Source organism: Macrobrachium nipponense, chromosome 12, assembly GCF_015104395.2.
Source record: "Macrobrachium nipponense isolate FS-2020 chromosome 12, ASM1510439v2, whole genome shotgun sequence".
In the NCBI taxonomy this organism is placed as follows: Eukaryota; Metazoa; Arthropoda; class Malacostraca; order Decapoda; family Palaemonidae; genus Macrobrachium; species Macrobrachium nipponense.
The window spans coordinates 50306235-50450413 of NC_087205.1; positions in this window are offsets into that span (position 1 = coordinate 50306235).

The following is a 144179-nucleotide window of genomic DNA, read 5'->3' on the forward strand; positions in this document are numbered from 1 at the left end:
ATGTCTTGGGTCTCTTGGTGTTATAAATTGCTGACATCTCTCTCTCTCTCTCCCACGAAGGTAGGAAATTCTTCATTTGTTCCTTCATTTACGTTTAAGGGTTTGCAATAAAAAGCGTAATCTTAGAGTGTTAAGGAATAGAGAGAGAGAGAGAGAGAGAGAGAGAGAGAGAGAGAGAGAGAGAGAGAGAGAGATTAGAGTAGAGAGAGAGAGATTGTATTTTAGCGCAGAAAAAGTGTATGTATATATATATATATATATATATATATATATATATATATATATATATATATATATATACGCAATTTATCAGTGAGAGAGAGAGAGTTTGCGGTATTTTTCTTTATCATAATACACAAAGTAGACTATGCCTAAGTTTAGAAAAGGGTTGATTTAATTTTTAATATTTTTCTAAGTCCAGAAAAGGGATGAGTTGGTCATATTATTCCATGTCCTGTAATACTTATAGCAGAAAATATTAAAGTACAAACAAGGGTTGAAATAAAAAAAAAAATTAAATACCATTTGTCAGTATTACTAAAATATAATGAAAGTCTATTTCAGAATCTTTACTATCTCTCTTTTGTCCTTCTACAGTTACATCTTTTCAAAAGAAACAGGGATCCACATTTTTGGCTTTTTATCCCTTTCTACAGTCTGTAACCTAAGTAAGGTAGCGGTCTCTCTCGCTCTTTGTTCTTGTCAGGAAATCTTAAACACAAAATTCACAAAAATCAGTTCCGAGTGTCACACGTCACATTTATTAACAACAGGCTTCCTGCACTGACCTACAGACATTTTCAAGGCATATTTGAACCAATGAGGCAACTTACAGATCTTATAAGAGAAACTGTTTATTTAATTACAGTATAAATGGAGTCACAATCTGCATGAATTCATATTCATACAGTTGTGATTCAGGGGAGAGGACACTGGATATACTTTACAAAACCAAATCAAAGTATCTGAACCATGACACAGAAATTATTTGTACATCTTCAAGGGCAATTATAACTAGAAGGTATACTTTCTTTCTATAACGTACAAAAATCAATAAGTACTGTGCATGCGCAAAAAATAAGAATGAGAACAATTTTCACCGCTTAAACATGACTTGGTATTTCAACATGCATTTCAAACAAAACACATGAATAATAATTTTTTTGTTTTGCCCCTACATTCCAATTTCATAATATCAAATAGTATTTGCACGTGCGCAAAAAAAAATAAGAGCGATTTACATGCACTACCGGGGCACACCGGAGTAAATCGTTGCCTATTGATAATCGTCATGGGGCTCATTGTAAGCTCATTATAATCCTCCCAAATACTTTATGGTTTGCCCCTTTGTACAACCATAGAGTCTTACCTGAATTGACAGGGTGTGCTGACGCGGGATAGCCGAGCCAAGGAGGAATGGGCATACAACCTACGGATGGTGTACAGATCGCACGGGAGTTAAATTACAATGGATGAAAGATCGGGCTGAGTGTAGGAACGCCATCGCCGAACTCAGTCGAATCCCATACAAATAAGGTGCAGTTTCAGGTGGTAAAACTATAAACCCTTGGCCTGTAAATCTTAGCTGTATTGATAAACAATTATTGTCTAGTAAAACAAGTTCCAGTTGTGTATTTATAGTACTGTCCCTTTGTGTGTATATTATTTTGCATTCTTAGATTTTCATTTAAGCATGGCGAAAGGCGGCTCCTATCTTCAGTCTCAACGATAGTTGGGAAACTAATTAGTTTTAAATGTTGTTTGTGTCAGGAAGACACAGATGAATCGTTAACATCCTCGGTTGATGGGTACAAACTTATCAAGAAATGTTCCCAAATTTCACGAATTAAATAGTTTGCCTATTCCACTTGACCCTAGACGGCTAGACGACGGCAATGGTATTGAGAAAACTAACAGACAATGATGGTAAGTATCAGTATGATGTGACCAGAGTCCCGCTTTTAGGCGGGACAGTCCCGCTTTTTCAACGTCTGTCCCGCTTTTTTGAAAGTTAGCAAAATGTCCCGCTTTTTTTTACTTTTGTGATTTTTGTCCCGCTTTTTTCAAGTGTATCCCGCTTTTTTGTGCTAAAACAAAACTGTCCCCATTTTAATGGAATAGTACTGACATTGTTAAATTTTGCCATCTCACTAGCTGGGAACTTCTATAGTCTTCTCCGACTGCTACGATACCCAGTGAGGTGAATTAAAAGCATATTATAGACTGTAAAGTGAATAAAGTGCGGCCCTTTGCAGCTGCTGATGTCGGCAGAATAAAAGGCCGAGAAAGTCACCGAAGGTACGATGGTAGTATATATATATATATATATATATATATATATATATATATATATATATATATATATATATATATATATTGTTATGAACTCTTAAGAGATGGTGACTAGTTCAGAGATTCTTTGATCCACCTTTAAATCCTTACCACTATGATAATGAGTAGGACTCATAACCAGAACATAAATAATTCAAAATACTTCCTCAAAGAGAAGGATACAGAGACTAAACGAACACTTCATCATTTATTACAACTAAAATCTTACAATTACAAAGAAATCCCTTGAAAACTGTACTTTAGGGAAGAAAAACTCATGATTACAAATCCAAAAACACGTTCGCCTAGCTAACTAGCACACTAAAATAAAAGTTACTAGGGGGAGATAGAAACCACAGATGCACGGGTCGTTATGATAGTAAGAGACAAAGTAAGAAATTAACCTTAAACCTGATTAAATCACTCTCTTGAATAGCAAATAAACATACATTAGGACCTTGGAAAATTAAATATCATCCTGTTAACAACAATTAACTATTGTTCCCGTTAACAACAACTATTGTTCTACTAATCCTATGGTTCATAAAAGTCATCTCTCTTAGCATCACAGCGAAGTGTCGTCTCCAACGGTAAATTCCAACAGTGCCACAAAGTAGGAGACACCCAACACAAGTCGTCTCTATAGATGAGAATAGTTATGACAAACACACACAGGGTCTGGGATCTTACCCTTTTCTCCGCCCCTGGGAGGCCCTTTAACGACTCCAGAGGTTCAGCAAGCTAAGGGCAAGGGCAATGACGGGCGAGGTTCGCCTCCGAAAGTACGTATGGCAAGGAAGGGCATCACACAACCCCGAAGTATACGCCTTGCAAAGGAAGGGCATCACACGATCCCTTACACGAACTGAAGAGACGCCAGCAAAAGTAATGTTCATAGTGGGATGGCAAGGAACACCTCCAAGATGCCACCAGCTGCAAAACGCCGAGTGCGTCTTCAGAACATTCGTGCAAACAGCCATAAGCCGTCAGAAAATATGGGAGCTGGAAACCTCTCTATAGGGAGCCGTTAACTGCCGTTTCATCACTCCAAAGGTCCCCACATCACCAGCGGAGATGAAAGCAAAACAGGTGACGAACAGCCGAAACACCGTCAATCATGAAAAGAAAGACACTTACATGGGTGACGTACCAATTAAAACTATAACTATCCTTTTGGGGGAGGCAAAGACCCCAAGTCCAGCCTTCAAAAGACATACGTAAACAAAACTGGACAAAAACAAACAGAAACTTACTTTTATGTGCGAAGTCAAAAGCATAGCAAAAATACAACTATTCAAATAAGTTAACTCCATTCCAACACACACACACACACACACACACACACACACACACACACACACACACACACACACACATATATATATATATATATATATATATATATATATATATATATATAATTCATAATGCTACTACATATGCTTACTTGAATTTATTATGTATGTATATATGTATGTAAGGCAAGAGATGTCAATCACCAATACCTGTCAGAACTGGTTCTGTTTGCACTCTGCCTTCCCGGAACAAATGCTTCTACCGAACGTGCATTCTCTCACATGCATAAGATATGAACATCTGAAAAAACTCAACTGAAAGTCCCAACTCTTAAAGCATTGCTGACTACTGAGATTAATTTTAAGCTTACATGTATGGACTTCTACTGTGCTAAAATCAACTCCAGAATTGTTAAAGATTTCATCCAGTGAAAAGTATGAATATTAAAGGTAAGTAGAAACCATCACACGAGAATGTTTACACCATTGTCATCTTTAAGAGAGGCAATGACCATGAAATTAAATGAAAGGTTAAAGAGTTGTGCAGAGACGCTGCAAGATAAAAATTGCTAGCTAAACTTAGTGCAGATGATGTAATTGCACAAGATATGAAATATCACCCTGGTTGTCTAGTTAGCTTGTATAACAAACAAAGATCTTGCAAGAAAAGCAAGAAGATAAGTCCGAGTAAGAAGAAAATGTAACTGCCCGAGTTAGACTAGCAGATCTTGCGAATATGTTCGAACAGCCGGTATAACAGTTGAATGAGGAGTCATTTTCTATTCATCGTACTCGCCTAAAAGAAATGCTTTTGGCTCTACAAGCTTATATTAAAGGAAGAGATGTCCTTTTTTTCGAAAAGGATGTCGGTCCTACAATAACATTGGCATGCAGTTATGATGATAACCACAATATGGCAAGAAGAGCTGAATTCGTAAGAGCGCACATGAACAAGCACAAGTCAAAATTTAATGGCACGTTTGCAGCGGAAGATGTACTGACTAGTGTTCCTAAATGTTTACTTGAACTAGTCAGAATGATTGAACATGGTCCTGATATACAGTCACAACTAGAGAATAATGTGTGTGTAGATCAGATACTGCCATTGCACAGCTCCTTATGTATAACTACCATGCAAAGGTGCCCAAGAAGTCTGAACAACAGCGACATCCTGTGGAACGTGAACCTCCATTATGCATTTATACGGGGCTGCTCATTTATGACAAAACCAGGAAGAAGCAACTAATTGATACCTTGTTCCAGCATGGTTTATCGATTTCGTACCAGCGAGTGCTAGAAATATCTACACAAATGGGGCAGACAATGATTGATCGCTTCTGGTCGGAAGGTTTGGTGTGTCCCTCTGTTTTACGAAAAGGTATTTTCACAACCAGCGCTGTTGATAATATTGACCGAAATCCAAGTTCTACAATTGCGAAGCCGTCATTTCATGGAACTGGGATTTCTATTTTTTTTTAAACATCTTTCATCTGACTTTCGGGGGAAGAACGGGGAAACTTGACTTGAGGGAGTAGACAAAATACCAAACAGATACCATCTCTCCCAGATGCGTTCACAAGTGTTAAACCTGCCTTTCTGAAGACGAAGCCAAAGCCTCTGAATACCCCTGGAATGACCATGCAGGTACAGCACATCAAGAGGACAGCATACCAAGGTGGGCATGTTTGGGGTCAAGTTTTGAACCGAAATCAAGAGCTGCCTAGTCCTGAAATTTGGGGTTGGGTAAAAGATAAAGACAGTGAAACATGGAAACCCAAATGGACATCGATCCCTTCTGATGCTGCATCTTGTCGGGAACTGTTGAAATGTGGGTGCAAAAAATCAAACTGTGTCCGTAACTGCAAGCACTATCGCTCTGGACTTTCTTGTACATGTAACTGTCAGGATCGATAAAAAGCAGTCTACTGTGGCTATTTTGTATCCTAATATGGTAAATTGTACTTGTTGTGGAATGTTTGCTGCCAGAATTTGCAATTCTCGTTAACGTTAAATAATAATAACTTTTTTTTTTTTACCAATTTGAAACCTGAAGTGGCTTTCATTGGCCTTTGGGTTACTTGGTATCATGCAAAATTGTTGTACAAACGTATGAGTAGAGAAATTCTTGGCTAATTTGTTTTGTCGAGTTATATGATGATACTTGTCATGAGAACATTTGTGAATGACGCCATTTTGAAAAAAGGAGTGGCCATCTTGAAAATTTTTTTTATGTTTTGTTTTCGCCAGGACCCGAATTTTGCAAAGTACAGGTTACATACTGTGCCAAGTTTCATGCTTGTATCACAGTTTGCACAATTCTACTCATGATATCCCCCACTTTACAAGTAGCACGTTAAGACATCCCCAAATAATCCTCGCTACAGCAATCACAAATTTGATCAACTGGGCAAATTCAGTAGGATTTCAATTTGTTTTTCAATAAATAAACAAATGCAGTTATTTTCTATAAGATAAAAGATGGTTAAAAACACCAAACAATTAAGCCTTATCTGTATAATACAGAAATTAAAATCTGCACATATGTGAAATACCTAGGAATGGTGTTTGATCAAACACCTGAACTGGAAAGCCCTTGACATATTTAAAAGACTATCAAATACTAAATGAGGAACTGGACGTAACACCATGCTGATGTTATACAAAGCAACAGTACTATCTATAATAGATTATTGTTGCCTAATATACTCTCAGGCTTCAGAAGCTACATTGAAAACACTAGATGCATTACATCATGAAGGATTATGTGTGTGCACGGGAGCACTTCGATCATCTCCAATAAACTCCTGATAGCTATGTGCGTTGGGGCCTTTCCCTTCAAGCAGGAACATCTCCCGCTGCTACCTGCTTCCTGAATTATAATCAAAGATTTGAAAACCATAGTGCTACCCTTTCCCACAAAGAACCAAATATTAATGAATTCACATAAAATTACACCAATTTTCCATCCAACAAAAGAACTCCCATCACCCTGGACTTTGAAAAGAGTAAAAATATGTACTGCTCTATCATATCTTCTAAGAGGAAAAATGATAAGCACAGAGATGTACCGCCAACTTGCATTAGAACACATCAGAAGATCTATACAGATGGATAAGAAAAAAACAACACTGGAGTAGGAGCTTCAGCATTCTCAAAAGATAAATTAGTTAAAATAAGTTCTTCTCCCAATATCACCTGTAAATACTGCAGAACTCACAGCCATACGAATAGCACTAGACAATATCTAAGAGAGCAATTTCCACCATAATTTTTCAGTGACTCACGAAGTGCTCTTGATGCTATAAACAAGTACAAGTCACCAAATCACCTTGGACAAGAAATCCAAATAAAAATACACCAACTTATTGAACAGGACTATTAATAAAATTATGTTGGATTCCAGCACAAGTGGGAACTGAAGAAAATAAAAAAGCAGATACAGCTGCCAAATTAGCTTTTCTATTCCATCAACAATGACACATTCCCCAGAATCAGACTGGGTAACCTCTATCAAGCCTTTAATATATCAAGACTGGCAAAAAGATTGGACATCAGTGCCAACTACGAACAAACTAAGAAATATAAAAAGTGAAGTTCATTCATGGATATCATCGTCTCAAAAAGAAAGAGCTAAAGAAGTTGTATCAACAAGACTACGTATAGGCCATACTAGATTTTCACATGGTCATTTGATGTCAAATCCACGTTCAGACCCAATGAAATGTAATACATGCCAAACACCAATGACTATCCAACACTTACCAGTTGATTGTCCAATCTGAAACCATCAAAGCTTATATTTTCGAAACCCAACATTAAAAGACTTTCTTGATGAAGGCAAAGATTGTTTTTTCATTAATAGAATCATCACATTCCTAAGTAAAACAGGTTTACTAAATGAGGTCTCTTTTTTTTCAGGCTTAATTCCTAAAACCAGCCCGAGAAGAGCCTTTATCAGGCTCAGAGTCTGGATAAACTGATCCTTTATATGAAAATAATAATAATAATAATAATAATAATAATAATAATAATAATAATAATAATAATAATAATAATAATAAGGCTGGCAGATCAAGTAAGGAACATAAAGAAAAAGAACTGGCTCTCCCCAACAGAAAGAGAAGAACTGGAAAGGGAAATGTCACACGACAACGAATTACACGAAGACGAACTGAGAGACGATGCCACAGAAGACGACAGGGAGGATGAAGTATCAAACAACGACACACGAAGAAACACCGACGAAGTAACAGAGAGGACGGAATGGTAGAAAAGATTAGACAATGGATGGAGCCAGATACAGAGAGAACAAAGATCCCCACCATGAAAGCCTACAACACCAAGAAATTAAGGGAGAAAACAAGTGAGGTCAATGAAATAATGGGCCTAATACACACCACCAGTATCACAGAAACAAATAACTTGACATATGTATTCAGGAGCAAGATTAGTAGCAGAACTGATGGGGATTCGAACACCAACACCACCGTCACAACCAACCCAACAGAAACCAAAACAGCAACCTCCTTGGAAAAGGCGCCTGGAAAAGCAAATCATGGTGATGAGATCTGACTTGAGTAAACTGAAAGAGATGGCAGAAAAAAGGCTAAGAAGCAAGAAAACAAAGGAGGAACTCAACGAGAAATACAAAGTACAAGAGAGGGGACTAAACAAACACAATAGAAGATGTAAACAGAGGCTTAAGGCCAAATCACACAAGATCCAACGGTACATGAACAGGAATAAGGGATACCAACAGAACAAACTATTCGGAACCAACCAGAAAAGACTATACAGCCAACTAAGAGGGGAAGACAACCACCCAGAAATTCCTGAAGCCGAACCAAGTAAGAGACTCTGGGAAAACATATGGAGCAATCCGGTATACACACAACAAACATGCAACATGGCTCCAGGAAGTCAAGGAAGAAGAAACAGGGAGAATAAAACAAAGATTCACAGAGATCACGACAGACACAGTCCAGACAGCTCCAACTAAAGAAAATGCCAAACTGGAAAACCCCAGGTCCCGATGAAGTCCATGGATACTGGCTCAAAACTTCAAGGCCCTACACCCACGAATAGCAGAACAACTCCAGCATTGTATCTCAAATCACCAAGCACCCAAATGGATGACCACAGGAAGAACATCCTTAGTCAAAAAAGACAAGAGTAAGGGAAAATATAGCCAGTAACTACAGGCCTATCACCTGCCTACCAATAATGTGGAAGTTACTAACAGGTATCATCAGTTGAAAGGCTAATACAACTACCTAGAGAGAAAAAACAAAACCACCATCCCCTACCAACAGAAAAGGCTGCAGAAGAAGTGTAGGGGCACAAAAGACCAGCTCCTGATAGACAAAATGGTAATGAAGAACAGTAGGAGAAGGAAAAACCAACCTAAGCATGGCATGGATAGACTATAAGAAAGCCTTCGACATGATACCACACACATGGCTAATAGAATGCCTGAAAATATATGGGGCAGAGGAAAATACCATCAGCTTCCTCAAAAAATACAATGCGCAACTGGAATACAATACTTACAAGCTCTGGAATAAGACTATACCCCCCCCGCAAGAGGTTAATATCCAGAGAGGGATCTTCCAGGGCGACTCAGTGTCCCCACTACTCTTCGTAGTAGCCATGATTCCATGACAAAAGTACTACAGAAGATGGATGCCGGGTACCAACTCAAGAAAAGAGGCAACAAAATCAACCATCTGAGTGTTCATGGACGACATCAAGCTGTATGGTAAGAGCATCAAGGAAATAGATACCCTAATCCCAGACTGTAAGGATTGTATCTGGGGACATCAGAATGGAGTTTGGAATAGAAAATGCGCCTTAGTCAACATACAAAAAGGCAAAGTAACGAGAACTGAAGGGATAAAGCTACCAGATGGGAGCAACATCAAACACATAGATGAGACCAGATACAAATACCTGGGAATAATGGAAGGAGGAGATATAAAACACCAAGAGATGAAGGACACGATCAGGAAACAATATATGCAGAGACTCAAGGCGATACTCAAGTCAAAACTCAACGCCGGAAATATGATAAAAGCCATAAACACATGGGCAGTGCCAGTAATCAGATACAGCGCAGGAATAGTGGAATGGACGAAGGCAGAACTCCGCAGCATAGATCAGAAAACCAGGAAACAAATGACAATACACAAAGCACTACACCCAAGAGCAAATACGGACAAGAACGGGTATACCATAACACGAAAGGAAGGAGGGAGAGGGACTACTAAGTATAGAGGACTGCGTCAACATTGAAACAGAGCACTGGGGCAATATCTGAAAACCAGTGAAGACGAGTGGCTAAAGAGTGCATGGGAAGAAGGACTAATAAAAGTAGACGAAGACCCAGAAAATATACAGAGACAGGGAGAAAAGACAGAGAGAACAGAGGACTGGCACAACAAACCAATGCACGGACAATACATGAGACAGACTAAAGAACTAGCCAGCGATGACAATTGGCAATGGCTACAGAGGGGAGAGCTAAAGAAGGAAACTGAAGGAATGATAACAGCGGCACAAGATCTAGGCCCTAAGAACCAGATATGTTCAAAGTACGATAGACGGAAATAACATCTCTCCCATATGTAGGAAGTGCAATACGAAAAATGAAACCATAAACCACATAGCAAGTGAATGCCCGGCACTTGCACAGAACCAGTACAAAAAGAGGCAGATTCAGTGGCAAAAGCCCTCCACTGGAGCCTGTGCAAGAAACATCAGCACCTTGCAGTAATAAGTGGTACGAGCACCAACCTGAGGGAGTGATAGAAAACGATCAGGCAAAGATCCTCTGGGACTATGGTATCAGAACGGATAGGGTGATACGTGCAAATAGACCAGACTTTGACGTTGATTGACAAAATCAAGAAGAAAGTATCACTCATTGATGTCGCAATACCATGGGACACCAGAGTTGAAGAGAAAGAGAGGGAAAAATGGATAAGTATCAAGATCTGAAAATAGAAATAAGAAGGATATGGGATATGCCAGTGGAAAATCGTACCCATAATCATAGGAGCACTAGGCACGATCCCAAGATCCCTGAAAAGGAATCTAGAAAAATAGAGGCTGAAGTAGCTCCAGGTCTCATGCGAAGTGTGTGATCCTAGAAACGGCACACATAGTAAGAAAAGTGATGGACTCCTAAGGAGGCAGGATGCAACCCGGAACCCCACACTATAAATACCACCCAGTCGAATTAGAGGACTGTGATAGAGAAAAAAAAACAAAAAAAAAAAAAAAAAAAAAAAAATAATAATAATATAATAATAATAATAACAGGCATGTTGCTTCTCTGATAAGACATTCGCACTCTTCTCGTCATGGACATTTTGTGTCTCGTTTGGAGACACCTCCCTGTTCATGCTCTAAACGTTGGACAAGTGGTTTTCGCGCTCGCCTACCAGTCCGGTGATCTGAAGTTTCGATTCTCGGGACTGGCAACGCGGAATCAGAGGAATTTACTTCTAGTGTTAGAAATTAATTTCTCGATATAATGTGGTTCGGATCCCACAATAAACTGTAGGTTCCGTTGCTAAGTAACCATTTGGTTCCTAGCCACGTAAAATACCTAATCCTTCGGGCCAGCCCTAGGAGAGCTGTTAATCAGCTCAGTGGTCCTGGTAAAACTAAGATATAATTTAGCCTTGCTTTGTATATCTTACTTCTCTGAATCGAGAATGAAAAACGAGAGTACTCGTTTCGCAAAAACATTGTGAATGGGCTTGTCTGAAAGCAAAAGTGGGCGGAGTTTCGTGGTCTGAACGATCTCAGCGGAAATCTGTCATGACCAGGTAACCAGGTTGCTGGCTTGAGACTTATGTCTGTCATACACAAGTCGTTCAATGTGTGTTTGTCTGCCGGTATAATGCTATCGTGCACGTCTCTTCTAGAGACGATGCCGTGTCTTCTCGAGACTAAATCTTTGTCCAGAATAAAAACGGTGCGGAGATAGTTCATACTGTCTGAATAGTGTGTGTGCAGGTCGATAACGACAGTTGTTCTGACAATCGTTCATACAATCGTTCAGGCTATGGGGTCCTTTAGATCCTGATCACACATTACTATTTTTCTACTTTGTAATGCTGGTGGGGTCCGGTCAAAAAGAGGGAAGCATGTATACAACACCAAGAAGGGCGAGCGATCAGGATAGTAACACTATGCATAAGTAATACGCTGCGTTCCACACCCAGTGACAAACACGGTGAGAACATTAAGCCAAACATGTGGGGTAACAAGTCAAGTCGTTTGAGAAACATCGTAGTAGACATGTTGGTACGGATTTGTTGGCCGATATGTTGGCAATCCTGGTGTGGACGAGGTGATGTCGTCAGATGCCTCTCACCCAGTGTTGCCGAAGTGCGGAATTTTCGTCTGAGATGCGGAATAAAAAGTCTACGGGACAGCGATCCAAGTTTGTATGCCGATGCGGATTCCACATCTGCATTTTCAGCTGCAATTTCTTCATGGCGCATTCATGTAAATTTATCATATACAAATTGCAATATTTGTTTACTTTTTAAACAATTTCTCATTCAAATACAATGTCTGTCTGTCTGTCTGTCATTCAATCACGGCCAAACGGCTGGTCAGATGGGCATGAAACTTGGCAGGGTTATGGTGGGGACCCCTAAGATGGTTTTGTAATGGGGTTTTCAAAAGGAAACTGACAAGTTCCTACTTTCTTACTCTGGAAGACACAGGATCATAAGAGCATTTATCAGTAGCCATAACGCACTGACATACAAGTTGTGTCTTTGCAGTAACATAATGAAAAGAAAGATACTTTATTATTCGTATTACCGTGAAAAGTAATTGACAAAGAAACGAACCAATCAAGATCCCCGTTCCGTTAAATGAAAGTCACCGACAAGAGAGAGAGAGAGAGAGAGAGAGAGAGAGAGAGAGAGAGAGAGAGCCATTTAACGACATTAATGCACTACAATTTTATAATTTTATCTTGCTATCGAAAAATGAGAGAGAGAAAGAGAGAGGAGATAATTTGTGATTTGAGAGCTAAGTAATCCGATAATCCCATCACCGTCTTCGTTACTTGACTTACATTGAGAGAGAGAGAGAGAGAGATAGAATCATTAAAAGAGGGTAAACAATAATGAATACGAACTTCTTTATGTTCATTGATCGTCCCTTCACTTACTTTAAGAGAGAGAGAATATCATTAAAAGAGGCGAAACAATAATGAATAAGAATTTCTCTGCGTTCAGTGACCGTCCCTTGAATTACATTGCGAGAGAGAGAGAGAGAGAGAGAGAGAGAGAGAGAGAGAGAGAGAGAGAGACTATTCGTGTTATCGCCCTTATTTTAATATTGTTGAACAAATAGTACATATAAATTTTTCACTTCTGCACCCGTATTTTATCACCCATCGTAGATGGGTAAATTTGCTAGTATTATAAAAGATAAGACTCTTATCAGAATATGACGGTGATATGATTAATATACATAAATCTGTTAATATAAAATGATTTCCTATATGATTTAATGAGTTATATACTGATACATAAATGCTGTTATGCTTATTACAAACTTATCTGTAAATATATCTGGGACAAATAAGAAAGGAAAAAATAATACTTCTCATATGTATATTGTGATGGCTGGTTTGACCACCACACAAAACACTAAACTTTTATCAAGTAGTATTCACCAAAACACTATACTAAGTCCACGTAACCAACACAACTTGAAAATATAAAACAGTCGTTAGCCAACCTCGAACACCTAGATAACCACCGGTGAGGAGACAAAAAGCTAATAAAGAAAGAATACAACATCCATCCATTTAACATTGAAAATCTAAAAACTTGAATAATAACTAGAAATTAATGACAACTAAGTTACAATATGTATATATATGAGTGTGTGTGTGTATATACATATATGTATTTGTATGTATGTATATATATAAAGTCCATATATATAAATATATGTAAAATATAATGTATATAAATATAGTATATATAGACATATATATATATATATATATATATATATATATATATATATATATATATATATATGTAATGAATGTATATATATGTATGTATGAATATATATATGTATGTATATATAGTATACATATATATGTATATATAATATATATATATATATGTGTATATGTATTTGTATATGTATATATACAATATATAAACTTATACATATATGTATATTTATGTGTATATATATGTACATGTATATATAAATATTTTATATTATATATATATATATATATGTATATATATATGTATATATATACATGTTACAATCAATACTCTGTGAAATTCCCTCGTGCCTATAGACTCGTAATTGCAACAAGTGCCAATTAAGTTTTATCAGTCCAAGAGCCTAGTAACTCAGAAGGTGGAAAAACTTTTGTAAGAACCCCTAACGAAGAATAAAACGTAATTTGTATGGATATATCAATTTAATTTCTCAACCAAAATTAGAACCCTTTTAGCGAATTCCAGATCAAGAGCTTTCAGCAAGGTAAAAAGTCTAATTCTCCCAAAGTATTAGCCTACCAAGTCCGGCACCACGTTACCTTAGAGCTGTGCGCAAAATATATATATATATTCATACATACATATATACATTCATACATATATATATATGTATGAATGTATATATTGTATGTATGAATATATATATATATATATATATATATATATATATATATATGTATGTATATATAGTATACATATATATATATATGTATACATATATGTGTGTGTATGTTATGTATTTGTAATATATAGTATAGATACATTATACAAAACCATATATGTATTACTTTATGTGATAATATATATTATATATCGGCATGGATATATATATGTACATGTATATACATATATAATTCAATACTATAAGTATAACTATAGATATGTATGATAGATATATATATGTATATAGAATACAATGTACAATATATATACATATAATATAATATCACATAAATATACACTTATGTTTATATATGTATATCATATATACATACATACATACACACACATATATGTATATACATACATATATATATATATATTCATACATACATATATATACATTCATACATATATATATATATGTGGCGGTACTTACTATTTTGCGCACAGCTCTAAGGTAACGTGTGCCGACTTGGAGGCTATACTTTGGAGAATTAGACTTTTTACCTTGCTGAAAGCTCTTGATCTGGAATTCGCTAAAAGGGTTCTAATTTTGGTTGAGAAATTAAATTGATATATCCATACAAATTACGTTTTATTCTTCGTTAGGGGTTCTTACAAAAGTTTTTCCACCTTCTGAGTTACTAGGCTCTTGGACTGATAAAACTTAATTGGCACTTGTTGCAATTACGAGTCTATAGGCACGAGGGAATTTCACCGAGTATTGATTGTCACTTTCACTGTCTTTGATTAATTCGCACACCACACTTTTGCACCTGTTCTTCTGATTGGGATTCTTCTGTCTTTCTCTCCCTTCTCTGCCTGTTGCTGAGCCACTGGTTCTCCCCTCTTCCCCTCTTTGTCGTTATCTTCTCTTGACTTCTCTGTGCCTTTTCTCTGCTCTGCTCTCTCTCTGTCTTGCCTTTTTGTTAGGATGAAATCTCCTTAGCACCGCCTTTGGATTTTTGAATTCCGACTGGGTGTGGCCTCTTCTAAAAGACTTCTGGTGTCTGAATGGCTGCTAACTTCATACAAGACCGCCTTCCTGTCATGTCTTCTACAATGATTCGTAGGCTTTGAATTTGTATACGCCTCCTTCTTGATGTCCTGGCTTCTTGGGGGTGTATCCATTTGGTAACCTCATAGGTCATTCGTTGATACCCCTTTTGGGCTGTCTTATGACCAACACTCATGGCTTTTGATTCGTCGATACTAGAGGCCTATCTTTGGAAAGGTGGAGCTCTGAAGAGTCTGGTACTTCCCTCTTTCTAACAACGGGTCATAGAATTCCTTTTTAACGTATGCCAGATGGCTCTCTCTGACCTGTTCACGAAGGGAACGGCGATTAGTCATAGGCGCTAATGAGAGTAGCTTCCAATTTCTCGAATATGCCTGGTAGATATCGCTCGTCGCCCATAATCTCCTGTTTGTCACTAATCGCTGGTACGGACAGAGGTTTTTTGGGGGAGATGGAAACCAGATGTCTGATGGCTAAAAGCCTAATGTTTGGAGTAACAAAATCCCTTCGCTAAGAAAAATCATTATCTTATTCCTTTTTCCTTTTTCTTCTCTTATTATCCGTTTCGTGCCTTTTTCTTAAGTATTATTAAGTTATTGCCTTTGGAATAACAACACTGTGCCACACTATTACAGTCTCGGCCCGCTACCTCGCTGACTCCGACAGCGTTAACTAAGCTGAAGCAAATATTATACCTACAAGAGGACTCCTAACTTATGCTTCTTGGAAATCATATTGAAACTTTGACTCAAAAACATCAAAAGTGAATGTAAACATGAGCAAATCCTTGATTAAGTAACATTAAGGGCAACAATCAAAATTGAATGTAAACATGAATAAATTCTTGAGCAAGTAACATTCAGAGAAACATTAAAACTGAATATGAATATGAACAAATACTTGATTAAGTAATATTAAAAGAATCATCAAACTGAATTCAAATATGAGTAAATCACATTAAGAAGCATGAAACTGAATGCAAACCTAAATAAATCTCCAAAACCAAGAAAAACTGAAAGTTAAACATACTTAAGCCCTTAAGTCACATAAGTTATATAAATGCATGGTAGAAGAAAAAAATAATGGTAACTATCCAAGTTTACAGTACATGATTGGTTCAGTCCTCAGTCCTATTCTATCTAGGCGGATATCGTTTTTCTTTTATGGAAAATAAATTTCGTTCTTCGTTGACCACACTTGATGGCTTCTTGTTTGCTGCGACCTGCTGCTTGGAGACAAGTCCTGGGAGAAAATATCCTTGTGTATTTGTATGCAATAACAAGTGTGTCCTTGACTTCCTATTAAGATTGTGTATTGTGTTTATGCAAAATTTCATTGGACATTATTACTGTAATTTCTGAGTAACCTTGTACATTAAACTATATAACTTCACTCCTTGATACTACAACAAAATTGGCAACTCGGTTAAAGGAACCGGTTAGTGGTTAATACTTGTAGGTTTCTTCTACTGTGACAACAATTAGTAAGTTTTCACCAATCAATATCTTGTTAATAAGTTTTCAACAAATACTATCTGGTTAATGAGTCTTCATCAATTAACATCTTGTTAGTGAGTCTTCGTCGATTAATATCTTATTAGTAAGTTTTCATCAATCAACATCTAATGGATTTGAAAAAAATAAGTGTATTAATTACCCCTTCAAAATCATAATCATTTCTGAAACGAATTCTCTTATCTTAAAATCACTTAATATCTATCTTAACCCTTCTTATTTATTCTTTTACTTCTAAGAATGTTCTTATGGAATGATTAAACTTAATATACGTCTTGAAATTCTTATACTGCACATTGAACCGTTTCTTACATACCCAAATATTTCCCTTCAAGTCAAAATAAATTTGAAGTTAGTGCACATAACTCCAAAATTTTGCTACAAACCGACTAATTAAAGTAAGAATTGCAACAATAAAGGATATTTCCTAAGTCGACCGATGAAGGTAAACTTAGCAATAACGAAATCAAATAAATACATGGGAATAATTGGATGAATTAATGGGTTTGTTCTTCTGTTTCACTGAAAAGTGACTCTTCTATTTCTTAGGTTATATCTAGTTCCTTCTTCTGGAATTTCTTCTGACGTCTCTGTCATTTAGGATTCTTCAACTTCTTTGGTTCTCTTGACCTTGTCCTTGTTTATCCAAAATTCTTCTTCTTCTAATGATTCAGCATATGTGGAAGGCGTTTGGTTATTCATTTTCTTAACCTTTATCTTAGTCTCTTGTACGTCTACGACCTTGTATGGTCCTGTGAATTTAGTGGCTAACTTATAATTAATACCACTTCTTACTTCCTTCTTAATATAGACTTCATCCCCCTTTCTTGTAGTCTACAGGCCCTAATCCTTCTTGATGCTTTTCTATCATATTCTGCTGGGCTTCTTCTAGATTCTTGTGCAATTGCTTGTGGATTACTTTAAAGTTTCCGATTCTTATCTTCATGATATCTTCAGAGTAATTTGGCTGTATTGGCTGATTCAGCCATGCATAAGGTAATCTGGGTTCATATCCCATCAAAGCTTTTATGGGAGTTGCTCGAGTACTCGTATGATGCCTTGCATTTAATGATAATTGGACTAAAGGTAAATTGACGTCCCAGTCAGGATCCTGTCCTACTGTGTGACGTAATACGTCTAAAACCTTCCTGTTATTCCTTTCTACCAAGCCATTACTAGCTGGGTGATACGGCTGTATCGCTACCTTTTCTACCTTAAAGGCGTTACAAATTTCTTGAACTAATGAGTTGTTGAACTCGGTCCCATTATCAGAAATAATGAGCTGTGGGGCAGAATATCTGCAAAATATCTTATCGAAGAGAGCGGTTGCACAATCCTTGGCACTTTTACTAGTTAGTGGTACCAACTCTGTATATCTCGTGAGCGCGTCGATACATACGAGTATATTCTTATTCCCTTTACTCGTGGTATGAAGATTAGTAATAAGATCAATAGATACTCTTTCGAAAGGAGTCTGTGGGATAGGATATTTCCCTAGTGGTACTTTCTTGTCTGTTCTTCCCTTGTAGCTGTTACATGTGTTGCAGCTCTTCACATAATTACTAACATCTTTGTGAATTCCCTTCCAATGGAAAGTTCTCTGGATTAATCTAATTGTCTCATCCCTTCCTAGGGGAGCTCTCATGTCATCGTCGTGCATTAGCTCAATGACCTTGTTTCTTAGACTCTTAGGTACTAACCTTTTGTGCAGCACACCTAGAAATTGACCAAATGGGTTATATTCGTGACACATCCAAATTAATACGCCATCTATGTCCGTTAATGCCTCTGTGGGACATCCAACCTTCCTACCTAGTTCGGTTAATTCTTGTTGGCTGTGTTTTCTTTCGTTTCTAACGTATTTGAACAGTTCCCTTATATCTTCATCTCTTTCTTGTTCCTTTATGAAATTTTGCCGGGAAAGCTCCTCTGTATAGTGCATGGTGAGTACATTTACGTCATTGCACATTGTTTTCATTCTTCTTTTCTTCTTCTTGACTTATCATATTTATACTATCACCTTGTGACACATATCTTGATAATGCATCTGCTACCTTATTCGTCTTCCAGGGACTTATTTCACCTCTATATCATAATCTTGGGCTGTCAATGAACCAACGGGCTCTTCGTCCAGAAAAATTAGGGTTCTTTAGCATTTCTACTGCAGCTGAATGATCCGTGAACACGGTTATCTTGTAACCAAAAATGATATATCTGAAATGCTTTAAAGCGTCTATTATAGCTAGAGACTCGAGGTCTGTTACTGAGTAGTTCACTTCTGAGGGCTTTAATTTCCTACTGCAATAAGCTATCGCATTATACTTATTATCTTGTCTTTGCATTAAACATGCTCCTATTCCAATGCGGCTTGCGTCCGTGGCTAAAAAGAATTCCCAGTACTGGGAAGCTAAGTACTGGGGGGTGTGTTAATCTTTCTTTCAATTCATCAAATGCTTCTTGCTGCTCGTCTGTCCATGTAAATGATACGTGTTCCTTTAAAAGTTCAGTTAGTGGAGCTGATATGACTGCAAAGTTCCCTATGAACTTGCGGTAAAAACCTGCTAAACCTAAGAATGACTTTACGTCCTTCTTGCACTGAGGTGTAGGATATTCCTTAATCGACTTAATCTTTGCGTCGTTTACTTCTACGCCCTTTTCACTTAGTGTGTGCCCAGGGTAGTCTATTTTCCTTTAAAGGAAGTTACACTTCTTCAGTTTAAGCTTCAGGTTGGCTTTTCTTAATCTCTTTAGGACTTCTCTGACTAAGTCTATGTGTTCCTCTATAGTGTCTGTTGCTATTACCAAATCATCTATGTAACAGTGTACGTCCTTGCCTAGTAAATCACCCAAAATTTTATCCATTAATCTTACAAAAGTTACCGGGCTTGACTTTAGACCAAAGGGCATTCTTACATACTGGTATCTGCCGTTACTAGTGGAAAAAGCAGTCAAAGGTTTACTTTCTTCGTCTAGAGGGATTTGCAAGAACCCCTGCAATAAATCTATAGTGGTGAAGTACTTCTTGGACCCTATAGTGGCGATAAGATCTCGCATTGATGGCATTGGATAAGGATCATTTTCAGTAATTTGGTTCAATTTTCTGAAATCCACAACTATTCTATAAGTTTTGTCCCTTTTAGGAACTAGCAAAAGTGGAAAAGACCATGGGGATTTAGATGGTTCTATTATTCCTTGCCTATTCATTCTTTGTACTTCTCTTTCAATGATCTCCTTCTGGGAATGTGCTACTCTGTAGGCTGGTATGTAAATTGGCTTTGTGTTTGATGGAATGTCTATCTTGTGCGTTATTTCGCGTGTATTTCCCAAGGTGTCGCCGTCTAGAGCGACTATATCCTTATATTCGCACAATAAGTCTATGAATTCTTCTCTAACATGGTTTTCCTTAATGCCCTTTAAATGAGATCCTATCTTAGCTCTTCTCAGTTTTATGTCCTGAGCGTAATTTTCATTTCCTTTACTGATCGCGGCTACCGTTTCCCTTTCTACAACTCGGATAGGTATGGAGTATACTTCTGCTAGGCCTATCTCTGTACCTGGTGTTAACTTAACCTTTCCTCCTCTGTTATTCGTAATCTGTAAAGCTATTTTGCTCTGTCTAACTTCATGTAAACTAGAAGAATAATGTATTCCGTTTACTTGCGACTTTTCAGTAAGCGTGAGAATTTCCTTCCCTTCAAAAATTGGATTTACTGTACCCAAGTACTTTCTCCTGGTTTAAGTCTTAAGTCCCTCTCTAACTTTAAATAAGTGGATTGATTTGATTCTAAGAGGTTAAGGATCTGTTGTGAACTCGTGATGCATTCTGGACATCTTCCCTCTGTCTTATCCTTCTTTAGAATACCTTTCACTGTGGGATTCTCTTGAGTCTGGGTTCTTTTAATTGACTTGCATATTGGTATTCTAGAAATCTCACGACCGTTTTTAATCACTAGTTGTTCCCTAGGGGCATCAATGCTTATCCCTTGTCTAGCCATAGTTGGATAAACTATCAGCAAATGAGCAAAAGCTAATTGTATATCTCTGGCTACCAGAACCTTTTCTCTTAGAGCAATTCTTCCTAGCCTAAATGGAAAATCTAACTGTCCAATTACGTGGATATCATTACCCTGGACGTCTGTGATTCTACAATCTACCGCTGGGTTCAAACTTAAGTGAGAAAAATACAACCGATACACCTTTTCTGACATTATATTCTTAGGACTACCTGTATCAAAGAATGTAACAATAGGTTTCTCTAGATCGACATGTGCGGGAAATAATGGTCTATAATTATATTCATTTCCTACATCAACTTTGCTAACCTGTGTAGCTGGGCTTAGCCTTGACATTCCGGACGTTCTCTCTGTTATAGAGGAAGATTCATTGTACCAGTAAGCAGAAAATTTCCCATTGCGTCGTCTGACATTGACTGAACTGGTTGATACCCTATGCTTGCTGTTTGATTAGCATATCTATTTGGGACGGAATCCCTATTTCCTCTAACTGGGGGAGATTGACTATTGTTTCTACTTCTGCCTCTCAACTGAGATCTACCTCTAGGAGCTGAAACAAATTTATTTCTGCATTCTCGAGCACTATGTCCTGTTCTCTTATGGAAAGGACAGAAGGCCATCCCTCGGCAGTCACTGGCATAATGTCCTCTCTTCTGACAGTTATAACACGTGACTGTCCGAAAATCCTCCTTGAGAAGATTTACCTGGCATCTTATTCTGATTTCTAGATGGTGTCCTAGATCTATTTGGACCCCTTTCATTTTGTCCTATAGCGACTAAAGGTCTGTATATAGGATTCCCTTCAGGTCTTCTACCTAGGATTTTGTTTTCCCCTCCCCCCCCCCCTCTTCAATCTCTGCTACAATCATCGGATGTCTCCCACTTACGAGCCATCCTTGCAATAACTTCCGTTGGCAGGCTTCCAATCATTATTGCAATCTAAATATTTTTTGACATGACCCCACCTAGCATTTTTTTTGCTTGCCTCCTTCTACCTCTATCCAACCTGTGGATTCCATGAAGTTACCCCATTCATTCATATTGTTATACAACTGAGAGCTAAACTCTTGATAACGTCTTTCGTCTAACTTAAATTGACGCACTATCCTTGCCAAGCTAGTAACTGGATCTCTTTCACCAACTGTGGAATAAACCTTCTTAAAATACCGTTTCAGTTCTTCCCAATTCTTAAGATCTCGGTAAGTCTTGGAGTGGATGTATCGTTCTGAGTCTCCTCCGGCTTCCAAATCAAGATAACTCTTGGCTTCAATAAGCTTTTCTCTATCTGTCCCCGTTATGCTATCTAGGAGGTGTCTCCACCTGCTCTATCCAGTTCTCTAAGTTACAAGCTAACTGACCATCCTTTCTCCACAAAAAATTTAGCCTATGTGATTAATTACATGTCCCTTATGTGTTCCCATTACTGCTGCGCTCGAATTCGCGGACTGTGTACCTTCCGGCATGGTTAATTTCCTTGTTTGACTTCTCGTGAGCACAAGCGTTCTTACGTTCTGATAAGGAGTCGGTCTCCCTTTGACCATCGACTCGTTAATGGAAATTTTCTTAAGTACTGAGTATCATTAAAAGTATCAAAGTTATGATAGTAATATCCCGAAAAGAAAATAATAATAACAATAAACTGTTTTTACTAAAGTATTCGATCACCAAAAAAAAATAATAGAATTTTCCCAGAAATATTCTCAAAGTCTTACGTTACCGGTAAGCGATTCTTAAATAACAACAAAAACCCTCTTAACAGTACTGGTAAAACGATACTGAAACTGACCGTAAAATGTACGCTAACGAGAGACCTCTCGTGAGTTACCCTTGTTAAAACAGAATAAAAAACAAGTAAACATTCATTCGACGTAACAAATAAGTGTAAAAAGCAAATATTAAAACAAAAAAACAAAGTACAAGAAATCACAAAAAACAACCAAAATCACAAAAAATAACAAAATGACACAATCAAAATTCAAATTAGAATTTAAAGTTATTGGTTAGTAAATACAAATGTTCGGGAAAAGGTCTTAGTAGCTGATTAGTTATAATTAGTAAAATGAAGAAATATCGTAGAGTTTCGTTGCCAAAAAAAAGTTCAGAGTGAAAATCTTTTAATCTTGAAATACCAGAAATTGTCTAACTGAAATGTTAATCGTGTAATTTACTTTTAATAAAGTTTAATGTTATGTAAGTGTGGGGACATTTTTTCTGACAGCTTGCGTTCGCCTACCAGCGCGTTGAATGATGTGTTGGTTCATCTGCGGGAAGGGGACCTCTCTCTCTCTCTCTTCTTTCCTCTCAGGGCAGGATTGTGTTTTCTTTCCTCTTGATATTTTCCTTATGCCTTCGACATCTTTTCGTTTTCTGGTAGAACGACCGTTCTTGTTCTTCGGAGTGGAGTTTTTCTTTTTTTTTCGCGAAGTGTGGGTGGCTTTTTTTTTTGGAGCGCTTTTATTGTTACGACTCGATAACTGTCTTTGAATTTGGGGAAGCACTGGTAACTGTCTTTGTATTTGGGGAAACACTGGTACTGTCTTAGGGGAGAACTTTCTTTTTCGAGTGGCGTGAATGGATTGAAATCTCTTATGCCGACTCTAAACTTTTGATTCCGTTTCGCGGCCGCTGTTTTTAACTGTCATTCGTGTCACGTCGTATCATGTCGATGATCACAATTTCTTTGCTGTCTTTCTCTTCCTATCCTTACCGCTCGACACCAATTAATCTTGTCACTATATCAATCTTTATCTCATCGTATCTCACCGCTCTGCCACCAATTAAACTGTGGCGGTACTTACTATTTTGCGCACAGCTCTAAGGTAACGTGTGCCGACTTGGAGGCTATACTTTGGAGAATTAGACTTTTTACCTTGCTGAAAGCTCTTGATCTGGAATTTGCTAAAAGGGTTCTAATTTTGGATGAGAAATTAATTTGATATATCCATACAAATTACGTTTTATTCTTCGTTAGGGTTCTTACAAAAGTTTTTCCACCTTCTGAGTTACTGGGCTCTTGCAATTACGAGTCTATAGACACGAGGGAATTTCACCGAGTATTGATTGTCACTTTCACTGTCTTTGATTAATTCGCACACCACACTTTTGCACCTGTTTCTTCTGATTGGGGGGATTCTTCTGTCTTTCTCTCCCTTCTCTGCCTGTTGCTGAGCCACTGGTTCTCCCCTCGTTCCCTCTTTGTCGTTTATCTTCTCTTGACTTCTCTGTTCCTTTTCTCTGCTCTGCTCTCTCTCTGTCTTGCCTTTTTGTTAGGATGAAATCTCCTTAGCACCGCCTTTGGATTTTTGAATTCCGACTGGGTGTGGCCTCTTCTAAAAGACTTCTGGTGTCTGAATGGCTGCTAACTTCATACAAGACCGCCTTCCTGTCATGTCTTCTACATGATTCGTAGGCTTTGAATTTGTATACGCCTCCTTGATGTCCTGGCTTCTTGGTTGGGGGTTTGTATCCATTTTGGTAACCTCCATAGGTCATTCGTTGATACCCCTTTTGGGCTGTCTTATGACCAACACTCATGGCTTTTGATTCGTCAATACTAGAGGCCTATCTTTGGAAAGGTGGAGCTCTGAAGAGTCTGGTACTTCCCTCTTTCTAACAACGGGTCATAGAATTCCTTTTTAACGTATGCCAGATGGCTCTCTCTGACCTGTTCACGAAGGAACGGCGATTAGTCATAGGCGTAATGAGGAGTAGCTTCCAATTTCTGAATATGCCTGGTAGATATCGCATCGTCGCCCATAATCTCCTGTTGGTCACTAATCGCTGGTACGGACAGAGGTTTTTTTGGGGGAGATGGAAACCAGATGTCTGATGGGCTAAAAGTCTAATGTTTGGAGTAACAAAATCCCTTCGCTAAGAAAATCATTATCTTATTCCCTTTTCCTTTTTCTTCTCTTATTATCCGTTTCGTGCCTTTTTCTTAAGTATTATTAAGTTATTGCCTTTGGAATAACAACACTGTGCCACACTATTACATATATGTGTATACACATTTATATACATTATATTTATATATTTATATATATGCACTTTAATATACATATATACATATACATATACCTATATATAAATTTCGTTATACTTAAGGTACATTTATTTATATATATATAGATATATATATATATATATATATATATATATATATATGTATGTATAACTGAATCACGAAAGTTAGGAACGTGATAATCCATAAATAAAGATATATGTCATGAAGGAAAAATAAACGAATGAGGATCTGCAAGATCTTATTTCGACGTTTACGTCCTTTACTGCATGAGACGGTTTTTTTTTTCCTTCGTGGCATATATCTTTTATATATACATACTTATATATGATATATATATATGACATATATATATATATATATATACTTTATATATATATATATTGCATATATATACATATAAACATATATGTACATATCATAATACATACATACATATCCATAAATAAACATATATAACATATATATACATATATAAAATTTATGTATATATACATACACTATATATACAATATATATATAACATACATATATATATACATATATATATATATATATATATACTATATAATATATATATATATATATATATATATATATATATATATATGTATATATATGCATGTATATATATATATATATATATATGATATATATATATATATATATATATATATATATATGTATAGATATATATATATATATATATATTATATATATATATATATATATATATAATATATATGATATATTGATATATATATATATATATATATATATATATAATATATATATATATATGATATGTATATATATATATATATATATATATATATATATATATATATATATATATATAATATTTATTTTAGTAATGTACCTTAAGTATAACGAAATTGATATAAATCGTTCAAATCCCTATGTGCGAAGTTCATGATCATCATATCCACGAATAGGTGCAGTAAACAAGTGATCAATTACCTCCACAATCTCCCATGGACATACAGTTTTTTATCGCTAGTAGGTTGTTGTACGCTAAACAAGTGCGATAACTCAGTGTTTTCAACGAAGGATTTTCAATGCCAGAATTCTCGCTTTTAATTAATTTGCTATGTACAGAGGTAATGTCCAGAGTTTCCAAAATTATATCTTTGGAGCTCACGTTTCATAGACAATGAAACTTCTAATATTATAAATACCTGAATCTCTGAAAACTCGTAAAGATCAAGTGGCAACCATAATTATGCGGACTAAGTATTCTATCTTCCCAGATCCGCCAATCCATTATCATGTCATCTATGACATTTATGATGAAGTAAAATTAGTAGTACACATTATTCAATCTATAGTAGATTCACATTAGCCGTGCATTTGATGTCTAGGCCAGTCCCTTATGTATGTTCCACTTCTCCTGAGGGATGCTTTTTGAAAGACGTATCCCTCATGAGAGGTGAAACATACATCCTGCCTATGTGGAACTCTTGAGAGACTACTGAGAGTTTTCCAGCCACGTGATTGGCTTATCAACAGCCAATCAGGAGCGTCGTAAGGGACTGGCCTAGACATCAGATGCACCGGTGATGTGAATTTACTACAGTAATATCTGTTTACATCATAATGCATTTAAAATAGACTTGAAATTATGTTTTCTTTATGCAGTGAGAAGTTGAGTTTCTATTGTATTTGCACCAATATTTGATTCATGGAACCCAGAACAGATTTAAAACTTTTTCCCTGGTCCATATGTCCATCATTAGTTTGCTTTCATAAGTAATTGAAAATAAGGATAGATCAGACTCCTCCTTCTTTTTAACTGGAGAACACCCTGTTTCTTCTTAATTGGTTGAACTTGAATGCCTGCTGTTTCCGGTCCCACCTTGGGGAAATCCTAGTGGGTGCCGTGATCCATCGTAACCACCCACTTGATGGTCAAGGTTCAACACTTACAACTGCCACATCACGTTTTTGTTGTGTCGAAGGCCCTGGTTTTAGGGGTCTCACTTTTTCAAACATCCTATTTTCCATTCAGTTTCTACCTCTCTCTCTACCTCTCCTTCGCCTTCATCTACCATAACTCTACTAGTAGATTTTCCTAGCTAATATATTCCCTACATAACTATTTCTACAGACTTCTGCATTTTTAACAATGCGAATTTGTATGATTATGAAATGTGCCAGCATTTTCTTGTTTTTGATTAGTTTAGTGGTCTCAAGACAAAATAATTAGATAAATAGATATCTTAAATATGTATTATTGTGTCTCAATTGATGAAAACTACTGCACCAGGTAAAAAAAAAAGTGCTCTCAAGTTCAAAACAAATGTAACTGTCGTTTCTCTCTCTCTGGTAGAGAAGACGGTTCAGTGTTATACTAAATAACAGGTACTGGAATTGTAGGTGGATGCATTCCATAGCGATAGAAATGGGATCCAATATGATAGGTAGGTTACTCGGTTGTATGAACATATACACAGGGTGTTTCGAAATTAAAGTCTCCCCCCTCTCTACAGCATAAACTAAAATTGATGACAAAACAATAGTAATTCAGAACAGGTATTTATTTAAGCTTCTCTTTGAGTATTTTATATTTTGTATGGCCTCCATCTGCCTGTACTACAGCCTGCATTCTTGAGGGGTATGATTTCATAAATCGCAAAAAAAGCTGAGACTCAAACTCCATTTCCCTGAGCACTTCGGTCACCTCTCTTCGCAGGTCGTCGAGGCTTGGTATACCATCGTAGTTCACTGTGCGCACTTCAACACGATTCTTTTAGATACTACCAATGTTTTCACACACATTAAGGTCAGGGGAAGTACCTGGAAATTCACTTGACGAGAAGAAATCGATACCACTGTTTTGAAGCAGCTCCTGTGTCTGAAGAGCCTTGAAACATGGTGCCTTATAATGCAAAAATGTGATTTCTTCAACAGATAACCACATTTTGCAGAATCTTTGAGGAAAGGAAATATCTCCACCAGTAAGCACAGTTTCTCTGAAGTATTCGCCATTCCATGACTGTCCTTTTTCTTTGATGATCCACATTAACCGTTTGGCTGTGAAACAGAGAAAGATTCCCAAACATTCAGGAAATTTCACAACTTGGCGATAGCGCACGTTATCGCTGATATCATCCAACTTTGCAGCCCAAATGATGTCATTTTTATGATTTGCCTTCCTGACTGTGTAAATGAAGAATTCATCTGATGCGGCAACATGGAGAAAGTCAGCTTCATCCCAATCTTTAAGAAATGAACCACAAAACCATGCATGGTCTTCTCTCTGTTGCTAGGTGATGTTGGGCTTGCTGATAACATGAATGGCTTGATACCAGATTTTTCAACTCATGATATACAGCACTATAACTTCTCTTCTTTCCCCTTTTTGTTTCTAGTTCAAGCACCAATTTACATAAAGACTTTCTTGGTCTACCCAATGCCTCAGCTATGATGTCTTCTGACTCCTGAGAAAGGATTTCAGCCCTTACAAGATTCTCTCTTTTCGCGATGACAGTCATATGGATTTTCGTTCCAGTTTCTTTAACAAAGGATTCATCTCTTTTAATGTAATGTAGCTATCCATGAACATGAAATGAAGGATGCGCCAGCCTCCCTGGCCTCTCTGAAGGTTATAGCCCGGATTCAGTCAATCCATCTGATTTCCTCCAAGTCGTTAGCCATGGCTGTATCTAACTCCGTCACTCAGTCTGAAAATACAAGAAACGTAAAATGGAAAATGACTTAATAGAAACTTAAGATAATGTACTTGGAGATAGCCTATAACAGAAAACTTCATAACTTTCCATTTGTTCTGTGGAGTGGGGGTGGGGGGGGGGGGGGTGGTGCTCTACTTTCGAAACACCCTGTAGTATACTACATAATTAAATATTCAATGACTGAACACTTTGAAAATGGAAGTCAAATTTTCACCTCATCTCTATTGAAAATTTTCAGTTTTAAAACAATTTGATGATATAGTGTGGTTACACAGTACTGTAGGAGTGCTGCATATTTTATTGGAATACAACATTCTTTAAAACTACTGTGATTCAAATTGACCGTCCGTCGCAGAATTGTACAAAGAATTTCCAGTCACATTACATGGATTCCCTGGAAAATGACTTTGTGGTTAATCAAAGGTGTGTTTACTTTTGTTCCGTTACTGAATTGGGACTGAATTTAGATTCCAGGTGATTAATGGTCGCTGAACCGCAGTCATTCAAAACAATTCTCTTTATTTCTATGTTCTCAAACAACAAGATAATTGTGAATTGCATATTTACATCCCATTTTCAATGTGTTTACAAGGAGTCTCAAATATTTCCGACGTTCAGAAAGTTTGCCTGCATATTATATTAAACATATACGCAACGTCTTACTAGGTTGTGTTCACACCAAACGCGTCGCGTCGAGTCGCGCTAATTCATGGCTAAAGTCATTTTCGCCTTAAACAGAAATAGGGATGTTAGTGTTTTCTGCTTTGTTTTCATATTGCATTTCAGTTTACGAACACGAGTTATGTTCTAATAAAATTGTACTCCTTTATATCTTTTTTCACTTTTATGTAGGACAAATGTAATATAATTAAATTTCAGTTCATCTTTTCTTTGCATCCATATGATATACATTTAAAATCTTAAAACTTACCTAAATAGTTTTTTGAAATGTTATGGTCGAGTAGTTAATTATTTTCTATATATATATATATATATATATATATATATATATATATATATATTAGTTATTATTTTATATATATATAGATATATATTATATATGTATATATATATATATATATAATATATATATATATATATATACATATATATATATATATGTATATATACTATATATATATATATATAGTATATATATATATATATATATATATACATATAAAATATATAATATTAATATTATATATATATATATATATATATATATATAGTAATTAACTACTCGACCATAAACATTTTTCAAAAACTATACGTAGTTTTAAGATTTTAAATGTGGTATATCATATGGATACAAAGAAAAGATGACGAAATTTTAATTATATTACATTTCTTTTAATGTTTTCGGCTAATTCGTTTAGAATTGTATCTTTTAATTAGTTATCCTGTAAAATTCAATAAAAATGAAACTTGCCTTAGAAAAATGGCCATTTTCCTCCTAAGTTGCAATTGCCCGCCTGTAGGTAGTATTGTTTTTCTTGTAGACAAAAAGGTAAACAAAGGAATATCCCCAAATTTATTTCAACAGATAAGATTAACAAAAATCCCGCATGGAGAGAGAGAGAGAGAGAGAGAGAGGAGAGAGAGAGAGAGAGAGAGAGAGAGATCAGACAAAGAAGATACGTACTGCAAAAAAATCCCTGCAAGTGAGAGAAAGATTTCAGCAATTTATAACACCAAGAGACAAGGCAGAGTTAAAAAAATGTTCAGAATATTTCCTGCTATATTTTGATAAATCGAAATATCTCTCGTGGAACATAGAAAATCAACGAAAAATCGAGAGAGAATGAGAGGAGAGTATGTGAATTGGGTATGTTCAGATATTGTTCGAAATACAGAGAGAAGTCTAACGCAGGAATAGTCATCTTGTTTATTGTGGCTGCCTATTCACTGGTGAGGTTCTTCCTGACTACTGTTTTTAGAGTTGAACAGCCTAAGAAGGAACTGAAGGAGAGAATTGCGGCTTGGCGAGACACCATCCGGTGCCAGAGAGACCAGCAGGTGAACTTGGACAGGATAATTCTTCAGCTGCAACAGAGGCTCGAAAACAATGAAGAGATTCAGAAGGTGGGCGGAAGGGAAGAACACACTCGTGTGATCCAGATCACTCAGGAAGTGTTGTAACAGCAGGCCTGGCAAGAGAGGGCCTACTCGCTCGAAGCTGACACGTTGTTCCTGAAGAGGGAAAACGACCAAGAAAAGAGGGAAAATCGGCAGCTGGAGGACAAGATCCTCAAGATCACAGATGAAAATCAGCAGCTGATGGAAAAGACAAAGGAAATTGGGGAGAGAAACTATGCCCTATGTGAGAGGATAAGGGAACTAACAGTGCGGCTGGCAGAGGCAAACAGCCAGGTTGAGAGGCAAGAGGAACTCGCACCACAGAAGGAGAAAGACCCGCAGTTAAAAAGCGAAGAAGCGGAGCGGATGGTGAGGCTCATCCAGGAACAAAAGGACGCGACCGAAAAGCACGAATCCAGCAGGAAAGACGTCGAGGTCAGGTTCGAGCGCCTGCAGAAGGAAGTGGAAGACCTCAGGAAGGAAAAGTGTGGACTCCAGCGTGAAGTTGAGGTTGCGAAACTCAAGAGGAAGGAGCTGACATGCTTTCTAGAGAAAGGAAATCGTGGCTGGAGAGGAAGACCGGTGTCCAGGGCGAACGAAACGAAAAGCTGGAAGATGAGGTTGGACAGCTGCGAGGAGCGAAGGAGAAATTAGTTTACAACCTGAAGAACCTGCAGGAAAAAAACAGACGTCTGGAGAAAGACAACTGAAAACTGAAGGAGCAGCTTTTCGTCTTCAAGGAATGGCGCGATCTCCAAGGAATGGCGCAATCTTCAAGGAATGGCGCTGGCCTCACAAAGACGGGTGAGATGTGAAAAATTTGAGGACAATGTTTGTTGTATGGAAAGTTTAATGTTTATTTGTAATAAATTTGCTTTGTTGATCCTTGAAGGAAGTTGAAGTTGCAGGGAAATAAATATGCTAAAATGTTTTCTAAAGAGTTTTATTGATTCCTGAAAGGGAAAGGAAGATGGAGGATTGAAGAAAGCGTGAGGAAAATGACAGGATTGGTGGAGTGCCAGGAGAAGAAGCATAGGATTCAGAAAAGCCCCAGGAGAACTGAAAGGATTCAGAGAAGCCCCAGGAGAACTGAAAGGATTCAGAGAAGCCCCAGGAGAACTGAGAGGACTCAGAGAAGCCTCAGGAGAACTGAAAGGATTCAGAGAAGCCCCAGGAGAATTGGAAGGAGTCAGTGGCATATTCTGATTCTAAGACTAAGCAAAGGTGTTGTCTATGACGGGACAGGCGGGCGAGGGCCGCCACACGTCCCAGGATGGGCGGGCAAGGCCCGCCGTGCGCCCCGGGACGCATATTCTTGAAGTCTGGATGGAAATAGACCCTCTCGGATATTAGAACCAATCAGAGCGTGTTTTGGAGCGGTGACGTTGTGAGACTCCGCCCTCCTTAGTGTTACCACCTATAAACTTTTCTTAATTCTTGCAAAAGCACCAGTTTTGAAAATATTAATCTTATATAATACGTTATAATATTGGTAAATATATTAGTTATTATAGATGCATACAGAATATATGTATCAACTATGCTGTAGCAGCTAGCATTTACGCTGGCGCTTATTATTATTATAAAAACGTACTGAGAGTCTGAGTACGCAAGTTCTCCCGCTAAGCAAGTGAGTGCCTTGATAGTTGCCATGACCTCTTCCTGAAATTGGTGGGCTCTGATCTTAGTAGAGTGTGTGAGTATCTCTCTCTCTCTCTCTCTCTCTCTCTCTCTCTCTCTCTCTCTATATATATATATATATATATATATATATATATATATATATATATATATATATATGTATATATATATATATATATATATATATATATATATATATATATATATATATATATATATGTGTGTGGTGTGTGTGTGTGTGTGTGTGTGTGTGTGTGTGTGCGCGCGCGTGTTTTTGACACTACATAATAATAATAATAAAAATTATTATATTGGCATAAAAATTTTAAAAAACTGCTCAATAGTATGCATACTGAAAGGAACAGGAAAGATCAAGTGGTATCCAAATAGCTGAGAGTTGCTCCAGTTTAATTAAAAACCTCTATACTGCAATGAAAATACTATGGGTCAAAGGTCTCTGGATGTTTTGCAGTTAATTGTATTGATTGATCTGGCAAACATGATTTGTCAGTAAGTGTAGAAACTCATTTTTCTATTGGAAATGCCTGACCTTGAAAGAGAGAGAAAAGGGACATATTTAAACCCATGCTGGCAAAATTTAAGAAAAAAATATTCTGTATATATTTAAAACTATGCTGGCAAAAGTTCAGGTTAAACTGCATTAATTTGCTGCTCATTTCCGTTGGATATTATTAAAAGAATATGTTTTTTTTTCATTGCAACATAGATTTACCCTAGCAACTAAAATAAAGGTCTATATTTCCTGTCTCACACCATGTATACTTCCGAACATGAATTACCATCCGTATTTTAGCCTAACCTCCCTAAATATGTACACTTCAAAAACATTGAGTCAAAACTACAAAACAACAATAGAAAATATATATATGTATATAAGCAGCAAAGAACAAATCAACTTGCAGAAGAAATATACTCAACAGGGCAAAATTTGTGCATTTTCAAGGGTACAATGATTCCAAATAATTTCAAAGTAACAAAAATTTTAAACTGTCAGCCTACTTCATGTACTAAATGCCTAAGTGTCGAGGCCAATATGAGTAGTGGAGTCATTTTTTCAAGGGGTGAGGTATTACGTAACGAAACAGCTGATTGCCAGGGGATCATAGTCCTCCTGTCGAGGCCAATATAAGTAGTTAAGTCATTTTTCAACGGGTGAAGTATTACGTAACGAAACAGCTGATTGACATGGGATCATAGCCCTTCTGGTGTGTTTCATTGAGCAATGTTGCCTGCCATAATGCCTTGCGTATCTCGGTACTTTTTTTAATAATTATATTTACCAATATTATAACCTCTCACAAGATGATATTCTCAAAACTGGTGCTTCCACATGAATTATTATGTATAATGAAGCGGCTGATTGCCATGGCCATGGCTTTCTGCGTGTTTCATTGTGCAATGGTCCCATATGCCTTGCATATCTCAGTAACTTATGACGCATAAGCGCCAGCGTAAATATTAGCTGGTACAACATAGTTGATACATATTTTCTGTATACATCTATAATAACTATATTTACCAATATTAAACCTATTATATAAGATTAATATAACTGGTGTTTCTGCAAGAATTAAGAAAAGCGTATACGTGGTAGTGCTAGGAGGGCGGAGTCTCACGATGTCACCGCTACAAATCACGCTCTGATTGGTTCTAATATCCGAAAGGCTCGCCACGCGTCCCGGGATGCAAAAACATAGCCAGCAGATTTGTGAGAAAAGTGGTAAAGCTAGGTGTACCTAAAGCCCACCAAGAAGCCTATATAATCTTGGCCACCCCTGCGACCTGCCCTTCTTACCCTATACACTAGGTCTAGTCATTAACGGATTATTTTCCCCCCAGACCGGACATGCCAATCTCCCCAATGCTTTAAAGGTGGGGGTAAAAATGGCTGCTCTTCTAGCAAATAAGTAAAAATGAATGATACTGGGAAAACGAGGCGATCAAAAACTGTAAAATATATATATATACATATATATATATATATATATATATATATATATATATATATATATATATATATATATATTTTTACAGTTTTTGATCGCCTCGTTTTCCCAGTATCATTCATTTTTACTTATTTGCTAGAGAGCAGCCATTTTTACCCCCACCTTTAAAGCATTGGGGAGATTGGCATGTCCGGTCTGGGGGGAAAATAATCCGTTAATGACTAGACCTGGTGTATAGGGTAAGAAGGGCAGGTCGCAGGGGTGGCCAAGATTATATAGGCTTCTTGGTGGGCTTTAGGTACACCTAGCTTTACCACTTTTCTCACAAATCTGCTGGCTATGTTTTTGCATCCCGGGACGCGTGGCGAGCCTTTCGGATATTAGAACCAATCAGAGCGTGATTTGTAGCGGTGACATCGTGAGACTCCGCCCTCCTAGGCCACTAAACGTCTTTAGCAACACAGCCTTGTCACAAAAAAAAAAAAAAAACTTAACCTTAAATAAATCAACAATTAAAAGAAAATCACAAGGCTGAGACTAAAATAAAATTAATGACAATTACGTTAATACGTGAATAATATATATATATTATATATATATATAGATATATATATATATAACTATATGTGTGTGTGTGTGTGTATATATTATATATATATATATATATATATATATATAGATATATATAGATATATATATATACACACACATATATATATATATAAGATATATATATATATATATCAATAGGTATTAACGTAATTGTCATTAATTTTTTTTATTTTAGTCTCAGCCTTGTGATTTTCTTTTAATTGTTGATTTATTTAAGGTTACGTTTGTTTTTTTTTTGTGACAAGGCTGTGTTGCTAAAGACGTTTAGTGGCCTACTCCCCGGCATTGGAATGTGTAAAAAGTTCACTTCTAACTCCATCTATTGTTTCTTTTTGGTGTTGGTGAGAGCTGCCATGGACTCTGGAGTGTTGACTGGCAGTTTCATCTCCTGATTTTACTGTGTTCGTCCTTGGAGACAAAAGTTTTCTTGGGAGGATAAGGTTCCTCTAGTTCAGTACGGGCCTGACTTGCATGCCTCCCACACTTAAGCTGCTTGGATTACCTGGATTACCTTTTGTGCTGTGGGCTCAGTTCCTGTGCCACCCACGGCGTTCTGAGCTATTGTAGCCTACCCTAGGCTAGTGTTTGAGTGAGGTGTGGACTTCCTGTGGACTCAGGACGACGCAGAGGAATTATTCCCGGCCGAGTGGACGCAGGAAGGGCACCTCTGCATCCTCCAGGACGTTTTCTTCGCCTGTGCGGCAGTTGTGGGGCATTGTGGCCCGAGGAGGAACGTAGGGAGTCTGTGAACAGGTAATATCCTTTGGTATTTATTTCAGGGTGGCCCTATTAGTTGTATACCCCTGTTGCTACCTGTGCTCCAGAACTCCCTCCGCTAGCGGTGACCTGACGAGTGCGCCCGTACCAGGTAGCTTGCCGTGATACCGTGTCAGACTTCCCCCAGTGCTATGACCCTCAGCCTAGCACCTTTGGATGCCAACAAGTGTGGGTGTAACCCTTTGTTCCCTCTATAAACTGTGAGGAGCTTTTCTGTGGTTTCATTATTTTTGAAGTTCTCGTATAAGAAACATTTTATTTGCCCCTATCCTAGGGTGTTAATGTTAAGTTTTAGCTTTATAATATTAGGTAGGAATTTAAGTGTTTTCTTTCTGTATGTCTACTCCTTCCTTCCTCAACCTTAATTTATTTGAGTTATAAGCTCGGTTTATTTTTGGGCCCGTTTATTTATTCCTTGTGTTATTGTTTTAACTACTGATGTTAGGGATATAGTTTTAGAGGTTAGGTAATCCTACTGATTTAATTTAAGGACTGTATATTTGTCCTATAGTCACAAGGCTGACTGTTGCTTATTTTATTGCTTTGTGTAATAAATATTGTTACTTTTCTCTCGTGTTTTCGTCTCCATTGACCTATTTATTGGACACTGTATTTCTGCCCTCTCTTTCCTGGTGCTTTAAGAACTTGCACACGGCCCACAAGGGTCGAATAATATACTATATATATATATATATATATATATATATATATATATATATATATACATACTACATATATAGTATATATATATATTTTACAGTTTTGATCGCCTCTCGCTTTTTCATTTTTTCCTTCGTGGCAAAAAAAAACCTTTATATATATATATATAGTTTTTTTTTTGCCACGAAGGAAAAAATGAAAAAGCGAGATAGCCGAATACTTTCGGTCCTGTTCGGACCCTTCACTAGAGGCAAACTGATTTTACAAAGGAAGACATAGTCAAAAGAAGGCTTAATATCCTAACTGACACTACAAGATTAGCAATAAGGGCGATTTCACTCTACAGAAACGAGGAAACGCCTGAGGGCAGCCACACCTTGAAGGATACACGCAGTAAACTAGTTATTCTTCCAGAAAAACAGTACATTTTGAAAAAACAAGGAAGCATATACAATTTAATATCATGAAATTTACACAAATTTTCCCCCCCAAAAATTATTATTATGAATGAAAAGACGAAAGAAAATATAAATATATATATCGAGCAAGAGAAAGAGGGAGAGAGAATATCGAACCAAAGAGAGAGAGAGAGAGAGAAAAGAAATAATAGCTATATACATGTGGGACTAATTTATTAGTAGTTCATTTATTTTAAGGTCCTTCATAAATATCTTACAAATATATGGGTCCAAATGGTACATTCCCAGACTAAGATTTAGGTTGTTTTTATTAGTGATTTGTATAATTGCCGATTCCAGTAAATTTCTTGAGACATAATCATTAGATCTAGCAATTACTGAGGTATCACCCCAATTAATACAATGAGATTTTTCACTCAGATGGATGAACAGTGCATTTGAAGTCCGGGCTGTTCTAACTGAATACATATGCTGCTTAATACGTACACATAAATTTTTACTTGACTGACCAATGTAAAACGATGGGCAATCCTTACAAGAAATTTTGTAAACTATGTTATTTGTTACGTGACTATTCTGAATTAGCATATCTTTAATGGTATTGTTATAAGAGAACACTGCATTAACATTAAACGATTTGAATATTGATTTTATGGTTTCAAATCCACGAAAATAAGGTAAGCTAAGTACATTCTTAGGCCTTTCTTTTTCATTAATAGCAACACTAAAACTTTTTGTGAGCTTTTTGATAACATAAATCAATTATGAGGTGGGTAGCAGAGATCTTTTCCTATCTTTTTTATGTATTCTATTTCCTGGTCAAGATATTGTGGACTGTTGATACGTAATATTTGGTATGGCCATGGGTAAACTTTATCACCTCTCCTTTCAAACTTATGATTTACTGTTTAAATTGAATAATTTAGTGCCATCCATAAAATTCACTGTTGAAATCGAAAATAACAATGTCATCCCTTTCCTAGATGTATTAATACATAGAGAATCTTTCCAATGCAAATTCAGTATTTATAGAAAACCCACAAATAATTTAACATATGTACATTTTTATTCTGGCCACCATCTTAATATTAAAATTTCAATTTTTTCTTCTATGTTCCTATGCGCTTTGCGTATCACGAGTACACAATATCTTGACCAAGAAATAGAATACATAAAAAAGATAGGAAAAGATCTCTGCTACCCACATCATATAATTGATTTATGTTATTAAAAAGCTCACACTTCTCCCCTTAAAATGGTACCGATATGTCGATGATATCTTGGTAGTCTTACCTGTTGGTATCGATGTAAATGATTTACTGTCTAAATTGAATAATTTAGTGCCATCCATAAAATTCACTGTTGAAATCGAAAATAACAATGTCATCCCTTTCCTAGATGTATTAATACATAGAGAATCTTTCCAATGCAAATTCAGTATTATTTAGAAAACCCACATATAATTTAACATATGTACATTTTTATTCTGGCCACCATCTTAATATTAAAATTTCAATTTTTTCTTCTATGTTCCTATGCGCTTTGCGTATCACGAGTCCACAATATCTTGACCAAGAAATAGAATACATAAAAAAGATAGGAAAAGATCTCTGCTAGCCACCTCATATAATTGATTTATGTTATCAAAAAGCTCACAAAAAGTTTTATAGTGTTGCAATTAATGAAAAAGAAATGCCTAAGAATGTACTTAGCTTACCTTACTTTCGTGGATTTGAAACCATAAAAATCAATATTTAAATCGTTTAATGTTAATGTAGTGTTCTCTTATAACAATACCATTTAAGATATGCTAATTCAGAATAGTCACGTAACAAATAACAACATCATTTACAAAATTCCTTGTAAGGATTGCCCATCGTTTTACGTTGGTCAGTCAAGTAAAAATTTATGTGTACGTATTAAGCAGCATATGTATTCAGTTAGAACAGCCCGGACTTCAAATGCACTGTTCATCCATCTGAGTGAAAAATCTCATTGTATTAATTGGGGTGATACCTCGGTAATTGCTAGATCTAATGATTATGTCTCAAGAAATTTACTGGAATCGGCAATTATACAAATCACTAATAAAAACAACCTAAATCTTAGTCTGGGAATGTACCATTTGGACCCATATATTTGTTTCTCTCTCTCTCTCTCTGGTTCGATATTCTCTCTCCCTCTTTCTCTTGCTCGATATATATTTATATTTTCTTTCGTCTTTTCATTAATAATAATTTTTGGGGGGAAAATTTGTGTAAATTTCATGATATTAAATTTTATATGCTTCCTTGTTTTTTCAAAATGCACTGTTTTTCTGGAAGAATAACTTGTTTATTGCGTGTATCCTTCAAGGTGTGGCTGCCCTCAGGCGTTTCCTCGTTTCTGTAGAGTGAAATCGCCATTATTGCTAATCTCGTAGTGTCAGTTTGGATATTAAGCCTCCTTTTGACTATGTCTTCCTTTGTAAAATCAGTTTGCCTCTAGTGAAGGGTCCGAACAGGACCGAAAGTATTCGGGTATCTCGCTTTTTCATTTTTTCCTTCGTGGCAAAAAAAAACCCTTTATTTATACATAGCATCACGTTTTATATACTTCGTGATCAAGGTATTCATATATATATATATATATATATATATATATATATAGTGTATATATGTATGTATATATCTATGTATATATATATATATATATATGTATATATATATGTATATATATGATATATATATATGTATACATATATATATATATACATATACATATATATATATATATATACATACATACATACATATAAATATATATATATATATATAGTATATATATATATATATATATATATATATATATATATATATATATATATATATATATATATATATATATATATTTTTTTTACGTATGAGCCCGGCCTTGAGAGAGGCTCCGATACGTAAACAGGAATAGTTAAGGGAGAACAAAATGAATTTACTTGAACTTACCGTAAAAAGGATTTATGGAGATAATTTACTCTAGAGGAAAGGTCGCCAGAAACTCAGCTAAATACTTTACAGCTATTTATTTACAAGAGGCTCGTACTGGCCTGGAGAAAAGTAAATGCAACGGGCCCCCACGTGGACTTTATATCTCTCAAGTGGATGATAGCTGGCTCAAAATGGAATTCGTAAAAGCTGGTTACATAATCGTGGGTAATGCAACACTTGCGGGCAGAGAGACTTGGCATGTGACTCAGGGAATCTGGAAAAAGGATCCCAGATTAAACAAGATAAAAGAAAAAAAGGATTCTTGCCCAAATTAGTATTAATTTATTTCTCTAACACTGGGGCAAAGGAACTCTAATGTTTCACTGAGGTATGCAATGACTTCATTTGTCTGGGACGATCACACAAGGGGAAGCATGCGGCCATGAGGCAGTGAGAGGAAACAAAGGGACGAGTTCTTTTTGGAATGGAAGTTTGAATTGGGAAAATGGGGATCAAATAGATAATAGGATGTAAGGGACTGGCAATATGCTGTTTCACAAGACGTACCTGGAGGCCATGTTCAGTATGGACCTTTGTAGAAAATGTGGCGCCCGGCTTTGTCTTAGGTCTGGGTCTCTTGGCGCGCCAGTAACCCCATGGAATAAGCCCTAAATGGAAGGCGTGTGGTTGGACATCCGTCCGAGGTCACGGACTGCAGTCGACTGAGACAGTTCGCAGGTGTCTTGCCTGGGTGTTGGGGGTCAGCTTAACCCCCCACGAGCAGGGCAAATCCTGGAAACAGAACATACAGCCAGCAGAGGGTTCACAGGAAAAAGAGCTTAAGATATAGGCCTAAGAAGTACCAGTCTGCCTACATCCTTCCCTTCGAGATACGTCCTTAAAGCTGACAAAAGACTATATTCTCCCTTCTCACAGGAAATTCTTAACCCTGGACGCTAGCGTTGGTTTCCCCCGCCCAAATCAGCTGATATTTGGAGGAAGATGGCTGCCGTTTTACAAAGCAAAATAATTAATTAATTACTGGGTAGACGAAGAGATCTATAAACGTAACAATATATATACACGAGAGATTTTTAGATCCGCCACTGCCATACAATATACCATCCCAATCGTGACTTTTATCACTTCTGTAATCTTTACTAAGCCTTCCCTTCGTCTTATTTCATCATTTTCCAATCTCTCAAACAGCAATACTCCCATAATCCACTCAGCATTCTCATCTCTGTTCTCTGAATCTTTACTTCCTATTTTTCTTAGAGCCCATGTTTCTGCTCCATACATTAACGCTGGTCTTAGCACATACTACTCTAGCTATCTTTCTCCACTTCCCCCATGCAGCTTTTATCCTACTGCCTTCGATAATGACACCTAGGGATAATATTAAATAAAAGTATTTGAGTCTATATCAGACGATATTACAGAGTTTACGAAAGTAATATAAATGAAAACACAAGTAACGGGTAAAGCACGGCTTACTAAATGGACGTAGTCATGGTCAACCTCTCTTCTCGGTTTAGACAACAATTTCAGTTTTATTTCCCATTGTATTCTGTCTCGCAGTAGTATACACGAGCGTTCATGTAACGATGTATATTTTGAGATGTGGAGCCTCACTACAGAACATTCTTCTTGAATACGAATCACTAAGATAAAATGCGAAGTTGGTCTAGTGCTTGCCTTTCAGACCACATCTGTCCTTGCAAAGGTATTCAGATTTTAAGAGAGAGAATAAAATTATTTTTCTTTGTTTCGTGGCTTTTTTATATACACTCGCAGATTGTGCTTCACCTGAGGATAAAGGGTTTCATTCTTTAACTAATATAATGGAATAAATAAATACAACAGTTACATCACAATACAAAGATTCATTGCTTGCACTAAGTGGCCAAGGTCGCCTGGGTACATTCTTAGTAGAATTAAAAAAAAAAAAAAGCTTATGACCCTAGACAGGAGTAAAAATTATACATTTATATGATTCTGGATGACTTATAATATTCCCCAATCCCCCCCCCCCCCATAACGCCCAGCCCCCGCCTCCACCGCCCTCTATTTGGAATAAAGAGCCGGGCGTGATGGTATGAACCATAGACCTCTCTCTGTATATCTATGGTATGGGCAATTATATAAGTGCTTTTTTCCAAAGAATAAGTACCCTTGGACGCACCTTTCATTGGCCAATAAATGAAACAAATTCGTATATCTCCTACGAACGTTAACTGATACTGAACTGACCTTTTTTTTTATACGTATAGGTAAACCATAAGCTAAAAAAATATCTGGTTTCAAATCCGTTAAAATAAGGCAAACTGAGAATGTTCTTAGAATTTATACTGTAAATAACACACAGAGAAAATTCTAAGAACATTCTCAGTTTGCCTTATTTTAACGGATTTGAAACCATTAAACCATTGTTAAAAGCTTTTAATGTCAACCTTGTTTTTTCCTATAATAACACACTAAAAAGAATGTTAATAAAAAATGGCCCCAGAGAAAGCAACAACATAAAATATAAAATTCCATGTATGGATTGTCCCTCATTCTATCTCGGACAGTCCAGCAAAGGCTTAGAAGCAAGGCTAAGCCAGCACATACTCTGTAAAAACTGGGCAAAAATCTAATGCATTATTCATTCATTTAAGTGAAAACAACCACCGGATTAATTGGATTGATAGTTCAGTAATTGCATGGTCAAGAGATGTCTTATCACGAAATCTTTTAGAATCTGCTTTAATACAACTTACTTTTCATTGTAATTTTCAATGTTAGTCGTGGCCTTTTTCATTTAGACCCTTGTATCTGTAACATGTTTAAGAATGACCTCAAAGATATAATTACTAACTTAAATAAAAATCAGTTGCCTTAGAGTTATTAAATTTTGTTGTAATGTATGTCTGTCATGTATTTTGAATATGGTTTTGTTTACCAAGTTCCGAATAGCTGTCACCTATAATCCTTTAATTGTCTGGAAATTGTATCTGAGATGATTGTCTTAAACCTTTGATTGCACCCATTGTTTATGCTTGTTTGGGAAGGTTTCTTATCTTCCAGTGTGTCGGATTCTAGGTACTAATCCCTTTATAATCCCTATCTGTCAGTTATACGAACCTTCTTGTATTGTCTTTTCTCGTATTATGTCAGTATCTGCTCAGTAAAGGACTTTTAAAGTCGAAAGATCTTGCAGACCTCCTCGTTTTATTTTTCCTTCGTGGCATTTATCTTTATATATGATATATATAATATTTATCTATATATATATATATATAGATATTATATATAGATGTATCAATATAGAATATATATATGTTTATATGATATATATATATATATATATATATATATATATATATATATATATATATAGTATATATATATATCATATATATATATATAGTATATATATCATATATATATATGTATATATACATATACATACTATATACATATATATGTATATATACACATATAAACATACATATATTTATATATATTAGTAAACAAGGATTCTACATCAAAACTGGTCATGAACAGGTCTGAATCATGCAACAAAATCTTTTCTTTAAATTGACTAGAATTTTCTAAGGTGTAACTATTTGTGGTTAATGGCTCAAGCAAGGGAACGAGAAACTTTGCTAATTTGTAACTGGGGTCATTGTATGATGCAAGAATTGGTCGTAAAGGAACACCTTCTTCATGAATCTTCGGTAGCCCATAGACGAGCCCGTGGCAAACAAATCTTGGTAAGTTTCATTATAGAGCCATTAACCACAAATAATTACACCTTAGAAAATTCTAGTCAATTTAAAGAAAAGATTTTGTTGCAAGATTCAGACCTGTTCATGACCAGTTTTGATGTAGAATCTTTGTTTACTAATGTACCCGTGGAGGAAACTATCAGTATTATTTTAAAATAGTCTTTTTTCCAGAACCCGACTCAGTTTTTAGTGGTTTTACCCGTACCGTGTTTTTTAAGACTTTTAACCTGGCTGTGCTGGACACATTACGAAACGTCGGAATAAATTGACCCTTTTAGCAAGTCTTTATGTCCTTCTCCTCATGATATATTATATATATATATATATATATATATATATATATATAGATAGGTATATAATATATATATATATATATATATGAATAAATTAAATAAATATACATAAAGATTTATCTTTAATAAGTACGATATGCGAATATTAATATATTCATTAACAAGTCATGAATATTAATATATGTTAATGAATAATTAATATATTCATTAACAAGTCAGTAATGTGTTCATTGCGTGAGCACAGTATGTACTGTATAACTGGCATAAAAACAAAAAAGCATGAACAAAATCATATATACCAACAAATAAATAATCAAATAATATATATGCGTGTGTGTACATACTGATGGTAGGAATGTAATCAGTGAAAATGAATAATAAGAATACACATATATAAACTACAGAATAGATATATTATGATATATTTTAGATAAGGGCGCTGTGTTGATATTAGAGGTCGAAGAAAATGTAAGTCACAAATTTTAATTTTTGCCAAAACAATTTTTGCGCCCCTTTCAAAGGGGTGCCCAGGGCACAAACCATGACTGCCATACCCTAGATACGCCACTGCGTTAATGTAAATTTTTTTAAACAAATAGGAGTCATAATTAGAAAAATTTACCTAGTATTTCAATATTCTCTTTACCTTAATGTAGTCGCTGAGAGCTGTAATCAATGCATCATAAACTTCTGGAACAGTGTGACTGATTGCTTGTTTGGAAATCTTGAATGTATTTCCAAGGGTGGTGTAGGAGTCTCCTGTGTCCAAAAATCGTAGTGTCACAGCAAGGCGGTCTTTGGCCGGTATTGATTGTCGATATTTTGAGTCCTGCTTACTGATGTTGCTACCAGTCATTTGCAGCAAGTACTCAAAATCACATCTTGAGATCCTTAAGAAGTTTTTGAACACTCCTTTCTCTTTTATTTATCAGAGTTTGGTGCACTTCGCCGTTCCTGTTGTATAATAACGATGGTCTCGTCCATGCTCTATGTTTTCTTCTTCTCCGATGGGCACACAAAACAACAAATGAAATGATGCAGCTGCAAGCAAAGCATCCTCAGACGACGACATGTCTGCCACTTCTGGAGACATGGTGTGGACAGTTTCACCAAGTCGACTCTTATTGCAGACATGTCTCTCAACATTGTGACAGATATGTCCCCATACATATCAGGAGATTTGTATCCGGATGTCTCCTACTGTGTCCTCCACAATGTTTCCAATTGGTCTCCAAGCAACATGTCACTGGTGTGGACGCACCCTAGGTTATACCACCTGTAACGGAGTCAAGGATCAATAAAGCTGTGAGTACTATACACGAAGTGTGTATTTAATCCACCTTAAGCCCACGACAGTGTTAAGTTATGACAATGGCGACGAGGATGGGATTCGTGGATGAAATGTCTTCCGTTACACACGTGTAGCTTAAGTTTAGGTACTGACTGGTGCCGAAACTCAGTGGCGGTAATTGGAAATCTCTGTAAATCTCAATGTTTGACTGAACATTGGTGTTACTAATGTTAATTGCCTAGTTGATTTCAAGTGTTTACTTTTAATTGTATGCTTAATGATAAAAAATGGCAGACCGTTTCCCGAAGTTTGCGCCAGAGTCACAATCCTTAGTTAAGTGGTTGGAATCAATGACTGTTGTTTTCCAAACTCAAGGGATCACGGATGAATCTCGTCAAGAAGCTTGATCTTAACCCACTTTGCAACTCAATATTTCGATGATATTGTTGCTTTGATTGTTCCTGGGTCAGCGTTAGCCCTCTCCCTGGCCGACGTGAAAGCTAACCTAAAGCTACCGTAAAAGCCTAAACAGACAATTGTCAAACATTTGGCTGAATTCCAAGACCGGAATAAATTGAAAGAAGAAACGTATTATTTATTCTTCAGGGATTTGAATAGGTTAGCTGAACTTTGTGACTTTGGAAACAAGGAAGAATTTCTTAAATACAAACTGTTCCTTGCTGCTCGTAGTGAACCATATTTCACTGCCAAGTTATCAGATTTTGATTACCACACTAATACGGTAGAAGCAGCATATCGGGAGCAGGAGGTTCAAAGTGTTAATAGGCTAAGAAGAGAAAAATGTAAAAAGTCTGTGGCAAGATGAACCATTCGGAACGGGACTGTCGTCTGAGAAATGCCACTAGTTACGAGTGTGGCAAGCCTGGCCATGTCACATCAGTGTGCAAGAGCAAGGTGAAGAGCAGCTCCTATGACAGGGTGTCCAGTGGCCAAGCATCGTCACCAGCAAAGAAAGAGACAAGAGCGCTGCAAATGACAAAACCCCACTTGAAGAAGACTCATAATCTGGGAAGAGAAATCCAATGATGAAGAGTCACTTGATTTGAATTGTATAGTAAACAAAAGTTCTGTTCAACCTTATGTTGTTAGTTGTCAATTGAATCATAAGCCATTTTTATTTGAAATTGGCACCGGTTCAGCTATTTCCTCATTAAAGTATGATGATTTAAAGAAGTTGAATTTTATATTACTGAACAATAGAACTAGAATACAAGGTTTATAACCAAGTGCCAATTAAAGTATTTGGGAAGGTGAAAGTTTCAAATTTTCAATACAAACAGCAAAATCATTCAGATGTTGAATTCATAATTGTTGGGTCAGACTCCCCAAATAACTTGATTGATAGGAATTTAATAGATAAATGCAATATAATTAATGTCCATCAGTTAAATGTGAAAGATTTTGTGGAAAACTATAATATAGATAGTTTGAAACCTATTAAGAGCTGCCAAGCCCGATTATGTCCAAAGGTTGGTCATGTTCCTGTTTTTCAGAAGGCCTGCACAGTGCCACTGACGTTACGCAGTGAGGTTGAGATTGCGCTGCAAGAGCTAGAAAAAAATAAGATTATCGAAAGAGTAGAATTCTGAGATTATGCCTCACCAATTGTTTCTGTCAGGGAGCAGAATGGGTCCCTTAAAGTTTGTGGGGATTTTCGTAAAATAAAGGAAGTTCTTCATGAATCTAAATTCCCATTACCTAATATGTCAGAATTAATTTCCATTGTGTCTGGATATAAGTATTATACCAGACTTGATCTCAAGAATGCTTATTTGCAAATGGAAGTTGCTGCAGAAGACCGTAAATATTTGGTAATTAACAGACATTTGGGTCTATATAGATATTTACGGTTACCATTTGGTATCCGTTCTGCTCCTGCAATATTTCAGAAGTTCATTTCCCAATAGTTAGCTTCTTATGATTTTTGTCATCCATATCTGGATGCTATTGTTATAAGTGGAGACTCACCAACTGAACATGATAAACGTGTCAGAGATGTTCCCCGGACTTTGCGTGATGCCAACATTCAACTGAATGTGCAGAAATCTGTATTCAGGGTAATGTCTGTCATGTACTTAGGTTTTAAGCTCTGTAGAGAGGTATATGAGCCATATGAAGAAAAAGTTAAAGCCATAGTTGATGCTCCAATTCCTCACACTGTCACTCAGCTCAAGTCATTTCTAGGTCTTATTTCATTTTATCATTCATTCACTAAGAATTTTGCCACTATTGCCTCACCTCTGTATGACCTGACTAAAAAGGGTGTTGATTTTACATGGTCTGAAACAGTTAATAATACAATTTCAAACACCTTAAACAAAAACAGCTGTAGCTTCTCATGTGTCACTGTCACATAATAAATTGGATACGCTTGCTAACTTGCTAAATTGCAGTGGAGGTGGATGCGTCACCAGTTGGTGTGGGTGCTGTCCTCCTTCAGCAACATGTAGACGACTCTGTTTCTACTATATCGTTTGCAAGTAGGAAGTTGACACACACTGAAATGAATTACGCTCAAATCGACAGAGAAGGACTGGCTATTGTTTTTGCTTAAAATAAGTTTGCTAAATATTTGATTTGGAGACATTTTGTGTTGAGGACTGACCATCATCCCCTAATTCATATTTTTAACCCCAGTAAACCCATAACTAAAATTGCAAATGCCAGATTGATAAGATGGTCTGTCCTTCTGTTGTCTTTTGATTACACAATTGAAGATATCCCTGGTAATAAGAATACTATAGCTGATTGCTTATCAAGATTACCTATTGAGGATAGCAGTTGAATTTCAGGTACCCAATGAAATTGTTAAACTCATTAGTATGGCAAATGAATATGATGAACTTTCTGTGGAAGTACTTAGGGAAGCAGCACTCAAAGATTATATTTTATCTCAAGTGAAGGACTGTAAGATTTGGGTTTCCCAGGAAATTAACAGATATTAATCCACAGCGGGAACTGTCGGTACAGAATGAATTGTTGATATATCGTAATAGACTAGTTATTCCAGAAGTATATTGAGCTGCTGTTATGAAGCAACTCCATAATGGTCATCTGGGTACTAGTGCTATGAGGTCACTTGCGCGAACTGTGGTGTTTTGGCCTAATATTGACATGGACCTTGATCAAGTCACTAAATCTTGTGCTGATTGCTTCCCTAATAGTAGTCCTAAAGGTGTTAAACCATCTAGTTGGCCAGTGACCCATCCGTGTGGCAGGGGCTCCATGTGGACAGGTGTGGCTCATTAAAGGGTTTTTATTTTCTCATTATTATTGACCCCAAATCCCTGGATTTCCATGCTCCAAGCACTTAACCTCATCTAAAAACTGTACAGTTATTACGGAAAACCTTTTGTGGATTTGGTCAACCTGAAGAGCTCGTATCAGACAATGGCCCTGCTTTATCTCAAAAGATTTCAAATCGTTCCTGGATTCTAATAAATTCCGTCACACACTAAGTGCCCCTTATCACCCTCAGTCAAGATATTAGTTTAAGATTAATTAGACTGTTGTATCGTTATAGATGTACGATACATTCTAGTACTGGACGCTCACCAGCAGATTGTTGTTTGGCAGGGCATTTAGATCTGCACTCAATTACTTGAGACCTCCCCTAGCAAGGCCGGATAAGGCTAAAAACTGATTTCAAGTCCAAATTTCTGGTGGGTGATGCGATTTTCTTTTAAAATTTTGCCGTCGGAGCAGAGTGGCTGCCTGGTAGTGTGGCTGAAGTAATTAATGCTAGAAATTTCAAGGTAAAATTAGCCAGTTCTGACAATGTGCTTTGCGAGAGGCATATCTCACAAATGTTTCATAGACAGATTCCTGCCCCCACCCACCTCCCAGCAGATAGTACTGGTACCATTAATGATGATAAGAATGTGTCTGTCTTAAGTCCGGGGTTACCACCTCCTGCAGTCCCTAGCAATGTGCCTACTGACCAAAATGTTCCCCCTCAGAATATTCCAATAACTCCCATTAAGGACACCAACAACGCTGGTTAGTGTCCTCATACTGAGATTGCTACGTCACCATCAAGTCCAAGTGATCTGGATTTATGTACTCCTTGCATTCCTAAAAATACACCACAAAAGGTAACCAGGTCGGGTCGTACGTCTAGGCCCCCATTACGATTGGATTTATAACTCCATATTGAGGCAAGGTAAAATTTTTGTTTTCTCTCTCTCTCTTTTGATAGTCCAGTGTTATTGTTCCCATATTCTATTATGATGAATCCATAATATATGTTTTTTTTCGTCATTTTAGTTGGAAGGAGAAATGTTACAACCCAGATATAGAGATACATTACTATTTTTCTACTTTGTAATACTGGCGGGACCCGGTCAAAAAGAGGGAAGCATGTAAACAAGATTCAAGAAGGCCAGACAAGATCAGGATAGTAACACTATGCATAAGTAATAAGTTATACCACCTGTAACGGAGTCAAGGGTCAATAAAGCTGTGAGTACTTTACACGAAGTGTGTATTTTATCCACCTTAAGGCCGCGACAGTGTTAAGTTATGACACGGATGATAAGTCAATGAGAGAGCACAGGGGTGTTCACATACAACCAGGTGGATTTGTTAACCGCAGCGGAAACCACGTGGTCTGGGTCTGGGTTTCTAAGTTGTATCCGCGCGGTTCGAGATATACGTGTTTAGTAGTGTGTGTTCAGTTGATGGCACGGGTTTGCCTAAGCCACACATCAAAATGAAAACTAGTTGCTTTGACACCGACCTCTTCATTGATGAAATGGAAAAACATCTACCCATCTGGGACATGAGGTCAGATGATTATTAGGACAAAATAGTAAAGAAAAAGTCTTGGGAGGAACTAGTCGAAATTTTCCGCAATTCTAAAGAAACTTGGGATAAAACAAGTTGTAGGTAATTTATTTACATATTTTATTCAATTTCAAAAATTATACTCTTCACATTGTCATTTTATACTGCCATTCTACTTTACCTTCACATTATAAAATTTTATCCTGCCATTCTACTCTACCTTCTTGAATGAAATGGTAATCAGCAAAAAGATGTCTTGCAGAGGTAGCCGACATGCTCCTTCTTGGTACGTTCCCTCAGACAGGTTTGCCAGTGATGCTTGAATAAGCATATTTTTGTACTTGTAGTCCTCTCGTTCCCTTATATAATTATACAACATGCTTTTATTATATTTTTAGCAAAAAGCATGTTAACATTGATAGGCGTGTGGAACATACACCATTTATTAGCTATATTGGCTAATAAATGGTGTATGTTCCACACGCCTATTAATGTTAACATGCTTTTTGCTAAAAATATAATAAAAGCATGTTGTATAATTATATAAGGGAACGAGAGGACTACAAGTACAAAAATATGCTTATTCAAGCATCACTGGCAAACCTGGTCTGAGGGAAACGTACCAAGAAGGAGCATGTCGGGCTACCTCTGCAAGACATCTTTTTGCTGATTACCATTTCATTCAAGAAGGTAGAGTAGAATGGCAGGATAAAATTTTATAATGTGAAGGTAAAGTAGAATGGCAGTATAAAATGACAATGTGAAGAGTATAATTTTTGAAATTGAATAAAATATGTAAATAAATTACCTACAACTTGTTTTATCCCAAGTTTCTTTAGAATTGCGGAAAATTTCGACTAGTTCCTCCCAAGACTTTTTCTTTACTATTTTGTCCTAATAATCATCTGACCTCATGTCCCAGATGGGTAGATGTTTTTCCATTTCATCAATGAAGAGGTCGGTGTCAAAGCAACTAGTTTTCATTTTGATGTGTGGCTTAGGCAAACCCGTGCCATCAACTGAACACACACTACTAAACACGTATATCTCGAACCGCGCGGATACAACTTAGAAACCCAGACCCAGACCACGTGGTTTCCGCTGCGGTTAACAAATCCACCTGGTTGTATGTGAACACCCCTGTGCTCTCTCATTGACTTATCATCCGTGTCATAACTTAACACTGTCGCGGCCTTAAGGTGGATAAAATACACACTTCGTGTAAAGTACTCACAGCTTTATTGACCCTTGACTCCGTTACAGGTGGTATAACTTATTACTTATGCATAGTGTTACTATCCTGATCTTGTCTGGCCTTCTTGAATCTTGTTTACATGCTTCCCTCTTTTTGACCAGGTCCCGCCAGTATTACAAAGTAGAAAAATAGTAATGTATCTCTATATCAGGGTTGTAACATTTCTCCTTCCAACTAAAATGACGAAAAAAATCATATATTATGGATTCATCATAATAGAATATGGGAACAATAACACTGGACTATCAAAAGAGAGAGAGAGAAAACAAAAATTTTACCTTGCCTCAATATGGAGTTATAAATCCAATCGTAATGGGGGCCTAGACGTACGACCCGACCTGGTTACCTTTTGTGGTGTATTTTTAGGAATGCAAGGAGTACATAAATCCAGATCACTTGGACTTGATGGTGACGTAGCAATCTCAGTATGAGGACACTAACCAGCGTTGTTGGTGTCCTTAATGGGAGTTATTGGAATATTCTGAGGGGGAACATTTTGGTCAGTAGGCACATTGCTAGGGACTGCAGGAGGTGGTAACCCCGGACTTAAGAGAGACACATTCTTATCATCATTAATGGTACCAGTACTATCTGCTGGGAGGTGGGTGGGGGCAGGAATCTGTCTATGAAACATTTGTGAGATATGCCTCTTGCAAAGCACATTGTCAGAACTGGCTAATTTTACCTTGAAATTTCTAGCATTAATTACTTCAGCCACACTACCAGGCAGCCACTCTGCTCCGACGGCAAAATTTTAAAAGAAAATCGCATCACCCACCAGAAATTTGGACTTGAAATCAGTTTTTAGCCTTATCCGGCCTTGCTAGGGGAGGTCTCAAGTAATTGAGTGCAGATCTAAATGCCCTGCCAAACAACAATCTGCTGGTGAGCGTCCAGTACTAGAATGTATCGTACATCTATAACGATACAACAGTCTAATTAATCTTAAACTAATATCTTGACTGAGGGTGATAAGGGGCACTTAGTGTGTGACGGAATTTATTAGAATCCAGGAACGATTTGAAATCTTTTGAGATAAAGCAGGGCCATTGTCTGATACGAGCTCTTCAGGTTGACCAAATCCACAAAAGGTTTTCCGTAATAACTGTACAGTTTTAGATGAGGTTAAGTGCTTGGAAGCATGGAAATCCAGGGATTTGGGGTCAATAATAATGAGAAAATAAAAACCCTTTAATGAGCCACACCTGTCCACATGGAGCCCCTGCCACACGGATGGGTCACTGGCCAACTAGATGGTTTAACACCTTTAGGACTACTATTAGGGAAGCAATCAGCACAAGATTTAGTGACTTGATCAAGGTCCATGTCAATATTAGGCCAAAACACCACAGTTCGCGCAAGTGACCTCATAGCACTAGTACCCAGATGACCATTATGGAGTTGCTTCATAACAGCAGCTCAATATACTTCTGGAATAACTAGTCTATTACGATATATCAACAATTCATTCTGTACCGACAGTTCCCGCTGTGGATTAATATCTGTTAATTTCCTGGGAAACCCAAATCTTACAGTCCTTCACTTGAGATAAAATATAATCTTTGAGTGCTGCTTCCCTAAGTACTTCCACAGAAAGTTCATCATATTCATTTGCCATACTAATGAGTTTAACAATTTCATTGGGTACCTGAAATTCAACTGCTATCCTCAATAGGTAATCTTGATAAGCAATCAGCTATAGTATTCTTATTACCAGGGATATCTTCAATTGTGTAATCAAAAGACAACAGAAGGACAGACCATCTTATCAATCTGGCATTTGCAATTTTAGTTATGGGTTTACTGGGGTTAAAAATATGAATTAGGGGATGATGGTCAGTCCTCAACACAAAATGTCTCCAAATCAAATATTTAGCAAACTTATTTTAAGCAAAAATAATAGCCAGTCCTTCTCTGTCGATTTGAGCGTAATTCATTTCAGTGTGTGTCAACTTCCTACTTGCAAACGATATAGTAGAAACAGAGTCGTCTACATGTTGCTGAAGGAGGACAGCACCCACACCAACTGGTGACGCATCCACCTCCACTGCAATTTAGCAAGTTAGCAAGCGTATCCAATTTATTATGTGACAGTGACACATGAGAAGCTACAGCTGTTTTTAAGGTGTTAAATGTATTATTAACTGTTTCAGACCATGTAAAATCAACACCCTTTTTAGTCAGGTCATACAGAGGTGAGGCAATAGTGGCAAAATTCTTAGTGAATGAATGATAAAATGAAATAAGACCTAGAAATGACTTGAGCTGAGTGACAGTGTGAGGAATTGGAGCATCAACTATGGCTTTAACTTTTTCTTCATATGCTCCATATACCTCTCTACAGAGCTTAAAAACCTAAGTACATGACAGACATTACCCTGAATACAGATTTCTGCACATTCAGTTGAATGTTGGCATCACGCAAAGTCCGGGGAACATCTCTGACACGTTTATCATGTTCAGTTGGTGAGTCTCCACTTATAACAATAGCATCCAGATATGGATGACAAAAATCATAAGAAGCTAACTATTGGGAAATGAACTTCTGAAATATTGCAGGAGCAGAACGGATACCAAATGGTAACCGTAAATATCTATACAGACCCAAATGTCTGTTAATTACCAAATATTTACGGTCTTCTGCAGCAACTTCCATTTGCAAATAAGCATTCTTGAGATCAAGTCTGGTATAATACTTATATCCAGACACAATGGAAATTAATTCTGACATATTAGGTAATGGGAATTTAGATTCATGAAGAACTTCCTTTATTTTACGAAAATCCCCACAAACTTTAAGGGACCCATTCTGCTCCCTGACAGAAACAATTGGTGAGGCATAATCTCAGAATTCTACTCTTTCGATAATCTTATTTTTTTCTAGCTCTTGCAGCGCAATCTCAACCTCACTGCGTAACGTCAGTGGCACTGTGCAGGCCTTCTGAAAAACAGGAACATGACCAACCTTTGGACATAATCGGGCTTGGCAGCTCTTAATAGGTTTCAAACTATCTATATTATAGTTTTCCACAAAATCTTTCACATTTAACTGATGGACATTAATTATATTGCATTTATCTATTAAATTCCTATCAATCAAGTTATTTGGGGAGTCTGACCCAACAATTATGAATTCAACATCTGAATGATTTTGCTGTTTGTATTGAAAATTTGAAACTTTCACCTTCCCAAATACTTTAATTGGCACTTGGTTATAAACCTTGTATTCTAGTTCTATTGTTCAGTAATATAAAATTCAACTTCTTTAAATCATCATACTTTAATGAGGAAATAGCTGAACCGGTGCCAATTTCAAATAAAAATGGCTTATGATTCAATTGACAACTAACAACATAAGGTTGAACAGAACTTTTGTTTACTATACAATTCAAATCAAGTGACTCTTCATCATTGGATTTCTCTTCCCAGATTATGAGTCTTCTTCAAGTGGGGTTTTGTCATTTGCAGCGCTCTTGTCTCTTTCTTTGCTGGTGACGATGCTTGGCCACTGGACACCCTGTCATAGGAGCTGCTCTTCACCTTGCTCTTGCACACTGATGTGACATGGCCAGGCTTGCCACACTCGTAACTAGTGGCATTTCTCAGACGACAGTCCCGTTCCGAATGGTTCATCTTGCCACAGACTTTACATTTTTCTCTTCTTAGCCTATTAACACTTTGAACCTCCTGCTCCCGATATGCTGCTTCTACCGTATTAGTGTGGTAATCAAAATCTGATAACTTGGCAGTGAAATATGGTTCACTACGAGCAGCAAGGAACAGTTTGTATTTAAGAAATTCTTCCTTGTTTCCAAAGTCACAAAGTTCAGCTAACCTTTTCAAATCCCTGAAGAATAAATAATACGTTTCTTCTTTCAATTTATTCCGGTCTTGGAATTCAGCCAAATGTTTGACAATTGTCTGTTTAGGCTTTTACGGTAGCTTTAGGTTAGCTTTCACGTCGGCCAGGGAGAGGGCTAACGCTGACCCAGGAGCAATCAAAGCAACAATATCATCGAAATATTGAGTTGCAAAGTGGGTTAAGATCAAGCTTCTTGACGAGATTCATCCGTGATCCCTTGAGTTTGGAAAACAACAGTCATTGATTCCAACCACTTAACTAAGGATTGTGACTCTGGCGCAAACTTCGGGAAACGGTCTGCCATTTTTTATCATTAAGCATACAATTGAAAGTAAACACTTGAAATCAACTAGGCAATTAACATTAGTAACACCAATGTTCAGTCAAACATTGAGATTTACAGAGATTTCCAATTACCGCCACTGAGTTTCGGCACCAGTCAGTACCTAAACTTAAGCTACACGTGTGTAACGGAAGACATTTCATCCACGAATCCCATCCTCGTCGCCATTGTCATAACTTAACACTGTCGTGGGCTTAAGGTGGATTAAATACACACTTCGTGTAAAGTACTCAGCTTTATTGATCCTTGACTCCGTTACAGGTGGTATAACCTAGGGTGCGTCCACACCAGTGACATGTTGCTTGGAGACCAATTGGAAACATTGTGGAGGACACAGTAGGAGACATCCGGATACAAATCTCCTGATATGTATGGGGACATATCTGTCACAATGTTGAGAGACATGTCTGCAATAAGAGTCGACTTGGTGAAACTGTCCACACCATGTCTCCAGAAGTGGCAGACTTGTCGTCGTGTGAGGATGCTTTGCTGGCAGCTGCATCATTTCATTTGTTGTTATGTGTGCCCATCGGAGAAGAAGAAAACATAGAGCATGGACGAGACCATCGTTATTATACAACAGGAACGGCGAAGTGCACCAAAGTCTGATAAATAAAAGAGAAAGGAGTGTTCAAAAACTTCTTAAGGATCTCAAGATGTGATTTTGAGTACTTGCTGCAAATGACTGGTAGCAACATCAGTAAGCAGGACTCAAAATATCGGCAATCAATACCGGCCAAAGACCGCCTTGCTGTGACACTACGATTTTTGGACACAGGGGACTCCTACACCACCCTTGGAAATACATTCAAGATTTCCAAACAAGCAATCAGTCACACTGTTCCAGAAGTTTATGATGCATTGATTACAGCTCTCAGCGACTACATTAAGGTAAAGAGAATATTGAAATACTAGGTAAATTTTTCTAATTATGACTCCTATTTGTTTAAAAAAATTTACATTAACGCAGTGGCGTATCTAGGGTATGGCAGTCATGGCTTGTGCCCTGGGCACCCCTTTGAAAGGGGCGCAAAAATTGTTTTGGCAAAAATTAAAATTTGTGACTTACATTTTCTTCGACCTCTAATATCAACACAGCGCCCTTATCTAAAATATATCAATAATATATCTATTCTGTATTTATATATGTGTATTCTTATTATTCATTTTCACTGATTACATTTCCTACCATCAGTATGTACACACACGCATATATATTATTTGATTATTTATGTTGGTATATATGATTTTGTTCATGCTTTTTTATGCAGTTATACAGTACATACTGTGCTCACGCAATGATACACATTACTGACTTGTTAATGAATATATTAATATTCGCATATCGTACTTATAAAGATAAATATCTTTATGTATATTTATTTAATTATTTCATATATATATATATATATATATATATATATATATATATATATATATATATATATATATATATCAGTGAGGAGAAGGACATAAAGACTTGCTAAAAGGGTCAATTTATTCCCGACGTTTCGTAATGTGTCCAGCACAGCCAAGGTTAAAAGTCTTAAAAAAACGTACGGGTAAAACCACTAAAAACTGAGTCGGGTTCTGGAAAAAGACTATTTAAAATGATACTGATAGTTTCCTCCACGGGTACATTAGTAAACAAAGATTCTACATCAAAACTGGTCATGAACAGGTCTGAATCTTGCAACAAAATCTTTTCTTTAAATTGACTAGAATTTTCTAAGGTGTAATTATTTGTGGTTAATGGCTCTATAATGAAACTTACCAAGATTTGTTTGCCACGGCTCGTCTATGGGCTACCGAAGATTCATGAAGAAGGTGTTCCTTTACGACCAATTCTTGCATCATACAATGACCCCAGTTACAAATTAGCAAAGTTTCTCGTTCCCTTGCTTGAGCCATTAACCACAAATAGTTACACCTTAGAAAATTCTAGTCAATTTAAAGAAAAGATTTTGTTGCATGATTCAGACCTGTTCATGACCAGTTTTGATGTGGAATCCTTGTTTACTAATATATATAATATAATGTATATGTTTATATATGTATATACATATATATGTATATATATGTATTATATGTATTATCCTATACATATAAAATATATATGAATATATATACATATATATACATATATATGTATACTATATATATATATATATATATATATATATATATTATATATATTCATACATACATATATATATATATATACATTGATACACATATATATATATATATATATATATATATATATATATATATATATATATATATATTATATATATATATAAAGATAAATGCCACGAAGGAAAAATAAACGAAGGAGGTCTGCAAGATCTTTCGACTTTAAAAGTCCTTTACTGAGCAGATACTGACATAAATACGAGAAAAGACAATACAAGAAGGTTCGTATAACTGACAGATAGGGATTATAAAGGGATTAGTACCTAGAATCCGACACACCTGGAAGATAAGAAACCTTCCCAAACAAGCATAAACAATGGGTGCAATCAAAGGTTTAAGACAATCATCTAGATACAATTTCCAGACAATTAAAGGATTATAGGTGACAGCTATTCGGAACTTGGTAAACAAAACCATATTCAAAATACATGACAGACATACATTACAACAAAATTTAATAACTCTAAGGCAACTGATTTTTATTTAAGTTAGTAATTATATCTTTGAGGTCATTCTTAAACATGTTACAGATACAAGGGTCTAAATGAAAAAGGCCACGACTAACATTAAAATTACAATGAAAAGTAAGTTGTATTAAAGCAGATTCTAAAAGATTTCGTGATAAGACATCTCTTGACCATGCAATTACTGAACTATCAATCCAATTAATTCGGTGGTTGTTTCCACTTAAATGAATGAATAATGCATTCGATTTTTGCCCAGTTTTTACAGAGTATTTATGCTGGCTTAGCCTTGCTTCTAAGCCTTTGCTGGACTGTCCGAGATAGAATGAGGGACAATCCATACATGGAATTTTATATATTATGTTGTTGCTTTCTCTGGGGCCATTTTTTATTAACATTCTTTTTAGTGTGTTATTATAGGAAAAAACAAGGTTGACATTAAAAGCTTTTAACAATGGTTTAATGGTTTCAAATCCGTTAAAATAAGGCAAACTGAGAATGTTCTTGGAATTTTCTTTCTGTGTGTTATTTACAGAATAAATTCTAAGAACATTCTCAGTTTGCCTTATTTTAACGGATTTGAAACCAGATATTTTTTTAGCTTATGGTTTACCTATACGTATAAAAAAAAAAGGTCAGTTCAGTATCAGTTAACGTTCGTAGGAGATATAACGAATTTGTTTCATTTATTGGCCAATGAAAGGTGCGTCAAGGGTACTTATTCTTTGGAAAAAGCACTTATATAATTGCCCATACCATAGATATACAGAGAGAGGTCTATGGTTCATACCATCACGCCCGGCTCTATATTCCAAATAAAGGGCGGTGGAGGCGGGGGTGGGATGGGCTCTTTGGGGGGGGGGGGGGGGGGGGGGGGGGGGGGGGGGGGTGGGGGGGGGGGGGGGGGATTGGGGAATATTATAAGTCATCCAGAATCATATAAATGTATAATTTTTACTCCTGTCAAGGGTCATAAGCTTTTTTTTTTTTTTTTTTTAATTCTACTAAGAATGTACCCAGGCGACCTTGGCCACTTAGTGCAAGCAATGAATCTTTGTATTGTGATGTAACTGTTGTATTTATTTATTCCATTATAGTAGTTAAAGAATGAAGCCCTTTATCCTCAGGTGAAGCACAATCTGTGAGTGTATATAAAAAAGCCACGAAACAAAGAAAAATAATTTTATTCTCTCTCTCTTAAAATCTGAATACCTTTGCAAGGACAGATGTGGTCTGAAAGGCAAGCACTAGACCAACTTCGCATTTTATCTTAGTGATTCGTATTCAAGAAGAATGTTCTGTAGTGAGGCTCCACATCTCAAAATATACATCGTTACATGAACGCTCGTGTATACTACTGCGAGACAGAATACAATGGGAAATAAAACTGAAATTGTTGTCTAAACCGAGAAGAGAGGTTGACCATGACTACGTCCATTTAGTAAGCCGTGCTTTACCCGTTACTTGTGTTTTCATTTATATTATTTTCGTAAACTCTGTAATACTTTTATTTAATATTATCCCTAGGTGTCATTATCGAAGGCAGTAGGATAAAAGCTGCATGGGGGAAGTGGAGAAAGATAGCTAGAGTAGTATGTGCTAAGACCAGCGTTAATGTATGGAGCAGAAACATGGGCTCTAAGAAAAAATAGGAAGTAAAGATTCAGAGAACAGAGATGAGAATGCTGAGTGGATTATGGGAGTATTGCTGTTTGAGAGATTGGAAAATGATGAAATAAGACGAAGGGAAGGCTTAGTAAAGATTACAGAAGTGATAAGAGAGTCACGATTGGGATGGTATATGGTATGTCAGTGGCGGATCTAAAAATCTCTCATGTATATATATTGTTACGTTTATAGATCTCTTCGTCTACCCAGTAATTAATTAATTATTTTGCTTTGTAAAACGGCAGCCATCTTCCTCCAAATATCAGCTGATTTGGGCGGGAAACCAACGCTAGCCGTCCAGGGTTAAGAATTTCCTGTGAGAAGGGAGAATATAGTCTTTTGTCAGCTTTAGGGACGTATCTCGAAGGGAAGGATGTAGGCAGACTGGTACTTCTTAGGCCTATATCTTAAGCTCTTTTTCCTGTGAACCCTCTGCTGGCTGTATGTTCTGTTTCCAGGATTTGCCCTGCTCGTGGGGGGTTAAGCTGACCCCAACACCCAGGCAAGACACCTGCGAACTGTCTCAGTCGACTGCAGTCCGTGACCTCGGACGGATGTCCAACCACACGCCTTCCATTTAGGCCTATCCATGGGGTTACTGGCGCGCCAAGAGACCCAGACCTAAGACAAAGCCGGGCGCCACATTTTCTACAAAGGTCCATACTGAACATGGCCTCCAGGTACGTCTTGTGAAACAGCATATTGCCAGTCCCTTACATCCTATTATCTATTTGATCCCCATTTTCCCAATTCAAACTTCCATTCCAAAAAGAACTCGTCCCTTTGTTTCCTCTCACTGCCTCATGGCCGCATGCTTCCCCTTGTGTGATCGTCCCAGACAAATGAAGTCATTGCATACCTCAGTGAAACATTAGAGTTCCTTTGCCCCAGTGTTAGAGAACTAATTAATACTAATTTGGGCAAGAAATCCTTTTTTTCTTTTATCTTGTTTAATCTGGGATCCTTTTTCCAGATTCCCTGAGTCACATGCCAAGTCTCTCTGCCCGTAAGTGTTGCATTACCCACGATTATGTAACCAGCTTTTAAGAATTCCATTTTGAGCCAGCTATCATCCACTTGAGAGATATTAAGTCCACGTGGGGGCCCGTTGCATTTACTTTTCTCCAGGCCAGTACGAGCCTCTTGTAAATAAATAGCTGTTAAGTATTTAGCTGAGTTTCTGGCGACCTTTCCTCTAGAGTAAATTATCTCCATAAATCCTTTTTACGGTAAGTTCAAGTAAATTCATTTTGTTCTCCCTTAACTATTCCTGTTTACGTATGCTGATGTTGTATAAAGCAACAGTACTATCTATAATAGATTATTGTTGCCTAATATACTCTCAGGCTTCAGAAGCTACATTAAAAACACTAGATGCATTACATCATGAAGGATTATGTGTGTGCACGGGAGCACTTCGATCATCTCCAATAAACTCCCTGATAGCTATGCGTTGGGGCCTTTCCCTTCAAGCAGGAACATCTCCCGCTGCTACCTGCTTCTGATTATAATCAAAGATTTGAAAACCATAGTGCTACCCTTTCCCACAGAACCAATATTAATGAATTCACATAAAATTACACCAATTTTCCATCCAACAAAAGAACTCCCATCACCCTGGACTTTGAAAAGAGTAAAAATATGTACTGCTCTATCATATCTTCTAAGAGGAAAAATGATAAGCACAGAGATGTACCGCCAACTTGCATTAGAACACATCAGAAGATCTATGCAGATGGATAAGAAAAAAACAACACTGGAGTAGGAGCTTCAGCATTCTCAAAAGATAAATTAGTTAAAATAAGTCTTCTCCCAATATCACCTGTAAATACTGCAGAACTCACAGCCATACGAATAGCACTAGACAATATCTAAGAGAGCAATTTCCACCATAATTTTCAGTGACTCACGAAGTGCTCTTGATGCTATAAATAAGTACAAGTCTCCAAATCACCTTGTACAAGAAATCCAAATAAAAATACATGAACTTATTGAACAGGACTATTAATAAAATTATGTTGGATTCCAGCACAAGTGGGGAATGAAGAAAATAAAAAAAAGCAGATACAGCTGCCAAATTAGCTTTTCTATTCCATCAACAATGACACATTCCCCAGAATCAGACTGGGTAACCTCTATCAAGCCTTTAATATATCAAGACTGGCAAAAAGATTGGACATCAGTGCCAACTACGAACAAACTAAGAAATATAAAAATGAAGTTCATTCATGGATATCATCGTCTCAAAAAGAAAGAGCTAAAGAAGTTGTATCAACAAGACTACGTATAGGCCATACTAGATTTTCACATGGTCATTTGATGTCAAATCCACATTCAGACCCAATGAAATGTAATACATGCCAAACACCAATGACTATCCAACACTTACCAGTTGATTGTCCAATCTGGAACCATCAAAGCTTATATTTTCGAAACCCAACATTAAAAGACTTTCTTGATGAAGGCAAAGATTGTTTTTTCATTAATAGAATCATCACATTCCTAAGTAAAACAGGTTTACTAAATGAGGTCTCTTTTTTTTTTTTTCAGGCTTAATTCCTAAAACCAGCCCGAGAAGAGCCTTTATCAGGCTCAGAGTCTGGATAAACTGATCCTTTATATGAAAATAATAATAATAATAATAATAATAATAATAACAGGCATGTTGCTTCTCTGATAAGACATTCGCACTCTTCTCGTCATGGACATTTTTGTGTCTCGTTTGGAGACACCTCCCTGTCATGCTCTAAACGTTGGACAAGTGGTTTTCGCGCTCGCCTACCAGTCCGGTGATCTGAAGTTCGATGCTCGGCACTGGCAACGCGGAATCAGAGGAATTTACTTCTAGTGTTAGATTCATTTCTCGATATAATGTGGTTCGGATCCCACAATAAACTGTAGGTTTCGTTGCTAGGTAACCATTTGGTTCCTAGCCACGTAAAATACCTAATCCTTTCGGGCCAGCCCTAGGAGAGCTGTTAATCAGCTCAGTGGTCTGGTAAAACTAAGATATATTTAGCTTGGCTTGTATATCTTACTTCTCTGAATCGAGAATGAAAACGAGAGTACTCGTTCGCAAAAACATTGTGAATGGGCTCGTCTGAAAGCAAAAGTGGGCGGAGTTTCGTGGTCTGAACGATCTCAGCGGGAATCTGTCATGACCAGGTTGCTGGCTTGAGACTTATGTCTGTCATACACAAGTCGTTCAATGTGTGTTTGTCTGCCGGTATAATGCTATCGTGCACGTCTCTTCTAGAGACGATGCCTTGTCTTCACGAGACTAAATCTTTGTCCAGAATAAAAACGGTGCGGAGATAGTTCATACTGTCTGAATAGTGTGTGTGCAGGACGATAACGACAGTCGTTCTGACAATCGTTCATACAATCGTTCAGGCTATGGGGTCCTTTAGATCCTGTTCACACATTACTATTTTTCTACTTTGTAATGCTGGTGGGGTCCGGTCAAAAAGAGGGAAGCATGTAAACAAGAACCAAAAAGGGCAGCCAAGATCAGGATAGTAACACTATGCATGAGTAATAAGGCTGCGTCCACGCCAGTGACAAAACACGGTGAGAACATTAAGCCAAACATGTGGGGTAACAAGTCAAGTCGTTGAGAAACATCGTAGTAGACATGTTGGTACGGATTTGTTGGCCGATATGTTGGCAATCCTGGTGTGGACAAGGTGATGTCGTCAGATGCCTCTCACCCAGTGTGCCGAAGTGCGGAATTTTCGTCTACGGGACAGCGAACCAAGTTTGTATGCCGATGCGGATTCCACATCTGCATTTTCAGCTGCAATTTCTTCATGGCACATTCATGTAAATTTATCATATACAAATTGCAATATTTGTTTACTTTTTAAACAATCTCATTCAAATACAATGTCTGTCTGTCTGTCTGTCTGTCTGTCCTTCAATCACGGCCAAACGGCTGGTCAGATGGGCAAGAAACTTGGGAGGGTTATGGTGGGGACCCCTAAGATGGTTTGTAATGGGGTTTCAAAAGGAAACTGACAAGTTCCTACTTTCGACTTTTTTTTTTTTTTTTTTTTTTTGGAAGAGACAGGATCATAAGAGTATTTATCAGTAGCCATAACGCACTGACATACAAGTTGCGTCTTTGCAGTAACATAATGAAAAGATACTTTATTATTCGTATCACCGTGCAAAGTAATTGACAAAGAAACGAGCCAATCAAGATCCCCGTTCCGTTAAATGAAAGTCACCGACAAGAGAGAGAGAGAGAGCGAGAGCCATTTAACGACATTAATGCACTACAATTTTATAATCTTATCTTGCTATCGAAAAATGAGAGAGAGAAAGGGAGAGGAGATAATTTGTGATTTGAGAGCTAAGTAATCCGATAATCCCATCACCGTCTTCGTTACTTGACTTACATTGAGAGAGGAGAGAGAGAGAGAGAGATAGAGAGACGAGAGAGAGAGAGAGAGAGAGAGAATCATTAAAGGAGGGTAAACAATAATGAATACGAACTTCTTTATGTTCATTGATCGTCCCTTCACTTACTTTAAGAGAGAGAGAATATCATTAAAAGAGGCGAAACAATAATGAATAAGAATTTCTCTGCGTTCAGTGACCGTCCCTTGAATTACATTGAGAGAGAGAGAGAGAGAGAGACTATTCGTGTTATCGCCCTTATTTTAATATTGTTGAACAAATAGTACATATAAATTTTTCACTTCTGCACCCGTATTTTATCACCCATCGTAGATGGGTAAATTTGCTAGTATTATAAAAGATAAGACTCTTATCTGAATATGACAGTGATATGATTAAGGTACATAAATCTGTTAATATAAAATGATTTCCTATATGATTTAATGAGGTAAATTTGCTAGTATTATAAAAGATAAGACTCTTATCTGAATATGACAGTGATATGATTAAGGTACATAAATCTGTTAATATAAAATGATTTCCTATATGATTTAATGAGTTATATACTGATACATAAATGCTATTATGCTTATTACAAACTTATCTGTAAATATATCTGGGACAAATAAGAAAGGAAAAAATAATACTTCTCATATATATATTGTGATGGCTGGTTTGACCACCACACAAAACACTAAACTTTTATATCTGGGACAAATAAGAAAGGAAAAAATAATACTTCTCATATATATATTGTGATGGCTGGTTTGACCACCACACAAAACACTAAACTTTTTTCTCCTTCGCTCCTCGCAGCTGTCCAACCTCATCTTCCAGCTTTTCGTTTCGTTCGCCCTGGACACCGGTCTTCCTGTCCAGCCACGATTTCCTTTCTCTAGAAAGCATGTCAGCTCCTTCCTCTTGAGTTTCACAACCTCAACTTCACACTGGAGTCCACACTTATCCTTCCTGAGGTCTTCCACTTCCTTCTGCAGGCGCTCGAACCTGATCTCGACGTCTTTCCTGCTGGATTCGCGCTTTTCGGTCGTGTCCTTTTGTTCCTGGATGAGCCTCGCCATCCGCTCCGCTTCTTCGCTTTTTAACTGCGGGTCTTTCTCCTTCTGTGGTGCGAGTTCCTCTTGCCTCTCAACCTGGCTGTTTGCCTCTGCCAACCGCACTGTTAGTTCCCTTATCCTCTCACAAAGGGCATCGTTTCTCTCCCCAATTTCCTTTGTCTTTTCCATCAGCTGCTGATTTTCATCTGTGATCTTGAGGATCTTGTCCTCCAGCTGCCGATTTTCCCTCTTTTCTTGGTCGTTCTCCCTATTCAGGAACAACGTGTCAGCTTCGAGCGAGTAGACCCTTTCTTGCTAGGCCTGCTGTTGCAACACTTCCTGAGTGATCTGGATCACACGAGTGTGTTCTTCCCTTCCGCCCGCCTTCTGAATCTCTTCATTGTTGTCGAGCCTCTGTTGCAGCTGAATAATTATCCTGTCCAAGTTCACCTGCTGCTCTCTCTGGCACCGGATGGTGTCTCGCCAAGCCGCAATACTCTCCTTCAGTTCCTTCTCCTTAGGCTGTTCAACTTTATAAACAGTAGTCAGGAAGAACCTCACCAGCGAATAGGCAGCCACAATAAACAAGATGACTATTCCTGCGTTAGACTTCTCTCCGTATTTCGAACAATATCTGGACATACCCAGTTCACATACTCTCCTCTCATTTTCTCTCGATATTTCGATTTATCAAAATATAGCAGGAAATATTCTGAACATTTTTTTAACTCAGCCTTGTCTCTTGGTGTTATAAATTGCTGAAATCTCTCTCTCACTCACAGGAATTTTTTGCAGTACGTATCTTCTTTGTCTGATATCTCTCTCTCTCTCTCTCTCTCTCTCTCTCTCTCTCTCTCTCTCTCTCTCTCCATGCGGGATTTTTGTTAATCTTATCTGTTGAAATAAATTTGGGGATATTCCTTTGTTTACCTTTTTGTCTACAAGAAAAACAATACTACCTACAGGCGGGCAATTGCAACTTAGGGGAAAAATGGCCATTTTTCTAAGGCAAGTTTCATTTTTATTGAATTTTACAGGATAACTAATTAAAAGATACAATTCTAAACGAATTAGCCGAAACATTAAAAGAAATGTAATATAATTAAATTTCAGTTCATCTTTTCTTTGTATCCATATGATATACATTTAAAATCTTAAAACTTACCTATAGTTTTTGAAAATGTTTATGGTCGAGTAGTTAATTATATATATATATATATATATATATATATATATATATATATATATATATATATATATATATATATATTTATTTATTTATATGTATATATATATATATATATATATATATATATATATATATATATATATACATATATATATATATATATATATATATATATATATATATATATATATATAATATACTATATATATATATATATATATATATATATATATATATATAAAATAATTAACTACTCGACCATAAACATTTTCAAAAACTATTAGGTAAGTTTTAAGATTTTAAATGTATATCATATGGATACAAAGAAAAGATGAACTGAAATTTAATTATATTACATTTTGTCCTACATAAAAGTGAAAAAAGATATAAAGGAGTACAATTTTATTAGAACATAACTCGTGTTCGTAAACTGAAATGCAATATGAAAACAAAGCAGAAAACACTAACATCCCTATTTCTGTTTAAGGCGAAAATGACTTTAGCCATGAATTAGCGCGACTCGACGCGACGCGTTTGGTGTGAACACAACCTAGTAAGACGTTGCGTATATGTTTAATATAATATGCAGGCAACTTTCTGAACGTCGGAAATATTTGAGACTCCTTGTAACACATTGAAAATGGGATGTAAATATGCAATTCACAATTATCTTGTTGTTTGAGAACATAGAAATAAAGAGAATTGTTTTGAATGACTGCGGTTCAGCGACCATTAATCACCTGGAATCTAAATTCAGTCCCAATTCAGTAACGGAACAAAAGTAAACACACCTTTGATTAACCACAAAGTCATTTTCCAGGGAATCCATGTAATGTGACTGGAAATTCTTTGTACAATTCTGCGACGGACGGTCAATTTGAATCACAGTAGTTTTAAAGAATGTTGTATTCCAATAAAATATGCAGCACTCCTACAGTACTGTGTAACCACACTATATCATCAAATTGTTTTAAAACTGAAAATTTCATAGAGATGATGAAAATTTGACTTCCATTTTCAAGTGTTCAGTCATTGAATATTTAATTATGTAGTATACTACAGGGTGTTTCGAAAGTAGAGCACCACCCACCCACCCCCACCCCCAATCCACAACAAATGGAAAGTTATGAAGGTTTTCTGTTATAGGCTATCTCCAAGTACATTATCTTAAGTTTCTATTAAGTCATTTTTCATTTTACGTTTCTTGTATTTTCAGACTGAGTGACGGAGTTAGATACAGCCATGGCTAACGACTTGGAGAAAATCAGATGGATTGACTGAATCCGGGCTATAACCTTCAGAGAGGCCAGGGAGGCTGGCGCATCCTTCATTTCATGTTCCTGGATAGCTACATACATTAAAAGAGATGAATCCTTTGTTAAAGAAACTGGAACAAAAATCCATATGACTGTCATCGCGAAAAGAGAGAATCTTGTAAGGGCTGAAATCCTTTCTCAGGAGTCAGAAGACATCATAGCTGAGGCATTGGGTAGACCAAGAAAGTCTTTATGTAAATTGGTGCTTGAACTAGAAACAAAAAGGGGAAAGAAGAGAAGTTATAGTGCTGTATATCATGAGTTGAAAAAATCTGGTATCAAGCCATTTCATGTTATCAGCAAGCCCAACATCACCTAGCAACAGAGAGAAGACCATGCATGGTTTTGTGGTTCATTTCTTAAAGATTGGGATGAAGCTGACTTTCTCCATGTTGCCGCATCAGATGACTTCTTCATTTACACAGTCAGGAAGGCAAATCATAAAAATGACATCATTAGGGCTGCAAAGTTGGATGATATCAGCGATAACGTGCGCTATCGCCAAGTTGTGAAATTTCCTGAATGTTTGGGAATTTTTCTCTGTTTCACAGCCAAACGGTTAATGTGGATCATCAAAGAAAAAGGACAGTCATGGAATGGCGAATACTTCAGAGAAACTGTGCTTACTGGTGGAGTATTTCCTTTCCTCAAAGATTCTGAAAATGTGTTATCTGTTGAAGAAATCACATTTTTGCATTATAAGGCACCATGTTTCAAGGCTCTTCAGACACAGGAGCTGCTTCAAAACAGTGGTATCGATTTCTGGTGTCCGGTCAATTCGTCGACGGCAATTCGTCGTTACTCAATTCGTCGTTGCTCAATTCGTCGTTGCTCAATTGGTCGCCAAGTCAATTCGTCGTTGGGCAAATCGTCGAGTTCAATTATTTATTTTCGCATTCTCGACACTCGTTTTTTTTAATTTCTAAAATTTAAGATTGTGTGCGATTGTTTACAGAAAGGTAATTTTTTGTTTGGGATCATATCTCTCCATGACATTTTTTATACGCAAATTCATGTCTCTATATTTTTTCTTTTGCATTGGCTCATCTCCTTGGATAAATTTCTGCAGTTTGGAACTAGCAAACCTTTCCTCACATTTCAAAACATCTCTGAGCTTCCAAATATTTGGATGACTCATATTCACTGTGTCTTTTAGTGCGCTGTGGTAGGCTTCTAATTTATTTGTAGTTCTAGCAATACCAGACATGCATCTATCCCAAACATTCCAAATAGTTAATGGATATGGTGGTTCAAGACGTCGCCTCCTTTCTCCTCTTCCTCTAAGGGGTCCTATGTAATTATTCTCAAAATAGGAAACTACCGACTGTGGCATATCATCATCATCTACAAGTTCCTCGTAGCCATCGACATCATCATCTACCGGTAAGAAGGCAAGGGCAACAAAACAGCGCATTTTAAGGCTAAAACTGTCATCTTGGTGATATCTGCTTTTCATTCCTTCTTGAACTATATGTTTGTACACATTTTGCCCTAAATGAAACAAGCAGCACGCTAAATTTGAGGCAGGAAACGATTCAAGAAATCCATTATGCGCTGCTTTTTCAAAATCCATAAGTATGCAATCTGGGCCTTCGTCCTGCAGCAATTCACTTATTTTGGCAAAAAGTCTATATGTGTTTTGGCTTTTGTTTGATAGCAATGCAAACAATCGTGGGACATTGAAATTATCGATCTGTACGTGCACTATATATAATTAAAAAAATATACTAGAACAGCATTTAAATGTTCCGTCTGACGCCCAAGTCTTGTACACTTTTAAATGTCTCAGCGCTTCATCACTTGCAAATATCAATATTCTGCTTGAATCTTCGATTCCACTATCATGCTCTAAAAATGTTTCATTAGTGTCTAAGCAAGAGTATTCACTTGGAATGGAGAACCCAACATTTGTCTGTGGGGTTGCGGAATAATTAAAATCTGCTTGCCTCCCACGTCTGATATTCTTACCGAGTTGTTCCAACCGAGGAATTTGTGATAAAACACATTCGTTTAACTTTTCAACTTCACCAGCAATTCTTGAGCGAGGTGCATCACGAGATGAAATTGACTTTGCTTTAATATTTGAGACCACAGTCTTTGCATTTACCTCTGCGGCTGTTGAAGCGTGATTGTGGATACCAACCTTCTTAATCTCTAATATAGTTTTCATCAGTATGAAGTCTCGCCTTGCATGCACGATTTTCACACCCTAGTAGATCTTCAGTCTATCTGCACTCTCCTTATTCTTAGTATATATATAATTCTCTTCATCTTTTTCCTTTCTCTGAAATTAAAATCTTGCAGGTAGCCATGTTGTTGGATGGGTGTATTCTTTAGAAGTAACTCTATCTAAGTAAAAACCTTTTGTTTCCAACTGTCCAAAACAGGAAAATAATAAATAAAACAGTTAAACAACCTAGTGTCTTTTAACTTGGGGACAAATTGCCCAACGACGAATTGACTTGGGGACAAATTGAGCAACGATGAATTGAGCGGGACGAATTGGGCAACGACAAATTCACCAGGGACGAATTGTCCTAGCACCCGATTTCTTCTCGTCAAGTGAATTTCCAGGTACTTCCCCTGACCTTAATGTGTGTGAAAACATTGGTAGTATCTTAAAGAATCGTGTTGAAGCGCGCACAGTGAACTATGATGGTATACCAAGCCTTGATGACCTGCGAAGAGAGGTGACCGAAGTGCTCAGGGAAATGGAGTTTGAGTCTCAGCTTTTTTGCGATTTAATGAAATCATACCCCTCAAGAATGCAGGCTGTAGTACAGGCAGATGGAGGCCATACAAAATATCAAATACTCAAAGAGAAGCTTAAATAAATACCTGTTCTGAATTACTATTGTTTTTGTCCATATCAATTTTAGTTTATGCTGTAGAGAGGTGGAAGACTTTAATTTTGAAACATCCTGTGTATATGTTCATACAACCGAGTAACCTACCTATCATATTGGATATCATTTCTATCGCTATGGAATGCATCCACCTACAATTCCAGTACCTGTTATTTAGTATAACACTGAACCGTCTTCTCTACCAGAGAGAGAGAAACGACAGTTACATTTGTTTTGAACTTGAGAGCACTTTTTTTTTTTTACCTGGTGCAGTAGTTTTCATCAATTGAGACACAATAATACATATTTAAGATATCTAATTATCTCATTATTTTGTCTTGAGACCACTAAACTAAACAAAAACAAGAAAATGCTGGCACATTTCATAATCATACAAATTCGCATTGTTAAAAATGCAGAAGTCTGTAGAAATAGTTATGTAGGGAATATATTAGCTAGGAAAATCTACTAGTAGAGTTATGGTAGATGAAGGCGAAGGAGAGGTAGAGAGAGAGGTAGAAACTGAATGGAAAATAGGATGTTTGAAAAGTGAGACCCATAAAACCAGGGCCTTCGACACAACAAAACGTGATGAGGCAAGTTGTAAGTGTTGAACCTTGACCCATCAAGTGGGTGGTTACGATGGATCACGGCACCCACTAGGATTTGCCCAAGGGTGGGACCGGAAACAGCAGGCATTCAAGTTCAACCAATTAAGAAGAAACAGGGTGTTCTCCAGTTGAAAAGAAGGAGGAGTCTGATCTATCCTTATTTTCAATTACTTATTGAAAGCAAACTAATGATGACATATGACAGGGAAAAAGTTTTAATCTGTTCTGGGTCCTGAATCAAATATTGGTGCAAATACAATAGAAACTCAACTTCTCACTGCATAAAGAAAACATAATTTCAGGTCTATTTTAAATGCATTATGATGTAAACAGATATTACTGTAGTAAATTCACATCACCGGTGCATCTGATGTCTAGGCCAGTCCCTTACGACGCTCCTGATTGGCTGTTGATAAGCCAATCACGTGGCTGGAAACTCTCAGTCTCTCTCAAGAGTTCACATAGGCAGGATGTATGTTTCACCTCTCATGAGGGATACGTCTTTCAAAAGCATCCCTCAGGAGAAGTGGAACATACATAAGGGACTGGCCTAGACATCAAATGCACGGCTAATGTGAATCTACTATAGATTGAATAATGTGTACTACTAATTTTACTTCATCATAAATGTCATAGATGACATGATAATGGATTGGCGATCTGGGAAGATAGAATACTTAGTCCGCATAATTATGGTTGCCACTTGATCTTTACGAGTTTTCCAGAGATGCAGGTATTTATAATATTAGAAGTTTCATTGTCTATGAAACGTGAGCTCCAAAGATATATTTTTGAAACTCTGGACATTACCTCTGTACATAGCAAATTAATTAAAAGCGAGAATTCTGGCATTGAAAATCCTTCGTTGAAAACACTGAGTATCGCACTTGTTTAGCGTACAACAACCTACTAGCGATAAAAACTGTATGTCCATGGGAGATTGTGGAGGTAATTGATCACTTGTTTACTGCACCTATTCGTAGGATATGATGATCATGAACTTCGCACATAGGGATTTGAACGATTTATATCAATTTCGTTATACTTAAGGTACATTACTGAAATAAATATATATATATATATATATATATATATATATATATATATATATACACATACATGCATATATATACATATAAACATATATACATACATATATATATATATATATATATATATACATATATATATATATATATCTATATACATATATATACATGCATATATATACATATACATACATATATATATATCTATATATATATATATATAGATATATATATATATGTATGTATATATATACATATATATATATATGTGTATATTATATGTATATATGTTTATTTATATGAATATATATGCATGTATGTATATATATGTACATATATGTTTATATGTATATAAATGCATGTATATATATATATATATATATATATATATATATATATATATATATATATATATATATATATATATATATATATATATATATATATATATATATATATATATATATGTATATATAAGATATATGCCACGAAGGAAAAAAAAACGTCTCTGCTCAGTAAAGGACGTTTAACGTCGAAAGATCTTGCAGATCCTCATTCGTTTATTTTTCCTTCATGACATATATTTTTTATTTATGATTTATCACGTTCCTAACTTTCGTGATTCAGTTATACATACTACATACATATATATATATATATATATATATATATATATATATATATATATATATATTAGTAATGTACCTTAAGTATAACGAAATTGATATATAGGTATATGTATATATGTATGTATATATATAAAGTGCATATATATTTAAATATATGTAAATATAATGTATATAAATGTGTATACACACATATATATTATATATGTATGAATGTATATATATGTATGTATGAATATATATATATATATATATATATATATGTATGTATATATAGTATACATATATATATATGTATATACATATATGTGTGTGTATGTATGTATTTGTATATATGTATATATACATATATAAACATATATGTATATTTATGTGTATATATATATGTATATATATGTACATGTATATATATATACATATATATACCATATAATATATATATATATAATATATATATATATACATGTACATATATATATACATATATATACACATAAATATACATATATGTATAAGTTTATATATTGTAATATACATATATAAATACATATACACATATATATTATTATATACATATATATGTATACTATATATACATACATATATATAATTCATACATACATATATACATCATACATTACATATATATATATATATATATATATATATATATATATATATATATATATCTATATATACATATTTATATACATTATATTTACATATATTTATATATATGGACTTTATATATATACATACATACAAATACATATACGTATATACACACACACACACTCATATATATGCATATATATATTGTAACTTAGTTGTCATTAATTTCTAGTTATCATTCAAGTTTTTAGATTTTCAATGTTAAATATTGGAGTGTTGTATTCTTTCTTTATTAGCTTTTTGTCTCCTCACCGGTGGTTATCTAGGTGTTCGAGGTTGGCTAACGACTGTTTTATATTTTCAAGTTGTGTTGGTTACGTGGCTGGGCTCCTTCGTTATCCGAGGGATGGAGGTTTACTCTTGAAGGCGTTTGCTTCAGTGTGTTTCTGAGCCTCCTACCTTGAAGGGGGCGACTATTGCTGTTGGAACTATATTTATTCCTCTCCATATTGCAGAGCTACGTTTTGACGCTGTATAGCATATTGGATATCCTTATTCTGCAGCAAGGATATTTTATTCTTCAATTTGTGTACTGCCCTTGGTTCAGTAAAAGCCAAGGGGACCTCTCTGTCCCAAGGTAATAACAGTTACACATGTATTTATTTATTGAGATCACGGCCATTGATCCTCTACTGACGTCATTAGTGGAGCTTGTGAAAGCCTACCAACACCATAGTTTGGGATCAATTTTCCCTGCCACCCAGACTAAGACTCCAGACGTGGAGTTTGTTATTCTCCTCCAAGAGGAGACCTATAAAGTCGTTTGAGGAAGTTGTTAAGGATATTTAGATTGTATTTGTTAGGATATTCTTACTTTTCGCTTGCCTCCTCCTTTCTGGACCCTCTCCCCTTTTTGTATGTATGTGTTGATGACCTGTCTTTGTGTAATTGTTTTCTTTTGCAGGAAGATAAGAGTGAGTGTTTCTCATTAGTTACTGTATTATTGAGGTTCGGGTGTTATTTCTGTCTGAAACTTATGTATTAAAATTAAGTATTTTTTGTGGCATTTTCTTTGTCCCCTTGAATTGACTTTGCACTCTTATTGAATTTGGATACTATTCCACCTTTTGTGGACTTAGTATAGTGTTTTGGTGAATACTACTTGATAAAAGTTTAGTGTTTTGTGTGGTGGTCAAACCAGCCATCACAATATATATATGAGAAGTATTATTTTTTCCTTTCTTATTTGTCCCAGATATATTTACAGATAAGTTTGTAATAAGCATAATAGCATTTATGTATCAGTATACAACTCATTAAATCATATAGGAAATCATTTTATATTAACAGATTTATGTACCTTAATCATATCACTGTCATATTCAGATAAGAGTCTTATCTTTTATAATACTAGCAAATTTACCTCATTAAATCATATAGGAAATCATTTTATATTAACAGATTTATGTACCTTAATCATATCAGTCATATTCAGATAAGAGTCTTATCTTTTATAATACTAGCAAATTTACCCATCTACGATGGGTGATAAAATACGGGTGCAGAAGTGAAAAATTTATATGTACTATTTGTTCAACAATATTAAAATAAGGGCGATAACACGAATAGTCTCTCTCTCTCTCTCTCTCTCAATGTAATTCAAGGGACGGTCACTGAACGCAGAGAAATTCTTATTCATTATTGTTTCGCCTCTTTTAATGATATTCTCTCTCTCTTAAAGTAAGTGAAGGGACGATCAATGAACATAAAGAAGTTCGTATTCATTATTGTTTACCCTCTTTTAATGATTCTCTCTCTCTCTCTCTCTCTCTCAATGTAAGTCAAGTAACGAAGACGGTGATGGGATTATCGGATTACTTAGCTCTCAAATCACAAATTATCTCCTCTCCCTTTCTCTCTCTCATTTTTCGATAGCAAGATAAGATTATAAAATTGTAGTGCATTAATGTCGTTAAATGGCTCTCGCTCTCTCTCTCTCTCTCTCTTGTCGGTGACTTTCATTTAACGGAACGGGGATCTTGATTGGTTCGTTTCTTTGTCAATTACTTTGCACGGTGATACGAATAATAAAGTATCTTTTCATTATGTTACTGCAAAGACGCAACTTGTATGTCAGTGCGTTATGGCTACTGATAAATGCTCTTATGATCCTGTGTCTTCCAAAAAAAAGAGTAGAAAGTAGGAACTTGTCAGTTTCCTTTTGAAACCCCATTACAAACCATCTTAGGGGTCCCCACCATAACCCTCCCAAGTTTCTTGCCCATCTGACCAGCCGTTTGGCCGTGATTGAAGGACAGACAGACAGACAGACAGACAGACATTGTATTTGAATGAGATTGTTTAAAAAGTAAACAAATATTGCAATTTGTATATGATAAATTTACATGAATGTGCCATGAAGAAATTGCAGCTGAAAATGCAGATGTGGAATCCGCATCGGCATACAAACTTGGTTCGCTGTCCCGTAGACGAAAATTCCGCACTTCGGCACACTGGGTGAGAGGCATCTGACGACATCACCTTGTCCACACCAGGATTGCCAACATATCGGCCAACAAATCCGTACCAACATGTCTACTACGATGTTTCTCAACGACTTGACTTGTTACCCCACATGTTTGGCTTAATGTTCTCACCGTGTTTTGTCACTGGCGTGGACGCAGCCTTATTACTCATGCATAGTGTTACTATCCTGATCTTGGCTGCCCTTTTTGGTTCTTGTTTACATGCTTCCCTCTTTTTGACCGGACCCCACCAGCATTACAAAGTAGAAAAATAGTAATGTGTGAACAGGATCTAAAGGACCCCATAGCCTGAACGATTGTATGAACGATTGTCAGAACGACTGTCGTTATCGACCTGCACACACACTATTCAGACAGTATGAACTATCTCCGCACCGTTTTTATTCTGGACAAAGATTTAGTCTCGTGAAAACAAGGCATCGTCTCTAGAAGAGACGTGCACGATAGCATTATACCGGCAGACAAACACACATTGAACGACTTGTGTATGACAGACATAAGTCTCAAGCCAGCAACCTGGTCATGACAGATTCCCGCTGAGATCGTTCAGACCACGAAACTCCGCCCACTTTTGCTTTCAGACAAGCCCATTCACAATGTTTTTGCGAACGAGTACTCTCGTTTTCATTCTCGATTCAGAGAAGTAAGATATACAAGCCAAGCTAAATATATCTTAGTTTTACCAGACCACTGAGCTGATTAACAGCTCTCCTAGGGCTGGCCCGAAGGATTAGGTATTTTACGTGGCTAGGAACCAAATGGTTACCTAGCAACGAAACCTACAGTTTATTGTGGGATCCGAACCACATTATATCGAGAAATGAATTTCTAACACTAGAAGTAAATTCCTCTGATTCCGCGTTGCCAGTGCCGAGCATCGAACTTCAGATCACCGGACTGGTAGGCGAGCGCGAAAACCACTTGTCCAACGTTTAGAGCATGACAGGGAGGTGTCTCCAAACGAGACACAAAAATGTCCATGACGAGAAGAGTGCGAATGTCTTATCAGAGAAGCAACATGCCTGTTATTATTATTATTATTATTATTATTATTATTATTATTATTATTATTATTATTATTTTCATATAAAGGATCAGTTTATCCAGACTCTGAGCCTGATAAAGGCTCTTCTCGGGCTGGTTTTAGGAATTAAGCCTGAAAAAAAAAAAAAAAAAGAGACCTCATTTAGTAAACCTGTTTTACTTAGGAATGTGATGATTCTATTAATGAAAAAACAATCTTTGCCTTCATCAAGAAAGTCTTTTAATGTTGGGTTTCGAAAATATAAGCTTTGATGGTTCCAGATTGGACAATCAACTGGTAAGTGTTGGATAGTCATTGGTGTTTGGCATGTATTACATTTCATTGGGTCTGAATGTGGATTTGACATCAAATGACCATGTGAAAATCTAGTATGGCCTATACGTAGTCTTGTTGATACAACTTCTTTAGCTCTTTCTTTTTGAGACGATGATATCCATGAATGAACTTCACTTTTTATATTTCTTAGTTTGTTCGTAGTTGGCACTGATGTCCAATCTTTTTGCCAGTCTTGATATATTAAAGGCTTGATAGAGGTTACCCAGTCTGATTCTGGGGAATGTGTCATTGTTGATGGAATAGAAAAGCTAATTTGGCAGCTGTATCTGCTTTTTTATTTTCTTCAGTTCCCACTTGTGCTGGAATCCAACATAATTTTATTAATAGTCCTGTTCAATAAGTTCATGTATTTTTATTTGGATTTCTTGTACAAGGTGATTTGGAGACTTGTACTTATTTATAGCATCAAGAGCACTTCGTGAGTCACTGAAAATTATGGTGGAAATTGCTCTCTTAGATATTGTCTAGTGCTATTCGTATGGCTGTGAGTTCTGCAGTATTTACAGGTGATATTGGGAGAAGACTTATTTTAACTAATTTATCTTTTGAGAATGCTGAAGCTCCTACTCCAGTGTTGTTTTTTTCTTATCCATCTGCATAGATCTTCTGATGTGTTCTAATGCAAGTTGGCGGTACATCTCTGTGCTTATCATTTTTCCTCTTAGAAGATATGATAGAGCAGTACATATTTTTACTCTTTTCAAAGTCCAGGGTGATGGGAGTTCTTTTGTTGGATGGAAAATTGGTGTAATTTTATGTGAATTCATTAATATTTGGTTCTTTGTGGGAAAGGGTAGCACTATGGTTTTCAAATCTTTGATTATAATTCAGGAAGCAGGTAGCAGCGGGAGATGTTCCTGCTTGAAGGGAAAGGCCCCAACGCATAGCTATCAGGGAGTTTATTGGAGATGATCGAAGTGCTCCCGTGCACACACATAATCCTTCATGATGTAATGCATCTAGTGTTTTCAATGTAGCTTCTGAAGCCTAAGAATATATTAGGCAATAATAATCTATTATAGATAGTACTGTTGCTTTGTATAACATCAGCATGGTGTTACGTCCAGTTCCTCATTTAGTATTTGATAGTCTTTTAAATATGTCAAGGGCTTTCCAGTTCAGGTGTTTGATCAAACACCATTCCTAGGTATTTCACATATGTGCAGATTTTAATTTCTGTATTATACAGATAAGGCTTAATTGTTTGGTGTTTTAACCATCTTTTATCTTATAGAAAATAACTGCATTTGTTTTATTTACTGAAAATTGAAATCCTACTGAATTTGCCCAGTTGATAAAATTTGTGATTGCTGTAGCGAGGATTATTTGAGGATGTCTTAACGTGCTACTTGTATAGCGGGGGATATCATGAGTAGAATTGTGCAAACTGTGATACAAGCATGAAACTTGGCACGCTATGTAACCTGTACTTTGCAAAATTCGGGTCCTGGCCAAAACAAAACAAAACAAAAGATTTTCAAGATGGCCACTCCTTTTTTCAAAATGGCGTCATTCACAAATGTTCTCATGACAAGTATCATCATATAACTCGACAAAACATTTAAATTAGCCAAGAATTTCTCTACTCATACGTTTGTACAACAATTTTGCATGATACCAAGTAACCCAAAGGCCAATGAAAGCCACTTCAGGTTTCAAATTGGTAAAAAAAAAAAAAAGTCTTATTATTATTTAACGTTAACGAGAATTGCAAATTCTGGCTGCAAACATTCCACAACAAGTACAATTTACCATATTAGGATACAAAATAGCCACAGTAGACTGCTTTTTATCGATCCTGACAGTTACATGTACAAGAAAGTCCAGAGCGATAGTGCTTGCAGTTACGGACACAGTTTGATTTTTTGCACCCCCATTTCAACAGTTCCCGACAAGATGCAGCATCAGAAGGGATCGATGTCCATTTGGGTTTCCATGTTTCACTGTCTTTATCTTTCAGGACTAGGCAGCTCTTGATTTCGGTTCAAAACTTGGCCCCAAACATGCCCACCTTGGTATGCTGCCCTCTTGATGTGCTGTACCTTCATGGTCATTCCAGGGGTATTTAGAGGCTTTGGTTTCTTCTTCAGAAAGGCAGGTTTAACACTTGTGAACGCATCTGGGAGAGATGGTATCTGTTTGGTATTTTGTCTACTCCCTAAAGTCAAGTTTCCCCCTTTCTTCCCCCTAAAGTCAGATGAAGGATGTTCGAAAATGGAAATCACAGTTCCATGAAATGACGGCTTTGCAATTGTAGAACTTGGATTTTGGTCAATATTATTAACAGCGCTGGTTGTGAAAATACCTTTTCGTAAAACAGAGGGACCCACCAAACCTTCCGACAAGAAGCGATCAATCATTGTCTGCCCCATTTGTGTAGATATTTCTAGCACTCGCTGGTACGAAATCCATAAACCATGCTGGAACAAGGTATCAATTAGCTGCTGCTTCCTGGTTCTGTCATAAATGAGCAGCCCAGTATAAATGCATAATGGAGTTTCACGTTCCACAGAATGTCGCTGTTGTTCAGCCTTCTTGGCCACCTTTGCATGGTAGTTATACATAAGGAGCTGTGCAATGGCAGTATCTGATCTTCACACATTATTCTCTAGTTGTGACTGTATATCAGGACCATGTTCAATCATTCAGACTAGTTCAAGTAAACATTTAGGAACACTAGTCAGTACATCTTCCGCTACAAACGTGCCATTAAATTTTGACTTGTGCTCGTTCATGTGCGCTCTTACGAATTCAGTTGTTCTTGCCATATTGTGGTTATCATCATAACTGCATGCCAATGTTATTGTAGGACCGACATCCTTTTCGAAAAGAAGGACATCTCTTCCTTTAGTTTAAGCTTGTAGATCAGGAATCTTAGCCAACAGCATTTCTTTTAGGCGAGTACGATGAATAGAAAATTACTCCTCATTCAATTATTGTACCCGCTGTTCGAACATATTCGCAAGATCTGCTAGTCTAAAAGCATTTGACTCTTCACTGTTTCGCACCGTTTCAAAAATGTAATTTACTAACTCGGCCAGAGCAATATTTTCGGCAACAGTTACATTTTCTTCTTACTCGGACTTATCTTCTTGCTTTTCTTGCAAGATCTTTGTTTGTTATACAAGCTAACTAGACAACCAGGGTGATATTTCATATCTTGTGCAATTTCATCATCTGCACTAAGTTTAGCTAGCAATTTTTATCTTGCAGCGTCTCTGCACAACTCTTTAACCTTTCATTTAATTTCATGGTCATTGCCTCTCTTAAAGATGACAACGGTGCCTTTTTGTCACACAGGAAACACGTGTAAACATTCTCGTGTGATGGTTCCTCGCTTGTCTTACGAGTAAATTTTGGAGATTCACAAGTCTCCCTTCTCGATTCGATCTTAGAATGTTTTTCTTCTGCATGTTTTAACTTAGTGTTGTTAAATTTGATTCGACAGCTTGGGTGATACTTAATGTGACCAGATTTTTTTCTGTAAAAGCAGGATATTTCACACATACACACACACACACACACACACACACACACACACACACACACACACACACACACATATATATATAATAATATATATATATATCTATATATATATATATATTATATATATATAAGAGAATCCAAGAATCAATCCAAAACATTTTTCTACTTAACTTTAATATTCATACTTTTCACTGGATGAAATCTTCTTCAACAATTCTGGAGTTGATTTTAGCACACCGTAGAAGTCCATACATGTAAGCTTAAAATTAATCTTAGTAGTCAGCAATGCTTTAAGAGTTGGGACTTCAGTTGAGTTTTTACAGATGTTCATATCTTATGCATGTGAGAGAATGCACGTTCGGTAGAAGCATTTGTTCCGGGAAGGCAGAGTGCAAACTGAACCAGTTCTGACAGGTGTTGGTGATTGACATCTCTTGCCTTACATACAGTTATATACATACATAATAAATTCAAGTAGCATATGTAGTAGCATTATGTATTATATATATATATATATATATATATATCTATATATATGTATATATATATATATATTTGTGTGTGTGTGTGTGTGTGTGTATTGTAATGGAGTCAACTTAATTGAATAATTTTGTATATTTGCTATGCTTTTGACTTCGCACATTTAAGTAAGTTTCTGTTTGTTTTTGTCCAGTTTTGTTTACGTATGTCTTTTGAAGACTGGACTTGGGGTCTTTGCCTCCCTCAAAAGGGTAGTTATAGTTTTAATTGGTACGTCACCCATGTAAGTGTCGTCTTTCTTTTCATGATTGACGGTGTTTCGGCTGTTCGTCACCTGTGTGTATGTGTTAACAGGTGTGTTATGTGTTTCTTAACTCTTCTTTGGAAGACATTTAAGGTGTTTATAAACAATCTTTACATAACAATATTGCATATTCGGGGTCCAACACTAAGGTATTACTGGCAACTCGTCTAAAGAAACGGTAAGAGATTAGTACTTGATTAATCACACTATATTTACTGTAACGTCTGTTAGTAGGTTCTTATTAACTCAAACGAAAATGTTTGTTAATTACCTCACCAAAGCTTGAGTTATTGCCAATCACCGACCACTCGAAACAACTTGATATTTATCCGAACCCTTTCTTTACTCTTTCACGTAGAGATTTTCTTGTAATCAACATTAGTCATGCTTGGTTAGTGGATTAATACAAAACTGGAAAACTTTCTGAAATAATTATATTAATTATACTTAAATCCCCTTATTCCTAATTATTTCCCTTCTAGTCTAAAAGTAAATTCGAAGTTAGGATGCTCAACCCCAAATCTTGCTACAAAACCGACTAATTAAAGTAAGAATTGCAACAACAACAAAAATTATTCCTAAGACGACCGATGAAGGTAAACTTGGCAATAAAGAAATCCAATACTTGGGAATAATAGGATAAATGAATGGGTTTGTTTCTTATCAAAATGACTGAAATGTGTCTTTTCTGTTTCTTAGGTTATGTCTTGTTTCTTCTTATAAAAATTCTTCTTCTGATTCTTTATTCATTTCTGGTTCCTTACCTTCCTTATTCCTTTAACTTACATTTATTTATTCGAAATTCCTCTTCTTTTAATGATCCCTCTTCTTTTATGTGGGTTCATTGCAACAATCTGGCCCAGCATTACAAAACACTGTACTACAACGCAAACACATCTTCCCCCCAAAGAACATTGACGATTGCTGGAACATCCACATTTAATAAGGTGCCAAATGTTCAGTGGAATGGGAGATACATCTGAAGGCAGTGTTGTCGGATGCTTCGTCACACCATCTTCATCATGATGCCAACTGTACTAGGGTCAAGGTCTGGGGGGTCTGAATGCATCGCCGATTTCCATATAACAAATTGAAGATGAGAGCGGAGTACATGTTGCACAAATGCATCGTGTGAAAGAGGCAGCAACTTCAATTTTGGAGAAGTTATCTTTTGTGTCTGCCATCCTCGACTTCCACATCTGGCGACGTAGACTGTTCATTTTATCTTCATGTTTGATACCATAACGTGCAGTAATGAAAGAGGTTGCCACTGAAATTATATTGAATTTGCCCATTTCCAGTTGACCCAGCAAGGGTAGGTCATATCCACCCATCAACACTTTTAAAGCTGTGACCTTTCCAGTTCCAAATATGAACGAAACTGTGTCACACACACTCAGGGTATGCACAGCATTTTGTGATGCATTCGTTTCAGTGCTGTTTGACGAATGTCCATTATTGTTCGACCAGCATGTGGACTCTCCATGCTAACATTTGCAGTCATTTTGTGTTCAATGTAGAAATGAATGCGAAGAATAAAAACATCTGTGTCATCACAGATCACTTTGATGCAAGTTACCTGACGCATTACGAACTAAATGATGGATGATGATGACATCACCTTCCTCATGCTTTGGAATGGAATTGTTCTATATTTGCAGTGGTGTAGTATCTTTTCTCGGCATCACCAGTTTTGACTGATTACTCTGTATGTGGTCCTGAAGATATTGACATATCAAATCAGTGAGTTGCATTTTGTTGAAGATGACATTCAGTATCACTTTCTGCGCAGGTAAGGATGTGCTTTATTTTAACTCATACCTTCAGCTTGCATCATTACCTGAGCAATTTGCTTTAGTCATCTGTTTTGTGCTATTCTTGATGTCCCTGTCATACAATAGGTAAATATCACGATGTGCTAGATGGTATTTGATGGTTCCCATAAAGTTGGTCACAAAATCTTTGACTGTTCCATTGGTGGGCCAATGTATGGTCCATAACATAGCACATCCGTCGATGATGACAATATCTGATGTACCATGGACTCTACTTGATTGTTCAACCTGGAGTTTGGTTTAAAGGACTGTTTTGACTGAGTGCCCATCATGCCATTCTCATCAAATAAAGATGTTGGTACGGGGGACAGCTCATACGAGAGGAGATCCTTGATGTCAATGTCCCTACTTTTTTGGAGACATAAATCGAGTGTAGATCAATTCTGTATCATACACTGGGTTTCCATCCAGTTTAATACTTTTCTTGGTTGACACCATTGTTATCACCTTTTTAGCTAGGGTCTTGTTAAAGCGTTTTTTTTTTTTACATCCAGATAAATTCAATCATCTGCGGTCTCCCAATTTTGACAGCTTCATCGGTGTTGACGTTGTCTGATATATGCAATCCAGTGACGATGTTGACTGGGTCTTCAGGGTGAGTGTCTGCTTGATAGCAGATCAATGTAATTTTTAAGAGCATAGTGAATCTTCTGATGGCCAGATGAATCATTTGTAGTTATACTGATGGCTCTTCTTTGTGCGAGGTGACGACCTTACAAATGTGTCAGCCCAGAGCCCACCTTGCTATAACAAGTGTGGGTTCAGAATGATCTGAAAACAGCATCATGAAACTCCTGTCAAATAATTAAATTCTGGATATCAGAATCGGGATACTATAAGTGCATCGAGTTGAATAGCGTATTTTCCATAAATCACAGGTGACTGTTTCTCATTTAGTTTATGTGAACTTTCATAATGCAAAACCTCTTTAAATCATCATATTTGGATTCATTGGCCATAAATCATGGGCAAAGAAACAAAACTTGAGATCTTAATTGAGAAAGTAGCAGAAAACCAAATTTCTGTAACTTTTGACAACTATTTATCATTTATTTTAAAGAGATCGTGAGATCTTTTTCATTCAAACACTTTTTATTTCATCATATTTAGATTCCTTAACCTTAAAGACATGGGTTTAGACACCTAGATCGCGTTTCTAATTGGTCTACAAGTGAAGATATGACCAAAAATGGAATTTATCAGAAAAGGCTAGCGGCCATTTTGTTTTTTGCCGATAAAAAAAAATTCTTCAAGGGTGCTGGCACCTGGCTGATTCTGATTCAGGCTGGCTTAAAGATGAAGATTCCACAAAAAAAAGTACACAATGACGTCAAAGCATGCTTTCCTAGAGTTTTGCTGGGCTATACCATAGCCGTCTGCACATACGTGTCTAAGCTACTCCTATCACATGATGTTGTGGGTTTGCATGTTATGAAAAATACAAACTATTGCAGAATTTGTCATTTTTTTATGGTATCTTGCCCCTGAAAGCAATAGGAGTGCTGTGTACAATTATAAGCCTATTAGGTAAGGGTCTGTCTGGCCATTGAATGTGGCTTCAATGTAAACAGGAAATTACGTTGACAACTCTTATTAATGTGTATCCCATATATGGTAAATTCTAAAGACTCCTCCCCTTCAGATAATTCACTCCCGCCTTTATTAAGCTCAGATGTCTGGATAAACTAATCCTTTATAATAAAAAATAATAATCTAAGACTAAAGTTTTATGAAACCAAACGAGTATAAATAAGAAAAAAGAACGAACTTAGTTTGATTCATTTTGACTCCCCTTTCAGGTGTGAGGTCTCAATGAAACAGAACTGGGTACTGTTATGTTGTTTATTATGTTGTTTGAGATTTAGCTAGCCTTATGCCAGCACGGGCTATTGCTCATAGAGCAACCCGTAAATGATTTATTATGTTGTTGTTTGAGATTAAGCTGGCCTTATGCCAGTACGGGCTCTTGGTCATATAGCAGACCGTAGGTCATATGAATATTTTGCGGGTGGAAAGGTGATTTCTAAGGATATGAGGCGAGCCTTTATTATGATATCAATGGAATATGCAGTGAAATTATATGATTTTCAAAAGTAAAATGAAAGGTAAACAGGCAAGGTTATAAACCCTTTTAAACCTTAAGGCACCCATCAGTAGGAGAAAAAGATCGATAATAGCGGATCCTGGCGAGTCAGAGATACCAAATAAGGAAATCGAAAAAGTTATGGTCGTAGAAAAACGGGGAAAAAGCAAACACTCTATGGAGTTCAAGTACCATTTTTCATTACTCGAAGATAGAAAAAAAAAGCACCAATCGTTAGTGGTAGAGATCGATGATAGAAAAACGAAAAATTCTGAGTTTTAGAAACAACAAAACAAAATTTGGCAACAGCTTAAGCAGCAGTTGAAAAATTCGATCGTTAGACGTGAGGCGGTCGAAAATGGAGGGGAAAGGAAGGTTGTCAAGTAGTAGAAAAAGCTAATTACCGACTAAGCAGTAGAGCAACTAGTTGAGTCGAGATCTGAGATCAAGGCAGTACTCTTTTTCGAGGCGGCGGTCTGGGAGTAGTATCGTATAGACTTCAACATATTCACAGTAGACTTCCATCGCCAGCGTAGATGAAAAACTTTTTCTTGCATTTTTGGCAGTTTTCTGTAAGAGGTTGTGAAGTTCTGGGAAGGTGAGAAGGACCTTACTACAGAAATCTTCAGCTTCTGCGAAAGCTGTCTTAGTAGAGAAACACTGCAGACAATTTCCCGGTTTGAGTCTCCCTTTCCTTAAGTTGCGCTAGCGATCCTCCTGTCTGGGTTGATGCTTCAGAGTATACAGATCCTTCTGTCTGCACTTCTTCGACGATTTCTTCCACTGGAGACTCTTCAGTTTGAGTTCCTGCCTCGACACATAAAGCAGGAACCAGCGATGGTACAGGGGTTGGGGGGACAAACTGAGGGATTAAGGGAATAACCTTAGGGGGAGGATGGTGTTTTTAGGGGTTGGAGGAGGCTGGGGAGCAGGAGGTTGGAGGTAAGGAAAGGATGAGGGGTTGCGAATGTAATGCCGGGGTTTAGGATGTTGTGAAGGGGAAGGTTGAAGAGTTTGAGGTGGAGGAGGCAGATTCATTCTCGGTTCGAATCTTGGGTTGCTTGGAGGTCTTGTTTGGGGCAATGGCTGGCGGTCTTGAGGTTTGGCTGGCTGTGGGGGGATGTCCTTCATCCTTGTAGTTAAAACTCACCTTGCAAGCTCCCTCAGACAGCTCAGCTCACTTTGCAAGCTCTCTCAGACTGCTCAGCTCACCTTGCAAGCTCCCTTAGACTGCGTAATGGATGACCTTCAAGATCCAACTCACCAACCAACGAGGAAGATAAAGGGAAAGAAGGAAAGGTTCCTCGCCACAAACTCTCAGCCACGGAGCCCCGGGGCACAGCACCTTACCTCCACAATAACTAACTGACTACTGCCCAGGTGTAGACAATCCCACTCACATGTAGCTGCAGCAGTGTTTCCAAAAAATCCTACATCACATTAATGACACAACATGCCTACATGATCTTAAGGTCAAAACACACACACAAATTAATCAGAGATCCATACAGTCCTCCATACAGGAGGTCTTCTATTCCTCCTTGGATGCTGATTCTCCCCTGTTTCACTTTGACCACTCACTTGTGGTTTAACTGATTCTTCTGAGAGTGAATCATCACTTGAAATTTTGCTTGAGCCATCAGATAGGGAAGCTGGAACTGCAATTGGTCGCACATCCAACACATGCCTCGGCATTCCATCCATGGAAATGTTGTTCAAGGAGTTCACATGAGTAACCATTCCTTTATGCTATTGAGTAGTACAACAGGCGTCTGGGGGCTTCACCCACACATCCTCTCCCAGCTTAATTGAAAGGGGCATGTCTTGGCTGGTGTCTGCTTCTTTGGGGACTACTGAAGGGTATCTCCACTCATACCTGTATACCGCATGCTGTGGAACAGATGATTCATCCTGTCCTGACCTTGGTGTGCTATTGTACCAGAATACTGCTTTAATAGGACTAATTCCTCCCTTCTCTGCAATAACCTTGATGGTCCTATGGTGCCTTTCAACTATTCTATTTCTTCCCGGTCAATAAGCAGCCCGAAACGCCCTAACAATGTTCCAACGAGACAACATATCTCCTAAACACTGTGACCTAAATGCTGTACTATTATCCAGTAATAGTTCATCAACTGGCTCTCTTTCCAAAAAGATGTTAATCAACTCAGTAGATATTTCTTGAGCATCTTCTCTTATTAACTTCCTCCATATTGCAAAACGACCTGGACCACAGTCAACCACTGATAAATAGGGTATCAGTCTGTAATGAGTAACATCAATAGCTAGGCGCTACCAGTTTCTTTCAACACTTAATTCACCTCCTTTGTGCACCACCGGAGCAGGATCAATGGACTGACAACGATCACAACACTGATCTACCTTCTTCACACATTCTCTGGAAATTTCAGGGTCCAACTTCTTGGCTAAATATAGTTCTGTCAATTCCCATATGGTGTTTATTTTGCAACTCTTAGATCAACTACAGCACCTGCACAGAGAAGTGCATGCTCGACTTCATTGCTTGCCAACCAACTCTTCTTTACTCTTGTCAGAATATCAGCTTTATTCTTCTCTGTAGGCACCATCTGAACCACAATATTCAAACCAAACTCTGTAATCAATTCCTTCAATGTTCCCAAACGTCTCTTGATCATCATTTCTGCAGCTCTCTTTGTGTGAACACGCTTCTCTGCACTTATTACAGATTTCAACAATGCTCCCACAGTTGCAGAGTCAGTCCTCAGCTCTATTGATTCAAGACCCCATTTAATGGCCACATTTACCCATTTCAAAACAGCTTCTAGTTTGGCAACATTGATGCAGTTGAAATCATCCTTTTTTCTAAGCCGAGCAGCATTCTCAGCAACCTTGCCATTTATCTCTAAAACTACACCCATAGCAATTTTGCTGGCATCACACCACACAACACCATAATTAACATCTGGCACACACAAATTTCCTCTCACAGGATCGTCTAACTTTACTCTCTCAATTACCTCTTTAATCATCAACATGGACTGCTCACTGACAGGATCCTCCCAACGTGCTCCTGAGGCTCTTCTCTTAATGTAGCTACATGCAACTCTTAACCATCCAGCTATGGGATAATGACCCACTGATGTACACCACAAACTGAAAACAATTCCCTCCTTGTAAGCATATCTGTAACTTCAGGCACCTTATTACCTCTCTGGAACATCAACTCTCTTCCAACTCTTAGCAGTTGCAATCCTAAGCAGCTCCTCCATTGAGTGACTCAGGGGACTTTGTTATCAACCCAAATGTATTTAAGTGTCTAATTACCTCATCAGCAGAAACTATTAATTCGTTCACAAGAATGCCATGTACATATGAACTGGCTGCTCTCTTGATTTTTTCATCCTTATTCAATACAGTCTTCAGTATCTTAGACATATCTGTGGTGCCGAGTTCAACCCAAATCTCGATCTTGTAAGGCAAAATGTCTGGCCTTCATAGTTCAATAGTTGATATGGCCAGAATTTTTTGTCGACGCTCAACTGTAGGTAAGCTGACTTCAAATCCACAAAAGACACATTCTCACCTGTCTATCGCCATTCATGTAGTGTCTCACTGCTTATGTCAGTCACATCATCACCAGTGTGACACTTGACACTCACATTAAGTTCCCAAAAATCAAGCATTGGTCTCACCTTATTCTTTGTTGGCTGTTCCACTGCCATTAGAGGAATGATACCTTCTTTAACTTCTTTCCATGGAACTAAAATCCCTTCAGCAATCCACCTGTCCACTTCCTCCTCAAATTCTTCCTTCTTCCAAACCTCAAGCTTTTTATCATAACAACTTATTTTTTTTTGTCAATGTCACAGGTTCATTAATTTTCCAAAACCACCTGACTGTCCATTCCTGTCCGTTAAATACTGCATGAAAGTCTGGGTCTTCAATAACAACTGTTGGACAACCATCATCACTCTCACCACTAAGTCTATGCTCAATTTCTTGACTAAATGAAGCAACATTTGGGTCACTGTGACACCTCCCAAGTGGTCAATGACATCAACTCCTAACACCACATCAACACCATTAACCAGCTGATCCGACACCACAGCCTTCACGGTTACACATTCACCATATGACTCCCATCAAAAGCACTAATATACACCTCACCTCTACATCGGGGCACATATCTGGAATGTACCACCAATGTAGAGCAGCCTGTATCCATAAGTCCTTTTGCAGGCTCATTACCAATCCAAACATCAATTATAGGCAAAGTATCAAGGTGTGCCTTTCTATCATAACAAGGGTGGCTACAGGCGCAGCAGTCACCCCTTACTCATTTTCCGCAACCTGTTCTTGACAACGACTGGCAATATGACCAATTTTATGACACCTAAAACATCTCACCTGTGTCCCTTTACAGTCTTTTATCATATGAGGGCCACCACATCGGAAACATGGATAGGCCTAGCCCTATTCTCAGGTTTCCCACCACCACCTCCTTCTCCATTCTTCCTAATAGCCACAGCTACCACACCACCTTGCTGTTTAGAAGACAAAATCCTTGCATGATTGAGCAATTCACTCATTGCCATCATCATCACTTTTGGCACTTGCTGTAAAGCAACACTAATATTATCCAGGAAACCATTGACAAAAGTTAGTTTCACAACATTTTCCAAAGCAACCTTATCAAACTTAGCTAAACTGGCCAACCTCCTAATCTCATTGGCATACACATCAACTGGTTCTCCTGTCCACTTCATCTGAACCAATTTTCCAAAAACAGAGAATGCATCATCAGTAAAAGGTACTTTCAGTTTTTCCTGAATTTTCACTGCATTTTCTTGGTCTTCATCACTCATCTCCAAATAAAGTGCTTGAACATCACCCTCCAGATACAATGGAATAAAACTTGCTAAGTGTGATATATTCTATAGCTTAGCCACTAAGGTTACCTTCTTCAACCATGATACAACGTCTCCTTCACCGGTGAGCGGTTTAATCGTGTCCATTTTAATTTTAGATGCCACTCTTTCTTGGATTAGTCCTAGTTAGCTTGTAGTTAAAACTCACTTTGCAAGCTCCCTCAGACTGCATAATGGATGACCTTCAAGATCCAACTCACCAACCAACGAGGAAGATAAAGGGAAAGAGAGAAAGGTCCCTCACCACAAACTCTCAACCACGAAGCCCCGGGGCACAATACCCTACCTCCACAACATCTAATTGACTACTGCCCAGGTGTAGACAATCCCTCTCACATGTAAGTGCAGCAGTGTTTCCAAAAAACCCTACATCACATTTATAACACAACAATCCTCCAAATCTTCTCTAGTCTGACAGGGCATCCCTTGAACCATGCGTGGTGTGACTGTTTGCAGTTTGGGCATCGGGTTACAGTGTGGTCCTTTACCTTAAACTTCTCAAGGCATACTTCTGTCTCATGACGCTGGCTACAAATCCCACAGACATGGTGGGCCGTACACTCACTCTTGTGATGTCCAAACCTCTAGCACTTAAAACATCTCAGAGGTTCGGGAACGAAGACTTCTGTGCGGTATTTTTCAAAGATCCCAAGGTCTATGAAGGTTGGAATGTTTCCCTTTTCTTTCTTCACAGTACATCTTTTTGCAGTCACTATGTTCAGAACTTGCAAGATACGTTCAATAGTAATGTACTGAGCACTTTGCTGATCGTCCCATTTGCTATCTTCTCAGCAGGATCCAGCAGGAGGCATGAAGGATCATTTTTCAGCATCTCAGCAGAAAGTTGGTCTTTCAGGGAAATGATGAATTCCCCTTTCAGATTGGGCCTGGCTTGAAGTTTTGCTTCAGGGTGCTTCCTTTCTAAGGCCAATACAGCTGCATATGATGTCTAACCTTGTGTAGTGACTGCCTTGAGCTTCGGTAATGATGGGAAATCCATTTTAGAGGTCGAAGTCAGTGCCGATGTCGAGGGGCAGGAACGTCAATGATGGTTTGCAAAACTTTCTTCTGCTTCTTATGGACTTTCTGGAAGCCCTGTTCATCGAGGGAGGGCGGGTCCACCTGCTGGGGGCCAGGAGATGCCGGTTGCTTTGTAGTTAAGGTGATCCTCAACAGCCTTAGCAGACTGCTGAAAAAGCAAAAACCGCTAAAAGTCTTATATAATAAATCAAGATTATTATGCAAGACGTGATTTATTACCTGGCACGTTATGTACATAGCAGTGTGTGGAGGGAAACAGCGTGCCCAACCCCACTCCCTGGTCCCATGACTTGCACACAGATAGATAAGAATTTGTGTTTCTTAGAGGTCAATAAAATGGTAATAACATAGGACATAATGGACATACATTGAGGAATTAGTATATATTGGTGGAAAGGCCAGGAAATTTTACATACAAACATATACATGTGATTTTTGCTGCTTAGCTAAATGAAATACAAGATTGTGATTAGTGGGTAATGGAGGTCATGACACAGGTCTTTACAATCTAGATGCGATACAAGATCGTGATCAGTGGGTAAAGAAGGTCTTGACACAGGTCTTTACAATCTAGATGAAATACAAGATCATGATCAGTGGGTAGAGAAGGTTTTTTCAAGTATCGCCTGAGTTATCACAGTTTTCGAATGCGAAGTGGGGATGCAGAGGATGTGTGGGTCCTCGGTTTGATTTTCGGGTTCTGTGTCTGACATTTTGACTCTCACACCAAAACGTGAATTAAGCGCCATATTTAGTCCGTTAATGGTGTTCGGTGCGTGTCAGAAGTCAAAACTATACGCCATGTGGTTCCGTTGATGACTTTCTGAATAAGGTCAATGTGGATCGTAAATGGCAGGGCCAAACCACTCAAACACGCCAGAACATTCCTGGGGAGGTACACCGTAATTAGTCCATTAGTGGCGTGGGTGGTTTTTCGAGAAAGGAGCTTTCAGAAGCCTAAACTTTTGTGCAGTATGGATCCGTTAAAGGCTTCTGAAGGTAAGCACGGCCATAGTGAGTCGGTTGATGGCGAAGCCAAAACCACTGTTTACCGTCACTCCTCGGGTCACCAGTTGTGAGGTCTCAATGAAGCAGAACTGGGTACTTGTCGTTAAAAACTCGTGCACAAGTTTTTCGTGACGTAATCCCGATCATCCACTTACACTTTCCCGCCTTTTGTGGTAGGCAAAACATTCCTTGGTAGGCTAATTGCCACGTATATGACGATTTGGTGGCACAAGGAGAATGGTCCTTTTATGACATTTTTTATTTAATAGTACCTCGCTCTCGCTTCACCCACCCCGCTCCAATGATGACACATTTGTTGTGATTACGTAAATTACATGTAAGAGGAGAAAATGCGCCCTTTTTAAAGAAATAAAATTGCTTGAAATTCACTAGCCCGTCTGGGCTTGCCCTCTTTCTTCTAACAGACCTATTCCAGATCTGAACTCTTGCAGGCAGAGTAGGGGCTGCACGCGGGTGTAAACACAAACGTGAGGGGAAGTTGCGAGCGACATCATGTGACCATGAAATCTAGAAGTAAGTAGTTCTTTATTTTAGCCATCGTTGGGCTAGTGTTCTGAAATCGTGATGATCATTGTTGAGTGAACTTCTGGGAATGTATCCCACGTGGATTTGCCAACTTTTCGTTACATTTTAAGTGATTTTTCATACTTTTAAGTGGTCGCATGACCATTCTGTGTTTTTTTTTTTATTAGTTTAGGGATAATACGTCCCCATTATTTATGTGTCACTGTTTTGTCATATTTAAAGTTTTATTTTTGTAACAGAATTGTCAAAACCTCGTTGACTATTACTCCAGTTGCCCTCGTGCAAGGGTTGGTACTTAACCCTTCAGGAAGGTTTGTCTGTCTCCACAACATTGAGGCCTTACCGGTGTTTTGATCGTGGTTTTATTCACGACAGTACTGATGATTTATTATGTTGTATGAAATTAAGTTGGCCTTAGCCAGCATGGGCTCTTGCTCATAGAGCAGCCCGTAGGTCATATGAAAATTTTGTGGGTGGAAAGGTGAATTTTAAGGATATGAGGTGAGCCTTTATTATGATATCAATGGAATATGCAGGTGAAATTATATGATTTTCAACAGTGCAGTGAAAGGTGAACAGGCAAGGTTACAAACCCTTCTAAATCCTAAGGTACCCATCAGTAGGAGAAAAAGATTGATAGTAGCGAGTGCTGGAGAGTATGAGACAGTTAGTAAGGATATCGAAAAAGTTGTTGTCGTAGAAAAACTTTTACAAATAACTCTAAGGAGTTCTATTACAATTTTTCATTACTCGAAGATAGAAAAAAAAAAAACGATCGTTAGTGGTAGAGATCGATGAAGGAAAGCGGAAAATTACCAGTTTTAAAACAGCGAAACAGAGATTAGCAACAGCTTAAGCGGTAGTTTGAGTGACAGTTGAAAAATTTCGGTCGTTAGACGTGAGGCGGTCGAAAACGGAGGGGAGGGGAAGGTTGTTTAGTAGTAGAAAAAGACAATAATTGCCAACCAAGTAGTTAACAACTATGACTCGAGGAGAAAACGATTTCTTCATCGAGGAGATAACCTGGGAGCTTTATTTCGTATTTTTTCATCTTTGTGTAGCATTCCTTGCCAACGTGGTTGAAAAGCTTTTTCTTGCCATTTTCACTATTTGGGTCAGGTCGTGTAAAAGCTCCTTGAAGGTGATAAGGACCTTTCTGTCGATTCTTACACCTTCGTCGATAGTGAAATCCTCTTCAGTCGACCCTTTGAAGAAAATCAAAGACTTTTTCTCGTTTGAGTTTGTTCATCTACACGTTGGGCAGTCGGCTCTTCTGTCTGGGTTGCTGCATCGTAATGCAAAGGTCCTTCAGTCTGCATGTCTTCTTCCATCTCTGGAACTGGCGACTCTTCAATTTGAGTTCCTGCTTCGACACGCAAAGCAGGAATCAACGGCGGTGCAGGGGTTGGGGGAACAACCTGACGGGTTGGAGGAATGAATTCAGGGGTTAGAGGAGGTTGGGGAGAGGGGATATGGGGGTAAGGAGAAGGTAAGGGGTTTGGGATATAGTACCGGAGTTGAGGTTGGGAGAAAGAAGGTTGAGCGGTTTGCAGTGGAGGAGGCAGATTGGTTCTTGGATCGAATCTGGGGTGATTGGAGGCCTCCTGGGCGGCGATGGCTGTCGCTCTCGAGGTCTTGCAGGTGGAGGGGGGATGCCCTTCATCTTCCAAATCTTGTCTAGTCTGGCAGGACATCCCTTAACCAAAGCATGATGTTGCTGCTTACAGTTGGGGCATCATGGAACTGTGTGGCCTTTATCCTTGAATTTCTGTAAACACACTTCAGTCTCATGTTGTAGGCTTCATATACCGCATATGTCATGGGACGTGCATCCGTTCTTATGATGTCCAAACTTCTGACACTTGAAGCATCTGAGAGGTTCTGGAATGAATGCTTTTGTCTGAAAGGTGGCAAGGATCCCTAGGTTGACCCTGGACGGTATTGGTCCTTTGACGGTGGCTTCGGTCTTCAGAGTTATTTCACCGTTCTTAGCTGTGCACCTCTTGGCGGCCATGATGTTAGACATTTCAAGGACTCGTTCAATAGTGAAATATTTGGGGGCTTTGCATATCATCCCCTTGCTTTTTTTTGAAGCAGAGCTAGTAGAACACACGACCAGTCGTTTCTTAAGAGTTCGGCAGATTTTTTATCTCTGGGAGCAATGGTGAATTCTCCCCTCAAGTTCGGTCTGGCTGTAAGTGTGGGAAATTATTACTCGATGCATTCACAGAATATACCACAGGTTGGGTTTTACCGGCCTGTTTCTCCCTCTCTGGACAGTAAAACCTTGCACACCCTTAGTTTAGGGAGACTTGATACGATCTACTTCAGATCACCAAGCACATACGTACCTAATTAGGTACTGGCCTTAATTGATTCATAGGGGAAAAAAGGGGGTCTCAGAATCAATCGCTATGTAAAACTTAAACAATTTAATACAAACAAGTAAAGAACATTTAACACTAATGAACTTAAAACAAATAGAGACAAACTAAAGAAAAAACAAACAATCACAATCAGTTAACTAGCAAATCAAAAATTACGTTAAACTATAATTGAATCAAAATTAAACCAACTACAGTTACGGTAACATCAACAAACAATAACAAACTAGCACAAACGAAGAGTTAGCACAAAAGCTAAACTGAAGGTAACAAAGTTCTTCCCTTAGGTTCCATTGGGTCTTGAAATACACTTAAGAAATAAAGGCCAAGAACTGGACCCAAAGGAACAAGGATACTCTCCCTTTCACAGCCGGAGCTCTCGAACGTCTCACACCTTCCTGTCAAAGAAGCATAGAGGTAAGTATGGTAGGCGTATGCGCAACCATTCCACCGACAGAAAGAGATAATTACTTGTTTTAAATACAGTAGATACTAAGGGAGAGAGTATCAACGTAATTACATTTCCTTTACAAAGGAAAAATGAAAACTTCCATTCATGAATGTACAAATTATGACGACAATCTGAAAACCTTCAGATATTTCGGTATATGTTAACGCTTTAACCCCATAAATTTTCCTGAACCCCAACTACAATGGTTCAGAAAAATGGCGAGAATATGTATTTCTGGACATTCTTCCCCCACAAAATAACCAACTAATACTGTACAGTAAATCAAAGCACAAAAAAATATCTACCTGAAACAAATGTTACAAAAGATCATGTTCATAATAAATCCTCATTAATCAGCTCCTTTCGCTTGGCATTACACTCCAATGTCTCATAGGACGACGTTGAGGTAGGGACTCCGGTGGTGGAGGTACTACAGGATGTAGTACAGGGAGCAAACCTTCGTTTTCATTACGGTTTGCATTTTCATTACTAAACTGAGGAATAACGTCTGACGTTCAACCTCAAGGGGTACTATTTTATTGAGACTCCTATGGTATAATTTGTTATCTTCCTTTATCAGTAAGGACCGTACAACACCATTTGTACCAGGTTGAGCTTTTGTATTCGATCTAATGGCCACTATTTACGGGAAGATTTTCCCAAATCAACAAGGACAATAGCACCCTCTCTGAAAGGGCATTCACAATGGTTAATAATGTTATAGTGTCTTTCCCTTAAACCTGTGAGGTAATGTAAGGTATGTAAGTGAACGATTATTAATGATAGCAGAAAACTCTGACATAAAGGTTCGCAATTCTTCAAAGGATACAACTTTTCTATAAAGGGCTTTAGATAAGCATCCTTTTGTGACACCTATTAAACGTTCAAAAAATTCATTCTTCCAGGAAGCCCTTGGTACAAAAAACTTCCATTTAACAGATAAATTCTGCATGTACTCCATAACCTCAGGCTCATCACTTATTTCTTTCCAGAATTGGTGAAAAACTACAAAGTTTCTGGCATTATCTGTAATGATAACATCTGGCACTGTATATAATGCACAAAACCTGCGAAAGGCTAGTATAAAGTCTGATGCAGAAACTGATGATACCAACTCCAAATGTACTGCACAAACTGAAGCACAAGTAAATAAACACCCATAAGCTTTCCCCTGAATATCAGAATCAGGTTCAGCATAACAAATATAGCTCCTGTATAATCTATACCAACACAAGAGAATGGCCAGTTGAAAGTGACTCTCTCTGCTGGTAAGGGTGGAGGACCAGGATTAGCCATAACCTTACCAGCAACCTCCTTACAAAACACATATCTGTTAACAATAGATTTGACTACCTGTCTACATTTTGGTATCCAAAATTGCTCTCTTAGAAGTACTAATAATATTGAAACTCCACAATGATGATTGAGTACATGAAAATATCTTATTATAAGAGTAGTCAAGTGGCCTTGAAGTGGGAGTAAATGAGGCAACTTTGCAGTTTCCTTCAAGTTAGCATACTGGATACGTCCCTTGGTGCGCACTAAGTTCTGTTGACCCACATATAAATTTAACTGAAAAGCAAAATTCTTAATGTCAACTTTTAGATCACTGTTAACAAGATACACGACTAAACTTGGATAATGTTGCCGCTGTGCCAACTTATTAAGTAAAGTAGTGGATCAAATGGAAATTGATTACCAGTTATTATACTGATAAATTTCAAGACTAAAAGCATTACTTGCTTTGCTTTAATTAAGTTAGAGTAACAGTCAAATTCAATAATTACGGGGGAGGCAGAACATTTACTGGTTCAGCAATGATCTCGTTAACACTCACGTTCAATAACATATCAGCTAAATACTCCTTTTGAGGAGGATAATCTCCACTAATCAACCAGTCTGGTCCATACTTCCACAAAGAAGAAGACAATATTTTAATATCACAACCTCTTTACAAAAGGTCAGCTGGGTTCTCCCTAGAGCTAACGTACATAATGGGAAATGCTAAGTCTCTAATTTCTTTAACCCTATTTCTCACACTAGCAAACTTACTACGGGTGCAGAAGTGAAAAATTTATATGTACTATTTGTTCAGCAATATTAAAATAAGGACGATTTTTATACATACCTACTACAGAACCTCTCTGTACACAATATTATCAGTTTGTCCACAACTTAATTTCAAGTTGGCAGAGTCAGTTGCTCTGCTCATCGCCACATACAGTTGGCCATGCATGAACATGGGTGACGGCAGAAACACACCAACTCGATCCAAAGTCTGGCCCTGTGACTTGTTTGCAGTGAATGAGAAGGCCAGGTTGATGGGAAACTGCCTGCGCCGTAACTGGAATGGAAACTGGTTGTCCGAAGGCATCAGAGGAATCCGGGGGATGAACAGACGTTTGCCGGTGTGAGGGCCTGTTGCTATCACTGCTTTGATGACGTGGGAGTTTAGCTCCATAACGGTGCACCTCGTTCTGTTGCAATGTCCATTGGCAGGATTGAAATTCCGAAGCAACATTACCGGGCAGTACTTCTTTAATGTTATTTTGTGCACTGGCAGTCCCAATGGATTTAAGTTATTCAAAAAATCTTGTGGATATTGATGATAATTTTCATCTTCTATTGTGTCCGAGCTGAAATATTCGCGACTTTCTCCGGGGAAGTTGTACAGAAATCTGGGGGATGAACAGACATTTGCCGGTGTGAGGGCCTGTTGCTATCACTGCTTTGATGACGTGGGAGTTTAGCTCCATAACGGTGTACCTCGTTCCGTTGCAATGTCCACTGGCAGGATCAAAATTCCGAAGCAACATTACCGGGCAGTACTTCTTCAACGTTATTTTGTGCACTGGCAGTCCTGATGGATTTAAGATATTCAAAAAATCTTGCGGATATTGATGATAATTTTCATCTTCTATTGTGTCCGAGCTGAAATATTCGCGACTTTCTCTGGGGAAGTTGTACAGAAATCCGGAGGATGAACAGACATTTACTGGTGTGACGGCCCGTTGCTATCACTGCTTTGATGACGTGGGAGTTTAGCTCCATAACGGTGTACCTCGTTCAGTTGCGTCCATTGGTAGGATCGAAATTCCGAAGCAACATTACCGGGCAGTACTTCTTCAACGTTATTTTGTGCACTGGCAGTCCCGATGGATTTAAGTTATTCGAAAAATCTTGCGGATATTGATGATAATTTTCATCTTCTATTGTGTCTGAGCTGAAATATTCGCGACTTTCTCCAGGGAAGTTGTACAGAAATTATGTATGAAAAATCGTAAAGTAATTAGACTTAAGTCTACGGGGATAACCAGCCTCGTTTCACGGCCAGAAACAGCTCCGTTTCAGGGAATCCCTTCTCACCCCCACCCCCTACAAAGGAGGGGGTTAGGTTGGATGAAACCCCATTACAAACCATCTTAGGGGTCCCCACCATAACCCTGCCAAGTTCCATGTCTATCTGACCAGCTGTTTGGCCGTGATTGAATGACAGACAGACAGACAGACATTATGCCCATTATAGTATGATGATAGTATGATAAGGGTCTTGACACTTATCACTCCTGATTCGTGCTATAGTGACTTCACTGTCACTCCAAAGAAAACAAGATTGGAATTTAAGAGATGATTGTTTCATTTAAGTATTGGCCAGTTTACAACAAATATTTACAGATGTCAACTCCAATTTTGGCATGGTTAGCTTCTTTTAGGGACAAACTCTAACTTTACTAATCAACAAATTACTGGTATGAGAGCTCAAATCAACTGAGTAATGCAACAGCACCAAAGGCCTATTGTGAAGAGTCACAAAATATATGCAGGTGACATTTTCCTGGGGACACAGCAAATCTAAGAAATTCTATGCTAGAAACTGTAAGCAATTGCTCTTTAATTCTGTTAAATCTCTCATTAATATCTGGGGTGACTGGTTCATCCCATTTCAAATTTAGTTTCCACAAATCTGAAATAGATATTTTCCCTAAAATTACTACAGGGGAGACTAAACCCAATGGGTCAAGACACTTGCTACACATGACAAAATAGAACGTTTGGTGACTGATGAGTCATTCACACTACAAGATTCCACATTTAATGCATCTGAAAAAATGTTCCAGTTAATTCCTAAAAATGAAGTTAAACCATTTTTGGTAGTGATCAATTTCTCTGCACAAGTATATTCATTAAATTGTGCACTATTTGACATCCATTTCTGTAGTGGCATACCTGCCTGCTCTAATATATGATTAATAACAGGGTAGTCAGTTAACATTTGTTCATCATTCTCATAAGTGCATAGGAAATTATCTACATAAAAGCACGACATCAGAGATTTCGCCAAGGGGTGTGAATGGTTTTTAAAGTGATAATTTAAGGTACTTTGCAAAAGGAAAGGTGAACAAGTAGCACCAAAACATACAACTTTAGATCTGTATGATACAATACTAAATGGGTCTGTGGGGACTGTCATCCAAATGAATCTACACCAGTCTCAGGATGATTCATCAATCCCAATCCTGAGGAATGCTTTGCTTATGTCTGAAATAACTGCCCAAGGACTGGTTCTAAATGCAAGAAGTGATTCAAACAACTTAGTGGTCAAAGATGGTCCTGTAATTAACATTCATTTAGGGAATAAGTGCCAGACCTTTTAAAAGGGGCATTAAATACAATACGTATGGGGGTTGTACTCGAGACCTTTACATGATGATAGGGCAAATAGTGACCTTTGATTGGTTCCAATGGTGGAACACTTTCAATAAATCCTAAATTCAAATACTCTGACAAAATACTACTATAATGATGCCAAATTAAAGGATCACTAATGAATTTCTCCATTAAGGACTTCAATTGTCCAAGTGCTATGCCATAATTTGTAGGAGGTAGGCAACATGACTTAAATGGCAAACTTACCATATACTAGTTATTAACTACATGAATAGACTGCTCAAACTGTTGTTCTTCTCTCCTCTGGTGAGAGGTCAAACTCCTTTAGTCCTATGGCATCCAATTCCCAAAGATTTGATATGCTACAACACTTACTACAGAGGTCTGTTACACCAACACGTGCACATGTAATGAATAATTACATAATAAAAGTAATCTGAGAACATTACTTAAAAATAGAACATATCACGTAACCAGGTCAGGGGTGATACAGGAAAGTTTGCCAAAAAACCACAGCCCAGGATGCGTGAGATCCTTAGCTAGGCATAATGTATGACAAACATCAACAACCTCATTCCGTGGGAAACCTACTCCTTCTCATGGGTTGACGTGGCTTAGCCTAGATAAGTTATGTTCGTTCGTATACCTGTATCTTTTGTTAGGTTTGCTCGCCTATGGATTTGTATATGAATTTGTAACACTCATTTCCTCTCCTCCTATTGTCTCGCACAGACATTCAAAGCCTTCTCTGCAAAGCTATCTCAAGATGTAACTTTTTGAAAATATAAGTTTATTTTGCTACTCTGTGTTTCCACGACTTACCCTCCACTCAACTTAAGATATATGAGTATAGAGTTCAGAGAATATCTTCGCAATTCAACTGAGAGAGAAAGAGATGGAGAGAGAGAGAGAATGTCATAACACACAGCTATTCGCTACGCGAATCAAAAGTACCAACGGTAGTCCGTTTGTGAACACGGCTACCACTATACACATGCTACATGCTGGGTGGCTACAATATTCACTGGCTGATCATAAGACCGCTGAGGCATGGGACCTTAAATGAGGGCGCCACCAGCTGTACTGAAAGTACAAATATCCACAGTACTCGACTGATTATGTACAAATTTGTGAAAATAGTCTACACCAATAATCAGCTGAATACAATTAACATTATCACTATTAAGGTAGCGATCAGCCAATTTAACACCTTTACTATGGAGGAATATGGCAACCTTAGATATACCAGGAGTAAAAATACGTCTGTCAACATTATTATGAACCAATGCTTTAACTGTAATTCTTGATTTACCTAAGCGAACTACCACCTTAACCAGATCACACCTAACTGATACTGGGTCACAGCCAAATGGTGAAAGAGATAGTGTAATCCTATCCAAAGGCTTAAGGTTTAAATCTTGTACAAGTGAGGGACAAATAAATGATCTCTGGGAACCTGTATAAAAAAGGTAAGTGTTTGCAATTTTTTGCCACCACCTGAAACTTGAACAGTAGCTGTGGGTATTGCAGTTGAAACTAACTTACCTTCGGGACAATATCGAGGTGATACTGCACTTGACTGAAAAGGTACAGAACCATTATTAACCAAATCACTTGTGGTAACAGAACTAGAGCTAACACTTTGTACAGAATCACCTTTGACAAATTTCTGGCTTTGAACATTAGCTCTGTCCATAGACTTGGAAGGATTCAGCACTTTGTCATTAAACAGATTGAAACAAAGGAAAGTATGATGATATCTATCACAATGTCTACACTTCACCTATGTTTTGCAGTTACTAACTACATGACCTGGCTGTAAACATAAAAAGCACAAACTAAGTTCTCCTCCCAACTTCTGTCTACGAGATTCCACACTCAAATAATTACTACAATACTTGGCTGCATGGTTTTCGTTACAGAACAAACAGGGCTTATCTTCTGGTTGAATATTAACCGAATTTGACCACTGGATACCAGCAGAACTAACTTTATATCTATCTCTTAATTGCTTACCTGAATCTGACCGAGACACAATGGAAGCTATTTTTAAAAGGGTTATGACCAAGCAATTTAGAATCGTTGGGACTTAGTTCTTTTTTAGTTCTTTACAGTATTTAAACAAATCTAGTGCATACTTCAACATTTCTGAAACCTGATTAAGTGAAAGATCAAGTGTTTGATACTTGCTGATAAGTAAATTTGATGTCTCTGGGGACAACTTCTGGAGCAAAATATTTGTAAGGAGAGACTAAGACTGTTCTACATTGACTTCATTATTACTTGCCTGCAATATCAGCTTCCTATAAGCGAGTCTAAAATTCAACAATGCTTCATAATTATGTCTGGAAGAGGGTAAATTACTAAACTCTCTAAGCAAGGAACGAGTTAGACGGCTACTATCGAGATAGGTCTCTTCCAGCATCTGTATAGCCCCATCATAATTCTTATTGGTAATACTAAGACTTATGACCCAAAAAGCATTACCTTTGAGACTGGACCTTAAAATACTGAACTTCAAAACACTAGTTATATCAGTACAGTCATGAATGACACTATTATACAAATCCCAAAATGCTGGCCATTCCTGATACTTACCATCAAAATCTGGTATCTTTGTGTGGTAACCTTGGCAGGGGAAGTGCGCCATTCTCCTTACTAGGCGAAATACCTGTATCACTAACACCTTAGACAGAGTTTTCTCATTAATTTAAGCTGATATATCCTTTCTGATTCTCCTAGCATTGCGACCAGCAACTGTATAGTCTCGTAATTTGGGACTCAGTAAATCAGGATTTGTAGTCAGTACTGACTGATAGTGATGTCAAGCATTCTCCGAGTTCTGCAAAGCACCTTGCAGGTCCCTACTATAATTCTGAAGAATTTCAAAAGCAAGTTCACCTGTGCCTGCTAAGTACTGCTCCATCTCATTCCCTATCTTTATAACATAATGGACAGCATCGTCATACACTGTCTAAATCAGTTTATCAGTATGCAAATTTGCACCTTCCGCTTCTGTACCTGTAACCATGACAACTTGAACTGCAACTGAATCACGGATAGCAGGAAATTGTTACACTTCATTATATCAACTGATCCTGAAATAAAAATGCACCACAATACACAATGATATACCGAAAGCTGAAGTACAAATACACCACAATACACTGTGATAATGGCACAAATAAAACAAAATCCTAAACATGTGACATACACATGATTATCTGAACCTCAAGTCACGGGAACTGGTAACTGCTGGTTAAGGTTAGCAGAACCACTTAGCATAATCATAAAACATTGTCATAAATATGATAATGAAACGAGGTAAATGCAAATACCAATACACTAACGGAAGAACTTATGGAAAAGAACGATATCGACTGATTCACGAGCGGCTAACACAAGAATGCTGAAAAACTAACTTACTACTAAAACCAATAGCATCCGGCTCGAAGAAGGACCATTACCTATGGGTATGGGAAATTATTACTCAATACATTCACAAACTATACAACAGGTTGAGTTTTACCAGCCTGTTCCTCCCTGTTGCGAATGTTATTGCGACTGTTTTTTAGGTTCGTGATAGATGGAGGCTTGATAGCCCTACCTTAGGGGACAGGTCCCAGCCCAAGCACAAGGACAACTCGAATGGTAAACATGGAGGATTTAAACAGATTTTATTACAAAACTAGAATTTACTAATGTCAGAGAAACAAAGCAGTGGTGCATGAATTTAGGTGACACAGCACCCCAAATTTACATAAATTAAATTGGCCATGCGACCACTAAAAAAAAACATAGAAAAATCACTTAAATTGAATTACATTTTCATTAAAATAGCTAGGGACACATCCCAGATAATTGATTAAACAATGACAGCATAGGTTAAAATCAATTAGCCCAACGATGGCTAACAAAGAGAAATGATATTGTCATGATACAATAAAGTTTTATACATACTTACCTGGCAGATATATACTTAGCTATAGACTCCGTCGTCCCCGACAGAAATTCGAATTTCGCGGCACACGCTACAGGTAGGTCAGGTGATCTACCGCCACTGCCGCTGGGTGGCAGAACTAGGAACCATCCCATTTTCTAAAACAGATTTGCTCTTCCACCTGTCTCCTGAGGGGAGGCTGGGTGGGCCATTTAATAGTATATATCTGCCAGGTAAGTATGTATAAAACTTTATTGTATCATGACAATATCATTTTTATACATTCAACTTCCCTGGCAGATATATACTTAGCTGATTGGCACCTTTGGCGGAGGGTAAGAGACAGCTAATTACTGAATAGACAGGGAACAACATACGTTGTAGGTAACAAAAATATAAGAAACCTTGGTTCCTACCTGTGTCGGCGAAAGACTTCATGGCTACTGCCTAGGAGCTTACATCGCCTCAAGAGCCTTAGCGAGGTAGTGACCTCATGCTAAGAATTCTTGATGGTCTGTCGATGGGGTCTTATCCACTTACTCGACAGAACCAAAGGATCTTTGTCAATGGGGTCCTATCCACTTACATGACAAAACACCTTGCCATATGGCATCATTAAGGAGCATAACACCGATCCCGATCACCTGATCCTAATACTGGGGTTAGTACTACGATTGAAAGGAGTTATCCCCCCAACATCCTTTCAAACGACCATAAAAAACTCAAAACCAAACAATCTTTTAGTTGAAAACAATATTATTTAAGGATCAGTACCAGCTCCCTGTCCCAGCACGGTATCCGCTGATACATAAGGTCCAAGAGAAAAACACTTTTCATAAGTCACTCTGACGTCTTTTAAGTAGTGGGAGGCAAATACCGAGTTGCATCTCCAATATGTTGCTGCTAATATGTCTTTCATTGACATATTTCTATTAAAAGCTAGGGAAGTTGCAATTGCATGGACTTTGTGTGCTCTAACCCTAAGCAGCTTAAATGTTTCCTCTTGGCATTTCATGTGAGCCTCCGTTATCACATTTCTTACGAAGAATGCTAATGCGTTCTTCGACATTTGCCTCTTCGGGTTCCTTACCGCGCACCATAGGCTCTAATTACAACCTTGAAGTTGACTCTTTCTCTTCAGATAAAACTTCAGTGCTCTGACCGGACAGAGAGACCGTTCTGTTTCTCTACCCACAAGGGGAGAGAGGCCCTTGATTTCAAAACTTCTGGGCCAAGGCTTAGAAGGATTCTCATTCTTGGCCAAAAACAAAGGTTGGAAAGAGACAACAGCAGAATCTCCTCTAAAACCTACCCGAGAGTCTAATGCATGTATCTCACTGACCCTCTTGGCCGTCGCGAGGGTCAAGAGAAAAATGCACTTCCTCGAGAGGTCTCTAAAGGATGCCTTATCAGGTGGTTCGAAAGTATTCGAAGAGAGAAACTGGAGGACCACATCTAGGTTCCAACTTGGAGTGATAAAGGATTTAGACTTTGTAGTACCAAAGGATCTTATCAAATCATGGAGATCCTTATTGTCTTCTATGTTAAGGCCCCTGTTTCTAAATACAGCCGAGAGCATACTTCTATAACCTTTTATGGTAGAAACAGCTAAACGTGATTCCTCTCTAAGGAAGATAAGGAAATCAGCAATTTCGGTCACAGAGGTATCGGAAGAGGACAGCTTCTTCGACCTACACCATCTACGGAAGACTTCCCACTTCGATTGATAGACCCGCAGAGTAGAGGACCTGCGGGCTCTGGCAATTGTGCTTGCAGCTTTTCGCGAAAAGCCTCTCGCTCTGACAAGTCTTTCGATAGTCGAAAGGCAGTCAGGGAGAGAGCGTGGATGTTTCCGTGATATCTCTCGAAGTGGGGTTGTTTGAGCAGATCTGTCCTCATGGGAAGAGATCTGGGGAAGTCCACCGTCCATTCCAGTACCTCTGTGAACCAATCTCGAGCGGGCCAATATGGGGTGATTAGAGTCAGTTTCGTCGCCTCCGAGGAACGGAACTTTCTTAACACTTCCCCCAGAATCTTGAACGGGGGAAAAGCGTAGGCATCTATGCCCGACCATTCCATGAGAAAAGCATCTATCGCTATTGCTCTTGGATCTTCTACAATGGAGCAAAAGTTTTCTATCCTTCTGGAGAGAAACGTGGCGAACAGGTCTATCTGAGGCTTCCCCCAGAGAGACCAGAGCTTTCGGCAGACTTCGGAGTGTAGGGTCCACTCTGTTGGAAGGACCTGGTTCTTCCTGCTGAGTCTGTCTGCTCTGACATTTTTTGTCCCTTGTACAAACCTCGTCAGCAATACAGTGCCTCGTTCCTCTGCCCATATCAAGAGGTCTCTCGCTATCTTGTATAGTGTAAGCGAGTGAGTCCCCCCCTGTTTTCGGATGTAAGCCAGAGCCGTGGTATTGTCCGAATTTACCTGGACTACCACGCCTCTGACCTCCGACTCGAAGTATTTCAAGGCTAGATGAACTGCCATAAGTTCTTTTACATTTATATGCCAGGACACCTGTTCTCCTGTCCAGGTTCCTGACACTTCCTTCTTTCCTAGAGTTGCTCCCCATCCCGTTTCCGAGGCATCGGAAAACAACACTAGGGAGAGGGTTCGAATCGCAAGGGATATGCCTTCGTTCTTCTGAAGCGGGGTAAACCACCACCTCAGGTCTAATTTTATTTCTTGAAGAATGGGAAACTGATCCGAAAGATCCCCTTTCTTTCTGTCCCACATTCTTTGCAGGTAAAATTGCAGAGGTCTCAGATTGAGCCTCCCTAGGGAAACGAACTGCTCCAGCGACGAAAGGGTGCCCAGAAGACTTAACCATTCCCTCGCTGAGCTTCGTTCTTTCCCTAAGAAGTTTGATATTTTCTCCAAGCCTCGAGCAATTCTGTCTTGCGATGGAAATGCTCGAAAACCCCGAGAATCCATCTGAATCCCCAGATAGACAATGTCTTGGCTGGGGACCATCTGAGACTTCTCGAGGTTCACGAGCAGTCCGAGTGAGCGAACGAGATTCAACGTCGTTTCTAAGTCCTCCAAACATGTTATTTTAATTTTAAAATAAGTTTTTAAATATACTTACCTGGTAGTTACATATATATAGCTTAATCCCGCTGATTCGTCGCGCGCACGGCAGAAATTCAAAATTCGCGGCTATCGCCGATAGACGGTCAGGTGATCATACCTGTGCTCCCTCTAGTAGGTATCTGGAACCATCCCATTATCCTCAGAAATTCCATGCCTCTGTTCTCAGAGGGGAGGAGGAGGGACCTTTATATATGTAACTACCAGGTAAGTATATTTAAAAACTTATTTTAAAATGAAAATAACATTTTTAAATATCTAACTTCCCTGGTAGTTACATATATATAGCTGATTGGCACCTTTGGTGGTGGGTCAGAGAACCGCAGCACCGTTGGGAATTCGTAAAATTATTGATCACAACAAATTAGCTGTACCAATAATCTGGTTCATACCTGAAAGGAAGCTGGCTTCGAAGTTTTTTCTGCCTCATTAGCCTGCATTCCTTGAGAGACCCAGCGATCCACCCAGGGGGCTGTAGAAAGTCTCTGTGGGGCTGTCAGACGGTCCTCGACCTTAACCTGACTAGACCACCACCCTTGCTATCCTGGCAAAGCCATGGACAATGAGCTGACCACCTGACCAACTAACACACTAAAACACACTCCATAAAACGTAACTTAGACTTTCACCCCAGACTGTGGAAGGTTGCAACAACCTTCACAGACAGCCTGTGAGGTCAAGTTCAATAAAATGCAAGGGTATAAATAAGGTTATAGGTTAGAGGCAGTTGTGCCTTCTCCAACTACGGCGCCGGAGGCAACGTACGGCCCTAGGGAACAACAATCCTCATATTGGGTCTGTACGTCTTTAAGGTAGCAATCTGCGAAGACTGACTTGCTTCGCCAGAATGTCACTTCCAAGATCGATTCCATCGACTTGTGTCTATACGCCCTCGAAGTCGCCACAGCTCTTACTTCGTGCGCATTGACTTTGAGTATTGGGAAGCTTTTCTCATCAAAATTCTGGTGAGCTTCCCTTATTAAATCCTTGACAAAGACCGCCAGCGCGTTCTTTGGCACAGGTAGTGAAGGCTTCTTTACCAAGGACTAGAGGTTGTCTGTCTGTCCTCTTAAGTTTTTGGTTCTCTGTAGATAATACTTAAGGGCTCTAACTGGACAAAGGCTTTTCTCCTTTTCCTGTCCTACTAACTGAGATAACCCTGGTATGGTAAAGGATCTAGGCCATGGGTGAGAAGGATTCTCATTCTTGGCGAGAAAACCTAGTTGCAGCGAGCAGACTGCATTCTCCCCATTGAAGCCTACATTCTTGCAACTCTCCTATCCTCTTGGCCGTTGTCAACGCAACCAGGAATAGGGTCTTCTTGGTGAGATCCTTCCATGAAGCCTTGTCGAGGGGTTCGAACCTGCTCGAGGTTAGAAAAGTCAGAACAACATCCAAATTCCAAGAGGGGGTTGGGTTATCCTTACTCTTAACTGTCTCAAAGGACCTTATGAGGTCGGAGAGATCCTTGTCTCCCGACATGTCAAAATCTCTGTGACGGAAGACGGAGGCTAGCATGCTGCGTTATCCCTTGATAGTTGATACTGCTAGTTTCTCTTGGTTCTTAAGTGTAACAGAAAATCTGCTAGTTGAGTTAGAGGTACTGAAAGAGGAAATGTTGTTAATTCTGCACCATTTCCTGAACACGTCCCACTTTGACTGGTACACCTTGATTGTGGACGTCCTCCTCACTCTCGCGATTGCTCTTACAGCTTCCCTCGAAAAGCCCTTCGCTCTGCCAGTTTTTCAATAGTCGAAAGGCAGTTAGATTGAGAGAGATGCGATTTTGATGTTGTCTCTCTATATGTGGCTGTCTGAGTAGATTGTTCCGACACGGTAACGATCTGGGGGTGTCTACTAGCCACTCCATCACATCTGTGATCCAGGGTCTCATGGGCCAAAACGGAGCTATCAGGGTCATGCGACATTGTTGTTCGATTCCCTGAACTTCTTCATGACTCAGTCTAGGATCTTAAATGGGGAGGAGGCGTACGTGTCTCCTTCCCAAATCCATGAGGAAGGCGTCTACTGCCACTGCTTCCTGGTCTGGGACTGGAAGAAGCAGTAAACAGGTAACCTCTTTGTTCTCTGCGTCGCAAAGAGGTCTATAGACGGTTCTCCCCACTGATTGCACAGTCTGCTGCATACCTCGTGATGCAGGGTCTACTCCGTCGTGAGAACCTGTCTTTCTCTGCTGAGGAGATCCACCCTGACGTTCTTCTCTCCTTCTATAGAGCGAGTTAGAAGAGTAATGTTCCTCTCTTTCGCCCACAATAAGAGATCCTTTGCTGCCTCGTAAAAGGAGTCCGAACGAGTGCCTCCCTGCTTCTTTATGTAAGCCAACGCCGTGGTGTTGTCTGCATTGACCTGAACTACTTTGATCTTGCCATAGACTAGAGATCCCGTCATTCCCTAGTGTTGCACCCCACCCCACGTCCGATGCGTCTGAATGCAACACTAGGTCGGGGTTCTTCTGTTGAAGTTCGAAACCTTCTTGTAGCTTGTTGGTGTCGTGCCACCAACTCAACTGATTGTTTCTGGAACAACCTATTGAGTCCACAACGTAAACCGTAACTGAATCGGGCACTCTGACAACTGCCTACTGACAGCGTTCGGTAATGAGGCAAGTTGTCCAAGCATCCGAGCAAGTCACGTGATCTCTTAAGGCATGTGCCCAATAAGCAAAAGTCAATTGCCCTCTGGAGACCGAGGTTCTTAATGGCAAGACATTCTCATAGTAGTTGAATCTCAGCTAAAAACGAAAACAACATTATGTTCAATTGAAGACGAAGGTGGAAAGTGAATGCAAACTACGTCTTCACAGCCGAATCGAGAGAAGGATTCTCAAGGTTCTGAACCTGTGCTTATAAAGGACTGAAAATGCTAACAGCTATTTCATTGCTGTAAGGTGAGGGATTGTAGTTGTAATGAAAGCGGGGCGGTTTCCAGTAATGAAAAACAGGGAAGTACTACTTCTCATGGGCTGATTATTTGGAAGTAGAGCTGGGTAGGGTCGGGGGAGCAGGCGATGTCTTCCGTATATATCTGTCATTCCGGGTGAACAATAAACAATTGCACCTCTCCGAATAAGAGATATTTTGACGACAAACTCAGATGTCTGAAGAAATAATTCCGCATTATCGCAATGCGATGCAGCGTGAGACTAGTAAAGACTTCTGTTACCGTGCAGTAAACATAAAGATGAAAGATTCCAGAATATATATCTCTGTTGCAAATTCTCGCAATATTCAAGGGGATGCAGATGTCATTCATGTAGGCGAGAATCCCCGTTAATCAGAGACGTAAGTCCGATATTGTTGGACAGAGAAAAGGTTCGTTAGTCAATCCTTGTATGGGAGAGACACATAATCCGACAATGCATCTCGGAGAGCCAGCTGGAACCTAGGTTGTCTTGCTGTAGTCCCCTACAGTGGTTCTTGCTCACTCGCTATCCTGAGTTGCCAGGTAATCCATTCTTCGAAGGAATGCGTTCGGCTAGAATAATCGAGCGTTAAAAAAAAAAAGGATCTATTATGCTCGAGCAATTATATTTAAACGAAAACGGATTTCGGTAAAAATGATATTGTTATTGTACAATAAAGTTTCATACATACACCACTGGCAGATATATACTTAGCTTATAGACTCCGTCGTCCCCGATAGAAATTCGAATTTCGCGGCGGCACACGCAACAAAGTAAGTAGTTCAGGTGATCTACCGGCCCGCCGCTGGGTGGCAGGAATAGGAACTATTACCTTCTAAGGACAGATTTTTCTCTTCCACCTGTCTCCTGAGGGGAGGCTGGGTGGGCCATTCAATCGTATATATCTGCCAGGGTAAGTATGTATGAAACTTTATTGTACAATAACAATATCATTTTCATACATTCAACTTCCCTGTCAGATATATACTTAGCTGATTGGCACCTTTGGCGGTGGGTAAGAGACAGCTAATTCTGATTAGACAGGTAAAACAACATACGTTGTAGGTAATAAATTAAATAAAACCTTGGTTCCTATGTGTTTAGACGAAGGTTGACCATCCTAGCTATTGCTAGGAGTCACTGCTTCGTCTCAAGAGCCTCAGCGAGGATGTTTGACCTAATGGCTAAGAGTTCTTCTTGCCAGATCTGTCCAATGGTGTTCTTATTCCACTTACTTGACAGAAGCTAAATGGTATTTTTTGTCAAAGAAAAGGGGTCCTCATCCACTTACATGACAAAACACCTATGCCTACTGGCATAATTAAGGAGCACAACACCTATCCCGATCACCTGATCCTAACACGAGGGTTTGTGCTTAATTTGAAAAGAGCTATCCCCAACTCATTTCAAATAACCCAAAGAAAAATAGTATACTTATGTTAAAATAAAATTTTTTAACTCACTAGTTAAGGATCAGTGTCGCTCCCTATCCAGCAACGTATCCGTAGACACGTAACCAAGAGAGAAGGATCTCTCATAGGTCAACTTGACCTCCTTCGTGCAAAGAGAAGACAACACAGAGTTGCATCTCCCGTAAATTACAGCTAATATGTCTCTCACGACATATTGTTATGGAAAGAACAAGAATTGTTAAAAGCTCGCACTTCAAGCGCTTTTAATTCTCAGCTGTTTGAAGGAATCATCAAGTTACTTAAGAAGTGCTTTAGAGATCACACTGTTCCAAAGAAGACCAGGGCTTTCTTTGAAATTGATCTCTTCTGGATGAAGCCTAGAGCCTGGCTTGTGCCTGGCTGGCGCCTCGCGCCTGTCTGACGCCTCGCGCTTGGCTGGCGCATGTTGCTTGCCTGGCGCCTGGCGCCTGGGCTAGCGCCTTGCGCCTGCCTGGAGCCTCGCGCCTGGCGCCTGGCTGACTTCTCCCACTTGCTGGAGCTTCGAGCTTGTTAAAGAGTCTCGAGGAAACTGGCGATGCCCACATCGGACACTTTTTCCGATTTATTTGCCTCTAGCGCATCTGCGCCAGGCTGGAGGCACGCTCCTTCTCCTCATCAGACAATGACCGTGTTTATTTGGACTGTCTTCCTCTGGCGTCTTTACGCCTGTTCTGGTATTTTGGCGCCTGATTGGCGCTACATTGTCCGAAAGTCCTTAACATCCACAATCGTTTATCAGGAGACTGGAGAAGGGTGGTAAGAAATTCTTTCACTTTGAGCTTTTGGTCTCTCCGGTAAGGGGAGGTGATTGTAATCAGCTACATCCAGTAGACGATAGGATATCTAACCGTACGAGAGATAAGGAGTCTTCCTCCGAGGAGGGTCCTTCTCGAATACTTCCGTGCTCACGAGATCTCTTCTTCCATGTTGAAGGGGTGTCTCGTTGCAGAATCTTCCCTATCCTTGCCCGAAGGAAGGGAAGAAGCCTGGAAGTCGAAGGAGACTCCGAGCTGAAATTGGGAGTACTCCTATTTCTAGCTCTTTATTGTATCCCTCTGAACACCTTCTGGGAAGCATTTCGAGCCGTCATCGCATACCAAAGACTCTAGGCAAACGTTTGAACCATTCTACTGTAGATGAAAACGTAGTACTCTGCCTGGACAACGAAACCTCTATCTGAAAACATTGAATCAGGAATAGGGGGTTTCAGTTCTTTTGCTAGACATACTATGCTGGCAAGAACCCATTGTCTAGTCTCCATAGAATCTGATGCGAGATTCCAATGCTCAAAAAATTCACTTGTCTTCTTGGTCGTTTAGGACCCAGAGAAAATGATATTTTCATGATAAAATAAAGTTTCACATATACTTACCGAACAGTTACATAGCTTATAGCTTCTTACCTACGGCAGTCGAAATTCAAATTGTTGGCGCCAGCGGCGTTGCTATCTTAAGTATAAGGTGATACAGAAGACCCGCCCACATCCTTGGGAACCCTGGGTACTGCTAGCCGCCTTCTACCGTAACGCAATTTTCGTTTTTTTTTTTTTTTTAGCCGACACGTCCATCTGTGGGGGAGGTGGGTGGGCTTTGATTATGTAACTGTTCGGTAAGTATTATGTGAAACTTATTTTATCATGAAAATATCATTTTCACATAAGTGACTTACCGAACAGTTACATAGCTGAATCCAAACTACCCGGAGGAAGGAGGGTAGATGGACTACATAAAAATGACAGTAAGACCACATTAAACAGCAATGTTGCAGTACCCTACCTTGTGAGAGAGCATCTGCAGGAGAATACTGCCTCTGGTTGGCGCTCTCATCACTCGTAGGAGACGTGGCAGTATAGGCCAGGGTCGTCCCTACTTATTGGGATTTTGTAACCATGGACAAGACCGTTGGTTGACAAAATATTAAAAACAGATAATGCCCTTGCCCTGGGCTTCAGAAACCAGATAACAACAAAAGACCATCACCTATAACAAAAATAATGACATACTCAAAAGTATAAATAAGATCTGAGGTTCCCAAAGCACTATGAGCCTCCAGTCTGCCCAGACTCAACAACCTATAACAAGGCGAGGAGACAGTAGAGGATAGAAAGTTCCCTATGTTCCTTTCCCAACACCATGCCCGCTACCGACAAAGGCACCCAATTTAACAACAACTATCATAGGTAGCCTCTACATTCTTCAGGTAAAATGAGGCGAACACAGATCTCGATCTCCAAACGTAGATTGAAGAATCGAGGAAAGCGACATATTGTGCTTGAAGCTTAAGGATGTCGCCACTGCACGTATTTCATGTGCTTTCACCTTAAGCACATTTAGAGTCTGATCTTGGACTTGAGAGTGTGACTCCAGTATCAGACTTCTCAAAAAGAACGAAATAGCGTTCTTGGAGAGGGGTTTTGCAGAATTCTTAACCGAACACCAAAGTCGGTCGGAATTACCTCTAACGGATTGTGTCCTTGACAGGTAACATTTCAGAGCTCTGACAGGACATAGTAAATATTCTTCGTCCCTCGGACCCACTATATTAGATAATCCCTTAAGTACAAAAGATTTAGGCCATGGGTTAGAGGGAGATTCGTTCTTTGCTAAAAATTCGTTAACAAAAAAGAACAAACCGCATTAACGATTTTTGAACCCCACCTCTTTGTGGATGGCTTGTAACTCACTCACTCTTCCTGCTGTAGCCAAAGCGAAGAGAAAAAGTGCCTTCCTCGTTACATCTCTCAAAGACGCTTCACGAAGTGGCTCGAATCGTGAAGACATCAGAAAAGTTTAAAACTACGTCCAAGTTCCAGTCCACACTATCCTTCTTGGATACTTTTACTGTATTAAAAGATTTAATTAAATCTCCATATCCTGGTTAGAGGAGATGTAAAGCCCTCTATGCTTAAACACTGAGGACAGCATAGCTCTGTACCCTTTAATTGTCGATACCGACAAGTTCTTAACTTCTTTAAGGTACAGCAAAAAATCAGCTATTTCTGTCACAGAGGTTTTAGAAGACGAGAAATTATGTCTTCTGCACCACGTCCTAAAGACTCCCCACTTTGATTGGTAAAGCTTGGCAGAAGAGCTTCTTCGACAGTTTAGCAATAGCCTCTGCCGCTCTACGAGAAAACCCTTTAGCTCTGACGAGTTTCCAGACAGTCTGAACCCTGTCAGTGACAGCGCGGACAAATTCTGATGATACCTGTCGAAGTGGGGCTGTTTGAGTAGCCGAGGATACTGAGGAAGAAGTCTGGGATGGTCTATAACCAACTTGAGAAGGTCTGAAACCACTCTTTCCTGGGCCAGAATGGTGCTACCAACGTCATTGACACATTTTGATGTGAGAGGAACTTGTTCAACACCTCTCTGATCATTCCAAATGGGGGAAAGGCGTAAACGTCTAGACCCGTCCAATCCTGAAGCATTGCGTCGGTCTTCCAAGCAAGAGGATCTGGAACTGGGGAACAAAAGATCGGAAGTCGATTGTTCCTCGACGTGGCAAACAGATCCACTGAAGGTCTTCCCCAAAGTTTCCACAGTTTCCTGACAAATTTTGTCTTGCAATGTCCACTCCGTGGGAAGAACTTGGTTTACTCGACTGAGTTCGTCTGCCATATACATTTAACTTCCCCTGTACAAACCTCGGAACGAGGGAAATATCCCGATCTTGAGACCAGAGAAGGAGATCTTCTGCGACTTTGTTGAGGGAGAATGAATGGGTTCCTCCCTGATTCCTGATATAAGATAGAGCGGTGGTGTTGTCGAGTATACTGCCACTCTCTTTCCACGACCAAAGGAGCGAATGCTTGCAGACCGAACCAAATCGCCTTCAACTCCTTCATGTGATGTGATTCAACCTCTCTTTCTCTGACCATAATCCTGAGATCTTTTTTGGTCCTAGGAGAGCTCCCCAACCTCTGTCCGATGCGTCGGAGTATAATTCTACGTCTGGGTTCCTTAATGTCATGGAGAGACCCTCCTGCAATCTTTTCCCTCGACATCCACCATCTCAAGTCGTTCTTGATCTCTTCCGACACTGGGGAACGAATACGTCTGGTTGAGACTTCCGACACCAACTCGCTTTGAGATAAAACTGAAGAGTCTCATGTGAGACGACCCAACTTTACAAACGTCTCTACTGATGATAACGTCCCTAGAAGACTCATCCATTCCAAGCGGAGGAGGACTGACGATTCAGGAATTGGCTCACTTTTTTGAGGCAAGATTCTATTCTTTTCGGGACAGAAAAACCCGAAAAGTCTGAGAGTCCAGGAATCATCCCCAAATAGGGGATCTTCTGGGACGGCACTAATTGAGACTTCTCCAGGTTGATGAGAATTCCCATTGACTCGCTAATGACAGTGTCTTCCGTAAATCCTTCACGCACTGTGTCCTCGAACCCGATCTGAGAAGCCCAGTCGTCCAGGTAAAATGCTGCATTTATGCCCACATATGCACCTTTCCATTTCCCCAATGGAGCAAGAACACGAGTAAATACTTGAGGGGCCGTCGAAAGGCCGAAACAAAGGGCTCTGAATTGATACCTCCTCCCTTCGAAACACAAAATCTCAGGAACTTCTTTGAACTCTGGTGAATCGGGACATGAAAGTAGGCGTCCTTCATGTCCAGGGACACCATCCAATCGCCTGGGCGAAGTGCCGACATCACAGAATGATTTGTTTTCCATATTGAACTTTGTCTTCAGCACAAAAAGGTTCAATGCGCTTACATCTAGCACTGGCCTCCAACCTCCCGAGGCTTTGGGAACTACAAGAGTCTGTTGTAGAATCCCTGAGAACTGTCGAGGACTTCCTCTATTGCTCCCTTCTTGATGAGTGCATTGACCTCTGCTGCTAAAGCCAAAGCTCTCTCTGATCCTGGAGAATATGCTGTTAAGCTGATTGGTGTATCGGAGAGAGGAGGATCTAAAACAAAAGGAATCGAGTATCCCTCTCGAAGAACTTGAACTACCCATTGCTCTGCACCTCTTCGACTCCATTCTTTCCCAAAAAAGATGGAGTCTTGCCCCTACTTGCACGTGAAGGAACGGCTTCTCACTTGTCCGAAGGTTTGGGGGGGTAGGTTTCTTTGAGGACTTGTACTGTGGACGCAAATTAGTCCTGGTCGTTGCCACTTAGGTTTATTCCCTCGAAAGGGTGATGCTTCTGAAGAGGAGAAGACTTAGCTCCTGTCGTAGTAGGCTCTTTCGGACGTCTGGAAGACTGAAGAAGGAGATCATTAGTAGATTTCTTTTCTAAATCCGAAAGAATTTGCTGAATGTTTCTTCAGGGAAAAAGATGAGATTTACAGAGAGGAGCAAACATGAGAGCCGACTTCTGGTTATTAGTGACTCCTTTAGCACGAAAGAACACCACCTTTCTCTTCTTCTTCATCACTCCCATTGTGAAAAGGGCTTGCTAATTCTCCTGACCCATCTCTAACAGCCTTATCCGCACAGGACAGAACTCCTAACCAGTCTGTGGCAAAATCTTCTTATAAAGACTGACAGTCTTCAATCTTGCGAGCTAAAGAGGCAATAGTCCAGTCCAAAAAACTAAATACCTCAAATACTTTAAAAATATTCTTCACCAAATGGTCCAGCTCTGAAGAAGAAACAAAATTTTAGCTGACGAAAAAAAGCTGCTCTTCGGTGTGAGTCCACTAAACCGGAGAAGTCTCCCTGGGAGGAGGCAGACACTCCCAAAGAAGGAACTTCTCCAGTTGCGTAGAAGCGATACCCTTTACTCTGAAGCTTAGAAGGTGGGAAAGCAAACGAAGCCTTACCTGTTTCCCTCTTCTTAGAAAGCCACTCTGTTGACTCCTTAAGGGCCTGCTTCGAGGACTGAGAGAAGAACCAGTTTAGGTAGACACGAATACGCTGTCTTCCTATCTTTAACGAACATTGAAGGCGGTTGAAGACGGAGAAGCAGGTTCAAAGTAATCTGGATAAGTGGACAGGAAAAAATTTAAGAAGACTCGAATAAGCCGACGAACCCTTTGTCATCTTGATCCAAAGCTTCCTCTTCAGACTGCACGGAAGCAGAGTCGAAATCAGGCTTATGTTCTACCCCGGTGGAGGATTTCAACAAACTCATAAGATCCTGGAAATGCTTCTTAAAATGGAGCTAAGGTAGAATCGTCTAACACTGTAGCAGTCGATGGTCTTTCAGTCGAAGAAAAACGATTCTTTCTAACAGGTGAAGTCTTCGCACCACGAGTCGACACAGGCGAACAACCAGTCGAAATTCCTATCGACTCACGGCGAGGGGAGTCGAACAAAGACGAGCGAATACGCTTCTCTGGACAGTAATACGGAGTCGAACGAGGCGACCGAGCCGAAACTGCGACCGAGACTCGCTTGGGAGAGTCGAGCGATCGTGAATTATCACAAAGTCTAGTCCGAGAGCCATTGCTTTTAGCCGAAAAATGCGACTGCGGAGGAGATTCACTAAATATCACATCCGGAGCAAAAACTACACGAAGGTTGAGGACTCCAATGCCTCTTAGACCTCTTAACAGGAGTCGGTGACGAATCACCCGCAAGAATCGAATGTCTTTTTAACGGTCGAGACACCAAATCACCTCGCCTTTTGCGCACTGGCGATTGCACTTCCGAATCAGAAGACAGACGAGAATCACAAACACTAACACCTTTCCACATCTTTTTGGCGACACGACGTACCCGACGAGTCGACGGAGTCGACGGGCTGACCGTGGGCAAACTCCCCCAGACTCCTTCCGACCTCCGGTATGTCTTCTCCCGGTTGCGGGGAGCGGGACAGTGACCTTCGTCTGGGAGTCGAGGGGGAACGGACAACCGCCTCCTCAGGCGCAAACATTAACACTTTGCACTGCACTAGATTTCACTGTACTATCTACGAAAGCTTTAAAAGACATTCCTAACTTCATAACTGATTCAGCTAACACTTCGAACTTTTTATCCATCTTAGACTCAAGCAAGGCAATGGTGTTGGGTTCGGAAAAACATGGGCAACTTGACATGGGTAATCAAAGGAGAAGTAGGAGGACTATTAATTGGAGAAATATTTCTCTAATAAAGGAGAGGCAAGAGAAGACTTATTTGTCTCCGAAGGAACAGGAGTAGTTTCTAACCTATTCTTACTACTAGCCCTAAGAGCTGCCTTCCTCTTCCTATCTTTCTCCATTTTCTCAGCATGCGATCTAACCGCCTTCCATCCCTGTTCATCCAATTCTTTACATTCATCACATGTCACATCCATACCATTACAATTTTGTCCTCTGCATTTAGTGCACTTAGAGTGCGGATCGTGACATAACTTAGCTAATCTTGTTTTGCAGCCAGCGCTGCAAAACCTTACAGCAGAGTGAACTAGAATCTGACATAATTAGCAATAATGACGAAAAACTGAATAGAGATAGCTAACTGGCAAGAAAAAACCAAAAACTTGTACATCACCACCACAAAACCAAAATCCAAAATGGCGACGCAGGAGACTGCAGCGAAAATCTCACAGTGTGTTACCGTGAGCGGCAGAAACGAAAATTGACGGTAGAAGGCTAGCAGTACCCAGGGTTCCCGGATGTGGGCGGGTCTTGTATCACCTATACTTAAGATAGCAACGCCGCTGGCGCCAACAATTTGAATTTCGACTGCCGTAGGTAAGAAGCTATAAGCTATGTAACTGTTCGGTAAGTCACTTATGTGAAACAAAGAATTCCCTCATAAAAATTTCTCAAAGAAGTTTGATGAGGAGCAGTTCCATCTTGTCGGAACATGGAATCTGTGGTCCACAAAAAAGATCCCATTAGAAGTACATGATATCCTACTCTTGTATAATAAGGTATATATCGTATAAGATCCCGAAGATCTTAATCCTCTGCTATCTCCAATTCCCTTTGTAGAGACAGAGTATAGCCTTTTACTGCGTTCTTTGATAGCAGATATATACAAAGGTGATTCTTCCCTCTGAAAGGGAAGAAAAAAACCGCTATGTGGTTCACAGAGGTATCGGAAGAGGACAGTTTCCTCATTCCCTCTAGCACGATCTGCAGCAATTCATGTCTAGGCCATGACTATTGTCCATCTACCTTGAAAAAATCCTCTCATTTATGTCCACTTCTGGTCAGTCTGCATGCAGACAGACTCAGAGTGGAGAGGTTGTTAAGGTCCATTTAATAATAGATGCTGATAGAATATCCAGACTCTCTGGAAAAAAACTTCCAAAAACATGCTGTGAGAAGAACGTGACCTCTGTGAATCCAACCTCTCTGAAGCCAAAATGAGGCATAAAGTATATCCTCTCTTTCTTTGACGCCCTTTATCTTAAATTCTGTAAAGAATTTATATTTATATTTATATTTAGGGGAAAAAAAAGACTATAGTATATTCCCCTTTCTATAAAATAAAGATGGCGTATATTGCTACCTCTCTTGGTTCGAGGAAAAGGAGCATTCTATAGGAAGCCTGTTCGTCTTCTACCTTGCTAAGAGATCTATGAAGAAGACTTTCCGCAGGTTCTCACAACTCTTTCCAATAAATGTTACATACGTTAACAGTTATTATCGTCGATCGAGAAGGTTCTCACGGACATGAAATATCTTGCATCGAACCTCTTAAGGATCGTTACGTTCCCTGTCTTGTTTTCCAAATAGGTTCTCTTTTTTAACGCGAACAGGAGCGAAAAAAGAGATTCTCGATGCTCTTTGCGATATGAGAGAGTCGTGGAATTGGCCTAAGTGATAAAAAGGGTAACGAAATCAGGAACGATTCTTGCCGTTACCGAGCCTGCTGTCCGAGAGGCTACTGGATTCTTAGGTTAATAACTCGCTAAAACGAGAAAATATCTTGGATGGTGCTCTTGGCCCATTGCGCCAGGCTGGCGCTACTGGCGCAATTTTGCGCTAGGCTGGCGCAATTTTGCGCCAGGCTGGCGCTTCTGGCGCATTGCGCCAGGTTGGCGCTTCTAGCGCTTTGCGCCAGGCTGGCGCTTTCTTCTAATTCTCTTTATGTTATGTGTTCAGAACATCTGTGCCTTTATGGTACCCGACCTCCTTTCACATGTTAATTCCTGTTCTTAGTAGGAAAAAAAACTCTTATAATACGAAGTATAGTCCATTCAGGGAAACCATTTCTGCCACGAAGAGAATGTTTCCCATCCACCCACTCATCCATCTTCTCTTGAGCAATATCCGATTCTAAAAGGTTGTTTTTTGCGTTTGCTCGAAAGAACAAATTGACTTACCGTAGTCTTAAAGTGAATTCTCTACTACATCCATCTTCTCACTAAGCATGTATTCTAATAAGCCATGCTTTCGTAAGCATGAGAGCATTATATAATATAATGTTCTACTGCTTAGAATCCTTTAATAATGTTACCTACGGTAAACAGCATTGAAAGGATATAATATCTTTCTTATTGAAAGCTTCTTAGCAAAAGGCCAGACAATAATTTTATTTGTGTTAGCTTAACTATCTCCTCCATTCGAGACTAAGTCCATGATTGTGAGGGATATACGGTTAACCATTCGATCCCATTGGAGAGAGATGTAATCGACTAATCATGACCGAGAACCGGATGGTACTGTATTCAGTATTGGCCAGTGTTGCCAGATGCCTTTCGCCGAAATCGGCTAACTCAAGCTCTAAAATCGGTCAAATAAAATTCCGGCTAGACTTAACAGAAAATGGCTAAAAAATCCGGCTAATTTTTTTATCTTTATTGTAAGGTTATTTTCTTCCTAATTTTTACAAAATCAATGCTTTTCATTTAAATCATTATAAACTACTTTTTTTTTTAAATTCTGAACAAAGTTTCAAAAGTAAATAAGCATTTTCTGATTTAGAAAGTATGGAGAAAAATGTTGTTTAATTGTTTAAATCAAAAGGATAGTTTTCAATGGAAATAATTTTCCATGCTAAAAAAGTAAAGATATATATATATTATATATAATATATATATAGTATATATAATATATATATATATATCTATATATATATATATATATATACATTAAATATAGATATATATATATCCTCTCAATTTGAGCTCAGAAAGTAAACAAAGGCACTAAAAAAAATGACATGTTCAGTTTTAATTGAAACTAATCTAAAGAAAATATTACTTGTTCAATAAATGGTAATTAACAAATTGAATCCCTACAATAGAAAAAAATTATTCAGTGTATCATATTACTCACACTTGTTATATTTTACATAGTTTGCAATATAATGTTTAGATCATCATCATCATCCTCAATATCTGCTTCGTCGGTGACGGTACTTGATGGTCCAGGTTGATCAATTGTGCTTTCTTGTGAACTTCGATACTTATCATTTGAAGGAATTAAATCAAGCACTTCATTTGGAAAATTATATGACACACAAGTTTCTGACATACGGTTTAAACCATAACGTATATGTAGTAATGCATTTGTAGTTCTTTTCTGAACTTTTGTTTGTATGTTGCCTGTTTAGGCATGCTTGAAATGCTAGCAATATCTCGCCTATTGAAAATTTCGTCTGGATGAGCCTACAAACAGAAGAACACTGGTAAAAGCTTACATAGTATTCTAATCGTTGTGTAATAAGTACGAGATACACGTTCATATCAGGAAGAGTTCAAGTTAAAGATTATCCCACCTCCTAATGAAATCTATTATTTTTCCAATCCGACTTTATATTTCAAAAATGAGAATTCCATTTGATGTGAACCTCGAATATATTGCAACAAAGGTTAACCTGCATATCCATTAATAGTTTTTATTCATAAATATCAAACATACAAAAAGAAATTTCCTCCTTTCCCTAACCCATACATGAATTGAAAACGTCAAATCACAAGTTTTATACAGACAATTTCCTCCGCCCATTTATAGTAGCCTACAGTGTTATTTATTCTGTTAGAATAAAGTTTATAATGATTATGCTTAATATATGTTTATACATCTTTACTTAATATACGTAATTTGAGATTCACTGGATATTCTGCTATGCTTGCGAATCATATACCTATAATGGTTAAATACAGTATCGTTTCAATGAGACAAAATGATCGATTCTGGTATCACAGCCACATATCTAGCCTCTCCCACAATGCTGGGAGACAATATATATCCTTATATGGTTAAAAGCCATAATAACTGCCAACTTTTGGAATATTTACTTTGGTTTATTCTTCGAAACTAGCAATGATAATAATAATAGCAATAAATCTAAAAATCGGCTAAAAAATGGCTAGGCAGCTGGGAAAATCGGCTGATATTTCCGGCTATCGGCTAGATGAAATATTTTCCGGCTAGATTCTGCCAAAATCGGCTAGATCTAGCCGGAAATCGGCTGACCTGGCAACCCTGGTATTGGCCTTAGAATGACAGCCCGGCAGTCTCGCTCGCTGCCTGACTGCATTCATCATGAGTTGCCAGTTACTTCATTCAATGAAGGAATATAATACAATTATTCTCGAGCCTAAGGAAGCTCTTAATAATGCAAAATTTAAGGCCAAACAACCTTTGTTAAATACCGAAGCTGAGTAGGTATTGTCGTAACAAACCTTTTAAGCGAAGTCTTACCAGGAAAAAACCTGTAAGGATATAGATAATTCTGTAGCGAACCACAAAGGCAACTCTGGTATGGGTATATGACTTGTCATTCAGTAGTCGTATACAGCAAGTCTTGCTACTACATTCTTTCCTCTCCGATCCAGAGAGAGAAAAGGAAATCTTGCCCTCTTCGTTCTTTTCGTCAATAAACACGAATTAGTATTAGTCGAAAGGGATCGCAATGAAAACTCTAGGATCGACGAGAATCCCTCAAATTTTTATTCTCTTGGATATAAGGCCGTATTCTATGCCTCTATTATTTGGAAGAGCCTCTAATCAATGAATGAGAGCTCGTACAAATCTTGTTTAATTTGCAAACGATCCTGAGAAAAAACTCTATCATCATCTAAGTCCTCCTGACAAGAATGACGGCCGCCTGTGCAACATATTGCATTCTTCTCAGGAGACAGCTGTGCTTGCGGCAGATTTCCACCCGAAACGGACATATCGTGAACAGGACGACGGCCGCCTGTGCGGCACCTTTCGTCTCTGTCCAGAGAAATCCGCTCCTGGTCCAAATCATAAAGAGACGCTTCCTGGTTGATTTCTCCGTATGATTCTTTTGAGGAAGATCTTGGCGCTTGGTGCTTAACCGTTGCCGAAAGTCTGGTTTGTTCAATGCGCTTGGACGTATCTGACCGTGTCGTCTGTCCGAGCTGTCCACCTATGGAACTTGGCGCTTGGCTGGTGTCATTCCAGTACGACACCTCTGCCTGTCCGTCTTGTCCGCTTCTGGCGCCTGTCGCCCGGACCGGACGTTGCTGCGCACGACGTTTTGTCCAATCCAGGCTGTCCGCCTTGTCAAGGTTGTCCGCAATCGGCACGAGTCGCTTGGACACAGTTGTCCGCATAGGAAATATCCGCCTGTCCGGGCTGTCCGCGTCTGGCGAATGGTGTCTGGTTGAGCCGTCCGCGTAGGACACTTTTTACCTGTCTCGAGTAGTCCAATTCTGGCGCCGAGCGCCTGGGCGTGGTTCTGTCCGACTTGGACACTCTCGTCATTGTCCGTATGATGCGTTCTCAATCCTATGAGTTTTCGTCCTTCTTTCTTTATCGTCTCTGTACTCGTACGAGGAGTAGAGGAGATAAGTCTGGAGTCCAGAACGCCCGTAGGACGAGATCTCTTAACAGGAAGAAAATCGTCCTTTCTCCTCGGAAGGTCTTTTCTCAATACTCCTACTAAAGAGGAAAATGATATTTTCATGATAAAATAAAGTTTCACATATACTTACCGAACAGTTACATAGCTTCTTACCTACGGCAGTCGAAATTCAAATTGTTGGCGCCAGCCGCGGCGTTGCTATCTTAAGTATAGGTGATACAAGACCCCACCCCCGCCCACATCCGGGAACCCTGGGTACTGCTAGCCTTCTACCGTCAATTTTCGTTTAGCCGACACGTCCATCTGTGGGGAGGTGGGTGGGCTTTGATTATGTAACTGTTCGGTAAGTATATGTGAAACTTTATTTTATCATGAAAATATCATTTTCACATAAGTGACTTACCGAACAGTTACATAGCTGAATCCAAACTACCCGGAAGGAGGGTAGATGGACTACATAAAAATGACAGTAAGACCACATTAAACAGCAAATGTTGCAGTACCCTACCTTGTGAGAGCAGCAGCTGCAGGAGAATACTGCCTCTGGTTTGGCGCTCTCATACTCGTAGGAGACGTGGCAGTATAGGCCAGGGTCGTCCCTACTTAGTGGGATTTTGTAACCATTGGACAAGACCGTTGGTTGACAAAATATTAAAAAACAGATAATGCCCTTGCCCTGGGCTTCAGAAACCAGATAAACAACAGACCATCACCTATACCAAAAATAATGACATACTCAAAAAGTAATAAATAAGATCTGGAGGTTCTCCAAAGCACTATGAGCCTCCAGTCTGCCCACGACTCAACAACCTATAACAAGGCGAGGAGACAGTAGAGGATAGAAAGTTCCCCTATGTTTCCTTTCCCAACACCATGCCCGCTACCGACAAAGGACCCAATTACAACAACTATCATAGGTAGCCTCTACATTCTTCAGGTAAAATGAGGCGAACACAGATCTCGATCTCCAAAACGTAGATTGAAGAATCGAGGAAAGCGACATATTGTGCTTGAAGCTTAAGGATGTCGCCACTGCACGTATTTCATGTGCTTTCACCTTAAGCACATTTAGAGTCTGATCTTGGACTTGAGAGTGTGACTCCAGTATCAGACTTCTCAAAAAGAACGAAATAGCGTTCTTGGAGAGGGGTTTTGCAGAATTCTTAACCGAACACCAAAGTCGGTCGAATTACCTCTAACGGATTGTGTCCTTGACAGGTAACATTTCAGAGCTCTGACAGGACATAGTAATATTCTTCGTCCCATCGGACCCACTATATTAGATAATCCCTTAAGTACAAAAGATTTAGGCCATGGGTTAGAGGGAGATTCGTTCTTTGCTAAAAATTCGTTTAACAAAAGAACAAACCGCATTACGATTTTTGAACCCCACCTCTTTGTGGATGGCTTGTAACTCACTCACATCTTCCTGCTGTAGCCAAAGCGAAGAGAAAAAGTGCCTTCCTCGTTGACATCTCTCAAAGACGCTTCACGAAGTGGCTCGAATCGTGAAGACATCAGAAAAGTTAAAACTACGTCCAAGTTTCCAGTCCACACTATCCTTCTTGGATACTTTTTACTGTATTAAAAGATTTAATTAAAATCTCCCAATATCCTGGTTAGAGGAGATGTCAAGCCCTCTATGCTTTAAACACTGAGGACAGCATAGCTCTGTACCCTTTAATTGTCGATACCGACAAGTTCTTAACTTCTTTAAGGTACAGCAAAAAATCAGCTATTTCTGTCACAGAGGTTTTAGAAGACGAGAAATTATGTCTTCTGCACCACGTCCTAAAGACTCCCCACTTTGATTGGTAAAGCTTGGCAGAAGAGCTTCTTCGACAGTTAGCAATAGCCTCTGCCGCTCTACGAGAAAACCCCTTAGCTCTGACGAGTTTTCCGGACAGTCTGAACCCTGTCCATGACAGAGCGGAACAAATTCTGATGATACCTGTCGAAGTGGGGCTGTTTGAGTAGCCGAGGATACTGAGGAAGAAGTCTGGATGGTCTATAACCAACTTGAGAAGGTCTGGAAACCACTCTTTCCTGGGCCAGAATGGTGCTACCAACGTCATTGACACATTTTGATGTGAGAGGAACTTGTTCAACACCTCTCTGATCATTCCAAATGGGGAAAGGCGTAAACGTCTAGACCGTCCAATCCTGAAGCATTGCGTCGGTCTTCCAAGCAAGAGGATCTGGAACTGGGGAACAAAAGATCGGAAGTCGATTGTTCCTCGACGTGGCAAACAGATCCACTGAAGGTCTTCCCCAAAGTTTCCACAGTTCCTGACAAATTTTGTCTTGCAATGTCCACTCCGTGGGAAGAACTTGGTTTACTCGACTGAGTTCGTCTGCCAGTACATTTAACTTCCCCTGTACAAACCAATCGGAACGAGGAAATATCCCGATCTTGAAGACCAGAGAAGGAGATCTTCTGCGACTTTGTTGAGGGAGATGAATTTGGGTTCCTCCCTGATTCCTGATATAAGATAGACGGCGGTGTTGTCGGAGTATACTGCCACTCTCTTTCCCACGACCAAAGGAGCGAATGCTTGCAGACCGAACCAAATCGCCTTCAACTCCTTCATGTTGATGTGATTCACCTCTCTTTCTCTGCCCATAATCCTGAGATCTTTTTTGGTCCCTAGGAGAGCTTCCCCAACCTCTGTCCGATGCGTCGGAGTATAATTCTACGTCTGGGTTCCTTAATGTCAGGGAGAGACCCTCCTGCAATCTTTCCCTCGACATCCACCATCTTCAAGTCGTTCTTGATCTCTTCCGACACTGGAACGAATACGTGTCTGGTTGAGACTTCCGACACCAACTCGCTTTGAGATAAAAACTGAAGAGATCTCATGTGAAGACGACCCAACTTTACAAACGTCTCTACTGATGATAACGTCCCTAGAAGACTCATCCATTCCAAGGCGGAGGAGGACTGACGATTCAGGAATTGGCTCACTTTTTGAGCAAGATTCTATTCTTTTCGGGGACAGAAAAACCCGAAAAGTCTGAGAGTCCAGAATCATCCCCAAATAGGGGATCTTCTGGGACGGCACTAATTGAGACTTCTCCAGGTTGATGAGAAATTCCCAATTGACTCGCTAATGACAGTGTCTTCCATAAATCCTTCACGCACCTGTGTCCTCGACCCGATCTGAGAAGCCAGTCGTCCAGGTAAAAATGCTGCATTTATGCCCAACATATGCAGCCATTTCCCCAATGGAGCAAGAACACGAGTAAATACTTGAGGGGCCGTCGAAAGGCCGAAACAAAGGGCTCTGAATTGATACGTCCTCCCTTCGAACACAAATCTCAGGAACTTCTTTGAACTCTGGTGAATCGGGACATGAAAGTAGGCGTCCTTCATGTCCAGGGACACCATCCAATCGCCTGGGCGAAGTGCCGACATCACAGAATGATTTGTTTCCATATTGAACTTTGTCTTCAGCACAAAAAGGTTCAATGCGCTTACATCTAGCCACTGGCCTCCAACCTCCCGAGGCTTTGGGAACTACAAAGAGTCTGTTGTAGAATCCCTGAGAACTGTCGAGGACTTCCTCTATTGCTCCCTTCTTGATGATGCATTGACCTCTGCTGCTAAAGCCAAAGCTCTCTCTGATCTGGAGAATATGCTGTTAAGCTGATTGGTGTATCGGAGAGAGGAGGATCTAAAACAAAAGGAATCCGAGTATCCCTCTCGAAGAACTTGAACTACCCATTGCTCTGCACCTCTTCGACTCCATTCTTCCCAAAAAGATGGAGTCTTGCCCCTACTTGCACGTGAAGGAACGGCTTCTCACTTGTCCGAAGGTTTGGGGGGAGGTTTCTTTGAGGACTTGTACTGTGGACGCAATTAGTCCTGGGTCGTTGCCACTTAGGTTTATTCCCTCGAAAGGGATGCTTCTGAAGAGGAGAAGACTTAGCTCCTGTCGTAGTAGGCTCTTTCGGACGTCTGGAGAACTGAAGAAGGAGATCATTAGTAGATTTCTTTTCTAAATCCGAAAGAATTTGCTGAATGGTTTCTTCAGGGAAAAGATGAGATTTACAGAGAGGAGCAAACATGAGAGCCGACTTCTGGTTATTAGTGACTCCTTTAGACACGAAAGAACACCACCTTTCTCTCTTCTTCATCACTCCCATTGTGAAAAGGGCTGCTAATTCTCCTGACCCATCTCTAACAGCCTTATCCGCACAGGACAGAACTCCTAACCAGTCTGTGGCAAAATCTTCTTCTAAAGACTGACAGTCTTCAATCTTGCGAGCTAAAGAGGCAATAGTCCAGTCCAAAAAACTAAATACCTCAAATACTTTAAAAATATTCTTCACCAAATGGTCCAGCTCTGAAGAAGAAAACAAAATTTTAGCTGACGAAAAAGCTGCTCTTCGGTGTGAGTCCACTAAACCGGAGAAGTCTCCCTGGGAGGAGGCAACACTCCCAAAGAAGGAACTTCTCCAGTTGCGTAGAAGCGATACGCTTTACTCTGAAGCTTAGAAGGTGGGAAAGCAAACGAAGCCTTACCTGTTTCCCTCTTCTTAGAAAGCCACTCTGTTGACTCCTTAAGGGCCTGCTTCGAGGACTGAGAAAGAACCAGTTTAGGTAGACACGAATACGCTGTCTTCCTATCTTTAACGAACATTGAAGGCGGTGAAGACGGAGCAAGCAAGGTTCAAAGTAATCTGGATAACGTGGACAGGAAAAATTTAGAAGACTCGAATAAGCCGAACGAATCCTTGTCATCTTGATCCAAAGCTTCCTCTTCAGACTGCACGGAAGCAGAGTCGAAATCAGGCTTATGTTCTACCCCGGTGGAGGATTTCAACAAACTCATAAGATCCTGGAAATGCTTCTTAAATGGAGCTAAGGTAGAATCGTCTAACACTGTAGCAGTCGATGGTCTTTCAGTCGAAGAACGATTCTTTCTAACAGGTGAAGTCTTCGCACCACAAGTCGACACAGGCGAACAACCCGTCGAAATTCCTATCGACTCACGGCGAGGGGAGTCGAACAAAGACGAGCGAATACGCTTCTCTGGACAGTAATACGGAGTCGAACGAGGCGACCGAGCCGAAACTGCGACCGAGACTCGCTTGGGAGAGTCGAGCGATCGTGAATTATCACAAAGTCTAGTCCGAGAGCCATTGCTTTAGCCGAAAAATGCGACTGCGCGGAGGAGATTCACTAATATCACATCCGGAGCAAAACTACACGAAGGTTGAGGACTCCAATGCCTCTTAGACTTCTTAACAGAGTCGGTGACGAATCACCCGCAAGAATCGAATGTCTTTTAACGGTCGAGACACCAAATCACCTCGCCTTTTGCGCACTGGCGATTGCACTTCCGAATCAGAAGACAGACGAGAATCACACATAACATTTCCTTTCCACATCTTTTTGGACGACACCCGCGAGTCGACGGAGTCGACGGCTGACCGTGGGCAAACTCCCCCAGACTCCTTCCGACCTCCGGTATGTCTTCTCCCGGTTGCGGGGGAGCGGGACAGTGACCTTCGTCTGGGAGTCGAGGGGGACGACAACCGCCTCCTCAGGCGCAACATTAACACTTTGCACTGCACTAGATTTCACTGTACTATCTACGAAAGCTTTTAAAAGACATTCCTAACTTCATAACTGATTCAGCTAACACTTCGAACTTTTTATCCATCTTAGACTCAAGCAAGGCAATGGTGTTGGGTTCGGAACATGGGCAACTTGAACAGGGGTAATCAAAGGAGAAGTAGGAGGACTATTAATTGGAGAAATATTCTCTAATAAGGAGAGGCAAGAGGAGACTTATTTGTCTCCGAAGGAACAGGAGTAGTTCTAACCTATTCTTACTACTAGCCCTAAGAGCTGCCTTCCTCTTCCTATCTTTCTCCATTTTTCTCAGCATGCGATCTAACCGCCTTCCATCCCTGTTCATCCAATTCTTTACATTCATCACATGTCACATCCATACCATTACAATTTTGTCCTCTGCATTTAGTGCACTTGAGTGCGGATCGTGACATAACTTAGCTAATCTTGTTTTGCAGCCAGCGCTGCAAAACCTTACAGCAGATGAACTAGAATCTGACATAATTAGCAACTAATGACGAAAAACTGAATAGAGATAGCTAACTGGCAAGAAAAAAACCAAAAATTGGTAACATCACCAAAACAAAAACCAAAATCCAAAAATGGCGACGCAGGAGACCTGCAGCGAAAATCTCACAGGTGTTACCCCGTGAGCGGCAGAAACGAAAATTGACGGTAGAAGGCTAGCAGTACCCAGGGTTCCCGGATGTGGGCGGGTCTTGTATCACCTATACTTAAGATAGCAACGCCGCTGGCGCCAACAATTTGAATTTCGACTGCCGTAGGTAAGAAGCTATGTAACTGTTCGGTAAGTCACTTATGTGAAATTTGTTCCTGCATTTTAAGTAGGAAGTCCGTCGCAGTTTCTTCCTTTTCTTTGCCATGGAATAGGAAATGCGCTCTGGAAGGCGTAGGAGATCGAGATATTGTCCACTTGGTTCTTTTCCTCTCGTAGGGAGAATCGTCCGGGAAACGTTCCGGGCTCGAGTCCAACGTCGGATGCTTTCCAACTCCTCGTTGATCAGACACGACAGTTCGTCGGAAGTCCATCCACTTCTTCGAGGAGACGAATCGGAAGACGAAAAGCACTCTTTAAGATGCCTTTCCAATGGCGATCCTTGGCAGTCTGGACGCTACAGATTATGCCGATGGGGACGCCTGACCTGGTGGGGATTCTCCGTAACCGCCGTACGACTGTCCGACATTCCTTCTCCTCTGGGCCTGGGAGCTTGGAAGAGGTCTAGTCTGGGAGCGAGACAGAGCCGATCGGAACGCACCCTCCACTATTTTAGGACGCCCTTTCAATGCGAACTTGGCAGTCTGAAGTTCTACAGAGTCTGCCGAGGGGACGCCTGATCGGTGGGGATTCTCCGTAACCTCCGTACGACTGTCGACATTCCTTCTCCTCTGGGCCTGGGGAGCTTGGAAGAGGTCTAGTCTGGGAGCGAGACAGAGCCGATCAGACACACCCTCCACTTCAATGGGGAACACTATATTCACTTCTTACCTTTTTAGAGCTCGCTTTTGAGCTACATCCATTATCTTCAAATTTGCATATATAAATGTAGTTTACTTTCTGTGGAGTAAGAAGGTGATGAGGATGCAACAACTACTAGTACTGCTAATACTCTAACTGCTCGTTAGCACAAAACGCTATAAAGCTTATAAAGTAAGCGTATCTAGTTATATGCTTTTCTGACTTCCTAAAGTAGGAAATTAAAGTTTAATATTTCCTCAATAAAGTTGTAACCTTTATTACATGTAATAATGAATAAATATTAATAATTCCCTTTATTGCAAACTATGTGAGTGTCTACCGATAATTTCGGTAGTTTCAATTGTATTTTCTTCGAAATTTCGAAGCGAAATTCATTAAAAAGTTAATAAAAGCGTATGCCGAACCAAAGACCCAGTACTTCCCTGTAAAAGACAGCCCAGAAGATCGATGGCGATGAAACACGAAAATCAAATCAGGAGGAACCGTAAACGTATGTTTACAGTCCAACGATAGAGAAAAATCTGTCCTTAGAAGGTAATAGTTCCTATTCCTGCCACCCAGCGGCGGGCCGGTAGATCACCTGACCTACCTACCTGTAGCGTGTGCCGCGAAATTCGAATTTCTATCGGGGACGACGGAGTCTATAGCTAAGTATATATCTGACAGGGAAGTTGAATGTATGAAAACAAAAAACTGAGGTGGTGGTGTCGTGACCATACCATAAGTATCTGAAAAATCGAAACTGGTAACTCCTCGGAAGATGGACAGTCCCGAATTGCAGTTCCATTAGGTACTAGCCGTCTCGGTCACAAACCGTAGAATTAACTATGGTATGTGACTAACCCCCGGACAATTCAACTGCTTAACAGAATCATTGGTGTCCCGAGGGTAATATACGTCGTGTATTTGTAGGTTTCTGTACAACGAATTCCATCCTAAATTCTCTTTTCCCTTAGAGGAATGAGAAATAAGGATTGGAAATCTACACCCTTCCTTCTCTTATTCAAGAGAGTGAAGGAGAAGTTTTCCCCTAAGGAAAACTTCAATAGTGAAAAACAGAAAACCCGAAGACGAAAGTTCAAGTCAAACTGGATATTCGCGTTCGTTCTTCTGTATTCCAGGGTTGGTCGTCTACTGAGAGGTATCCTTACTTCAGTAGCAGTTCTTCTTACAAACGCTAGAAATTCCAGGAATTCGAGCATTCGGCGAGGTTCCCGATTATCATGAAAACCATTATCGGGGATTTAGATATAAAGTCCTGCGTTGCCTTTTGGGCTAAGGCAGAGGAGACCTCATTCTTGAAGGAGGAAGATTTCTGGGGTCTACCCTTCATAAACTGTGAGGGCGGGCTCCGAGGTACAGCCTGCTGAAAAATATTCGGATATAAGTCCGCCAATACCGCAAGTAATCTTTTCAGATCCGCCGCATGAAGAGTTTCTTGCGTCTCCTCCTCTGATATCTCATCCAAAGTATTGGCGATTTCCGATGTCGAACGAGTGGGGGAATCACGCGCATCATCTTACTTGCGTGAATCATGCATGCGTCGAACGGGCTTGCGAGGGAGCATGCTGCGTGCGTCCTGCGTGCGTCCAGCCTGTTGCGAGGGAGCGTCACGATCCTTGTCATTTCCCGTCACACGTCCGGTAAGCTGCGAGGGAGCCTGGTTGCGTGCGTCATGCTTGCGTCTGCTTCGTCACGGGTGTAGGTTGCTGTGAGTGTCTAAGAGCGCTGCAACCTGCAGCGAGTCTTCGTCTTGCCGTCCGTTAGCATCACGCTGTGCTAACTGCGGTTTTATCTTGTGTTTTATCGGTCGCGCTTCACACCTGCTAGTCCATGCGACTTGTAGACCATACAAAACCGAGACGTAATGGACTGCTGAAGCTTTGACAAGAAGCTGCTTGCGGTACCTCTTGCTGTTGGGGAATAACTGAAGGCGGCACTGCCCGCCCATACTACCGCTTCGGAGACACTAGTAGTGATCTTCTGTCGACAAAGGTGGAGACGCTCCATGAGACACCTCCCCAGTCTGGGGAGGGGAGGGGGAAGAACATGCACCCCGATGTAAAGCAAACTTCTTCTTCCGAAGAGCTGTGCGTTATGCATCTCCTCCAATTACTGCACGACGGTTGCTGTAACGCTACGGGGGACTTGGGTCTCTTGATTCTAGGGGTTGACGCCAACCGCGTCGAGGTCTTGCGTCATCAGACGAAGACGCAAGCACCGAAAGTCTCTTCGTCCGATATTTCCTTACCTCCTGCCAAAGGGGACGGCCGCCTGTGCGACATCTTGCCTCTTATATTGGCAGGAGAGCAAGTATCCGAACACTTCCTCATCTCACTTTCCTGTGGCGAGGGAGAGAGTCCTGGGATGCGTCAGCAGGATCGCTCGAGGGGACGCCCGCTCGCTTTTTAACATCTCTCACCACCCTTCGCCGGTCGACATTCCTTCTCCCAGGGTTGGGGAGCATGGAAGAGGTCTAGGACTAGGAGCGTGATAGACACACACGGGCGCACCCTCCACTACACTAACACTGTCACCAAATTTGCGATGCAAACTACGCACTGTCTATTCAGTCCCCTTTCCGAAGAAAGGGATTGTATTAACACGCAAGCCGAACTAGCTGCAAAAACATTCATAGTCGGCTAACTTATCTACGACTCCTCAGGTGGGTCTGGTACTCTTAACTTAGGGCTAGGCTCAGGAATATTAGTATTAGACAGGTTAGACAAGCTTGACTATCAGAAGAACTAGCTAATAGAACACAATACGATCTAGTTCTTCTAATTAAAATCTAATTGCATCTTATAGTAAACATACTTTTCATTATTTCTCAGAGAACGTTACACACTCATCCTATCTGCTAACAAATGTACATATCTGCTTCCTGCATTTGTTAACTATTGTATGAGGATCAAGAGTTGTATGGAAGCCGGGACTCGAAACCCTTAACTACAGAGTCAGCCATCTTGAATTCAGAAAACAAGAAAAATTGTAGAAGTCGGAAACTGACCAACTGAAACTTATTCGTGTGTAAAACAAATTAAGGATAATCTGATATCAGCGAAAGCCATTAAGTAACAAAAAAGTAAGCAATGGGTACTTCACCAATTGTAGTAAAAGCAAACCCAAACAAGAAGAGCGAATTTCCAACGTGCTGCTCGAACGACGGCAGGGAATTTCTGAGGATAAATGGGAATGGTTCCAGATACCTACTAGAGGGAGCACAGGTATGATCACCTGACCGTCTATCGGCGATAGCCGCTAATTTTGAATTTCTGCCGTGAGCGCGACGAATCGGCGGGATTAAGCTATATATATGTAACTACCAGGGAAGTTAGATATTTAAAAATTGTTGTTTTGACTTGGCCCTTATTAGCCAGTCGTCCAGATAGAGGGATATGTTCACCCCCTCCAGATGAAGCCACCATGCTACGTTCCTCATCAGGTTGGTGAACACTTGAGGAGCCGTAGACAGGCCGAAGCACATGGCCCTGAATTGAAAGACCCTTCCCTGCATCATGAATCGTAGATATTTCCTCGATGACGGATGAAGAGGGACGTGAAAATATGCGTCTTGTAGATCCAAGGAGGCCATCCAATCTCCTGGACGCAGAGCCGCTAGCACCGATTTGGATGTTTCCATAGAGAACTTCTGTTTCTCTACGAATCGGTTCAGTGCGCTCACATCCAGGACAGGTCTCCACCCTCCCGAGGCTTTCGGAACTAGGAACAGTCGATTGTAAAAGCCTGAGAGTGTGGATCCGCGTACTAATTTTATGGCCTCCTTGTCCAACATTTGTTCTACTAATTGCAGAAGGATCTTCCTCTTGACAGGGTCCGCGTACTTCGCCGACAGTTCTCTCGGAATAGACGTCAAGGGAGGTCTGTCCCTGAAGGGGATGAGATATCCTCTCCTCACAATTGAGAGGGACCAGTTGTCCGCCCCTCTCGACGTCCATTCTTCTGCAAAATTCAGTAGTCTGGCGCCTACTGGTGTTTGGAGGACTTGAGGTTCATTTGCTTTTCTTGGTAGGTCTAAAGGCAGAAGCCCTACCTCTTCTTTCTGCTCCTCTCTTCTTAAAGGAGGATCTCGAAGATGAACTCCCTCGAAAGGGCGGCTTCGGGACCCGTGTCTCCCCCTTCGTGGCAGGAACAGCTGTCCTCGGCCTTTTGGTTGATTGAACCAGAAGGTCCTTGTGTGTCCCCTTCTCGGTTAAGTGAGTGAGAAATATCTTTCACTAACTGAGAAGGGAAAAGCTGGTTAGACAGGGGAGCGTACAGAAGGGACGACCTCTGTGCCGGAGAGACAGCTTTCGTAAGAAAAGAACTGAATACAGTTCGTCTTCTTAAGTATTCCCGCCCCGAAAAGGGAGGCCACTTCTCCCGATCCCGTCTTGCACTGCCTTGTCCATACAAGTCAAAATACTATTAGAGGATATCGGGGCTCAGTTGTTCATTGTCTTGTGTCCTCTTGGCCATCACCCCAAGGGACCAGTCCAGAAAGTTGAAAACTTCCAAGACATGGAACAATCCCTTGAGGAGATGGTCCATTTCAGACATTCCCCAAGTTGTCTTGGCTGAAGAAAGAGAGCGTCTCCTTTTGACGCGTCCACCAGCGTTGAGAAATCTGCCTCTGCAGTCGCTGGGAAGGCGCAGTCCCATTGCTTCGCCTGTCTCATACCAGATACCCCTCCTCCCAGAAAGTCGGAGGAGGGGGGCAGGTTAAAGACACTTCCGCCATGCCTTCCTTTTGGAGTTAAAGCCAATTTCCAAAAGACTGCAAAGCCTTCTTCATGGAAAATTGGTCGTCCGCATCTTCAAGAAGGAGGACGACTTTGCGGTTTTCGCGCTCTGTGAACAGCGACCGAGGAGAAGGAGGAGCGGCAGGACTCAATGATCTCCAAATTCTTGGAGTAAAAGCACAGCCAACGCTTGTAGTCTGATAGTCCCGCCGCTTTTTGATCTTCGGTGTCAGAGACATCTTCTAATGCAAGTTCCACCGGAGAATCATTATTAGCCGAGGGAGAACGTCTCTTCTCGCAAGGTGAAGGACTCTTCGCAGGATCAACTGCCTCCGACAAGGTCGACGGCCGCCTGTGCGACATCTTGTGTCCCTGTCGGGAGAATGCCGATCCTGAGAAAAACCCCGATAATCATCTAAGCCCTCCTGACAAGAATGATGGCCGCCTGTGCGACATTTTGCATTCTTCTCAGGAGACAGCTGTGCTTGCGGCAGATTTTCACCAGAAACGGACATATCGTGAACAGGACGACGGCCGCCTGTGGCGACGTCTTTCGTCTCTGTCCAGAGAAATCCGTTCCTGGTCAAATCATAAAGAGACGCTATCCTGGATTTGATTTCTCCGTATTGTTCTTTTGAAGAAAATCTTTCAATGCGCTTGGACGTATCTGTCCGTCTCGGACTGTGTCGTCTGTCCGAGCTGTCCACATATAGAACTTGGCGCTTGGCTGGTGTCATTCCAGTACGACACTTGCTGCCTGTCCGTCTTGTCCGCTTCTGGCTCCTGGTCCGTCTTGTCCGCTTCGGCTCCTGGGACCCGGACGGAGGTTGCCTGCGCACGACCGTTCTTTTTTCCTATCCAGGCTGTCCGCCTTGCCACGGCTGTCCGCGGTAGGCACGCATCGCTTGAACATAGTTGTCCGCATAGGACATATGCCTGTCCGGGCTGTCCGCTTCTGGCGAATGGTGTCTGGTTGGCGCCGTCCGCGTAGGACACTTTTTCCCGTCCGAGTAGTCCAATTCTGGCGCCGAGCGCCTGGGTGGTTCTGTCCAACTCGGACACTCTTCGTCATTGTCCGTATGTTGCGTCTCAATTCTATGAGTTTTCATCCTTCTTTCTTTATTCCTCTCTGTACTCGTACGAGGAGTAGAGGAGATAAGTCTGGAGTCCGGAACGCCCTTTGGACGAGATCTCTTAACCGGAAGAAAATCGTCCTTTTTCCTCGGGAGGTCTTTTCTCAATACTCCTACTAAAGAGGAAATCTGCTCCTGCATTTTACGTAGGATGTCCGTCGCTGTTTCTTCCTTCTCTTTGTCATGAATAGGAGAATGCGCTCTGGAAGGTGTAGGAGATCGAGATATTGTCCTTTTGGCTCTTTTCCTCTCGTAGGGAGAATCGTCCGGAAAACGTTCCGGGCTCGAGTCCAACGTCGGAGCTTTCCAACTCCTCTTGATCGGACGCGATAATTCGTCGGAAGTCCATCCACTTCTTCGAGGAGTCGAATCGGATGACGAAAAGCACTCTTTCAGGATGCCTTTCCAATGGCGATCCTTGGCAGTCTGGGACGCTACAGATTCTGCCGAGGGGACGCCTGACCGGTGGGGATTCTCCGTAACCTCTGTACGACTGTCGACATTCCTTCTCCTCTGGGCCTGGGAGCTTGGAAGAGGTCTAGGTCTGGGAGCGAGACAGAGCCGATCAGACGCACCCTCCACTACACTGGGGACACTTATGTCACTTTCCACATTCTTACCTTTAAGAGCTTGCATTTCAAGCTCCATCCTTCTTAATGCGGTCTTCAGATTTGCAATCTCCGTAGCAGAACTTGCAACATCTGCTACGGGAGAGGTTGATACTGCATGTGAGGAAGCAATTACTTGGGGGTTATTTATACTAACTGGCTCGTTAGAGCGTGATCTACTCATACTTCTAGAGACAGCCTTTCTAACCCTATCTCTCTCTAGTTTCCTTAAGTAGGAATCTAGTTTCTTCCATCCATCCTCATCCATATTCACACATTCATCATACGTGTTATTTCTCGTGCATTCATATCCCCTACACTTCTTGCATACCTTGTGAGGATCTAACGACACTTTCGGTAGCCTCACCAAACAACCCTCATTCATACATCTTCTAACTTCGCAGCTAGAATCAGACATTTTTGAGCAAAGTCCAAAGCCAAAATCCAAAAAACGTTCCACAAAAGTGTATGCCAAACCACAGATCCAAATACGTCACCAAAAAGACAGTCCAGAAGATCAACGGCGATGAAAAACGAAATCCAAGTCAGGAGGTAACAACAACGATGTTATGGCTAACCCTCGACAGAGCAAATCTGTTTTAGAAAATGGGATGGTTCCTAGTAGTGGCGGTAGATCACCTGACCTACCTGTAGCGTGTGCCGCGAAATTCGAATTTCTGTCGGGGACGACGGAGTCTATAGCTAAGTATATATCTGCCAGGGAAGTTGAATGTATAAAACGATTACTTACTGTACACAATGTTGGCGTCGTTCGCAATTTCCCTTCATGGCTAGTTCATGCTCGTATACCATGTACATGGCCCGGGAGAGCTACTAACTGGACTCGAGTTCATTAGAAAGAAGAGGTCGTGCGGTTGGCGCACTAGCCTTTTATACCCGGGTGGATCGGGTTAGTCAATTTTACTGATAATTTTTTCTCCTCAAAATGGAAGCATCCTTCTGTTTCTCAGATAATTTACATAACAACAAGAACTCTGTCATTAATCGGTGGGGGGGGGGGGCGGGGGGGGGGGGGGGGGGGGGGGTGGGGGGGGGGGGGGGGGGGGGGGGGGGGGGGGGGGGAAGGCGAGGACTGATAAATGCGAACTGACAAGCAAGAATCATTCTGCTTTTGCCGACAGATTGTCTAATACTTGGCAATATGCCTTACATTGAAAAACAGGAAAAGGTTGGACAGGCGTGATTATGTCACAAAAAACTTGTGCACTAGTTTTTCGTGACACTCCCTCTCTGAACAGTAAAACCTTGCACACCCTTAGTTTAGGGTGACAATTACCTACCCAAGCAGATACAATTACCTACCCAAGCAGATACGTACCTAATTAGGTACTGGTCTTAAATGAGTCACAAGGGGAAAAAAAGGGGGTCTCAGAATCAATCGCTATGTAAAGTTTGAACAATTGAATACAAACAAATAAAGAACATTTAACACTAATGAACTTAAAACAAATACAGGCAGTCCCCGGCTTATGACGGGTTTGGCTTACGACGTTCCGAGGTTACAGTGCTTTTCAATTATATTCATCAGAAATTATTTCTAGGTTTACGATGCATGCTCTAGGGTTACAATGCTTACAACACCAATCTGACGGAAGAAATATGACTCCAAAAATGCAAAATAATCAATAATTGAAGGTGTTTTTATTAAAAATTGGATAAAAATGTAGTTTACATAATTTCTAATACACCCAAAGCATTAAAAGTAAGGTTTTCTTAAGATTTTTGACAATGTTCCGGTTTACAACGATTTTCGGCTTACGACGCATGTTAAGAGCAGAACCCCTGGGATAAGCCGGGGACTACCTGTAGAGACAAACTAAGAAAAAAAACAAACAACCACAATCAGTTAACTAGCAAATCAAAAATTACGTTAAACTATAAGTGAATCAAAATTACACAAACTACAGTTACGGTAAAATTAACAAATAATAAACAAACTAGCACAAACAAAGAGTTAACACAAAAGCTAAACTGAAGGTAACAAAGTTCTTCCATTTGGTTCCACTGGGTCTTGAAATACAGTTAAGAAATAAACACAATGAACTGGACCCAAAGGAACAAGGATACTCTCCCTTTCACAGCCGGAGCTTTCAAACGTCTCACACCTTCTGTTAAAGAAGCATAAGAGGTAAGTATGGTAGGCGCATGCGCAACCATTCCACCGACAGAAAGGGATAAATGCTTGTTTTAAATATAGTAGTTACTAAGAGAGAGTATCAAAGTAATTGCATTTCCTTTGCAAAGGAAAAATGAAAATATTCCATTCATGAATGTACAAAATACTTAAACAAATTATGACGACAATCTGAAAACCTTCAGATATTTTGGTATATGTTAATGCTCCAACCCCATAAATTTATCTGAACCCCAACTACAATAGCTCAGAAAAATGGAGAGAAAATGAATTTCTCGACAGTAAGATTCGCTCCCGGGTACTTTTTCTCGAGGGCCAGCACTGTAGCGTACGACGTCTGGCCTTCGTTGACAACAGCTCCAAACTTTGGTAATGCCGGGAATTCTGTGTGGGAGGTCGTGTTCGGTGCTGCTGTCGAGGGGAGCTGGTTATTGCTGGTGTTGAAGGGCACTGGAGTCTTCTTTTGTTTCTTTTTCTTCTTCTTTCGAACTGTAGCGAAGCCTTGGTCGTCGGGGGGCCGGTCCTCCTTAGGGATATCAGGCAAGAGGGCTCTTTTAGAAACCATAAGTTGATGATTAAACAGTAAGCAAGATGTCTAAAAATAATCACAAGAATTAATACACAAGACGTGCATGTGATTTATTACCTGGTTGTTGTTGTTTTTGATTAAGCTGACCTTGTGTCAGCACGGGCTCTTGCTAACCGTGCAGCCCGTAAGTTTATTACGTTGTTGTTGTTGAAGATTAAGCTGGGTTTATGCCAGCACTGGCTCTTGCTCAAGAGCAGCCCGTAGGTCATATGAATATTTTGCAGGTGGAAAGATGAGTTAAGGATATGAGGTGAGCCTTTATTTATGATCTCAATGGGATATGCAGCTGAAATGGTATGATTTGCAAGTGAAAGGAAAGGTGAACAGGCAAGGTTACAAACCCCTTTAAACCCTAAGGTACCCATCAGTAGGAGATGAAGATCGATAGTAGCGAGTCCTGGCGAGTCAGAGATAGCCAGTAAGGAAATCGAAAAAGTTATCGTCGTAGAAAAACGAAAAAAAGCAACTCTATGGAGTTCAAGTACCATATTTCATTATTCGATGATAGAAAAAAAAGCACCGATCGTTAGTGATAGAGATCGATGAAAGAAAAACGAAATATTATCAGTTTTACAAATAGCAAAACAAAAGTAAGCAACAGCTTAAGCGGTAGTTTGAGTGACAGTTGAAATATTCGGTCGTTAGACGTGAGGCGGCCGAAAAACGGAGGGGAAAGGAAGGTTAATATGTCGTAGAAAAAGATAATTACCCACTAAAGTTTACTATGTTGTTGTTGTTTATGATTAAGCTGACCTTGTGTCAGCACGGGCTCTTGCTCATAGAGCAGCCCGTAATAGAGTTTACTATGTTTGTTGTTAAAGATTAAGCTGGCTTTATGCCAGCACGAGCTCTTGCTCATAGAGCAGCCCGTAGGTCATTTGAATTTTTGGATGTGGAAAGGTGATTTTTAAGGATATGAGGTGAGCCTTTATTTGTGATTTTATGGGTTATGCAAGTGAGATGGTATGATTTGAAAAAGGAAAGGAAAGGTGAACAGGCAAGGTTACAAACCCCTTTAAACCCTAAGGTACCCATTAGTGGGAGATAAAGATCGATAGTAGCGAGTCCTGGCGAGTCAGAGATAGCCAGTAAGGAAATCGAAAAATTTATAGTCGTAGAAAAACGGAAAAAAGGCACACAACTCTATGGAGTTCAATTACCATATTTCACTTTACGTTAATGGAAAGAGAAAAAAAATCGCCGATCGATAGCAATAGAGATTCGACGAGAGAAAAACGAAATATTATAAGTTTTAGAGAAAGCAAAACAAAAGTAAACAACAGCTTAAGCGGTAGTTAGAGTGACAGTTGAAATATTCGGTCGTTAGACGTGAGGCGGCCGAAAAACGGAGGGGAAAGGAGGATTGTTTAGTAAAAGAAAAAGCAGTTAATGCTATAAACAGCACTTTTCTCGAAGGAGGTCATCTGGAACTGATCTCTAGGTCCAACAGAACGTGGACGAGCTCAGAGAACAGTTGATGATCGTTCTATTGCTGAATGGGTAATTGCCTTTGAGGAGTTCTGAATCGAAATTCAGATTGGAGGAAATCATCTGGGAGGGAGATCTCAAAGTTGAGGGCTTCCTGGAAGATCTCTGTAAACAGTCGGTCGTTGAAAGTGTAATGCTTGTCGGATAGAGCTCTATGAATGAAGGCATTGAATTCGTCATAGGTCATCAGGAGCTTGTTTATCCCTTGTTCCCCTACGAAGCGGAATTCACTTCCAGAGGCGACGGATTTGAGTTTTGCTTTGCCGGTCTGGACATCCATGTCTTTTTTAACTGGGTAACTCCTCCGTTTGTGTTCCCATTTCCTTGTGCAAAAATGGGAGCTACAGCCGGTGTCTGGGATTTCCATTTTCTTCGATCGTGGCTTCTTCTTCCGTCTGAGTTCCTGCTTCAACACGAGCAGGAGTCGGCGTTGTCGGCGGTGCAAAGGCTGGGGGAGTAACCTGAGGGGTTGGGGGAATTGACTGAGAGGTTGAGGGAATAACCTTAGGGGTCGGGGGGGTTGGAAGGGGTTTTGGAATTGGAGGTTGGAGGGAAGGAAAGGATGAAGGGTTTGGGATATAGTGACGAGGTTTGGGGTGTTCAGCAGGGGAAGGTTGAAGAGTTTGTGGTGGAGGTGGTCGATTCGTTCTTGGATCGATACGTGGTTCGCATGGTGGTCGTCTTGGGGGCGATGGTTGTCGTTGTCGAGGTCTTGCTGGCGGTGGGGAAATGCCCGTTGTTGTTGTTTAAGATTAAGCTGGCCTTGTGCCAGCACGGGCTCTTGCTCACAGAGGCCCTTTATCCTCCAGTATACATAGCAGTGTGCGGACGGAAACGGAGTGCCTGGCCTCCCCCCCCACCCCGGGTCCAGCGACTCGCACACAGATAGAAAAATTTGTGTTTCTTAGCAGTCAATAAAATGGTAATAACATAGGACATAATGGACATACATTGATAAATTATATATCGGCGGAAAGGCCAGGAAATTCTACATACTGTGAGGACTGGACTAAGACTAGGAGAGTCTCTTACTGACTTTATTGCTGTTTCTGTTGTTTTTTATGAAGCTGACCTTGTGTTAGCACGGGCTCTTACTCACCGAGCAGCCGGTACAACTTTATTGTTGTTTTGGTTGTTGTTTTTTATTAAGCTGACCTTGTGCCAGCACGGGCTCTTGCTCAAAGAGACAGATGCGTATAAGGAGGCTGTGAGGACGGAAACCTAGTGTCCGTCACGCACACATACAAAAAGGGACGGAGTCCCTGCTGTGGTTGTGCTTTCTCTAGAAATATACTACATATAACTAAGTGTAAAGAATACATTTTTTAGTGATATAATATATCGGCGGAAAGGCCGTGAACTACTCTACACATTTTGGTATATAATGAAAAGATATGTACAAAGGAAGGACGGACATTTTTGTGAATGAGACACAGGATTGTGATTAGTAGGTAAATAAGGTCTTGACAAAGGCCTTTACAATCTAGATGAGATATAAGATCGTGATCAGTGGGTAAAGAAGGTCTTGACACCGGTCTTTACAATCTAAATGAGATACAAGATCGTGATCAGTGGGTTTTATTATTATAAAGGATTAGTTTATTCAGACCTCTGAGCCTAACAACAGCTCTTCTCGGGCTGGTTTTCAGGAATTAATCCTGAAAGAAAATTAGACTATATTTAGGAAGCCGGTTTTACTCAGGAACATGATGATCCTATTAAATAAGAAATATTTGCCTTCTGCAAGAATGCCTTTTAATGT